This window comes from Nelumbo nucifera, chromosome 1 (genome assembly GCF_055504915.1).
Source record: "Nelumbo nucifera cultivar China Antique chromosome 1, China Antique-T2T, whole genome shotgun sequence".
NCBI lineage: Eukaryota > Viridiplantae > Streptophyta > Magnoliopsida > Proteales > Nelumbonaceae > Nelumbo > Nelumbo nucifera.
Window position 1 is genome coordinate 175484093 of NC_142649.1, and position 140876 is coordinate 175624968.

Sequence of the window (140876 nt, forward strand, 5' to 3'; positions counted from 1 at the left end):
TAGGGGATGCACCTCGGGGTTAGAAATTTGTCAAATTTTCATGGGCTCAAATCCTAACCCATGCCCGATATAGTTGAAATTCTTCCAAGTCAAGCAACTGGACTTCGAGCCCCAATTCCAAGACATCCTAAACTATTTTCAACCTAATAACAAGTATATATTAGAACAGCAATGCAATTCTGAATAACAAGATAAAAAAGAAAAGAAAAGAACCGTAATGCCTTAAGGCACATTTAAAAGAGAGAACTGCCATTTCCTTTATTGTTTCCACCAATCTCAAAATGCTTGCACCTCTACAGAAACTAGTAAAGACTACCAAACATTAGCTGAATGGTAGGAAAAAAACACAACAAAAAAGAAAAAGGTGATAAAACAATGTAAATTACAGACACTGACCTTGAGGCCTAGCATTGCAGCCTTAGGACGACCTTCTTGGTGGTTTTTGCTTGGTCACAGAAAAGAGCAAGTTTAGCCCGAAAAGTTTCCCTCACCATAACATGACATCAATGTTCAATATCCACCTCAATAAGATCATCCGTAATATCCAAAAATGCAATGGTAATAAATTCCTGTAAGATTTCTAAAACCAAATGCACATGCTTGCTTTACATATGTAGGATTAAAAGATCATGATCAAGGATTATAACACTTGACACATCATATCAAGGGAGGCAGCCCTCCCTTAGCAAAGTAATTAAAATTTTTGGATTATTTGAAATCAATCTCCAATCCTCAACAATGAAAGTGACGTTTCAGAAACATATTTTTTGATACAATATCAAATACTACTTCCATTGCTTGATTATAAACTTATGTGTATATGGAGAAATCTAGGATACAAAGGCATAGGCATGATATTAAAAAAGCTTTGACCAATCAAAACCCCCTAATAAAATTTAATAAAAAAACATTTGATTCACTTCAATTTTTATGATATTAGTTAATTCGTTATAAATTATTTTAGTATTATTATAGTCAAACCCTAATAAATATATGATTCATAAGAAACAATATATAATATGTAAAGTAGAAGGGATTAAGAGTGGCATCCTCACAACTAGCCTATCGCACCATTTTTTATCAAACGGGCAATCACATTTCACTTATGTTATGGCGAGTTTGAGGTAGGATGGGCTTGGGAAATGAGAAGAAAAAATTAAATAGGATGGGATCAAAAGTGCTCAAGCAGAGTTGGAGATGAGAAAAACAAATTTTGCAAGTACACTATTTGTTACCATACATATTTGGATTGTTGTTTGAATATTGATTGTCATAAATGAGCCATTACCAACGAGTTCAGCTATGGTCAATACAAGCTTGTTCTCACACCATTCGAACAGCCTCTTGCAACCTTTCATTGGGAATATTTCCCATGAAATAAAGGCTGTTGCACTGACGGAAGCTGGACTCACTACCATTGCAACTGTTTTGGCAGAACGGTAGAATTTACAAGGTGCTAAATGAATTAAAAAAACTACATTTTTTTTCAGAATATTAATCAATTTTCTTGGGTTACTCAATTCTTTGTAGATAAAGTAGAGGGTCCATTTAGTTCATAGTCAGAACCGAAATTGATATCCATTGGAGCCGGAATTGGAATGCTCTGTTTGGTTTAAACAAGAATCAATATAAGAATTGGAATCGGGTAAAATGAAATTTTATTCCCAAGGAGGGATGAGGGATGCCCATTCCCTCGAATGGGAGAATGTCATTCCAGTAGGAATGGGAATGGGATTCCAATTCCTTTCAACCAAATAGTTGGAATTGGAATCACCCATTCCAATTCTGATTCCAGATAAGGGTGTAACTTTTGCGAATCAGAGTTGAGATTTTATTAAAAATTCAATGGGCCCAACCCAAAGCCCAAGCCCAAAACAATGTAAATAATCAACTCGGGCCAACCCGATTTGCAACCCTAATTCCAGTCGGACCAGACCCATATTCTTGCGAATCAAACAACCCTTGATTCTTATATTTTTTATTTATTTGAAAAGCTTGTATTTTCCCTTATTCTTTGTCAAACAATATTCTCACCGTTTTTTATAATATATAATAGATTATATGAATATTCTATGTAGATAATACTGGTCAATCTTCTTGTATCTCATTATTGAATTGAATTCAAATTGCATATTTGGTAACTTTATCGAATTGCATTCAAACGGGGTAACTAGAATATCATTGGTTTCGAATCGAATTTGGGTGTTTTTTTTTATCTTATAGAATCAATTCGGATATACCCTCACCCGAATTTGATTCGATCCGTTTGCAACCAAACTACCAACCTATCAATAACCAAGTGACATTAATGTTTGAACATGTGTTTCTCATTGTGTTAACTATCATAATTACTGTCCCTGCAGGCCTGCACCCCAAAAAAATAATTAAATAAAAAACAAGATTTTGTCATTGTTGATGCAATTAGAGGTGCTAGGCCCGATGATGGTCCAAGCCGTGCTGGGCCTGGGGTTCCAGGTCCACGGGCCGACACACACCGTGTTTCCCATGGCCCATGTGTCAACACAACATGGACCATGGGCCTGTGGTGGGCCGCACTCGGCCTATCCGATGAACTAGCCACCCTAATGGCTAGTTTTAGTTTTTTTGGGTTTTTTTTACATAAATGCCCCCAACAGCTACAAATAATTATATAGAGAGTATTTATGTATAAATATCCCCCACAACATTTTGGGGTTTTTTTACACAAACACAAATTGGACCAAGGGGTTGGTACTTTTAAATATTCTCAATAAAAAATGAGGCAAGAATTAGCAAAATACATTGTACATATTAAAGAACCATTTTTGTTAGATAAAGATACTAAACTTAAAAATGGTTATGTAATTCTGTAAATCCACAATTTAAAAAAGTTTCTAGGAATAATATTAAATCATATGCTTTAAAATTTTTTATTCATATAATCAAAATTTAATTTATACGTTATCAAATCTTAATTCTAATGTTTCAATTACTTCTAATATTTGGACTTCTAAATTAAACATAAGTTATATTTGTGTTATTGGTCATTTTATTATTGAAAATTGGTTTTTAAATAAAATAATTTTATGTTTCACTAGGCTTGAATGACCACATACTCGCCATCTATTGCTGCAAGTATTTTAAATATTTTACATGCTTGTGGAATTGATAATAAATTATTTTCTTTTAGTTTTGATAATGCTAGTAATAATGATTTATCAATAAATATTTTAAAATCTCAATTAAAATCATGTTTAAATGGTAAATTATTTCTTATCAGATGTGCATGTCACATATTAAATTTATGTACTTAGGATGTTTTAAATATTATTTATACTCATATTTCTAAAATTAGAAATTGTATTATATATATTAAAAGTTATGGAGCAAGAAAACAAGAATTTAAATATTTATGACAAAATCATGGTTTAAAATATAAACATTTTATATTAGATGTTATCCATCGATACGGTGCAATACGGCCCAATACGAAGGCATATCATACTAATACGCACGACTCATGGAATACATATCCTGTCGTAGCATATTCTGTATCCATGATCATGAATACGAATACGATATGCTTCGTACCGGTAGTACCGTATTGACACCTTAATCCTTGCACCTAATGTTTCACTTGAAGCAAATGATCAAAGTCAAGAACAATAGGAGAAAATGGTGATGTCAAGATTGTTTGTATACTCAATGGTTGTATAGCATTTTTTCCAAATTATTGTAAATTTTGTTTAATTTTATTTAATTTATTTGATATTTTTTAATAACATAATTTTTATTTTCAATTTCTAACTATATTATATTTTTTATATTTTATTTTCCAATTTTCATGTTTCATTCATCCAACCATTGTATGCTTTGTATTATTCAAATTTAAATGAAATAAAATTCTTATTTTTCTTCCAATTTGTTATTCACTTTGAGTCTATCTCTTTGACTTATTATTTGGTTAAGTATTTTTTTTCGTTTCTTTGTTAGATTTCTTATTTTTCAAATAATTGTCAAAGAAAGTTAAATATTTTAATTTTACTTAGTACAAAAATAAACAAATAAAAAATGTAAAAAAAAATTTAGCTTGGTTCGACCCATGCCCAAGGCCCGCCCCATATCCCAGCCCGGCACGACGTGCAGCCCGTAGAATGGCACAACACAGCATGGGCCTGCATTGGCTTGGACTGTGGGCCATGCCGGGCCAACCCCTAAATTATCCTTGGGGAGGGCAGCACGCCCAGGATGGTCCATGGACTGACACGGCACGGCCCGTTTTATACCTCTAGATGCAATCTTTGGTTGACTTAATACCTGATCCGAGAGGGATAATTAAAAGCGGGCCTCGATTAAACCCAAATCCGAACCGAATCGATTTGGGGTCGAGATTTAAAGTATCAATAACCGATTATTCGGTTGAAATTCGGAAGTGACTGGATATGGTCCTATTAAGACCCGATTACAGCCCTAAATAGTAAATACAATGGATTGGCACACACTGCTTTTTTTGGTAGAAATGGATTCAAGTATAAGGTATCGGGGCTGAATTGGATTTACCATGGGCTTATTTCCTGCCAAATGTAATGCAGGTCTCAGATCCTTCGGCCCAAGCCAGGATTGGATTAATCTAGAGCGCCCTTTAATCTATACAAAAAGGCCTGGACTAGATTAGATGAACGTATAGCCCGTCCCCAGCCATTTGCAACTTCAGAGCCGTCGCTCCCAACGGTAAAAAAATAAAAAAAAAGAAAAATGAAATTCCCTTTTTAGCCTCGGTTATCTTTGATTGGTGTTGCATTTCTTGGTAGCGTCTCTAGTCTGAAGAAGAAATTGAGAGAACCTGTTTGAACTTTAAACTTTCTAGGGCTCGTACTACTTACGACCTCTTGGCTCGACCTTCCTCATCTTCCTTCGGTGCCTTTTTTCCCGCGAAGCCTCGAGGATTCGATAAACAACCAGATTATATACTTGAAGGGTAGACAGAATCTTCTCTTATTCGCCTTTCGATCTCAACGATGATACTCTTTTTTTTTTTTTTTTCCAAAGATTAAAAATCATTTGCTTTATTCTATTTAGGGTTCCGGTTTGTTGCATCCTCTCAATGTTCTCAGTTTTCTATCTCTATACTTTTTCAAGGTTTCATTCTCATGGGTTTTGCCGATGGTGCTGTTCTGATTTGATAATCTAGGGTTTCTCTTTTTTTTTTTTTAATGTGTTCTTATCTCCTGGTTTTGGGGTTGCTTCATTATCTCTCTTTGTTAATGTATTGTATATTCTGTTTCTTCAACAATTGGCTTCACGTTGTAGGAGTGGGAAACGACGCTTGGGTCTGCTGTTGCTGATTGTTTTTGTTTTCTCTGAGTTGGGTTTCGAAGAGGACTGGACTCAACTAATTAAGCTGCGACGTTATGGAGATTCAGACTTCGGGGAAACCAATCGATTCTTTGCTAGAGAAGGTCTTGTGTGTGAATATTCTTTCTTCAGATTATTTTAAAGAACTTTACAGATTGAAGACTTACCATGAAGTCATAGATGAGATCTACAATCAAGTTGACCACGTCGAGCCATGGATGACTGGGAACTGTAGAGGCCCGTCAACTGCATTTTGTCTTCTATACAAGTTTTTCACAATGAAGCTTACCGTAAAGCAAATGCATGGCCTATTGAAGCACCCTGATTCTCCTTATATTAGAGCTGTAAGTTTTTTCTTACATGTGTTTTGCATTTGCAACGTATGTTTCTCCAAACATAATTTGTATGAATTATTATTTCCTTGAAAAAGTTGTTCAACATGAATGCTTGTTTGCAAATTGACTGAATAATTTTATCATGAATATTCGATGAATGACCTCTATGCCATCATATGAAGTTCCTTGGAATTAGGTGCTGCTTACAGTTGTAACTGCACCTTCTACTTTCATAATCTACCTGTTTACTTGACATGTTTGGTTCACTTCCAACTTTCAGCTTCCAATATATTGGCACTGATATCAGATGCTGTTTTGCAGATTGGATTCCTCTACTTGAGATATGCTGCAGATCCAAAAACTTTATGGGGATGGTTTGAACCTTACGTCAAAGATGAAGAGGTATTTTTATCCCTTTCATTATCAACAAGGGCCTTATCTCCAGTATACTTTTGTATGTGTTCATTGTGGCCCTGTCCTGTTGGGTATTTTTAGAACTTATGGTGCCATTGTATGCCATCCATTTCAGTAGGTTCCATTAGACACTAAAGGTTTCTGAAATGTGTAAAGCCACTAATCCCAAATTGCAAATTGACAACTACCATGAAAGCATCTCATAGAACATAACATAAGAATATCCTTGTTAGACCAAACTAACAGAACACCAGAGAGAAGATGCATAGAGATGCTACTGGTACAACAAAACAACAAGTGCCAATATATGGTAAGTTGGAAACTAACCAGATCCATCTCACCAAACAAGCAAACCAAAGACCCAATATGCCCTTTGCTAGAGGGCATAGTTTTCAAGGCGCCAAGGCGAGGCTAAGTGACAGGGGGGCGCCTTGTCGCCTAGGCGATGGATTTTTTTAAGTGGAAAATACATATCCTAGGTAGTTCCCTAGGTTCCATAACCATCTTTCCTTAATAACTATCCATAATTTTCATAAGAAAATTATAAACTTCATGTTTATGTCTAGAAAATCAACATATTTATGAGAGGAAAAAGAAGAAAGGAAAGAAAGTTCAAAAAATATGGGGACTGAACCCCTATTTTTGTTATAGGAAAAGAAGAAAAAAAGGTGGAGGAAGAAATGTGTTGATTAGACAAAACTTTAAGTTTTTTCCCTACTTATTGGTTCAAATTCTGAAGTCTTTGAGGGTTCAATACAGCAGTTAGCAATGTTTGTGTTGATTAAATCCTAACAAATAAGAAAATAATAAAAAGAAATTAGTTTATCCGCCTGGGCGTTACCTTGACAACTATGCTAGAGGGAGGGGCAGGAAACTCAAGCATCCTCTATAAACTGCAGAAAGGAAAATATTTTAATGATCAAAACCCTACACCCATCGATAAAGCTCCCATTGATTTTAATGAAAGAATGCTATTCAAGCAATCCCTTTTTGTTTGGCTAGCTGCAAGCCTGCAACTACTCAGCCCCATACTTTTCAGTTTACATACAATAAGTAATTGCTCCAATATAAATGAAAATGATCTCCATTTTCTCTTTCAATGTGTACCAATACTGCTTTGCTCCTTGCACTTTCATCCTGTAGCCATCTTTTTATTACTTTCAAGTCCACTTTCAGCACTATGTTTTTGAACTTAACCTGCCCAACTTCAATTCTTGTAGAATGGCAAGTAGTTCAGATTTTACGGAATCCCCTAGTCCTATGGGTCCTGAATATAGTGCTGTAGAACACCCATCATGATTTCTGAAAACACCTCCTATGCCTGAAATACCTGGATTCTGATGATGCACCTGTCACAGAAAGTTAGCTTAATTTCATATGGCTTGGTAAAATCATCTAGGAATGTATATGCAAAGTTGCTCTCTCCCTTCTCATTATACGAATCAGACATTCAGACTATCAGTAATGGTGGCTTGTTTCATTTTTTGTTTGCTATTACCATAGGACTTTTATCGTCTTATGGGTGGTTTGGGACTTCATCCACTAGAGATAAAATGACTAGAACTTGAACCACTACCAGTAGATGTAGATACGATCTTCCATGCTTACCACAACCAAGAACCTTGAACCTCATTACCTAAATCATCTTCTACTTCAATGGTATTTTCATAGTCATCATAAATCAGGAATTCTCTGCTTCTTGCATTCTAACCATGTCATCTTTCATGCAAGGTGCCAACCAGCTGGTTGGTAAGGTCTCCTGATGGTTGTAGCAGAGACTAGGGATCGAATCCCACCTGCACCTGGGTTGGGGTGGGGGGGTTATGGGTTGGGGGATAGGCTACCCCCCGTTGTGTAGCCCCCTTCACAAGATATAAAAAAACCATGTCATCTTTCGTATACTTCTTTGATTGCAGTATGCTAATATCTCTTCCTTGACTTCTATGGGGCATTTGTTACATACTTCAGCATATATCCTACCACCAACAATGTGCTCCTTCAGGTATAGGGGGGGCATTAGGGATGAAGAGGGGAGCATAACTGCTTTATACTCTGGTCCTGTGGAGCAAGGTGATGTGGCAAGGTCAGAGTTTTTGGCTGCAGTTTATGGGGTTGAGAAGGCAAAAGAACTGGGTATTAGTAGGCTTATTACTGAGGGTGACTTGAAAACTGTGGTAAAGTGCTTGCATAAGGGGGAAGGGGTGACATGAAAATGGAGGAATGAATTCAGGAGATTTAAATGGCTATCAAAGGACATGTCAATCCAAGTGAGATGGGTGAGTACTGCCAACAGTTTGGCAGATAGCTTAGCCAAGCAAGGGGTACATAAAACACATTTTTTGGGCTCAAATGTAATCTTGGATTGGGTCAGCTTCTAAAGCTGGTTTTCTTTTCACAATTCTTTGTTGTAACCTGATTTTTTTTCTAATTAATGAATTTTTTTCTGTGTTGTTGATAAAAAAAAAGAAAAATAAATATCCCTCCATTTGTCACTTTTCCACAATTTACAAGTGACAACGTTTGTGTTCTTGACTTCTTGGGGATTTGTAAATAACACCACCTCCAAGCTGGATTTTTTATTGCTTTCTCTAGTATTGTTAACCATCTCTACACTCTACTTGATAAGAAGTCTAACAACCTAGCTCTTTGAAGGTCTATAAGAACCATCTGTTAGTCCATTAGCAGATCTAGGTACTCATATGACAGTGGTTCTCAATTCCTTCTTTAACTCTGTTGTCTCTTGATTGCATGTCTGTACTTGTAAGCACTCTCTTGATTCCTCTTCAGCCACGCTGAGGCATGAGGCTTTTCTTTTTCCAATTATATGAACCCTATAGTTTAGGCTTTTTGCCCTTTCAGTTCCTCCAATACAGCTAACAACTTTACCCTGTCGGAGTTACCAATCTCAGCAGGCCTAGAGTAAAGTTAGTATATTTCCTTCCCACTTTCTGAAGACTCCCCCAACATCAAGAGGGCCTGGATTCCCTTGGCTTGTGGCCATCAGAGTTCATCTTTATGAGTCCTTAGGTGGTTAGCTTCATGTTACTGTTTAAGCCACTGTAGCCAATGATCAATCAATCAACCACCTATTTTTGATGCAGTGTTCTATGTGGACAGAACCTGCACCTCTTACTGCTTCAACCTCCAAGCCTGAAATTAGTATGATCTCACTTCTCAGGTTCTCCAATGAACCAACAATGGTCTAGAGGGTAAACAAAGTTGCAGCAGGTTTTTAATGTTAAAACTGGACAGTTTCTCATGTACAAGCTGGAAGAGAAAATTTCACCCACAAGACAGTACAATTGGGCTATAAAAGATGCAAAGTTGAATACACAACGATTGCAGAAACCAGAAATGACAGTCCAAAAAATGAAGTTGACTGCAGGATTTTGTTCAGTTTATATAGATTTTTTCTACAGCAGCAGTAGCAATGACAACTTTGACCAAAGAAGCGGTTTGCTCAAAGAAGAGGTCTGGTGAGCTGGCTCTTGGTTTGCAGACGAAAGAAGAACGGGGGTTTGGGGATCAGAAGTTTAATATGGCCCTGTTGGGCAAGTGGCTGTGGAGATTAGAAAAGGAGAAGGATTCCCTATGGAGGAGGTGGTGGTTGGGAAATATGGGGTGGTTGGCTTTGGGTAGGAATCAAGAGAAGTTACAGCTTCTTTTGGGGTGAGTGTCTGGAAAGGTATCATGAAGTTTAACCAAGAATTTAGAGATCTCACCTGCTACTTTGTTGGGGATGGCTCCAGAATAACATTCTGGGAGGATGACTGGTGTGGAGTGGGGAGGCTGTGTGGGATTTGCCCCAGACTTTACAGGCTGGTTGACCATGATGTTCCCATCAGCCATTTCTTTGAGAAGAGGGGGGACAAGATGATTTGGTGCCTGAAATTCAGGAGATCCCTTTGGGATAGGGAAGTGGAGGAATGTGTAAAGCTGTTGGAAGTATTGGAGAAATCAAAGGTCTCTAGTTCCTCAAGGGATGAACTGTGGTGGAAGGAATGCAAGAATGGGAAATTCTTGGTGAAATCCTTCTTCCTAGCCTTGATTAAAGACCGGATGGGGGAAGGGGGCTGTAGAGGTGTGTGGGGAAATTGTGTTCCATCTAGGGTGGAGGCTTTTACGTGGTTGTGGCTATGGATGGTGTCCTTACCACTAACCAGCAAACATATACCATATGTGCAAAGAAAGTGAGGAGACAGTCTTTCATCTGTTCTTTTCGTGTAGTGTGGCTGAGATGTGCTGGAGATATTACTTAGCATTATTTGGTATGCAGCTGTTCCTCGTCGAGTCTCTGGCTGAATTTTTTTCCAAGTGGCTGTCCTTCAATGGAAGCAAAAAAGCCAGAATTGTTTGGAGTTGTATTCTGTTTGCTGTATGCTGGTCCATTTGGAGAGAAAGAAACAGTAGTTTTTGAAGACAGTCGGTGTGGGCTAGTGTGCTAGAGAAGGTGGTGGAGTCTATTGGAAGGGCTGTCACTGATTGGGTGCTCATTTTAACGGATTTTGCTCAAATTTCCATGTCAGATTTAGGGTCTTCCTTTTGTTGTGCAATTGAGGTCCAAGAAAGGTTTTTGTAATGGTTTGTGGTGTAACAAATTTCCTTCCCTGTTATTATAAAAAAATGACAACTTTGACTCCTTGACTAACACAGTTAACACTATACTAACCATTTAATGCATTCGCAATTTACTACAACTCCACAACTTACAAGACATAAGACTAAATGCATTTGCAAACTACTAAACTAGACATAAATATGATATTAAAGACAATTTTGATTCCAGCAATGGATCTTCCAATGGAGCCAACAATTTGGAGGCCCATTTCACTAAGTAGCTGCGGTCCATGAAGATGGCCCAGACTCCTAAGCCTTCAAATTCTGGTCCAGAACCCAAATTGTAGAAGCTGCCACTTCTTGTTCTAAAATTTATCCACTTGGCCATCGTGATGGCCATCATGTTTCTAGTTTCTAATGATGTCATCAGTTATAAATGGCTTAAATTCCATTGTTTTGACCCAGTGTGCATCCTTGATAGATATATTTTCAATGATGTCTTCTGTACACCTAGACTTATCTTTGAAAAGTCTTGCATTTATTTCTTCTCCAAAACACCATAGTGCCAACCTGATTTTACATATTAAAATGATGTTTCAGTCTGATATTAGTTTTCTAGGATGCCATGGTCACATTCTTTAGTCAGTCTGATCTGATTAAAATCAAACATGGTGATTTGCCATCTTTTGAGAGAACAAAGTGTTACTAGTAAAGAAGATTGTTTTTTTTTTTTTATTTCAATTTATGTGAATTCTGGTCGGTATATAAAATTAGGAAGCTGACCTATAATTTAGTATTTTATTTTATTTCCTAGGTGACTAGGCACTCCACTGTTGCCTGGAATCACCTATATGCCTTGCAACAGTGAAAAAAAAGAATATGATTGTGGTATTATCCTTCAGGAGTTCTCTCCAGGATCAAATGGTCGAGTAACAACGATGGGTGCCTATGTGCGGGATTTGCTTCTTGGACAGGTCAGTTTTTATTAACTTAATTATGCTCATGTATCATGGGAAAGTCTGCTTACTATGCCTGCCCTTTTCTATCTGTTCTGCATTAGGTTTATATTATAAAGGTTGATTTGTTTTTTATTGTTTGCCATACTTGCTATGGTAGAAATATTGTGAGGTGTAATACTCCGACACTTGGAATCTTCTTATTTTTATGTTCTATGTAGCATATTCAACTATCTTTAACTATTGTTCATTGAAAAGCAATCTTTGTATAGAAGTGACTTGCTATGGTCTAGTTGTTAAAATGCTCTCTCCCTTAGTTAGGGTTGATGGTCTTGGATATGGGATTAGCGACATCATAAGCTTTATAATGTCAATATTGCCATATCTATGGCCTCAATTAGGATGGGTACCATCACTTCCTACGAGGGACACAACATCTTTATTTCTGTGTCCATATATTAATTCCTTTTTTATATGTATATTAGTCTTCATGATATGCTCGTTTTATCTTAGTATTAGTTTGCATTGCAAGTTGGCTTGAAATTTTCACATATCAAGTAATTCACTTATAGTGTGGTGTTATCATCTATCAATTGGTATGACCTGTTGTTAATTATTTCCTCGTACGTGTAAAGTAATCTTTGCTAGTGCATTCAAAACTTCTGTTGAGCCACATGATTATTGGATAAACCCTTGGATGCACATGACTAATTTAACCACGCCATTTGCAACATGGTATGTATTCCTTTGTTCTGCTTTATGCATTTATCAAAGGCCTTCTTTTTCTGCCAAGGAATAAGCTAGAAAATCTTTTCTTATCACTTGAGGATAGGTATAAACAATACATGTTACAATAAAGTTAATGAAGAAAATAAAGTCTGACCATTAGATTTAGTTTTGTAAATCTTCACTGTTGGCTTCATCATCTTTGAAAATAAAGTCTGACCATTATGATCTAAGTCTTTTATCCACGATTTGTTCCTCAATTTAGCTAAGTTCTCTTATGGTGGCAAAAGATATGGAAGATTGGGGATATAACCTTGATCATAGTTAGTCCTTATATAGAGAATCGGACAAGGTGGACTTCTAAGCCTTGCAGGCAAGGATCAAAGTATTGGTATCGGGTATTGAATCGGACAGCTTGGATATGGATACAGACACGAATGCACTTTGTAAACACATGGATAGGGACAAAAAATATAGAAATGCTTGGATATGCTAGGGAAAACACATATAAATTCCATAAATACATTAATAAATCTAAATTTTAAATCAAACACAAATAATGTGTAAATACATAGGAAATGTATATTTTAATGGTGTATATGAAAAAATATATTACAATTAATATAGTGGGGTGTATAAATATCATACAATTTTATTGATAATGCATCAATCAAGAGTTCAATACACATAACATATACACATATTATATTTTAATTATTATATCAATTATTTTCTATTTTACTATTTTTACTTTTTTACATTAACAAAAAAGTCAACAAATATTAAATAATCAAATGTAAATTAAGATATCAATTAATAATTTATACAAATATATAATATAAAAATATATAACCCCCTATTTGCTAATGTTGTTCATTCATTCATTGTAATAAAATATCTTCTTAAAAGGCAATGAAAGTTATAAAATCATTATTTTTTTGTATGAGAAATAAGAATTTCAGACCCTAACATAGACTTGTTCGGGCTTGCCTCGAGGGGCATAGTACAAAGGTGACTCATAGAATCAAGAATGCAATATGTTTTACATCACATTAGCTACTTGAAGCAATGCAATTAAGGAGAAAAAGAGATTGTGGGTTTTACATGCTTGAAAATGCTTTATATGTTTGCTTTTACTTTTAAATTTTCATTTGAATACGCTTTACATGTTATGTTTATGTATTTTAATTTTATATAATAGGTTTATTAAAACATTTATTTTAAAACTTAAGTTTATATTTTTTATTAACATTATGTTTAATATTTTTTTTATTTTTTTGCATATTTAAAATTTGTTGGCATTTTTTTGAATTTTTTAGTTTTTTTTTGTAATTTTGTGCCTTTCTTAAAAAAGCGCGCGCTTCGCCTTGTTTCTTGCGCCTCAGGCGCAAATTGGCCCTTGTGCCTTTTTTGTGCCTTGCGCTTTTAAAATAAGGGTTCTCACACAAAAATAATGATTTTATAATTTTAATTGCTTTTTAAGATCTTTTATTAGAATGAATGAATGAACAACATTAGCAAATGCTAGGTTAAAAAAAAAGCAAAAAAGTGTGGAATTTTCAAAAGGCGCACACCTAGGTTGAGGTGCAAGGCACACTAGGCGTGCACCTTTTGAAAGGGCTGCGCCTAGGACCTAGGAGAGGTGCATATCCTAAAATGCGTGTCGCTTGTGTGCCTAGGCACGTGTCTCAGGTGTGCCTTTAAATCACTGGATATAAATGTTGATTAGTATATTTGATAGATTCTATTTAATGTTATAAAATAATTATTCTATTATTAATGCTTTATTTTTATAAGTTTCTTGAGATTAAAATCATCTTTGATTTAATGTGGATTTGATAGATTATTTATTTTATTAGTTTATAAAATATTAATTTTGAATATTATTCTTTTTAATTTTTAGTTGGAGTTGTTAAACATATATATGCATTATTTATTTGGAATACATGTAGATACTGAATTTCGTAAAAGTTATTTTGTTTAACTTATTAGCATAAGACTCAAGATGGCCTAGTGGCTTAAGGGTTGATTTAAGGTTAAGGCACTCTATGCATTGGGTGACCTGGGTTTTAATCCCTATATTGTCATTTTTTTAGGACATGGTGTATCGCTATGTATCGGTTGATTCAATGTGATACTGATCAATGCACATCTGTATCGGCCCAATATGCATGACTGGCAGGATATATCTCCAGTCGTAGCGTATCTCATATCGGGTATGGTTGATACCAATACAATGCACCCCATATTGGACGTATTGTATTGATATTTCAATCCTTGCTTGTAGGTCCTTTGTCTCGTATGCATAACTAGATGGGTTCTTATTTGCTTAGTTTTGGCAGGAATCTATAACTAGATGGGTTTGTATGCATAACTAGATGGGTGGAGGTTGGACTAAACTCGTTGGCGCTTGTATATCATAGTTATAGCACTAGTAGACGATGCAACAGGCTATGAAGTCTTGTATGGCTTTCTTCGTCGTGGTCTAATAGTAGTATTGCACAATTCACTTGTAGGTCCTGAAGATTCCAGAATATCCTCCCATAGGAGATTCATTAAAGATCTATGAGAACTTGGTCAAGAGGAGAGATTTGGCTATCACCACCAAGCGACTCTTAAAGAACAGATGCTCACCGACTATAGTGTACCTGTTCTAATATCCTCCCATAGCACTAGTAGGTGTCTAGGTGATACAGCGGGTTAGTCTTGTATTGCTTTCCTCATCCTGGTCTAATAGTCGAATTTCACAATTCACTTGTAGGTCCTGAGGATTCCAGAATATCCTCCAATAGGAGATTCATGAAAGAGCTATGGCAACTTGGTCAAGAGGAGAGATTTAGCTATCACTACCAAGCGGCTCTTAAAGAACGATGTTCACCAATTATCATGCACCTGTTCGTAGTTGAGGGATCATCTTAGACTCTATTGTGGATCAATGTTACACAACATCTTGATGGGCCTCCTTTTCAGCTTCTTAAGAAGAGGATAGATGGGCCTATATTCAGAGAGAAGTAGCAGCTCATGGACTCTGGACAAGGCATAGGCCACTCTATTGGATGGCCAAAGCTTTTACTTGGCCCTATAATTAAATCCTAGTAGTTTTTAAAGCTACTTTGCCACTTTGGACTGTGTTCTTGCTGCTACAGGATGCTTTGGACTCTGGTGGTTTGTTCTAATAATAGATGGCCTCCCCTACAGGTAAGAACACCACTTCTGTATGGATAAGGTGGCAATCATCAACTCCTTGTCATGAGTGGACTTACGTTTGGCCTGAGGAGATAAGGCATTGACGTAAAAGGAAATAGGTTGTCCTTGTCGCGTGAGAACTGCCTCAATTCTAGACTTAGATTTACTGCATTTGATCACAAAATCTTGTGTAGAAGTCTGAGAGAGCCAATGTGGGTGGTGTAGAAATTGCTTCCTCCATAGAATTAAAAGCCTGTTGGGCTTCATGAGTCCTGGAGAATGAATTCCTTTAGAGTAACTAAGTGAGTGAGTGGCCTTGCAATGAGTTCATAGTTGTGAATGAAATGATAATAGTAGCTGATAGGGCCCAGGAAACTATGAAGACTCATGATTGATGTGGGCCTGGGCCAGTTGATCATGTTGATAATCTTTTTGGGGTCAGCCATAACTTGGCCTCTCTCTACAATTTGGCCCAAGTAGTGCACCTCGTCTTGCCAAAAAAGGGCGGGTTGCAGTGCAGGATATGGAATATAACCCCGGTGGTGGTATTTTGGTGTATTTGGCAAGAGTGGAATGCAAGGATCTTCAAAACCAAGTCTAGTTCTGCTGATGGTATTTATCAGAAAATTTTGGGGAAGTTGTTTTCATGGCTGGCTGATCATAGGTTGTTTAAGGGTGTAGATTTTGAATCCTTTTTTGTACATGACAGTTTTTTGTAAAGCAGGGTGGGGGTCAAGGTCAGAGGGGACAGGTGTTTAGGGTCCCTGAATATAGCATCTTGATGTATTTTGTTCATATTATTATTACAATTATACTTTACCTTTCTCAAAAAAAGGGCAGGTTGCAAAAAGAAGTTTTATGAACATCTTAGGGATATACCCTGGTTTGGTGATAGTCGAACTGAAGGTATAGTTTAGAAAAGATTGCGGCAACTTTCAATTCATCCACTAGTTCATCTATCATAGGTATTGGAAGTTGGTCCTTTACTGTTATATGGTTGAGTGCCTAATAATCAACACAAAACCTCCATGTTCCATTCTTCTTGATTAGGAGAACAAGAGAAGAATAAGGACTGGAGTTTGATTAGATCATACCTTTCCCTAGTAGCTCTTACACAATTCTTTCAATTTTGGCCTTCTAAATTTTGGTTTTAAAAATTAAAGCTTCCTACCAAAAAATTTGGTATATTTCAATGCAACTTTAGATAATAATATAAAAAAGATCAATTTCTTTCTTATTATTCTATTTGTTTTTTCCTGCATTCATCCTATCCTTTGCTACCCTTTCCCCCCGTGAAAAAAAAAAACAGAGAGAGAGAAAGACACTTGAGCTGAATGTTTATTTCTTTTAATTACATAAAATTTAACCCATTTCTTCTCTATTGTGGACTAAAATAGGAGTCATCATTATCATCATGTGCCGATTTTATTCTCTCTGCTGTTTTTTATTTTTTGAAGTCATTCTTTCTACACTCTAAACCAGAGTTGGTGGAATGGACCTTGATAGTTGTTTCAAAAATAAGTTTTTAAATCTTTCTTTCAGATGAATTTGCAATCATTATATAAGTTGTTTTAAAAATAAGTGTTTATAAGTTGAACATGTTCATTGCATCTTCAATAGTTTTGCCACTTCTTTGATTGGATTTTAACCAAATGTAGTCATCTATTAATAACTAATTAACTTTAGTCATGATTGGTATAAATATTTGTTGATTTGAGAATTATTCTTGGATGGTTGTATGTTCTCTTCAGGCTGTATTCAGTTCAGGAGGTTTCCAACTGAAAAGAGGAATAACATTTGTTCAGAATACAGATATACTCACACATCTCGTGCCCTTTTGTGCATGTACCTTCTTTTTTCTTCAACTTTTTATTTATTGATTTTTTTTAGTTTCTTTCTTGTCTACTACATATGGATCACAGAATGTCACGCTTTCAGATGTGAAACAAGAGTAGTGTTATTATTGATCAAAAAACAAAGACTAGTGTTTTAGATATTGATTATTTGCTAACATGCTTTGGTTATGTTCACTTACACATTGAAATTAGAGTTATCTTGTTTACGTGCATGTTGGTCCATGCCAGTTCTTTTGTCTGACTCCAGATATTTAGAACCATTGTCATTGCTTTTTGTTTTTGTTTAATAACAGTTTAAAGAGACTTTACTGGAAAACTTGGAGTAAGAACTAAAAGAGTTGTTCCAATAATAATACAAGAGGTGTTTTCACCATTGAATGAATGCCTAAAAACTTGTGTCAAATGGCAAGTTTAGTTTGAATGATAGTAGAGGATACAATGCCAACCCCAAGAAACCAAAACATGACATTCATTCAATGGTGGGAAGCAATGGAGGAAAGCACCACTCAAAAGGATTTCCCAAATTTCTAGGAAAAATCTGACTCTTAACTTGGTACATTTGGAAGCACAGATGCAATAAAAATACCAATAGAAGTTTGATGGACCGGTTAAGATTGTGGAGGGTGCAATGAAAGCTCTCAATGAATACATGTAAGTCGATGGGTCAATGGGCAAGAAGCCCAAGTTAACATGTAAGTGGACCCCCCCCTGAAGGAATGATCAAGATGAACTTTGGTGCTTCTGTTAGGGGAGATGGTCAGTGCTTGTATAGATGCATAATGAAAACCATGGATGGAAGGATCATCAAAGATATTGCAGGTACCATTGGAAGATCAACAATCAATGTAATGGAGTTTTTTGGGCTGCGTTCAAGTCTCATGAGATGGCGATGTAGAGTGGGTATAGAAGAGTTTGGATTGAAGGTAATTCTGGAATCATCATCTTGCTGGGGAATGATCAACCACGATGGAAGTGTGATACCTTAGCTTGACAATGAAAGGAGAAAGGATTGGAGATTATCTACAACCCACTCATTGAGGGAAGGTAACCAAGCAGCTGATTGGATATTAATCAACCACCATGGAAGTGTGATTACCTTAGCTTGACAATACAAGAAGAAAGGATTGGAGTAATGCATTAGAGATTATCTACAATCCACTCATGGAGGGAAGGTAACCAAGCAGCTGATTGGATGTCTCACATGGTCATGGGCCCAGGCCAAGTCACATGCACCGATTCAATCCCTTTGGATGTTGCACATTTGTAGCATGAACTTGTGGGGTTGTGCAACCCTGAGATTTACATAATCCTTTTTTATTTCCCTTATTTATCAAAAAGAATAAAAGAAAACAATGTATAAAAGCACAATACCCCTAATTGCTAACCTACCCCTGGTTCCCTAGTTAGTGAATATACCAATGTTGTGCCTTCACAACAGAGTGAAGGTACAACCACCCTTGATCCAACGAATTACTACTTTGATACTTTCAAGTCTCCTTCAAGTTTCAATAAAATATAACCTGGACAAAGCTAGCCCCAACCCTTGAGTAGACATTACTACTCATCCCTAATTGATTGTTGCCAATTGGACCACAGTAGAGTGCTAATTTCTCACCTTCATGGTTCTTGAAAACCCTACCTATTAATCTATAGTGAAAATTCTTGTATTCCCGTAGCTGCAATATCCTGCTGGTTGATTTTTGTTTTTGTGTTTTTTGCATTTTTCTTTTATTTTGAGGGTGCGAGGGACATCCATTAAAGCGGAGTCATCTTTTGCTGTCCACGTGTCTTCTCCTTTTCTAAGTATGCTCTGAACTTACAACATTTATTGGATGTTTTAACTTGGTTGAATTTAGTTGACGAAAGTTTCAGATTTAATTACCTTGTCAAGGGGATTGTTTATTTTGGACATGTAGCTAGAGGCTTTTGGGTTCAAACTTTCCTCATCAATAGAGTGTGGAGTCGTTAAGCATAGGGACCTTTTCTAGGATGTCTCGTTACAAAATATTTGTTGTCTTGGAGGTGCTAAAACCTTTACAATGTGATGGCTAGCTAATGGTACTGGTAAATTTCATTTTAAATTACATAAAACAATTCATGATTCATATTCATATTGCATTGGCTAACATCTAAGTGCTTGGTGTTGGTTAGCAACCTGATGTAACTTTCCATTCCGAATGTCCTCGACTTTAAACCTGCAAGGCCCAAAGCTGGAAGCGTTTTCGTTTGTACTTTTCTAATTCTTATCGATATCATCAACTGGATTATGTTTATTTTGGCGTATTCACTTTGCTTGAAAATGAAATGACTGACTGTTCATTTTTTCCTGCAGTACTACTTCGATACACTTTTCCCTCGCATCCCTGTGCCTATTATGCGGCAGATGGTTACCAACCTTGAGAAGATGAAGCTTCCTACCAAGCACTCCGGAGTCACTGGGGAATCTAACCGTCATGGATCTGATGATACGGCCCGTCGTCCACCCTCTGTAAAAGCTGCCCTTTCGGTCTCCTTTGGTCAGCGTGCCCCTCATCGTGCATCCACAAGGGACTCTTCACCTGTTCGGCGGACTATACCACTTTCTCATGACAGAAACAGTGCGGATGACATGCGAAAGTCTCCCAGCAGCCGCCGCAGCCACAGCCGTGATTTGTCTGATCGAGACCATACTGACCGGGACAGAGACCGGGAAAGTGACAGGGACAGGGACAGGGACAGGGACAGGGACAGGGAAAGGGACAGAGAGAGGGAGAGGGATAGGGACAGAGGGAGGGACAGGGAAAGGGACAGAGAGAGAGACAGGGATAGGGACAGAGGGAAGGACAGGGACAGAAGGCATGAATATGATCGACGTGGAAGTCATGAGAGTAGAGATTATCGCAGGTCCAGATATGCTGACAGAGAAGGAGAAAGTAGCAGACGAGACTATGAAAGAAGCAGCTACGATGGAAGTAGGCACAGAGAATCTAGTTCTCGTAGGAGTAGAAGCAGAAGCAAGAGTAGAAGTAGAAGCAGGAGTAGAAGCCACAGTTTGCAAGATCGCGTCGATCGTTCAAGCCCATTCAAAGATGCAAACAAGGAGAAGACATCTGCTTCTAGCAATCTGGCCAAGTTGAGAGATCTTTATGGTGACACAGGCAATCAGAAAGCATATAATGGACCTGAAAGGGGCGCTAAGGATAGCAGTACAGAGGAAGTAATTAGACTAGGTGGTTCTACTTGGAAGTAGCAGCCTGGGTGGGGGATGCTCTTTTCTTATATTTGGATTAGGGGAGAGAGAGAGAGAGAGAGAGACTACAGAGCTCTCTATCTCATGGATACTACTCTAAGGATCATTGTGATGAGGTGCAAAATGATGACTCTAGTTGTTGACGCTGCATCAATTGTACTTTTGAAGTTGCATAAAATTTGCGTCATAATTTTCATAGGCGAGGATGGCTCTCTCTTGATTTGCAGAGAGCAGGGTTTCCAATTTACTGGATGCACATTTATGCAGAGAACAGGGTTTAAACTTGTGGGGATTCGATTCTCAGAAGAAGTGTACTGATTCCATATTCCTATTTGAGGATGCTTCTGCGTCCTTGGTCTCATTTATATATATTTATTGGCTTAATTACCAGCAAGCGGTTAGGGCCTTGGGGGCTAGCCATGCATGCATCCTCCTTTTTTGGTGAGTAGTTGTCGACAGTATACTTGGTATTATCATGGTTTCAACCTGAATCAGTCCTCTACATTTGGAAATTCTAGTCTGCGTCGTCATTTGTCACGCAGTTCAAACTTTTGATATAGCTCCGCTTTGTGATTTCAAACGTTTCCAAAATGTTAAAAAAGATTAACGTCTGTGATCCATCCTTGTCGTTATGACTTACAAAATAAATAAAAATGTTTTTATGTTCTGAGTAATAAGGATAAGAGAAAGTTAGTTGGGTCATGGGTAAAAAAGATGAAATTCTTAAATGGGCGAATGGTGGCAGAAGATTCATCATTGAAGGTGAGGTGCTGATTGCTGAAGGGTGTTACATGACATCCAAGTTCCATGGAGATTACGAGAGAATCCCAACCGGAGGAGAACCTATCGATCTCATACTCGTATGTGCAGTTGTACACCATGAAGGAAATCAAGTAGCAGACTGGCTCATAAATGAGTCCAGACACGTGAACCCATCATCTCCCACTTGCGCATGGGCCATGGATTACCTAGCACTGTAAGATTGCTTGGGTTGCGTATTTCGTAGATTAAGTTCACATTTCCCTTTGTACCCCCCAAAAAAAGGAGGAACTTAAAATTAAAGACCAAGAGAGAGAGAGAGAGAGAGTATTATCTGTTTCAGTTATTTTAATTATTTCTCATTTTATTTTTTTTATTTTTCATTATTTACTTCTATAATTTTTTAATGCAACATCATCCATGGACAAATTAAAAATTTTAGGGTCTGTTTAGTTCACAATTGGAATCAAAATCCTTTGAAATCATAAACAGAAAGATCTATTCCCATCTGTTTAATTCAAACAAGAATCAAAATGGGAATTGTAATTAGGTGGAACGGATTTCATTTCCCAAGGAGGGGGAGGGAAAGACTATTCCCTCAAATGGAGGAATGTCACCTCACCACGAATGGGGAATTGTAATCTGATTCCATCCAACCAAACAGTTGAAATCGGAATGGCTCATTCCAATTCCAATTTTAGACCCCTATTTCTATGAACAACATACCTTTAAATCCTTTAATAGCATGACAACACTTCTTGTTATATCATATTAATCGAATTGGTTAAGGTACGAATAGTTTAAAGGGCCCAGCAAATATATTTTTCCCCAAACATCAGGGAACATATTTTTGAGGGGTCAAAATTCAAGGTTTTATGAAAATAAAATTCAGGGAAACTTTAAGTCATCATCATCCAAGCCCAACTATATGGGGTATTCTACATGAATCTTGTTTGGCAAGTCCATTAAATTCTATTTAATGCTATATACATTGTTAAATTCTTGACACTTAACCATTTTTTACTATTTGCTCATGCCCTTTTTGGTCTACCCCTTGCCCTTATAGCCCCTTTAACTTGTAATAAATCATTTTCTGTATTACTTATAGTTCTTTATGCATATAGCCAAGTGGAGACTTGGAGCTATTCTTAGTCTATGCACATGGTGTGTTGTTGAGAAAATGGTATTGTATATGTGTGGGTTGGAAGCACCGTTTTCTAAAGCAACGGTCTTTTTTTGTTTGGAAATGTTGTTGCCAAGATATGACATTTCCTGGGGCAACATCAACACCTTTTGTTTGGTACCAATGCTCCATATTGTTTTCAGCATTGGTATCCATTATAGAAAGTCCACATCACTGCGACATCATGTCCTCGTTGGCAGCAACGGATTCCAAATTGACAAAATGTCAAATTCGGCGTTGCTCCAAACCACACCTTCTCGATTTTTAAGGTATGGCTTGGATCACCATTTTTTATGAAAAAACAATTCCAAACATGTTACTATTTTCTGGAGCACCGATTTTTCCAACATGGTAATGACGTGTCATTGTTTTCTGGAGTAACGACATCGATGCCAAATACCGCCTTAGTCTATTTCATTTTGTTTTATCACCTAATGGAGTTACTTTTAAAGGTCCCATTTGTTTGGTGGTAAATTAATTATTCAAGTAAATGCATTTACTTGAATAAGTATTATCGGATGGGTATATTTATCCATATTTTTATTTGCTAGATGGGTAAATGATAATTTTCTCTTTTGTTCAGAATATTATAATTTTATACAGTTTAGCCAATTTTCCTTCCATAATTAGACAACTTGCCCACTTGATAAGTATTAAAATTTTCCTAGATAAGTTACTAAAAATGAGACCCACACTTCATTAACCAATTCAGCTGTCTTATGAATGATTTCATATATTGTGGAACATTTTGTTTTCACTACCCAACAGTCTTTTCCATTCCATATTGCTGGTTTAAGTATTTGTGAGATGTAAGTGGAGGTTTAAAAAGAAATGGCAGATGCTAGATTCCATTGGTTTAACGCAATCCAGAAAAGAAACAAAAAATGTAAGGAGTAATTTACTGTGCGCTGCAGCCTGAAATCCTGAACAGAACACTTGGTTTTCGCAGGTTGCCTTGCTACCTGCAACTACAGTAAGTTTTACTCCAACTCTCCAAGTTCCATATGTCACAGGCAAAGAACCCTCCCAGCAAAATAATGCTTCCATCCTTGCACACGATCTCTCTTCGCAAACCTTTGTCTAATCCAACGTAGCAGATGAAACCGCTAGAAGCAGCACTTAGACGTCACGCCCAACTTATCAAAAATGGTCTCCCTCCACCGGTTTTCATCTACAACCAACTCATCCAATTCTACTCCAAAGTTGACCGTTTAAAGGAAGCCCGCCATGTCTTTGATGCAATGCCCGAACGAAACGTTTTCACCTGGAATGCCATTATTTATGCTTATATTAAGAATCAAGACTTGAGACAGGCCCGCGCTCTATTTGACTCTGCTCCCCATAAAGATTCTGTTACCTACAATTCCATGATTTCCGGCTACGTAAGTGTCAATGGTTTTGAATCCCAAGCGCTTGAACTCTTCTCTGAAATGCAGGCGCAGCAGTTCAGGATCGATGAGTTCACACTTACAACCATGCTCAACTTGTCGGCAAAGTTGGTAGCCCCATTGTATGGGAGCCAGCTGCATGCATATATGGTGAAGACTGCTAATGATTTTAGTGGATTTGCTGTGAGCTCTCTCATCGATATGTACTCCAAGTGTGGGTGCTTCTTTGAAGCTTGTCAATTGTTTAATGGATGTGGAGTGTTGGATTTGGTTTCTAAGAATGCCATGGTTGCAGCTTGTTGTAGAGAAGGGGACATGGAAATGGCCATTGATCTATTCCGGAAAGCTCCCGAATTAAATGATGCGGTTTCCTGGAACACACTCATCTCGGGCTACGCTCAAAATGGTTACGGAAAAGAGGCCTTAGAATTGTTTGTTCAGATGCAAGAAAATGGAATTAGCTGGAATGAGCATACTTTCGCTAGTGTTCTGAGTGCTTGCTCAAGTTTGAGGAGTCTGAGGAATGGAAAAGAAGTTCATGCTTGGGTTTTGAAGGCTGGGTTGAGCTCGAATCCATTCATAAATACCGGTATTGTGGATGTGTATTGTAAGTGCGGGAACACGGAGTATGCAGAGTCGGTTCACGTTACTGGGTCAGAAAATGCTTATACAACAACTTCGCTAATTGTGGGACATTCTTCTCTCGGGAACATGGTGGATGCAAGGAGGCATTTCGATACATTGGCCGAAAAGAATTCTGTTGTCTGGACAGCCTTATTCTCTGGGTACCTGAAGTGCCGGCAATGTGAAGCTGTGCTCCAACTTTTTCGGGAGTTCAAAGAGAAAGAAATTGTGGTTCCTGATGCTTTGATCCTTGTCAATGTGATTAGTGCGTGTGCAATTCAAGCATCTCTGGATCCTGGGAAGCAAGTTCATGGCTACATACTGAGGACAGGGATTCAAATGGAAGAGAAGTTAAGCAGCGCTTTGGTTGACATGTATGCCAAGTGTGGACAAATAGAATATGCAGAACATATTTTCCTTAAAGTTTCTAGTAGAGATCGTGTCCTATACAATGCATTGTTAGCTGGTTACGCACACCATGGGTGTGAAGGAAAAACCATTCAGTTGTTCAGGGAGATGCTGCAGAGAGGTATCACACCTGATGCAGTCACCTTCATTGGTCTTCTTTCTGCTTGTCGTCATGCTGGATCAGTTGAAGCAGGGGAGAAATACTTCAGTTGCATGACAGATGATTTTGCGTTGTCACCTGAAATTGATCACTATTCATGCATGATTGATCTCTATGGGCGGGCCAACCAGTTAGACAAAGCAATGACATTGATGAAAAAAATACCTGTTGAACCAGATGCTGTGATATGGGGGACATTTCTAAGTGCTTGCAGGATGAATGGAAACACTGTATTGGCGAGAGAGGCTGAGGATGAATTATTACGAATTGAAGCAGATAATGGAGCACGTTATGTGCAGTTGGCCAATGCTTATGCTGCAGAGGGGAAATGGAGCGAGATGGGGAGGATAAGGAAGATGATGAAGACGAGGGAGGTCAAGAAGCTTGCTGGTTGCAGTTGGGTCTATGTGGGAAACAGAGTGCACATATTCACTTCCGGAAATACATCTCATTCTGAAGCTGAAGCTATTTACTCAATGTTATCATATTTGGATGCAGAATTGAACCAATTAAACACAAATAAAGGACTTAGAAAGTTCCTATAAAATAGTGGCCCTTTTCTGGAACTCCATCATCTTAAATATGTCAATTCATTTGGGATAGCTTGGCAACATTTTAAAAGATGGTCAGGTTAGTTTACTCAACTAGCTGTGCTGAGTGAATTAGGAGTTAGGACCTACCTACCGTCAGTTATTCTTGATAAAGTTCAGACCTATATATCTTTTAGTTTCAGAATAAAATAGAAAAGAAGGAGAGAAAGAGAAGAAGAAAAGAGAAAGGAAGAGAGGAGATGAGAGAAGAGAAGAAGAGAAGAGAGAGGATGAGAGGAGAAGAAGAGAAAGAAGAAAGACTGGTTTGACCTAGAGAGAAAAGTCCTTCTCTAGTCGGCCAGGTTGTATTTATAGTTTTCTATATAAAAACAAATTGACTCGTGTGCCCCTACTTGAGTATGGGACACATCACTTAATTTAACATTACACCTCATATTAAATGAAGTAAAATGACCAAACTGCCCCTATACTGTCAACACCAAGGTTCAAAATATTGACACGTATCGTTCCGGGACCCCTTCGATATGCCCCTATAGTGGGTGTATCGGGGGTCTAGCCAGTTCAGGGGGTGGAGGAGCCCTAAACCAGCCCCACTGAACCGGTTTCAAAAAGAAAAAAAAAGGTAAAAAAAAAACAGTATCGATTCGCCCGATATGCCCCTCAAGTTGGTGAGTATATATCATATAATCCAAGCTTGTTACATATGTACTCCACTCTTGCCCGACTCAACCCTTTGGTGAACAAATCTGCCCATTGAATTCCTGTATTAACATATGCTGTACTTATCACCCCACTAAGAACCTTCTCTCTCATAAAGTGACAATAAACTTCTATATGTTTTGTTCTCTCATGAAAAACTGGATTGGAAGAGATGTGGACTGCAGCTTGGTTGTCACAATAAAGCTTCATTGGAGTATTAATCGAGTACCTTATCTCCTGTAGAAGGTTTCTCAACCACACTAGTTCATAGGTTGTATGTGCCATGGCTCTGCATTCAACTTCTGCATTGCTTCTTGCCACCACTGTTTGCTTCTTACTCTTCCATGTCACCAGATTACCCCCAAGAAAGGTACAATAACCTGTAGTGGACCTTCTATTAGATACAGAACCAACCCAATTGACATTAGTGTATCCCTCTATTTCAAGATTTCCCCCACTCTTGTATAACAAGCCATGACCAAGAGCTCCCTTTAAATACTTTACAATCCTTAGAACTGTATTCCACTGTGGAACTCGGGGATTCTGCATAAACTGATTCACCACACTAAATACAAAAGAAATATTTGGCCGGGTAATGGTTAGGTAGTTTGGCTTACCCATTAATCTCCTATACCTCCAGGGATCTTCAAACTCCTCACCTGCATCACTACTCAACTTGACATTCAATTCCATGAGTGTTTCGGCTAGTTTGGCACCCAACAACCCTGTCTCCTCTAGTAGGTCAAGGACATATTTCGTTTGGCACAAGTTAATACCATACTTGGACCTTGCTACCTCTATCCCTAAGAAATATCTTAGTTTACCAAGGTCCTTTGTTTGGAATTGATCATGCAAAAAGGTCTTTAGCCTATCAATCCCGAACCTATCACTGCTAGTGATGATAATATCATCTACATATACCACCAATAAAATCTTCCCAATACCATAATCATAGCTGAAAATTGAGTGGTCGACCTAACATTGTTTCATGCCAAATTTCTTCACTACTTCACTAAATCTGCCAAACCATGCACGAGGAGACTGCTTAAGTCCATAAACAACTTTCTTAATCCTATACACCTTACCATCCTCCCCCTGAGCAACAAACCCGGGTGGTTGCTCCATATAGACCTCCTTAAGAAGATCACCATGCAGAAACACATTATTGATATCAAGCTGAAACAAAGGCCAATCATACATAGCAGCTAGAGAGATCAAAACACGAACAAAACCATATAACTGTGAATAACCATTGGCAACCAATTGAGTTTTTAACCGCTCAACACTACCATCAGGTAAATACTTGACAGTGTATACCCACTTACATCCTACAGCATGCTTACCAGGAGGAAGAGTGGTGAGATCCCACGTATGATTATGAGCCAGAGCAGAAAGTTCGTCTTTCATTACTTGATGCCATCCGAAAGAGATAAGGCTTCCTGAACATCCTTAGGAACGGAAATAGAAGACAACAACGAAACAAATTGTCGACGGGAAGGGGAATGTGAGATATAGAAACGTAATTAAAGATAGGATGAAGGGTACAACTATGTTTACCTTTCCATAGGGCAATGGGAAGGTCAAGGTCAGAAACAGTGTGTGATAGGGCTGCGGAAACAACTACCGGATCTGTCGACGGACAAGAAGCTGGAGGAGCCGATGTACGTTGACGCGTATACACTTGCTGGATAGGTGGCCGTTCAGCAGGAACTGGCACCGGAGGCAAAGAGAAGAAGAAGAAGAAGAACTGGAAGCAGAAGAAGCCGGTCTGTGTTGACGCGTATACACTTGCTGGATAGGCACAACTGGAATAAGGGGAATGGGGTCCTCAAGAAGAACTGGAAGCAGAAGAGGAGAAGAAGAAGAGACATCCGACCCAGAAAAGAATGGAACTGACTCAAAAAAAGTAACATCGGGACACACAAAGCAACGTCAAGATTTGGGATTATAACACTTCTACCCTTTCTGGGTCCTAGAATAACCAAGAAAGACACACTTAGTAGATCATGCATCTAATTTGTCCACTCCAAGACCAAGATTATAAATAAAACACACATCCAAAAACCCGAGAAGAGAAGGGAAAAGGAGACAACATAGGAAACAAAATAGAGAAGGGAGATTGACCATCAAGGATGGACATAGGCATTCGATTAATAAGGAAGCAAGATGTAAGCACAACATCACTCCAGAAACATTTGGGCATATTCATATGGTGTAACAAGGACCGAGCAATTTCCACGATATGGCGGTTCTTCCGTTCAGCTACCCCACTTTGTTGAGGGGTGTAAGAGCAAGAGGTTTGATGAATAATACCATGTTGTTCTAAATATTGCTGAAAAGGTGTAGAAAATAATTCACTCATTTCTTTCATAAGATAAAAGCCGTGCCATCCTTGAATAATCATTGGCAAAAATAACAAAATACTTGTAACCATTGTGTGACACTATTTTATTAGGACCCCAAATGTACGAATGGACCAAAGAAAAGGACTCGACATACGATTATCGACTCTAGGACTAAAGGGAATGCGGCGATGTTTCCCATACTGACACGATTGCCAATCCAAAGTAGAAAGACGACTCAAAGCTGGAACAAGTTGCTTAGGAGCTTTAAGAGACGGATGACCAAGTCTGCAGTGCCATTGTAGAGGAGAAAGCGACGACTGAAGAGCTGTTGATGAACCACCACCACCATCAATATAATACAACCCACCAGCTTCATGTCCTCCACCAATCTTCATCCTCGTCTGGAGATCCTGAAAAACACAAGATAAGGGGTAAAAAAGTGATAGACCAATTGAGAGACTTGGTCAATTTATTAACAAACATAAGATTGAAAGGGAATTTGGGAACATATGAAACTAAGACAAAGAGACTGAACTAGTGTTAACATTACCAATACCACATATAGAAGAAGTGGAACCATTAGCAAGGGTAACAATGTGGGTTGTAGATGATGAAGAAAGAGAAGAGAACACACTTGGAGTTCCAGTCATATGATTGGAAGCTCCAGAGTCAATGATCCAATGGGGCATTTTGGATGCTAGACAAGCCATACTTGAATGGGCAAGCGTAGCTGTACTCGGCTGAGAATTAGCCTGGATCAACTGCTCATACTCATTACGTGGAATACTCATCATCTCTTGCCCGGAGGCATCTATAGATGTGGAAGGTGTCTTATCGGCTTGTTGAATCTCTTGTGCCATACCACCACTAGACACTGTATGATTAGCCTAGGTTGAAGGTGGGCCATGTAGATCATAGTAAAAATTAGCAGTATGTCCTTCTATACCACAATGTATACACTTTTTGGAACCATTACTATGTCCTCTACCACGAGCTCCCCTTGAATCTCGACCTCCAACACGTCCACCACCACAACTGTACATGGGTCCACCACCACCACCACGACCTGGTTGAACCTGATAAGTTCCTTCTCTACCACCACGACCTCCCCCTCTTGTCATTGCAAAAGCTGACCTATCTAAAATGGTGGGATTCTCCGTAGGTCCAATGCTAATCCTTTGTAGACGGGTAAACATCTCTTCAAGGGAAGAGAGGGCAGACCCACCTAGTATCTGTGCTCTCACCAGCTCATATTCAGACTTCAATCCCACTAAAAATCTGGTCACATCAAGCTGCTCTCTCTGTTGTTGCTGAATTTTGACATCAAATGCAAGGGGGTGATACACATTTAACTCATTCCTAAGGTCCTCAGACTAGCATAGTACTCCTCAAGACTTTGATTACCCTGTTGCAAATTAAAGTACTCTTGATAGAGCTGGTATGCTCTAGCGGTATTGTCCTGTCCTGAGTAAAGCTTCTTTGCATGACCCCAAATCTCCTTGCCTGTGTCTAAGAACATGAAGTTCATACTAATCTTAGGTTCCATGCTGTTCTATAACCAAGTCATAATCTGTGCATCTTCTTGTTCCCAATCACTATACTCCAGAGAGTCAACTAAAGGCTTGTCTTCTCTCACATGCTTGACTTTCTTCTTAGCTTTGAGAAAAACTTCAACAGATTTGGCCCAAGGCACGTAATTCTCTCCATTCAGTTTGATGGAGGCCATTTGCACATTCAAGTAATCAGGGGGAATCATAACAGACTTATGTTCACTGCTGTCTCCCATCACTTACCAATGATCACCACACTACACTCCTATGGCTGAATGATCACCACTGTTCCACTCCTATGGCTGAATGACCATCATTGTTCCACTCCTATGGCTAACCACTGCTGAAACATTCACTGTCACAGGTTTCAGCAATGGTAATCACCACTGTTCTCCACTTTCGGCACTACACACACACACACAAAATAAATAAATAAATAAAATAAAATAAAAAAATCACACATCTGATACTAGGTCTACAGCACATCAGACATTACTTCCCTTTATATCCTCATACAACCCACCTATCTGAACCACACAAGTCAACCTCAAAACTGTTAAACCACAAACTACTGTAGCAGCCCTCTTCAATTCATTGATTAGAGGGTTTTCTACCAGCCACTTGAAACCACCACAACGCAACCAATCGGAGGCATTAAAACCTCCAGAGGAAAAAAATGATGACTCCTTTTCAGCCTTTTTGTCAAACTCCAAGAAACCTAAGAGAAATCTGCAAACTACTGAACTAGGGTGCACAGAAGACTACACAGATCTGAACTGATTTAACTTGGCTCTGATACCATGATAAAGTTCAGACCTGTATATCTCTCGGTTTCAGAATAAAAGAGAAAAGGAGAGAAAGAGAAGAAGAGAAGAGAGAGGAAGAGAGGAGAAGAGAGAAGAGAAGAAGAGAAAGAAGAAAGACTGGTTTGACCTAGAGAGAAAAAATCCCTCTTCTCTAGTCGACCAGGTTGTATTTATAGTTTTCTATATAAAAAACAAATTAATTCTTGTGCCCCTACTTGAGTATGGAGCACACCACTTAATTTAACATTACACCTCATACTAAACATAAGTAAAAAGGCCAAACTGCCCCTATACTGTCGACACTAACAATTCTCATTTGGGAGATCTCTCCAGTCTTACCCGATGATCCTGCGCTTCCACCCCATTCTATTATTCAGGGCAATTGGAAGATAAATAAATATGCAAATGGCATCAAGATGTTGAAACATCTGATGTTTGAGATCAATAAATTACAAAACTGAGAGCCAAAAGGTGGTTAGACCAAAATCTGTTGTAATTGATTCATTTTGTTGTCTCTTATAAGTTACAACTGCAGCGAGTCAAGCCAACCCCAAATGTGAAAGTTCAGCAAGCTGAGGAAGTGACGCATCAGGTAAATCCATAGTCAACACTGCACCTTGGATTTTTTTTTTTTTGTTTTTCTGAAGTAGTTTCTCTTATTTTATGAAAGCCTGCTTTTTACAAGATTTGGGTCTTTGTATTTCAGTTCTGCAGCTCTAATATTGGGATCACTGGAACTGATTCTGAAATTGGAATTCACTGAAGTTGACCTGAAGGGAATGAATAGGTGATTCTTTCTTCTTTGCAAGGAACTTATATTCCCCAAATAGAAACATGTTGAACAGTAGAAAATAGCTGGTCCAGAGCAGTGAACTAAATTCTGGTATGAGAATTGGAGGTAGAAAATGGTATATTCCCATGTTCAGAAAAATGCTAAAACCATATTCATTTAACTCTATACTTGAGACAGCTATATCCATCTCATGTATGTGATGATAAATACTGTAAAATCATTGAAACAATCAGATAAGAACCACAGAAGTCTTAAATACCTTTGGAAAGTTAAAAGCTAGTAAAGAAAACTAATCAATCTTACTGTAAACCTACAATCTGCATAGTGACTATGTTTTGGGTTCTTGAATTTGGTAGAGGTGTTTGGGGCTTGGTTGTTGGATCTTGTTTTCTTTGGTTGATCGGAGCTATTAAGGTAGAATTATATGGGCCAACTGGTGGATTTTGGGATTTGGGCTTGTCTCAGCATCTTTGCATGTTTTGAGCTTTTGGTGATTGTTCGATTGGGTGTTTGGCATGTGAGAAGTGTTATTTTATAATTGAATCATGCTCTTAAGGATTGGGTCATGTCTTATCACATTTACACCTGTTCATCTTTTCAGGAATCCATTTTTCTTGGTAACTGTATTTATCCACATTATTTTGATCAAAAGTGTTTCCCAGGTAAGATAAACAGTGACCATTTTTGCCTATAAAATGTCAGTTTTGTCTCTGTTCGTATATTAGAGTTACAGGGGTGTTACTATAGTTTTCATTTCTTTTGAATATAGCATATTGGGCGGAAGCTGCGTCTCTCTCGGTAGAGACTGTTTCTGCCCTATTCTGTTTGTCTCCCTCTTCTCTTCTTCTCCATCACTTCTCAATACAGGCTTACCAGAACCTTCTTCTTTATTTATTTAACTAAATACAGGCCTGATAACACTATTGAACTCACAGTTTACCGAAAATCGAACATGGGATTGTTGGTCAAATGGCTCCATGGGAACTACTCTTCCATTGACCAACTCCCCCCTTCCATTTCCCAAAAAAGAACAGTGCCTTTGTGTTTTTTAAGGAGTGATAAGAGGAAATTAAGAAAAAAATTGGCTGTTAACAATTGATTTTTGGAGTCAGAGATTTATTTTTATCCAAAATTTCCCCCTTCTTCCTTCATTTTTCCTTTCTTTTCTGGAGAACCCACCAAAGGAATTTTGTAATCCAACATAAGTCAAATTCTTTTGCACCTGAGAAATAGATAATCAAGAACATCATAAGAAAAAACATTAAAACAACATCGATTACAACAATGAATGGATTTTGAATGATTTTTGGATTAGCGTCTTCACAAATGATTCGACGACCAAACCAAGACTGTTCAATCTTCATCATTTTTTGTCCCTCTGTTATATATAATAATGCCTTTGAAATATCAGCCACTAAAGGGGATCCTCTTGGAAAAGCCTATAACAAGAAAACAATATAAGAAATTAACAACACATAAATTATGCAAGTTCAGATCTCCTACCCATAAACTGTTCCCACATCCATACCCACTACAGGTGCGCACTGGGGAATGTCTGTCTCATCATTCCTGGGGGGATGTTTCCAATACATGGTGCTAGGCGGTAGTGTCTTGTGGGTATGAATGTGAGACTGGTTTGTGGGTAGGATATCCAGAGTGAAATTAAGCATATTCACAACTTCTAAAATGGAAAAACAAATACTTACAAATCCAAATCCATCAGTCTTGTGTGTAGGTCCAATAATTTCATATTTAGAGCAATATTTTCCACGAAATGTATAAATATAAGGTAATTCATCAAAAAAAGCAGATACACCACCATTTTGAGATCCTTTGGATAATGCTTCATTACATTCTTCTAGGGTGCTATAGGCCTTTAGCTTGGATTCAGCAAACTTTGATCTCTTTAAGAGATCCTCTATGAATGAGCCTTTGCGATAGCCTACATAATCTCCATTTCTGATAAGGTCCTCTAACTCAATTCTGATAGGTTGAAGCTTTTTTACCATGAATATTGATGTTAGGCTTGCTATGTAACTTGATGTGAGAATGATAATTGTAAATAACCACATCATCACCAATAGTTTAGAAAATATTCCAACCAATATATTTTTTCCTGCAATTGTTAAGAAAGTGAAATGATTTAAAATGTATTTATTTTATAACAAGAAGCATAAATTCAATCAAGACATGGTGTAAGCTTGGGGATTTATAATAGCACCAATATCATCAAAACTAACACCAAAAATGAATTAGACAATTACTAAATGTATTTTTCATCTTATCCAATTGATATAAAAAGTTTATTAATTAGACAATTGAGGTTAGAAATTTCTTCAACTTATTAAATTTGTACAACCTATAAAATTATTCTGTTTTTATTATTCTAAATCTTTTTTATTTTCTAAGTTAATAATACAATAACACTAGTGATTGAAAATCTCATATGTATTTGCTATATGCATTAGGTTTGATTTTTGAGGTTAATTCATTAAAAAGTGAATAGGGAATCTATTTTTTTTGGGCTAACTTTTGACTTTGTTCCAATGTATTCTGTTGGTGGGGAGTTAAGACATTTTACCTCCCCCCTTTGTACTTGAAGCTTCACATAGTTTCATATCATTAATAAAGTTTCTTGTTACTGATAAAAAAAAAGGTTAATTCATTAAAAAGTACTTTTATAAATAGAACTATTTTGATTATATTGCATGGATGACTTATTAATTTATGACATGATAGTAGTAATAAAAAAACCTATAACATATTAAAAGAATCCCATGATATAAGAAACACAGTAAAAAATAAGCATTGGAACTAGATTTCATTTATGGCAGCAATAAAAAACTATATTTCATTTAAATAAAAATACGATATTATTTGCCTATTTGTAACAAATAGATAAAATATTTTCTTTTAATTCTAAATTGTAAGTTTGTTTAGGTGAAATAAAAACAATTTTTTTGTGTTGTTTTTGAAGTAGCTTAAATGGCTAACAGAAAAATGCTTAGGTATCCTTAAGATATCCTATATCATAAGAAATGATCTAATAATTTTCTATGAAAGAAATATTATCCCCTCCATCACTCAAAATGATTCCAATTTTTTAGATACTAACACATTACCCAAGGCTATGTTTATTTGCAGTGCAAATTTGAACCCAGTCCAATAGATTCAAATAAACTTTGCACCCAGTCCAATTCTGCATCCATTTGTTTGTAACTACAATTTGCATTCCTATCTGATATTATAAAATTATATATATATATTTTTTGTCTCATTTGCACTCATTAGCAGTGCAAATTTTGCATCTCAAAAATAGATGCCAAATTTGCACCAGTTGCCTCTCACCATTTCTTTGGACCACAACAACTTGCTTCCTACCTAACTCCAAAACAAATAACCTTCCTCTTACCTCCATTCTCTGGCACATTGTTTTGTTTCACATTTATTTCTTACAGACAAACAAGGCAGAGTTTAATCTGAAACAAAAGTAAGAATTTACACACTAGACCATTTGCACTCCCATGCATTTACACCAATGCAAATGAAATTTACATCACAAACAAACTAAGCCCAATAAAAAGTTGTAGAAGAAGGAAAAAAATACTAAAGATGTACCTTACAAACAACGGGATAAATTAAACCCTGAACTTAATTTTTTTTTTTGTTTTAACTAGAACTCTTTTTTTATAATTAAATTATTTTTCTTGATTTTATATTTTTGCCTTTTCTACTCTTAAGTGAAGGCTATCTTGTTGGACTTAAACCATGTGTCTAGTAGCATACACCTGAGAACAAAAGTTTCCCATTTCTAATAGGCAATTATGATGGAGTGGCAATGATGGATAAGAGAAATGTCACTTAACAATAGGTAAGAAGGAGTGGCTAACTCTTTATATAATTAAAACTTTGAACATAAAATTTTCTCCTTTTATAGTTGAAATCCTTTTCAAGTAGTTACATTTTTTATAGACTTAATTCCAAAGCTTCATTTCTAATAGTTTTCACAAAAATTAAACTAAGAGCCCTTTTTTTGCTGAATTAAATGGCTGGTGACTCCAGAAAACACTAATTTGGATAAAAAATTATCCAATCTAGGTTATAAGGATGTAGATCAACGGCAACTTTTGTGTCAAACAAGCACACTTTCTTCCTTTTTCTAATATGAATATCTATGGATTTCCTTGGAAAAAAATAATTAATAGGAAACAGATTATTTTCTTAATTTTCTTTGGATTAGGTTTAACTTAGTAAACAAACTTGAACATATGAGTGTTTAGCATTTGAATCAGGAGGACCAAGCCTTTGTTCAAATAATTACTTCAGGAAAATTAGAAGGAATGCCATTTTATATAGTACTAATTTTTAGAAAATATTTTTTCTATGGCCATTCCACATGCAACTTAGAGGTACAGCTTGGGCGGCCTCAGGTTAAGGATTTGCTAAAACTTGAATGGGTCCAGTCTGAAAAGAAGAGGCCAGAGCCTGTTGCTAAATATGTAAAATTTTCAAATCGGATACTTGATTTGCACCTCTATAATTAAAGACTACAAATCAAATAGAAATTTGTAGGAAATTGTTCATTTCCCTTCATTTTACATGTAACCAAATGGAACCATGATTTTTCTCATGTTTAGGAAGTAAAAGAGAAACGGAAAATAAAATTATGCTTTTAGCATAAATGCTCTATAGTATATGTGGAATGATAGAAATTTATAATGAACATTTGGATGCTATAGAGATGAAATGTTTTGCATTTGTGCATGCTTTACTTCTTATGAGCACTTTAAATGTCTTTTACATTTAAATGGTTTAAACTAAATTCAAGCAGAGATTTAATTTTGGCCAAAGACCAAACACCACAAAGTAGTATTGTTGAGATAAATTTCTATTTAAAATTTTAGAGAGGTCAAAGAGATATTACTGTGGGTAAGGGGTGCTGATAAACTGTGCAGGAATGTTCTATCATGTTGAATCATATGACCTTTAAAACTGTTGTGTCCTTGGTGTTTAGAAACCCATATCACAAATCCAGTGAAGATAAAGAAAGCGATTCTTGATGATAAGAAATCCCAACTTAGAGGCTCTATCCATACATTATTATCTTTTCTTTGTTGAGATTTGTTTGGAACTACCATCCACACACCACCATCTGTATAAGGTAGAGCAAAGTCAACGTATAATGACCGGTTGGCTGTGATTGTTATATCACCCACAACTGCATCATATTCCTATATATCACCTCGGCATAGGAAAAATAGAAGAAAACAAATAAGTCCAATAGAGAAAGAGAACCTCATCTACTTGAGAACAAAAGATAGCTCTTAGGGTCCCTATGATTTGTGGGAATAGGGGTTCTGGAATCGGAATGGGAATGGTCAATTCTGATTCCATCTGTTTGGTTGGGTGGAATTGGAATCCCATTCCCATTTCTGGTGGAATGGCATTCCCTCATTTGAGGTAATGGTCATTCTCTCCCTCTCCCCTGAGAATGAGAATCCATTTCAGCCAATTCTGATTCCGATTCTGATTCCAATTTGAACCAAACAGGTGAGGGGAATAAACCATTCCAATTCTGACTGTAAACCAAACAGACCCTTAATTCTTCTCATTATTACATGAAACATTTGAAAGAAGCTTGGGATAGGGATCCCTTGTAAACACCATATTCTCACCACATTGGCAAGTGTTTGTAGTTTAAAAGGTCCTCTTTCACAAACAAGGATCCAGTGACACTAAAGGTAGTGCCATCTATGAGTCAAATATATATAGTGTATATAAGGAAACATAGAATATCATGGAATTAAGAAGTAAGATTTGAGATGGCACAAACCTCAGTGTAGACTTGGTATATCAAATCATTGTAACTTCCAGCACTCTTACCATCCTCATTTTGGAAAGGAACAAACTCATAAGGGATGTTATATGGTAATGAAGCCATCACAGAGTTGAATACATCTATACAGTATCCACTAACATTAGTTAATTTAGTGCTAGGATCTTGTTCCACCTTAACGAATTCACTAAAACCCTCAGCTGTTACTGGAACTCCAATTCTTAGTTTTTTCTTACTCTTCGGAATCATCCAACCCTTAGGAGCATTTATTGATTCTCCTGGCCAAATGATTCCTTGAAGACTATCATCTGTAAGTGAGCAAATAATCTTATCATCCTCATTTAAGTCCTTTGAAAATCCATGTTTTACTGTCCAAAATCCAACCTCTTTGCTCCCTTTTCCAACTACATTCAGTATTTGAAAAGCTGATGGTTGTAGTTGTCCATTAATAAGATGGAAATCGCCGGTTAAACCCTTAAGTTTGATATTTTGAATCTCTTTCAAAAGCTTTGAGCCTATTATAGAGATTTTTAAGCTCAGTAAGTCTGTAGAGGTTTCATCAAATGTTGGTTTCAGATTGTGGGGTGTCATGTTTTGAACTCTCTCCACTGCCATTGCCAGTGCCCAGATGGTGTCGTATGCCCATAATGCAAAAGTGTTCATGTTTGCACTTTCAATATCTTGGTTCTCTTCAAGGAATTTTCCTTTCCATCTTTCGATGAAGCTAGTGAGCTTATCTGATTGGGGAATATAAGGAGTTATGCCCAAAACACCTTGCATAGAATTAATAACAGAAGAATCCATATTTCCCAAAACATTTGTCAACTCGTTTGTGATAATCCAAGCATACCCTTCACTCATCATTCCAATCTCTTTGGCCTTCAAGAAGAGACGAGATCCAAGAGAAAGTGGCATATGAACAACAAATACACTAGTCTGCATCTTCATCAACTTCATGAGCTCTTCAAGAATTTGTTCATCAGTGGCTGATGGGGAAATGACACTTCTATAGGGAACACGAGTGTTTACCTCTTGTAAGGCATGTATCAAATCACTTGTTAGTTGATTTCCATAGTCAGCATCTTCAAGAATTGGGATGACTTTTCTCCATCTAAAGGCTTGTGCAAGTGAGGCAATACCTTGTACTTGAGTATGATCATCTGGAATTGTTCTTATAAAATATGGGGTTCGAGAGCATAAAGAAGGGCTTGTTGCACAAAATGAGATGATGGGTACTTTAACTCTGTTACCAAGATCCACAATAAATTCGGCTTGTTGAGATGTTTGAGGCCCTACTATTGCTTGTACTTCAGTTTTCTGTAGTAAGTCAATTGCTGTATTCAAGAAGAGGACATATCAAATAATTGAAACAATTAAGAAATTTATAGCTTGGATATTGTTTAATTGCATAAGAGATGAGAGTTAGATATAAATTTGACTTCAATCAGCCTAGGTGCTTTCTTGATTAATAAATTGGTTAGTGATCCATTTATTTCTTCCATATAGGAAACTATTGGATATTTAACTGAGACTAGTACTGCTTATGACATTAGTTCTGTAAAATTGACAATGCAATCAGAAGTGTTGGTAAATGGTTGTGGTGGGATAAGAAAAGGGGACTTTAAAACAATGTAAAAGCTGTATAACAATATCAAGAAATTAAGGAGTACTAGAGCTATTTGAGTAAAATATGAGCATATATAACAATCTCAATATATTGGACAGTACTGCTAATGAGTAGTTATGATACATATGAAGAAGGTGAGAAAGCTTTGAGATTGTAGAATCGTACTGTAACCTTCTCTTTCCTGCATCTCCTATGAAAGATTGATCCAATGCTGGGTGCTCCTCTTGGCTAGACTTCTACCAGCAATCAACCCCACTGGTCGTACATGTCTGTGGTGGAAAAGGGCACACGGTGTTTCCTTGGGGGAACCTGCAACTTTCTTCTCCATCAAAGAGATTTAGAAGGCCTCAGAGCCTTTTAAATGGGCTTTGATTGCTAGCTGATATCACGCCAAGGTTTAAACTATCCAAGGATTTCGTGATTTTAGCTACATGGATCAGAAACACCTTCTCTTTCATTTATTGGAGCAGCGACGAGCGAGGATTTCTTGAAGGTTTAGATGAGGATAAGTCATGATGGATTCTACTAAAGGCAAAAGGTCATCTATGAAAATAGGCTTGATCATTGTGGGAAGTAATGCAAGAAGGCAGCAAGGGGAAGGGGATAGCCGTTGAGCCTGCATCCTAAAGAGTAACAGGGAGAAACTTGCACCATAAGCAGGGGAGTGCAACTATGATCAACAACCAGGCTGTGCTCGTGAATTCTAGTTACTAGCAATGATTAAATGATGGTTGAGGTAAATCAAAAAAAGCTTTATTTAATTTCCTAATTGAAAGAGTGGAAAAATTATAGTCAAAGTGGCATGAATCTTTACTCTCTCAAGCAGGAAAGGAAATCTTGTTAAATGCAGTAGCTAGTGCTATCCCAAATTATACCATGTCTTGCTTCTTGCTCCCCAAGGATGTTTGTAATGAATTGAGAAGAATTCAAACTAGATTCCGGTGGGGAGGATCAAAAGAGTCAAGGAAAACTCATTGGGTATGTTAGGAGGCCCTTGGTAAAAATAAGCTGGTGGGGGGTTTGGGCTTCAGGGACCTATATAAATTTAATCTAGCTTTATTAGCAAAACAAACTTGGAGGATCTGTAGAGAGGAGGACAACCTGTGGGTTAAACTCATTAAGGCCAGATACCTTAAAGGTAAAAATTTTCTAACTTCTAGACTCCCAAAACAGGGTTCTTGGGGTTGGCAAAGCCTTATAGCTGCAAGAGAAATCCTCCAAAAAGGTGCTTGTTAGGCTGTAAATTCAAGAACAAAAGTCAAGATCTGGGATGACCCTTGGCTCCAACAGATCGAATCTTATAGGACAATAGGCCCCAGACCAAATAATCCAGACCTAAACTGGGTGAGAGATCTCATGGATGAAGATGAGAGAAGATGGAATGTTAGACTGATTGGGGAGAATTTTGGGGAACCCATAGCAAGAAATATCCTAAGTATAAATCTGACAATGGGCTCCTGGGAAGACAAGCTTAGATGGGTTCTTCATCCAAGTGGGTAGTACACAGTAAAGTCAGGATACTTTGCAATGAATACCATTAGTAGTGAGAACCGCAACAACAGGGAGATTAATACTACTAACAGAGGCTTGAGAAAAAGTCAGTGATCTGAAATAAGGAAAGCAAAAGTTGACCCAGAGATAAAAAATTTCATTTGGAAAAAAGAAAATCTTTTTAAAGGAAATCTTGCATCAGATGATACTTGCCCAATTTGTCATCAACAGACTGAGTCTCTAATGCATTGCTTATTTGAGTGTGAACATGCTCGAGCAGTGTGGTTTGGTTGTCATTACAGCTTCAAGATAATGAGAGGAAGTGGCTTTAGTTCTTTCAAGCAATGGATATCCAATTGGCTAGATCTGTGCATGAAAGAAAATGATACGACGAATGATATGATTGCATTTTCTTTTCTAATATTGTGGAATATTTGGAAATGTAGAAATTTAAAGGTTTTTGAAAATACTGATCCAGATCCAAGAACTCCTCATTGTGATTTACAGGATGTGGAAAGAGAGATTGAAGATTTCCCGAGTAGAATTGCAAAATTCTTCTCATCTGCCTTGAAATCCTAGTCTAGTGCCAAATCTTTTTTGGGAAGCTCCAGAACCAGGACAGTTGAAACTAAATAGTGATGGTAGTTTTTTGAACCCGAGATGCTTAGGTTTTGGTGCTGTATTGAGAGACTCTGCAGGAATTGTAGTAGCTTCATCTTTTGGTAAAACTACAACTTCCTCCCCCATCCAAGCAGAAGCAATGGCAATTCTCAACAGTTTGGAAATTCTGAATCATTTTGAGAAAGAAACTCAATGGAATCAGACTGTCTAGCTCTAGTGCAAGCGCTGACCTCTAAGAACTTTGACTTGGCATTGGACGCAATTTTTTTGTGCATGGATAATAATTATGTGTACTGAAAGGATTTCTGTTCATTTTGTATATGTAAACAGAGTTTGTAACAAAGTAGCCCACTTGATGGCTAAATGAGGTCTAAAAGAGTCTGGGTTATTTGTCAATGGACCACCTGGGTGGATCCAAAGTTTGGCCAACCAGGACTTAATTAGACCTTAATGCTTGGTTTGTACTCTTTTTGGATTGCTTTAATATATCTTTGTTGTTTCTATCAAAAAAAAAAAAAACTCAACTCCAGAATTGACCAGACATGCTGATCAGGTGGAACCAATTAATGGTGGTGGAGATTCTGGTCTCATCTGCCGTGACAAGGCTACTCATGAAGTAGAGAACGTGGGGATTTTTCTAGGGCAAATAATTGACAAATTGCACCCTTACTGTTTAATTATTGTCTTAAATTACCCCTATTGTTTTGGACAATTGACTAGCTCTACCCCTGTCGTTAGTGTCTATTAATATTCTGTCAAAATCCGTACACATGTGACACCACGTGACATATAATTTTTTTTAAATCCTAATATTACCCATCATCCTACTTCTGTAAGTCTCTGATATTTCCGATGCCAAAGCTTCAGCGTTTCAGAGACTACAACTTCGACCCCCAAATCGATTATTTTCAGGTTGAACTTCGGTGCCGGTTACAGGTCCCACAATCGCAACTGGGGTTTGACATCGAACCGAGGCTGGAGCTAGTGAGCAAGTGGAGGCAAGGAGACTGATCAGGCTGGGTGTGCTTCTATGTTTTTTTGTCTGAATCAAAATATCTTCACTGTTGTAACTTCTGGTGGTGGGGTGCTTCTATCTTTTCCCTCTCCAATAAGGTTCTAAATATCGATATGCCCGATATGCCGGTAGGGGCGTATTTGGCAGTATCAGTATTGTTTTTTTATTTTTTTTATTTTTTTTTACTTTTTTTTTTTCAAATCCGGTTCATGGGGCTGGTTTAAGGTTCCTCCACCCCTTGAATCGGTCAAAACCCCGATACACCCTTTGTAGGGGCACATCAGGGTGCTCCCGATACGATACGTATCAGCTAATACGGACCAATACGTAACAATTTTTTGAACCTTGCTCTCCATATCTCTCTCCCTCTATATCTCTCACTTTGTCTCCCCTCCTTTTTTCTTCTTTTCTCTCCCCTTCTCTCCACTACAATAGACCTCCCCTGTTCACTTTCCTAAACCACTGAGCAGACAGTCTCGGAATGGAGCTTGTTGATTCAAAGAAGAAACCGTTGCATCTTCCCTTAGATCGGAAAACGGGAAGAAGAGAAGAAGAAACCTTAAAATAACAACCCTCGGTGACATTGGTGGTTTCGTGTTCATCAACAGTGAACATCGAAGGAGACGGAATCATTCAAAGCGTGCTGGTGTGCTTCGAGGCATTGAACCCTATTTAAAAAGGCAGCAACATCATCGGCGGTTCTGACAACCCACCCAAGCCCAAAACCCAAATTTGGTATTCTGGTTCAGGTGCTTGAATGGCTTGATTCCAATGAGTCTGACTATTCGAACGAACCCAGATTGAAACTTTGCAGAGGTTCTTGTAAACTGGACAATTCTGGGGCTTCTGATAAGTTGAATTCTTTTCTGAATGTTAAGGAATTGTTGGAGATTAAGAATGGTCAAGCTGGTCTGCTACAGGTGGGAATTAGGCCCCATGCCAAATGGGAGATTGATCCTAAAAGCACTGAAGTTGTCATGGAGATAGATTTCTCATCCACTATAGAAGGAAAAATTTTCGGTTCTCTTTGTTTGCAGCTTGCAGGGTTCTTCAATGGATAGGATTGATACATTGTTTTGTTCCTATTGAAGCAGATGTGTATGGGAAAGCTGTGTACAATGGACTTGCAGGCTTGATTTCAATGTTTCTTGAGAACCGTGTGCCATGTGATTCCTCTCAAAAGCAATCGATGTTGCTCTCTTTAAGAAATAGGGCTCCAGATATGTTAAGGATTGTCGGTATTAGTGAAGCTTCAGAAAGTGTGAATCTTTTTAAGATCAAATACATGGAAGGATTAACACTCTTCCCTGGCACTGTTATAAAAATTGCAGTGACTGATCCTTTTGTTGATATATCCAATATGTATTTGGATTGTAAATTACTTATAGTTACAAACAATTCAGTTAGTCCACAGATTGGGCTCTCAGGAGTCGGGCTTAGCTAGAGTCCTTTCAGGTTGGTCTCTTAGTCTAAATATCAAAAATTCCAGCGAGAGAGGCATTGAAGAGAGTGGAAATAGTTTCTTGCTGGGGCTTACGCATGGAAGGAGGGGTTCTCTCTCCATATGGGGTTGTCAGGAAACTGTTTCCCATTAGCTAGAGATGGAGATGGAGACAAATGGAGACAGAGCAGCGATCTGCTTCTTGAAACTTGGGTTTTATTTTGAAAATTTGAAGAATAATGGAGGGCAAATTTGAGACAATAGTTAGCACTTAACGATGATGTCAACTGTCAGAAACAATAGGGGTAGTTTAAGACAATAGTTAAACAATAAGGGTACAGTTTACCAATTAACTAAACAGTAGGGGTAGTTTAAGAAATTTGCCCACTTTTCTATGGAGGTAGTTTTGAGCTAGGCGAGCATGGAAGAGATAGTTTCTACCGTTCTAAAGCCAACCTCTAGGTGGATGAATGGCTTTCTAAGTTTCTATGAGTAGTGATTTGTAGAAGAGAGAGGTTATGAATTGCTATAGAAGATCGTTTTGATCCTAGATCCATAAAAGGTTTCCATCCTTATTATTCATCACCATGAAGAAGTTTATTTGGAATGTGCATGATATTGGCAATGAGGACATGCGTCATAGGCTTGAAAAACTGGTACCTTTGCATGATGTTCGTTATCTAGCTATTATATATTGATAATAAAATCAATGTTCAAAAAACCGGACGGGGCATCGACCAGGAAAAGACTAAAAGAGAGAGGTTTGCAGGTCAAGTTTGAACTTGAGGTCGAACTATGATGACGCAATATATATATATATATATATATATATTATAAATTGTATAATAATATATTCATAATATATAATTATATTCAGTTATAATATATTTTTATTTTATTTTATATTATAATGTAATGTAATATAATTTATATAATATATAAGACTATATACTATAAGTATGCACAATTATATGATATATAATTATATACATAATAATATTAACTATATGCATATTATTCAAAATATATGATTGCTTTTTTTCAATAACATATGCTTTTTTATTTTAGTTTCAATTTTTATATTAAAAATTAAGATTTGAGGCCAAAAGGAAGGCATTTTTTTTGCATAAGTAGTGGGGCTTTGGCACCTTGGTAACACGTAAATCCAAAAAAGTTACCAAAAAAAAATCACCCTAATTGAACATCCAAGCACAAAGTTATGGTCTTTAGAAATTTGCATTTATGTGCTAAAAAATTTTCAAAAAACTGTCCAATTTTCTAAAACTTGGACTGGGTCAATGGTTTTTTGGTTTAACCATTTGGGTTAGCAGTTTTGGTGGATTTTTGAACCAATGCAGTTTTGGGGGTATGACTGAACTAGCCAGGGGCCTGCTCACGATTCAATCGGGCCAATTTGGTTTTTTAAAACTGGGACTGGGTCACCGATTTTTTGTTCGACCATTTGATTCAGTAGTTTTGGCCATTTTTTAACCAATATAGACTATATAGTTTTGGGGGTATAACTAAACCAGCTAAGGGCCTGCTCACAGTTTAATCGATCCAACTAGCTGGGCCGGTTCGGTTTTCTATACACTGAATAAAAGAATTAAGGAGGTTAAAAAGAAAATTGGCTTTCATGGATGCTCGTGTGATGATGATAACAAAATTTGGCTTCTTGGAAAGATTTGCTTGTTGTGTTTGTGGTTGTAACATCCGCTCAATCTTTGCTTACATATTGGTATAGGGGTGCTCACGGTTTGATTAACCATGGCCTAATTTCCAAACTGATCCGGAATCACCAATTTTAGAAAATCATAAATCGAAATCGGAACAAAACTAATCGGTTAATTGGCTTATTGGTTTGATTTTTGATCAACATAGTTATTTGGTTTTTCAAATTTTTAATATTTATAATATACTATAAATATATATATATATATATATATATATATAATATACACAATATATAATATATGAATATATATACCGGTCAGTTCAGTTTAGTTTTTCAGTTTTTTGGGTTTTGATGAACACCTAGTAATTCAAGCCTTGGCTATTTGGTAACTAGGGTCTATGTAAAGCGCAAAGTATCAAAGAAAAGGGAACTCTGGGAGTATCTTTATTCTTTCGAGGGTAACAACTAGATTTGAATGTGTATTTAAAAGTTCATGGTACTTGGTTGTTAAGGCCCTTAAATATCACAACCCCCAATGTATAGGATACCTGTTTATAATTTTAGGGTTTGAGGCCCTTAAGTAAAGGCAAGTTTTTAGGCTCCATTGTAATGGTCTAGATATCCTTGGTTAGAAGATGACATGATTGATGATACTTTTTTAACAATATTATTGTGAAGGCTGAAATCGTCATATAGACCAAGGTGAAAATATTACAATAGATGTCAAAAGTACTCTAGCAATGGTAAAATCTCAGGCGTGGGCCATTAGTTGGAGGTGTTCAATACAATGGTGTTGCATTTTGGGTTGATCAATACAAATTTGTGAGTTTTTTTATTACTTGAAATGCTAAAAAATGTTTTGAATTGATCAATACAAATTGCTATTTCTACTTGAAATATCAAATTTGTTGCGATGCATTTTCAAGTTGATATGACTTTCATATGATGCAATGCAGTAACACATGTTGCTCACAAATTTGTATTGATCAACCCAAAACACAATGGCAATGCAACACCACTATACCTATACCAAAAACCATCTTGGTGTAAGGGTAAAATGTTGAGACCACAGTTTTAAATCAGAAAGCGCCTACCTTGTGTAAATATGCCAAAGGTTTAAGGTTAGGGCCCATCAATCCCTCCCAAGACCCTAGATTGCTGGGACTAACATAGTTGGGGAATAGCCTTTTAAGAAATTTTTAACTAGGCATATGGGTAATATTCCATCCATTTCTTTTCTTTGATGAAATGTTCCAGGAATAACTCATGTGATAACTGGGTGAAACAACAGGGGTCATAAGAAAAGTAATGGCAGATGTGATCTCAGCTTGGGTTTTGAAGCCTTGTTCACTTTATGTAGGACTCTAAATTGTAGAGACCCCAATACAATGGGTTGAGTGACAAATACTCCCTATATTTTCATTTGCAACAAAGACCATTTTGAACTTTTGCGTTGTAACAAAGACCCTTTGACCGATGAGTCGGTTGATGGAAGGTGCTAAATTACCAAAATGCCCTCTTTGTAATTCAAGGGGCATGAAATAAAATTTTCAAAATGATGAAAATGGGTAAAGCCATTCCCCCTTATGTCTATTCATCACCTTTTTTTTTTCTCCTAAACCCTAACCTACATGAATATATCATCAAATAACCATTTGATGAGAACTCTACATCACTCTTCATTGGATGTTCTTGCCACTATCTCATTGATGAAGAAGAACCTATGTACACGTATGCCACGCCAGCTATTTTAATCATATGAGAACCAATGTTTTTAGGAATTGCTGGGTTATCAAAATGTAAGTGAAAGGGTAAAATCATCTGAACAAATAAAAAAAGACAATCTTTGGGATTTAAAAAGCTTTAAACAACCAATTGAGAACCATTTTTTGAAGATAAATGATGGAATGCTAACCAAGAGGGTCTTTGTTGCAAAGTAAAAGTTTAGAAGGGTCTTTGTCATAAATGAAATTACAAGGCGGGTATTTGTCAATGACCCTATAATGGGGTCTTTGTTAATTTACCCAGTTATTTTCTAAAAAAATAACTGCCACATCACCTAAATCATATGGTTGTTTTTCAAAAGTAAAAGCGTACATATTGGTGAAAGACTCTTTGATGTGAATAATCTACCAAACAACCACTTTTAGAGTACTTTTGACATCTATTACAACAATGAAGTGGAGACCGGATCTGCTCCTCACACAGGGTGTCTCACACCGACCTCACAGGCACATCCCACCATGCATTAGGAACATCTCCTGTACTTATATGTTATTATTCATGGGAGATGTTCCCAATGCATGGTGAGATGTGCTTGTGAGGTCGATGTGAGGCATCCGGTGTGAGGAGGAGATCCCAATTCTGAAGTGACATGATCAAGGAAACAAGGTATTCGTGAAGTGAACAGTGCTTTAATCAAACACACCACTCTTTAGAGATTCTTTTGGGGTAAACCACAAAGACCCCCTACACTATGGGGTCAATGAAAATTACCCACTGAACTTTTATTTATGACAAAGAACCCCTAACTTTCACTTTGCGACAAATACCCCCTCTGTTAAAGTTGTGTCAATTAACCTTGGAAAAGTTCTCATTCAACTACTTAAAACTTTTTAAATTTCCAAATTACCCATTTCTTATTTGTTTGAATGATTTATGATTTGATTAATTTTCTAAATATAATATTGAAGTCCTTTTTGATAGATATAAATTTGATGTCTTGTTTGGTTTTTCTTAGTTTATTAGGGAAAGGAGTGGATACTTTTTATATAAAGAGAAACACTCATGTTAGTGAAATGGAACAAGAATTTAAAGAAATTTGTTGTTCTATGTCAAAAAATGACAAGGAAAAGAAAATAAGGAAAGTTGAGGTGTTTAAATGGAGGTATTTGTCGCAAGGTGAAAGTTCAAGTGGTCTTTGTTGCAAATGAAAGTTCAGGGGGACAATTGTCACTGGCCCTATAGTAGAGGGAGGTCTCTGTCACAAATGACGTCATGGGGTAATTGTAACTGACCACATAGTATAGGGGGTCTTTCTAATATACCTTTCTTTTCTTTTCTTTTCTTCTTTTTTTTTTTTTTTTGGAAAAGACTTCTAATTTTTGCTTAGATTAATATTTAACAAGGTTTAAAAGGCTTAAAGGCATAGTTGAGGCATAATGGTCCAAAATGGTGAAGCATAAGCCTCAAAACTTTAGAATAAAATTAATTAAAGTTTATAAATTGATAAAAATAACATATAATATACCAAGTTAGAATAATAGAAGGTATAAATATCCATAAAATAAAAGTTATAAGCAATAAGCTTTAGTGTTTAAGCATTAAATAAAATAATAACTAATTAACTAACAATCATAAACATTTTACATTTCATGTTTAAAATGCAAAGTTTTTAAATAATTCAAATGACCAATTTAGAAGAAAGAAACATATGAAGAATTATTCATATAATTGGATATAGATTTATGGTCATTGTTTAGAAGAAAGAAAACAACTTTTGATCTATGCAAAAAAAAACCAATAAAAAGAAAAAGAAAATAAATCTATTAGGAAAATAAACGAGAAAAATAACAAACTTGAGGTGTTAGATTTAGAATAATAAAAAAAAAAACTCATTTGACATATCCAAGAGAAACTAAGAACATGGTTGGCCCTTATTGCATTGAACTCTCGTAAAACACTAAGAGAAACTAATAGAACTTGATTTCACCTATTGGTTTTTCATTTTTACTCTTTTTATTTATTTGATCCATTATTATTATTGAAGTGTTTCTTTGATTATTTTGAATTATAAAAATGTATAAAAGTATATATTTTTGCATTAAATAACTAAATAATCATTGATACTTGAGGCTTATGCCTTATTTTGACAAAGGCTTAAGCAAGGTTTAAAATATTGATACATATGCCCTGTATCAATGTATCGTATCGATATCACAAGGAACAAATATAGCATATGCTACAACTGGCACGATATATGTTTAGTCACACAGTACACATGAATATTGGTGACTTGGAACTCCGTCTCATCACCTAATCCACCTTTTGTCTAACTTATTGAACCACTAGGCCGCCTCTTAGCTCATGCTAATAAATGAAATAAAATACATTTTTATTAACTTTATTCTTAGCATGCAATCTAGCCAAATACCATATGTTTATGTTCAATAGTTTTAAGTTAAAATTAAAAAGAACAATATTAAACATGAGTATTTTATAAATATTAATGAAATAAATAATATATCAAAATTACATTTACATAAAAAATGATTTTTAACCTCAAAAAATTTATACAAGTAAAAATATTAATAAAAGAATAATTAGTTTAGTACTTAAACTTCATAAATTAGTATATGATATGTTTCTTAAAATTTTAATATATTTTTATAAATTATTTATTGATATTTTAATTTACACTAAAATACAACATATTTATTATTTTACAAAAATACTTTTTTTACAAAATATTCAAGAACATAATACTAAATTGAATATATCAAATCCACCAATTTAAACTTATATCAATAATGATTTCTTATTTTAGAAAATTTATAGAAATAAAAATGTTAATAGTTGTTCCATTATTTTATTAATTAAAAATTAAAAATTTGCATACGACATGTATCTTAGAAATTTTAGTAGATTTGATACATTTAAGTTAAGATTATATATTTTTATAAATTATCGATTGATATTTTAATTTACAATTTATAATGACATATTTATTGTTTACAATAATAAATATATTGGTTATCAAACATTTCAAAATTTAATATTTAGTTTACTTTTTTGGTTAATGTTGAAATGTAAAAATAGTAAAATAGTAATTAAAAATAATAATTGTATATGTTTTTATCTTGGAATCTTGATTGATGGATTATCAACAAAATTGTATACTATCTATGCATCCCTTTATATTAGTTATAATATATTTCTTCATACATATCATTGGAATATATATATTTATGTATTTGTCTTATTTGTGGCTATTTTGACCTTAAATTTAGAGGAATTGATGTATTTATGAAATCTGCATATATTTTACCAGTGTATCCATGTGTTTCTCTATATTTCCTCCTTATCCATGCATTTCCAAAGCATATCCGTATCCATATTTATATCCAAACTGTCTAATAATTAGCAGGTTGCAATCATCTTGGATGAGATTTTGACCCTTGGTCAGATGTATGATGGGGTGGCCTGGATGGCGTTTCTTGTTTTGATGTTTGTAGAGCAGAGGTGGATGCGTCCAAATGGTGTTTCTTATTTTGATGTTTGGGATGCAAATCTGTTAGACTCTTAATCTTTAAATGATATTCGTCCGGATTACCACAAAAAAAGAAACAGAGTATCCGTGCAGACCTTCTGGCGGGCTGCCAGACATGGCATAGAGGATCCAAAGTCTTGATTTTTACTTGTTCATTGTAAAATTGATTAAATTGGAAGTAAATAGACGCAGTAGCTGTGATTAATTAAAGAGGGAAAAAAATTCTTCCGGACCAGAAGGCATGACTTACCTGCGATTGCTGCAGCCACAACGTCTTGATTTGAGTCTCTAGTATGGAGAACCAACCTGGTTTTGTAGTCGCTGTGAGAGTCATAGAAATCAGTGACCGCCATGGATATAGAGCTATTGCTTATCTTCCCAACCAAGGTCTCCATATCAAGCACAACTCCTACATGAAATTGCACCAGGGTGTCTCCGTCTCCTCTGCTACCTTGAGCCTCAGCCAACTGGGGACAGAATCGCCCCATCAGAGAGTAAACGAATAAGAAAAGGGGGAGAGCTTCGGCTACACTTGTCATGTGTATAATCAGCTATGGCCGAAGATACAGAGATACAGAACGACAGTTCCTTTGTTCCCTTCTCCTCTCTTCATATGTATGTATATATATATATATATAGCGTAGGCTCGAAAGAAACGTCCAATTGTGATCAATGTTCATAAGGTCTAGTCATCATAAGCCAACAAGGGTCCCATTTATTCCTCATAATCAACCTTGATTACGGGGCAAAATTCAATCCAAAACTCAATCTTTCTTTTTTATAAACGAGAAGATAGAAACTTTAAACAGCAAATACTTGGAAAAAGCTGGGAAGTAGTGGTGGGACTTCAAAGCTGACGGTGATAAGCGAAGCAGCTCTGTATTTGTTTGGCAACATCGTCGTTGACGAAGGGGTTATGTGAAAGAGAAGAAATCTTATAATAATAGGATTTTCTCATGTCTCACTCACAACACTTTCCAATGTTTTTTCTGGTTTTTCTTTGTCTTTCGCAGGTCGCAGGTCTTAGTCAGCATGGAAAATGTATTTCTGATTTTAGGGTATTCGTGCAAATTACTCAATCCATTTCTAAACCCGTCTAAGTACCCTTGTTTCAAATTCATTTAACTTTTTCTCTCAATTTTTTAAATCCATCCCGTCCTAAACCGGTTAAACTTGTCCTGGCCCATCTCACCCGATTATTCTATGATTGAGTTAAACTTTTCTTCAAGTTTATACAAAAAAGGTTCTTCAAGTCCATTTTCAACCAACAACATTCAACAAGAACCAACATTATACATAATGCTTTCATATAGAAAAACAAAAAGAATAAAAATAGTACAAGTCAAAAAATAAATAAAACTAAGTGACATAAAAGAATTGTTATTTCAAGAACTCTTGCTGCCTTTTAATCCTACACTAGAACATCATCCACAATTGAAGAGAATTGTTATATCAAATTGAGTTTAAAAATGAATTTTGACAAAAAGATACCATTTGCAATCTTAATTACAGAAATAAAATTTTAAAAATGACTGGCTATAAATATTCAAGAATCATTAACAAGTATGAGTATGCCACCCAAAAATAATGCTTGGATTAGACTTGAATTTATTGAAACCAGTTGGTTCTCAATCTAAATTCAGACAAATAGATAGCATTTGCAATCCCAAATACTAATAAAATTATTTTAAAGTCCATTTGAGTTTAAAAATAATTACATCAATAAATTTTTAAAGTTAATTGACAAAATTTAAATTTCATAGACAAATATTTCATCTAGAAATGTTGTTTGGATTAGATTTAAACTTGCAAAAACCAATTGATTCTTAATTTGGATTTAGACAAATAGATACCATTTGTATTTTGCAATCTTACATCTTAATTATTTTAATTTAAAATCCATTTAATTTAATAATAATTATGCCAATAAAATTTTAAAATTAACTAATAAAAATTTAAATTTCATAAACAAGCAACTCACATAAAAGTATTGCTTGGATTCAACTTGAACCTCTAACCAAATGCCCCAAGCTTTCAAATTAACCAATTAGGAATGTCATTGGCCATAGGGCTCCTTCCTCCTAGCTTCTACTTAATTAATTTCTCTTAATATATTATATATTATAAATTATTTTATACTATATACTATATTACATTATATTATATTATATCATACAACATATTTTATTTCTTATAATTATATATATAATTGGGCATTGGGAACAGGTACCCACATTAAGTAAAATGGGGTGTTAGGTATCAGATATCCTAAAGTCAAAATCCAAACCAGTCCCAAACCCTATAGTGTTTTATTAAGTCAGTCCTATTAGGGTCAGGATGGATTGGATACCCAAAAATTCCCACGAAATTGCCATTCCTACTACGTACCCACATAACATTGTAGCCACACATGAGAACATCTCATGAGATGTTTCCAATGCATAGAGGTAGTGTTTTATGGATAGGCCTGGATAGAGCTCTTGTGGGCAGGAGATCCGGAGTCCAATGAGTCACCCTCCACTTTAAAAAATCCAGCACCCAAGTCCAGCCATTGGCATTTTAAAATTTTCAAAACTACCTTTTACATATTTTATGAGACTGTTTTGCCCTTTCTCTTATTGAATCTCTAAAACCTTAAGGTGTTTGGTCTGAAGGAAAAGGTAGAAAAACCTACAAAAACAGAGTTTTCCCATCTTTTCCTTCAAATCAAACACAGCCTTATTTCTTAACCCTTTCATTTTCTTCCTCATAGTTGAACAAAATCACAAATAGTGTTAAAGCAACACGACGATCTTCACATTAATCATGACCATTTCTATGACTTTACAATTTTTTTCTCTCAGCTACTCAAACCATGAATGGACATTTTGATAAATTTATGGTTAATGGTTTGACTTGGGTAGTGATTTTTGAAATTATAAGGTGCCTCATTGTTACAAGTATGGTTTTCAAAACCAGACCGGATTGGACAATTGGACCAGAAAATCGGGAACTGGTCAGGTGATCAGTTCCATTTTTCCCCAAAATCGGATTTTCCCAAAAATCGTTGATTTTGGTCAACAAACGGCTGACCCGGTGGTTAATCGTTCAAACCGTTCGAACGGTTTGATCAAAATCGTTGATTTTGGTCAACAAACGGCCAACCCAGGAATTGGACCCCTGACCGATTCGTTCTCCGAGTCGGTTTTAAAAACCTTGGTTACAAGTGAAACTTGAGGCCTATAAGTGTCATCACATACCCCTGGTGTTTCAAAATTGTCGTTGATGATCCAAATGGTCGAACTGTTTGGCCCAGAAACTGTTCAAGTGACCAGTTTCATTTCACCCTTAACCCGGCACTTGGTGAAAAACTATTGACTTTTTCAGTGATCTACTGACTTGGGCGGTTGAACCATTGGCCCTTTCGACCCAGACAACAGTTTTGGCTGTTTTTAAATTTTTTAAATTGAAATGAGCCGTCCACTCCAACTGGAGATTGATCACTGACAAAGAAATTGGTGGCCAAAAAGATTCTGATTCCAAATCGGTTTTTATAACATTACATACCCCCAAATCCGGTCATTCTTTCCTTGCACAATATGAGTGTTCTTAGCTAGTCTCACAATTAAGAGAATCCAGATCTCACACTAGCACTGTACATTGGGAACATCTCCCCATGAATGATAATATGTAAGTATGAAAGATGTTACTATTGTACAGCTGTACTGTCCCGTGGGTAGGAGATCTGAGCTCCAAGAGATCTATCAATAAATAAATAAAAAACAAAGATCTACTGCCTTTCCTTATCAAGCGCCATTACCTTGTAACTTACTTGATGATGATAATAGCAATTGATCATTTGACTCTTCTCTCTGAAAAAGCAGATTGGCCTCCATTAAAACCAATTATTGCTGACCACCTTACCTAGAAAATGCTAAGAATACTTCACGAAGGTCAAGGAATGTGTCGTATTAGATTATTCAAGCTACGTTACATAAGTTGCAAGGAAGGTGTTACATATCTTGGTTTGTTGGATTATATATATGGAATTCTTCAAGCTCGTTTCCTCGAAAATATTTGGTGATAGTAACTACCTAAGGATAAAAATCTTCTTCATTCTTTATTGCTCTCTGATTCATAACTCACTTCACAGGGAGTTCCAATGAAGTTACTTTGAGAGCTAAGTTTCGTCCATCTTAAGAAGTTGCAGCCAAATTTTGTTAAGAAATTTCTCTGAATTTTCAGTCTCTCTTATTTTCTATCAAACCAGACGTAGCCCATTGTTCTAGATCTTTTATATTTAGTGGTAAGTGTTCATGTATGGTAATATTAGATAATGATAATGGTAGTAATAATATATTCAAAATTTTTTATAAACTTTATATATTTTTTATTTTTTGTTTTTTATTATTAATTGGATGTAAATTGTAAAATTCAAATCTGATTACTTAAACACCACATCCATATATGTGATAATTAGATTGCGTTGTGAAGTTTCAATTATCATTGACATTGACAGGCCTATCTACTTTGCTAGACTCTTCTTTTTCTAGTATTTTACATTTCTAGCGTTTCTTTTTTCTTTTATTCATTTATAAAAAAAAAATGTAAGTTTTAAATAGAGGAAATTGAATGAGGTGAAAACTAGTAATTCAATTTACAATATAAACCATACAATTAAATAGGGATTAAATTCAAAAAATGAATATTTTAGTCAAAAGAAAACTTTATAATCTTATTCATATTTTTAATAGTAGTGTAAATATAGAATTATAGATGTGTTCAATTTTTTTCTATATCTTTTTATATTTTTTGTATAAAAATAGTTCTGATATATGACATTTACCTTTTGTTTAACATGATAAGTAAATTTGTGCATCCTTTTATTTTTGTATTTTATATTTTATTAATTTTTACTATTTATTTATGACATTAAATGTTAGCACATTTAACCCAAAAGTTGAACTATTTATTATTAATTTTTATATTTCATTTTTGGTCAATTCTAAATTATGTATTTTATTTTAATTATCAATAAAAATAATTCTTGTTTATTATAATTATTTTTTTAATTTGATTGATAAAAATATCATAAATGTGTCTAGTATTTTCTACTTTTTTTTTTGTATTTTTTATATTTGTTTTTATTTTAAAAATTTTATTACCTAACTATGACTTCATAGGTTGATAAATTTGATTCAGATCGTTCAATTGCTTAGCCACCACTTGGATAAAAATGGTTTTGTTTTTTAGTCAGATTTAAAACATATGGGTTTATATTGTTAAAAATATTGACATAGATCTAATTAATAAAATTTATTAATGAAAAATAACTTAAATATAGGATTTAATAAGAGAAAATGAAATTTAATATCTTAAGTATAAGACTAAATGAGAGAGTATTGAATGAGGTGGAAAGTAATAATTGAAGTTACATTTTCAACCCTTATATTATAGATGGACTAAATACATAATTTTTAAACTTATATTATAGTTGGAAAGTAATAATATCATGCTCCATAATCCTATAGTTTTTACACTATAAAATGCGTTTTTTGTTTCAAAAACCATTATTTTTAAGGTTCCAAAAACATCTTTAGAAAAACCAACCTGATTTTGCGGTTTTGCTGTTGTGACGATTTCAAAACAAATGAAAAACAAAACATTCTTGTGTAGAACACCCTATCACAAAGTTTTCTCTTATCTCTAAAACGTTTTTTGAAATTTGAATACAGACTAAAGCATCTACAAGTATTCTGTTGCTCAACAACTCATTTCTAGAATAATTAATTTCATCCGGGGAAAGATGTTTTCTAGTTTTTATAGACCCACACCCCCAAGGGAGACAAGTGATTTCACCGTTTTGGTTTTTAAGTGAAATACAAAACGGTTGAACCGTTTAATTGGACCATGATGAACTATCAGCTAATTGCAAGAAATTTTATCCTCAACTAGAGTGAAGCTTCTGCGTGTTTGATCCGCAACTAAAGTATGAATGCTAGACTTGGAATATCAAACCCTTGCATCGACTATTCAAATTAAAGTATTGAAAACGCTAAAAAGGGGGGATTTGTTTGATGATGTTAATGCTTACAGATCCAAAGATCAATAGAAGCCAGAAGCCAAATGCTAATGTTTACAAATCAATAGAGAAAAAAAATTAATCTAATAATAATAATAATAGTAAGAGAAGCCAAATGCTTTACGCTAGCTCTTTTTCTTCTGAATTTAATGGAAGATACCATGCAACCTTATTTGTTGCACTGATATTCTTCACCATCTTCTAGTTCTATATAATATCCACTCATGTATTTCTTCTTTTTCCCTTCTCCTTCAGGTATCATTTCCTTTTTTGTTCTAAAATATGGGAAACCAGTTACCCCTTTTTCTTTTGGTGTTATCCCCTTGCTTTCTGAGCTCCCAATTCATGGTGGTCGCTAGCTCTCAAAGAAGCAATGTTAACAGTACTACAATTTTGTTTCCTGTTGGTGTCATTCTCGATTTAGAAACGCCCATGGGAAAGATGGCTTACAGCTGCATCTCAATGGCGATTTCAGACTTTTATACAGTTCACAGTCACTATAAAACGAGGCTGGTTCTCCACCCAAAAGATTCGAAGAAGGATGTTGTAACCGCTGCCTTTGAAGGTATACTTGAATCAATTTTTTTTTTCTTATTTGCTCTTTTTTATTTTTGAACAGAGAATTTGATGACCCAAGATGCGTCATCTTTCAAATTTCTTCCAAGACTAAGAAATATAAGACTGTAAGTCGATTAGACATGCCAACGAGCTGGGCTTGAAGCCTGTCGATCGATTTAGGCCAACCGATAATCATAATAACCACTGTAAGTTCAATTTAACTTATGATCAGCATCTTTTGCTTTCCCCTTTTCCGTTTTTCATAAATTTTTCGTGACATGGGAACAGGTACGCTAGTCCGGTGATCAAACCCAATTTCAACTTCTACCACTAAGGTCTCAAAATAAGCTTTTCAGTTTCAGCCACATTAGCTGTTTTCAAAGGGCCCCTAAATTTAAAAGACCTAGGGATCTTCTGTTTTCAGCAATCTAGGGTCTGGTTTTTATGTCGTTGTTATTATCATTATCATTACCATCATCATCTATTCAAGGGCCAGAAAATTTCAGAGAAAAGTAATTGTAATGTGTTCAATATTCTAAGCCCCTTTTTTGGAGCATTTTGAATGGAATATTGGCAAAAGCTCCAACAAAAGTGGTGGGATATGGCATATATATGTGGAATAGGAACTAGGAAGGGGAGTATGTCAAAGAATAAAAATCTTTGCAGGTACCTCACCTAATTAGTTAAACTTTTAGGTTGAATGGTTCCTTAATATATATATATATATATATATATATATATATATATATATATATATATTCAATCTAAATGACTTTGTGACTAGAACTCACCCAATAATATAACAAATGGGGCAGATGCACTGACATAATGAAAAGGAAAAAACATTAATAATATATAAAAGAAAGATTAGAGAAGACTTTTGGACCCATGATCCCATTTGATACACGTCATCATCATCCTCAATTTCCCTTTTTTTTCCTCCTAAATGGATATGGGATGCAAAGATTCCTTGATATTCAAGACATTAAAGCATTGAACTATATATAGGTTGGATTTTTTTTTTTAAGAAGAAGAAGAAGAAGAGGTTGGAATAGCCTTTTTTAAGAGTGAGGTTTTGGGCACACCTTACTTTAGCAGGATGGATGAAAACAGCCATATTCATAGTAATTTCAATTATTTCTAGCATCTAATAAGAGAAAAAGAAAAAAAATATATTTTGAAGCTTGATATTCTTCTTCTTCTTGTGACTTTTTTTTTTTTGTGTGTGTGTGATGAAAACTTCTTATGACTCCGTATTCTTGAAGTTTATGCATTTAGAAGGACCAAAAAAAAAAGGAAAAACAAAAAGGGAAATAATTGAAATAAACTGCATTAATTAATAATGCTTGGTAAAATAATTATAAAAATTAAAAAAAAATAAAGGACTATATATACAAACTATATGAAGATGATTTGGAATGGATGTATATATAATTAATTAATTTTGTTTTCTTTGGGTGTAGCATTGAATTTGTTGAAAGATGCTCAAGTACAAGCAATCCTTGGACCCCAAGAGTCAATTCAGGCGGAGTTTATTGCAGATCTCGGAGCAAAAGCTCATGTGCCCATTATTTCTTTCTCTGCAACGAATCCTTCCCTCTACTCCCGCAGCCCCTACTTCATTGGAATGATTCCAAATGACTCTTACCAGGTAAAAGCAATTGCTGCCATCGTTCAAGCTTTTGGATGGAATGAAGTTGTTACCATCCATGAAGACACAGACTATGGGAATGGGATCCTTCCCTATCTCATTGATTCCTTCCTGGACATCGACGCTCAGATCACCCACAGAAGCAGTATTCCTGTTTCGGCCACCAAGGACGAAATCAACACAGAACTCTATAAACTGATGGAGATGCAAAAAAGCGTCTTTGTAGTCCATATGTCAATTTCGCTCGGTCCCCATTTCTTTCAACTGGTGAAAGATGCAGGAATGATGAGTGAAGGTTATGTCTGGATTATTACAGATGGGTTGTCAAATCTGCTGGATTCATTGAACCAATCCGTGATCGACTCAATGCAAGGAGTCTTGGGGATAAAGCTCTACGTCCCACCATCAGAGGAGCTTGACAACCTGAGATCTCAATGGAGAAAGAAATTCCGCCGAGATAATCCTATTACTGAGGACGTCGAGCTAAGCGTGTATGGGCTGTTAGCGTATGATGCTGTCTGGATGCTAGCAACTGCAGTAGAAAGTGTTGGTTCAATGCATCATCGCATGAACAAAGCCAAGGATTTGAGAAGAAACAGCTCTTGTTTCTCAGATCATTTCATCAGAACCTCCAAATTTGGCTCAAGAGTTCGCAAAGCAATCTTGGGGACCAGTTTTAAGGGTCTCAGTGGAGACATACGTCTTCTGCATGGACAACCACAGCAGTTTGTCTTCCAAATACTCAATGTGATTGGTAAAGGGGAGAGAGATATTGGGTTTTGGATACCGATGTATGGCATTTCAAGGGAGCTGAACAGCAGCAGCAGAGAAGGGAATAAGAGGGACTACTCTACGTCTAAGGATGATCTTGGGACAGTCATTTGGCCTGGCGATTCTAGGACGATTCCTAAGGGTTGGGTGGTGCCAAAGAGGGGAGGTAAGTTGAGGATTGGAGTTCCGGTGAAGGTTGGTTTTAATGAGTTTGTGAAGGTGGAGAGGGACCCTAAGACCAAGGAGACAAAGGTCTCTGGGTATTGCATTGAGGTGTTCAATTCAGTAATGGAGGCATTACCTTACAATGTTCCTTACGAGTTTGTTCCATTTGAGAATGAAAATGGTGAGAGTGCTGGAAGTTACGATGACCTAGTAAACCAAGTCTCTGATCAGGTTATACACAGTCAATACCCATATATAATTTACTTTTCTTTTTCAATCTTTCTTTCTATTATATATCTGATGACTATTTTTTTTTTTTCATTTCTAGCTATTTTTGGTTACACGTAAAAGCAATAATGGTTTCCATGCAAAATGCTATTTATTTATTTAATAGTGTTTGCTTGCATGCAAAATGGACATGAAAGCCAGACATTTTCCAAAATCTTGTGGTATCTTGTGATATACACAACCAATAACATGTTTCTGTATTTTGTTGCCAAACAATATTAACTTAGGCCCTGTTTGGTTTGTGGGAATAGGGGTCTGGAATCGGAGTTGGAATGGGTTATTTTGGTTCCAATTGTTTGGTTGGATGGAATGGGAATTCTATTCTCATTCCTGTTGGAAATGGCATTCTCTCATTTGAGAGAAAGGTCATTCCTTACCCTTCCCTTGGAAATAAAATCACATTCCTTCTCATTCCTGTTTAAACTAAATAGACTATATGAATGGACCATTTCAGAGGATTTCGATTCCGATTCCGATTTCGATTATAAACCAAACAGACCCTTACGAAAAATGATTTATAATTATATTATGATTGAAAGAAAAAATCTCAGAAAATCAAATGCAGTCTCTATATACATGTATTTGCACATAGCTAGGTTTTCTACATAAACCTTATTAGTGTTTTCTTTCATGACATTGAGAAAATAGAAGTATGACGCGGCTTTGGGGGACATACCTGCTACAGCAAATTGGTCATCAAATGTTGACATTTCTCAACCTTTTACTAATGGAGGTGTTTCTACCATAGTTCCAATCGTATACGAGAAGAATAATATACTGACCCTTTTCAAGCCTATGACGTGGGGTCTCTGGTTCACATGGTCTAGTTCATTCGTCTTCACTGGACTTTTAATTTTTGCTTTGGGTGGAGGAGGGGACCAACATTTTAGTGGGAACTTCGCTCAACAAAATATTGTTGCTACTTTGTCCGGGCTTCTCTTCCAAGAAGGTGATTTCTCTACTTCCTAATTTTCATATGAGACAGTCTACAATATTAGTATTAAACTACTATTACTTATAATTTAGGCCGTGTTGGCTCTGATAGAAAATTAATAAGAGAAATAAAAAGATGAGGGAATGAAAGTTGTTAACAAATTTTGGGAAATTGCTTAAGCACTTTCTCTTTAAGATTCTCTATTTCTCTCTTATTTTCTTTCTCTAGGGTCATTGACATAGACACCTCATACATAGTTTGCAGCCGCTTTACCTATCATTCATTTTATTAGATAAGAGTAGAAAATGATGTTTCTGACCCTAATGTCAGAAAATTAAATTAAAAGGAAAAACAAAATTTATTTATTTTGTCCACAGGTTTAATTTGTTTCTAAGGTTCGTCATATGAGAGCTCTTATAGGTATTTTTACTCATGTTAAGAGTTTACCTGACCATTCCCACAAACAAAATATATACAAACAGTTCTTCCTAATAGAAGGTCAATTAAGTAAAACATGTAACAAATAATATGGGGTGTTTTAATAATATGGAAAATATAGGATAGGTTTTAGTAAATATGTGAAATTATAGTGCATGGATGGTTAAGTAAATGACCCTATAATTTATAACCATGCAAAACTAGTGCTGTAAGTGATTAATGTTACACCACCCTCAACATTACATCAGTTGCATAAATTGAGACTTTTATGTTTTTTAGATTCAAAATTTAAAATCCTCTTTAATTAGTTCTTTGCTCAACTAATTTGAGTTGAAAGCCAGAGAGAGAGAGAAGCATCATTAATTAATTGGTAGATAATAGTTAATCAATAACCAAATTAAGTCTTCTTTGATGATTACAGGAGAAGGGAATTTAAGGTTATCTTCGATGCTCATTCTATTGGCATGGTTTTTTGAGCTATGTTTAATAGGCCAGACATACATATCGACTTTATCATCAATGCTATCAGCACAACAACAATATCAACCAGTAAGTGTTAGTGTAAATGATCTCATAGCGAATGGGGACTTTGTGGGTTACCGAAATGGCTCCTCTGTGGAAGGATTGTTGAAGCAGTTGGGCTTTGGGAAAGCTAAGCTTAAGGTCTACAACTCTCCAGAGGAGTACAATGATGCCTTGATGAGAGGAAGTAAGAATGGGGGCGTTGCTGTCATCTTTGATCAAATTCCCTATATTAAGCTCTTCCTCAACAAGTATTGTGGGAAGTACAGAATGGGCGCTGAAATATACGGGATGGATTCATTTGTTTATGTAAGCATCCCACCTTTGCCACCATATATAATATATAATTAGATTCTTAAGGCTGTGTTGGTTTGACAGAAAATAGGGGAAGAATAGAAAGTTGAGGGGGAGTTCTTACTTCTTAAGGAGTTTTGTAGAAATTGTTAAGAACTTTCCCTAAAATTTATGGTCCTCTACTCTTAATTTCTAGGGAGAATGGCTGTTCAGCACACCTTAAGAATTCTTGGTACAGTTGAGGTAGGTGTTAGCTCGGAATTAATACCAATACACGGGCGGTTTTTGGTGTTTTAGGGCGAGGGTGCTTGTCATTTTGAATTATATATAGGATTGCAGTGGAATTCAGAATTCTGCAATGTGGTACAGTGTACTTTTCCATAATTTTTCTATCCTAATAAGTGTACCCATCCAACCAACAAAGAAAAAAATGCTACATCCATGGGCGTAGCCTTGGGCTAAAATCATGAATGATATAGTATTCTATGTACATCGAAAGGCAAGATTTTACGGTTTTTACCCCCAAGGCTAAAACCATGGGTGTAGAAGATTCCACCCCCATGGGTCCAACCATGAATGTGTCTGTGTAAGTATGACTGTGTGGGAGACTTGCAGTTGCTTCTTATATATTGCTTTTGAATGATACAGGTATTCCCAAGAGGGTCACCTCTGGTAGCTGATGTTTCAAGGGAAATTCTATCCATGAAAGGAGAAAAAATGGCAGCAATCGAGAAGGCATGGCTTGGGAGCCCTTGTCCAGATACAACAACTACTACTTCTTCAAACCCCCTCACACTTGAGGTTTTCTGGGTGCTCTTTCTTGTCACTGGCTTCATCAGACTTTGTGCTTTTATATTCTCTGTACTTCAAAGGATGTGCTTCAATACTCCAGTTGTAAATAACATCGGTATGGGACCCCACGAACAAGGTCTGGAAGAAACAAATATTGAAACGTCTTCATCAATCAATGAGTGTGAAAGCAGTCCAAACCTTTCAACTCCTTCAAAGATAATAGATAACAATGCTCTAGGAATGGAAAATTGTAGTCCAACTAAGCTTGATGAACAAAATGCCATTGGACGATGCGACTGATGATAAAATGGAATTTTTTTAGAAGGCCATGATGAAATGGAATGATTTTTAATATAACGTATAGCCTAACATCAAAGATTTAGGATGTGTTTGGTATCTTTGCCACTTCTACTTTGTAAATATTTTGTGTTGGTTAATACAAATTTTTGAAAAACTATCTTGTCACATTACATTATATAACCACTTCCACTAAATAATATAGGCATTGGATTAGGTATTGCATTTACAGTGGAAACAACAAATTTGACATTTTCTAAACTAATGTTGTATTGATAACTTAAAGCATTTGTGGTAGAAAAAAATGTATTATCATAAAATTTATATTGACCAACCTAAAATGTTGCAAGTAGAAGTGGCAATAATATCAAATACAACCTTAATCTAATATATATATACACAAAATTTAGGAAAAGGTACCAAAATTAAAGAATGATTTTAACTCTGACTCCGGATTAACTGCACTTATGGCTGTGTTAGAAACTATCTAACCGATAATAATGCCCCTCATCAGCCACAAAATGTATATATGCCCCACAATCACTTAGTCCCTCAGTTCATGTGGATGGTTCATGTGAACTCAGATTTCTTGCAAGCAAAAACTCTGGGGACATGTTAGCCAGCCACACATTGGGAATATCTCCCATGCATGAATGTTAAATTCATAGGGAGATGTTCCTAATGTGTGACTAGACACTGTGAGTTTTATTATTGGCTACACAGCCCCTTACATAACCATCAAATTCATCTAATCCAAGTTCTTGAGAATCGTATATGAGCTATGTGCAAAAATTTAAACAAGAGTGCCTAATTGATTAGTTTAGTATTATTTTTTTGTGCAAACAACTTACAAAATGTGATTTCCCTTAGGGTGATTTGGTGATCTAGCTGATGTGGCAAGATGACAATGTGGAACCAGCAAAAATAGAAAAATAATAGCCAATTGATGGTGGCTCAATTGGTTGATTGTAGTGGAGGCTTAATTCGGATCTAATCACACTATATATTTGCTGTCACCAAGGTTGGAGGGAGGTTGGTATGCGCATCGGGGGCGGGCCGACCCCCTCTAGTTATAGGTATGGGTATGAGCAGGCTAGCCCATTAAGAAAACTTCAAGAAATAACATGGTCGAGGTGGTGTACTCCTTTATATCCACCTCCATCTTGATTATCCGTGCCAATGCCTCGTTGTCCTCCTCAAACAAGATCTACGGTTTAGGCATCTTCACCTTGGTCCTTAGGATGGGCAGTTCGAGCTCTAAAGGCCACCTATCTTTTAGACTTCACAAAGGAAAACCCCTCCTTCTAATGGTGGACCGAAGAGGGGCCCAAAGAAACACTGCCGAAGCACTCCGAGGCCCTAGTTGAGACACCGACCTCCTTGGCCAATACATTGACCTCATCCTCCACAGTTAGTCCTTCAATCATAGTTGGAATGAATTCTTCCTCCAACCCCTCTCAAATCTCAGACTCCACCTCAACTGCATGCATCCTCCTCGACTTTAGCCTCGTTGGTATCGATCCCAGGGAGCACCTCCTCAGCCTTGTTGATGTTGGTCTCGGGAACCACCACCTTGGTCGCCTCTTGCATGTAGGGGTGTCAATCGACCGGTTTTGGTTTGGATCCAAACCTTATCAAATTGGAAATGGATGGTCCATTATAATTATTGGGTTGGGCCAATCCAAAATAAATTGGTCCATATTCTTATTGGTTTGAATTGGACCTAAACCAAATTTCCAATAATCCGATCATGAGGCCAAACCCTTGTCCATTGAAATCAATCAAAACTAAAGCCAGCATAACATCACTTTTATGAAAGTACTTTTACGAAAACACTTTTACGAAAGTACTTTTATAAAAATAATTTTATGAAAAAGTACTTTTACGAAAACATTTTTACAAAAGTTTTATGAAAGTATTTTTACAGAAGCAGTTTTACAAAAGCACTTTAATCAAAACACTTCTACTAAAGTACTTTTACAAAAACACTTTTATGAAAGCGCTTTTATGAAATCACTTTTACAGAAGTACTTTTATGAATTTTGTGAAAGAACTTTTACAAAAGCACTTCTACAAAAGTAATTTTATGAAAGCACTTTTATAAAAACACTTCTACAAATAAAAGTACTTTTACAAATTTTACAAAAACACTTCTATAAAAGTACTTTTATAAAAGCACTTCTATGGAAGTACTTTTCTAAAAGTGCTTTTACAAAATCACTTTTATGAAGTACTTTTAATAAAGTGCTTTTGTAAAAGCACTTTTATAAAAGTGTTTTTTCAATGCCAAAAGTGCTTTTATATATTTTTTTATATTTCATTCGGTTTGAATTGGATCCAATCCAATCTATTTACATTTTAATGGATTGGATTGGATTTGATTTGTATTGGATTTGGAATAGATTAGGTCCAATCCTTTTGTAAGTGGACTCACATTGAACTAGATCAGATTGGACCAAATCTAGTTCAATTGACACCTCTAATCGACAGTTTTAGCCAACGAGGCAACACATGACCAACTGATCCCAAGAAGACGAGAAACATGTATAAAACGTAAATTTTTCGTCATTAATTTTGACATATCCATATCTTTTCACTATAAAACATATCCATATCTATACTCGCATTGTCCATGTTTTGAACCCTGCCTACCAACACTATTCGTGCGACGACATTGTTAGTGCCTTAAGAGACAAAATTAACTCATGTAAATGTAATGGTGGCATAAAGTAGTATCTAATCTAATACACAACAATTGTATGTAATTATTTCCCAATGGAACAGACAAGATAATCAATCGCTATTAAATCTGGCATCAAGTTTACTCGACCCAACCCAACCAAAAAAAACAGGGTTAGGGTCTCAAATTTAGCTACTTGTATTTAAGAATGATCCGACCTGACTCATCCTGGAAAAAATTGGGTTGGGTTGGGTCGTGGGTCAACCTGCTAACTCAATTATTAGGTATAATTGAGATTATTTATGTATTGTTAGAAATTTCTACTCTTTAATCTTTACTATTTAGGGTTTACCCTTTGTTTTTTACTCTTTGAATTGTTAAATGATCAAGTTTTTTATTTTATTTTTGGAATTTTAAGATTAATTCCTTTAATATTTGCATTTTCTTGTTTTTTTTCTTTATTTTTTTTTAATTTTAGTTATTTTTTGGATGACCTGAATTGACTCATGGGTCAACCCTAACCCGAACATTCAGGGTTAGGGTCTAGCATTTGTCAGCCCAACCTAAAATCAACTCGAAGTATCTTGACTCAACCCAAACCTGACCCACCCAACCCAATTGCCGGGTCTAATCGTTATGGGTAATAATTAGGGGTGAGCAAATGGGTAAATTCTACCTAGAACCAAATGGAACCGACCTCGAACCAGCCTTGAACCGACCCTCCTCAATTTGTTATAGGGTAGGGTCTAGTTCCAAATACTTGGAATTGACTCCCACCCAGGCCGGTTTCAGGGTCTAGAAGTTTACCCTACCCGAATTAACCCAATGAACTGACCTTAATTGGCCTTGGTGGAACTGACCTTGTTGGAACCTGCCTTGGAACTAAACTTGCCTTGAAGTAAACCCCATAATACTTTGGGAGACGTGAAGATTTGAACCCAAGCATTTATGGTTACAGAGGCCATGGTCTAACTTGACCATTAAGTTAATTAAGTGATTTGATCATTTGTTTTCGTTTTAATATTTGAATGTATACAATAAGTAGGGTAAAAGGTAATATTTACAAAATTTAAATCTAAATTTTAAATTTAATCTATAAGTTTTTAACCATATTGTGATAATCCACATATTAAGTTATCCAATTTAATCAATAAAGATAATATAAGTTTTAAACTATGTATTATATTTATTAAAAATCAAGTTTTTAAAAACATGCATTTTTTTTGTGAAGGGAGAGAGTAAAGAAAGTAGGGGTGTTCATAGTCCGATTCGGTGCGGTTTGGAGAAAATCCCATACCAACCTGGTAAATTATGGTTTGATAAATTTTTAAACCGAACCAAACCATTTTGGTATGGAAACCTAACCAAACCAAACCGTTTTATTACGGTTTAGTGCGGTTTCTAATACGGTTTGGGGACTTCAAACCATTCTATGATTCTATTGGGATTAACCCAATTAGAAAAACCAAATAGCTCCCCTAAAAATTAATACTTAAATTTTAATGGATTGTATTTGATCCAATCCACTTACATTTTAATGGATTGGATTGGATTTGGAATAGATTGGGTCCAGTCAATTTGTAAGTGGACTGGATTGGGTTAGACCAAATCCAGTCCAATTGACACCTCTACTTCCTAGGACAACTTCGCTTGCTACTTGAGCTCAAGCCACTATACCCTAAAGATGAAGACAAAGATAAAACTGAGGACATGAGTTCTTACCTAAGACGAGCTCTACATCAGACTAGAAAGCACCGGACGAGGATGAAGACCGGTTGAATTCTGATAGGCACTCTTGTTCAAATGACAAAGGAAAATGACTTTATCCCCTCCTTATATAGAGGTGGCCGACAATCTATCAAAGATCGATCAATGGTCTAGATCAAGTCATGCATTTTGTGCATGTGCATAAGCTCAAGAAGGTGAAATGTAACAACCCATCGCCCTTAAATCAAATATTGAAATTTAAATTTCTCGCATAGGACCATTATCGTTGGTTCGGACCAGACCTGATCACGAGTCAAATGGTTCAACCAAAGCCAGGTGAAGCCACTGAGCACACTAGGAGCACGTCTAATGGCTACCGAGCACCACACTCCTCGACTATAGAATTGGGGGGTTGGAGATAAGGTTGTACCCTAGATCGATTGAACAACCACTTGGATGTTGATGTGGTCAAAGACCTAGCTACGTGAAGCCACTGAGCTCCGCAACTGAGCACACTAGGAGCTCATCCTCCTAATGGCTACCGAGCATCACACTCCTCGACTACAAAACTAGGGGGTGGAGATGAGGTTGTACCTTGGCCCAATTGAACCACAATTTGGGAATCCATCCTCCCCACTAGATACCCCATTTCGCCACTGCAAGTGGCCCAACCTTCAATCATATCATTACAATTTGCAAGAGGTTCATTTCTCCAAACCTAAAGGAAACCATTAAGTCAGATTTTCATAACCAATTTCCCTAAAAAACCTAACATGTAAGGTTGCTACTTTTGACCCGACCCAATTTACAATTTTATGGATTTGGATTTTTGGCCTTTTGATGACCAAACTTTTGTTTTTCTTATTTTTTGGATTTGACCTAACCTTAGCCCAACCCTAGCCCAATCAAAATCCATGCATACATGCATACATTGTATGTCAAAGCTCAGCTCCTGGCCCAATAGTCGAATACTTGGCTATTCAAGCTCGACTCATTGAAATTGTGTTAGGCTTGAGATTGGCTCATCTCAAAGCTTGCAAGTTCAAGCTCGACTCAGCTCGAGCTCAACTGCAAGCCAAGTTTTTTTTTCTAAAAAGTAAAAATTATACATATAAAAATATTTTTTTATTTTACATACAAGAAATTAAGAATTATAAAAAAATATTTATTATTATACATATAATTTTTTTTATTTTACATACAAAAAAATAAGAATTATAAAAATTATTTACTATTATACATAAAAAATAAAAATATTATTATATAATAAAAATTATATATATATATATGTATGTATATATAAAAAAAAACATTTATTTATTATAATAGGCTCGATTAAGCTCACGAACCTCACGAGCCGACCTTCACTGGGCTCAAGTTTGGCTCGATTAACAAATGATCCTATATATCAGGCTCAAGCTCAGCTCGAAGCTCAGTTTAAACCAAGTCGAATTCAAATAGCTCGTGAGAAACTCGACTCGTTGCCACCCCTAAGTTTGAAGCCCCATCTGAGTTTGAATCCAACCAAAGTATATCGAATTTCATTGTGAACTGGGCCGGGATTGGTAATATTTGATTTGACCTTGGGCTCATCCCTTAGCTCAACCAGCTAACCTTAAACACATCCTAACCCACCCGACATGCACCCTAGTCCCCTACTAACATGGGAATAAGAAGAAGATGTTCTTAGGGTCTCTTTGGTTTCCAAGAATAGGTACCTGGAATCGGAATCGGAATGATTCCTACTTTTTCTAGCCCCCAAACCCTAATATTTAAAATAATAAAAAACAAAGATTTAGTAAATATAATAATAATAAAGTATAAATAAAATATTAATATAATATAATTAAAGTAATAATAAAATAAGAGTATATTAATAATTAAAATGATAATAAAATATTAGTAAAATATTTATAAAATAATAATAATTTAATTTTAAAATAATAAACAAAAATAAAAGAATATTAATAAAATAACAAATCATTAATAAAATGTAAAAAAATAAAATTAAAGTAATAATAATATAATGATATTTTAATAAAATATTTATAAATTAATGATAAATACTAATAAAATAATAATAAAAATAAAAACATTATTTATTAAATAATAATAATGATGAATTAGAAATAAAATATTAATATAATATAATTAAAGCAACAATAAAACACTAACATATTAATTATTCAATAATAATAAAATAATTTTAAAATAATAAACAAAAATAATAGAATTAATAAACTAATAAGAAAATAATAATAAATTATAATAATAAAAATATTAGTAATGTAATAATATATTAATGAAATATTTATAAATTAATGATAAATACTAAGATATTAATTATTAAATATTATTAATGATAATAACAATATACTAATAAAACAATAATTGTATAATTATAAAATATTAGTAAAGTAATAATAAAATAATAAATAACCTAATACAAAATTAAAAAATTTCAATTGATTCCGATTCTAATTTGTAATGAACCAAATAACAACAATCGGAATCCGATTCTGATTCCTGATCGATCGACAGACATCAAGAATAGATGATTCCGATTCCGGTTCCTAGGAATTTTGATTCCAATTCGGATTCTGGTCCTGTCTGCGGACCAAACGGACCCTTAGCATATATCTTTTGGGAAAATTTATGATACGGGTCCAATCAGCAATATACTTATTTTTGTATTCAGAGGCGATTCTCAAATCCAGTAGATAATTTCTTGGAATCGGGGTTTATTATTAAACTGATCTCCGACATGGCCTTGATGTTATATGCTAATTTCTCAAATCCACCGAGGTTGTTTGCTATGTTGGAATTCTGATCATGTATTTAACTATTTATCCTATCGTCAATACAGCACGGGAAGGTGAAGCTTCTTGCAGAGTTAGTTATAGAATAAAATACATAAGAAGATAGAGAAGAATTTGTCTCGGTCATCAAAACTAGAGTGAGATGTTCGTCATTGGAGATTTAAAATCATTGAGAAAGTGGGATCCATCATCTATAAGAGAGACTCAGCCGGGCTTATTGCTGGAAGACTACAAGCATCGATCACATTTGTGTAAAACCCTTGGTGCTTGGGTTATCTCGATCTAAATTAATCATGTTTCTTGGTGCTGCTGGATCACGTCAATTTCTCATTTTGCTGATTGGGTTCTTAAGTGTAATAACCATCGAATGCAGTTCTGGGAATGAAAGCCTGAGCATAAGGTGCATAGAAAGAGAGAGACGAGCGCTTCTCAAGTTCATGCAAGGCCTCTCTAATTCTTCAAATATGCTCCCTCCATGGATTGTCAAAGTAGATTGCTGTCGCTGAAGAGGGGTCAGGTGCAACAACAGAACGGGTCACATCATCAGTCTCAATTTCTCTAGTGAATGCGACTGGATCTTGGGTGGTGAGATTGATCCGTCTTTGCTTGAATTGGGACATTTGACTTTGTTAGATTTTGTTGGGAATAAGCCTGTTATCTCACAATAGCCAAATAACACTTAATCTGAAATGAAGCAAAGTAATTCTCATTCCCTCATTGTGCAATTAAATGAGCATGCAAGCCAAATAATATCAACCAAATAGAAAGTGTATGCAATAACAAGAACACAATCCACACATAAAGACACAAGATTTTAACGTGGAAAACCCTCCAAAACGAAGGGAAAAACCACGGGCAACTAGCCACATAAAACTTCCACTAATAAATTTAATGGGATACAACAAAGTTCTTCTCTAGCAGTAAATCTAGAGGATATCAGCATCAACTACTCACCCAAGAAAGAGTGGATTTCATCACATATTACCAAATAACTCAGAGACAAATAAATCTCACCAAAATGATAATAGAGGAGAGGAATAACAAATCAAACCAGTAGATATGCAGCTTGAGGCACCATTGACTGCATACTGAAATCCCAAGCCGATTGGAGAAAGGATCACTGTGCAAGTTCGTATTCTTCACCCATAAGAACTCAAAACTTCTCTTCTTCTTTCCCCTCACTCTCTCTCTCTCTCTCTTCTATTTTCAATGGTAGATTTCACCGAACAGGTTCAGTTCACCCAAGTTCTTTTTTTTTCTTTAACACTCCTCCATTTCTTTTTCGCATGCGAAGTCGAAGAGGCTACTTTTATGAGTCTCTTCGACTTCCAACTCCCCGCCTCCATTTTTGTTTTATTTTTCTGGGCCCTCCACGTGGGAAGAGAGCCCAACCAACAATATCCCCCCTCACTTCTCACGTGGAGGGTGGCAGTCCCATACCAACGGCTTTCCTGCAAATAACAAGTTTTTCCTTTGACAAAGTCTTGGTCATCATATCTGAGCCATTATCATCAGTATGAATTTTCTCAAGTTGTAGCAGCTTCATCTCCAGTACATCTCGAATCCAATGATACCTCACATCTATATGCTTAGAACGTGAGTGGAGAGTAGAGTTCTTACTAAGGTGGATTGCACTTTGGTTGTCACAGTATAGAGCAAACTTTTCTTGCTTATGGCCCAACTCTTGTAGTAACTTTTTCATCCACAAGATTTCTTTGCAGCCCTCTGTAATGGCAATATACTCAGCCTCAGTAGTAGACAAAGCAACACACTTTTGTAGTTTTGATTGCCACGAAACAGCTCCCCCTGCAAAGGTAATCAAGAACCCTGATGTAGACTTTCTAGAGTCAATGTCACCAGCCATGTCTGCATCTGTATAACCATCTAACACTGGCTTGTTACTTCCAAAGCACAAACAAACTCTAGAAGTACCACTGAGATATCTGAGAATCCATTTCACAGCTGCCCAGTGTTCTTTTCCTGGATTAGAGAGAAAGCGACTAACAGCACCAACAGCATGAGCTATATCTGGCCTTGTACATACCATAACATACATCAAGCTACCAACTACGGATGCATAAGGCACATCCTTCATTTCTTCCTTCTATTTCTCACTTGTAGGACATTGCTTGGAGTTAATCTTGAAATGACCTGCAAGTGGAGATGCAACCGGTTTTGCTTTGCTCATATTGAATCTCTCTAAAACCTTTTCAGTGTACTTTTCTTGGGATAACCAAAGCTTCTTGTTCTTCCTATCACGGATGATTTTCTTGCCAATGATCTATTTAGCTGGACCCAAATCCTTCATAGCAAAAGCTTTACTAAGTTCTTTCTTCAACATGTTGATTTTAGCAACATCATGACCAACAATCAACATATCATCCACATAAAGTAGGAGAATAACAAAATCATTATCAGAAAATTTCTTTACAAACACACAATGATCAGAAGTAGTCTTGTTGTACCCATTAGCTGTAGATTTTGGCTTATCTGGCCTTTCAAAGTATGCAATAGTTTGATCCTCGATGAACACTGCATCTCTGCTTCTGATGAGTTTCTTGTTGACTGGATCCCAAAACCTGTACCCAAATTCCTCATGACCATACCCAAGAAAGATACACTGCTTCGTTCTACTGTCAAGTTTGGATCTCTCATCTCTAGGAACATGCACAAATGCCCTACAACCAAAAACTTTCAAATAATCATAAGATGCATCTCTTCCTTTCCAAACTTTCTTAGGAACATCACCATTCAAAGGAACTGAAGGAGAAAAATTTATCAAGTCAACTGTTGCTCTCATTACCTCCCCCCAAAAAGACTTAGGCAGCTTTGAATGAGAGAGCATACATCTAATTCTGTCATTAATAGTACGGTTCATTCTCTCTGCAACACCGTTGTGTTGGGGTGTTTTTGGCACTGTCTTCTCAAACTTGATCCCATGAATTCTACAATATTCTGTAAATGACCCTCTGTATTCACCACCATTATCTGCACTGACACATTTCAACTTCCTTCTAGTTTCCCTCTCAACTGCAACATGAAAATACTTGAAGACATCTAAAGCTTGATCTTTAGTTTTCAAACAATAAGCCCAGACCTTTCTGGAATGATCATCAATAAAGGTAATATAATAGTGAGCACCACCAAGACTCAAAGAGTCCATAGAGCAAACATCAGTATAGAACAAATCTAGAACATTTGCTCTTCTAGAAGGAGAGAAATTTTTAAATGTGATTTTGTGTTGTTTACCTACCAAGCAATGAGAGCATGACTTCAAGTCAAAAAAGATCAAACATGGAACATTATGCTTCTTTGAAAGAATCCGCAAACCATTCTGACTCAAGTGACCCAACCATGTATGCCAAAGTCCAATGGAAGAGTCTTCAACTGCATTTACCTCTCCCCCACAAGATTTTGCCTCTGTCACATAGAGAGAACTGCATTTAATTCCCCGAGCTACCACCAAGGACCCTTTAGTGAGCTTCTATTTTCCTTCACCAAAGTAGTTATGATAGCCATCATCATCAAGCATCCCAGTGGAAATCAAATTAAGGCGAATCTCTGGAACATGTCTCACATTCTTCAAGAGCAATTTGCAAACAGTATTTGTGTTCAGGCATACATCTCCTATACCGACAATTTTGCACTCTCCATCATTCCCCATCTTCACATGACCAAATTGACCGCTAAAATATGAAGAGAAAACATCACGACGAGAAGTGACATGATATGAAGCACCAGAGTCAACAACACATTGTGAATCCTGACATGTGAGATTGACACTACCACCATCGCATATAAACATCATCACTAACTGCAGCTGCTATAGTGTTGGCTCCTTCTTTCTTTTCTTCGCCCTTTTCTTTGTTTTGTTCCCTCTTAAGTACTCTGCATTGGAACTTCTTGTGTCCTGGCCTTCCATAGTGATAACACTTAATCTCTTTCCTTGACTTGGATCTTCCTCGAGACCTGTCATTGCTATCACGATTCTTTGGAGTTCTACTTTTACTTCTCCCTTGCCTTTCAGTAACCAGAACTTGACTCTGCGTTGTTAACCCTCGGTCTTTCCTTCTGTTCTCCTCATTCAACATGCTCTCATTTACCATTTTCAAAGTGAATACTCCATTTGGAGAAGAGTTTACAAGAGAAACCACAAGGGTATCCCAACTGTCAGGCAAAGAGCTAATCAAACACATAGCATGAATCTCTTCATCTAACATTACCTCCATGGCAGTCAACTGGTTCAATATACCTTGAAAGACATTCAAGTGTTCAGAAACAGAAGTTTCATCCTGATATCTCAAACACATAAGCTTCTTGAAAAGAAAAACTTTATTCTGATAATTTCTTTTCTCATATAACTCCTATAGAATAGTCCACACCTTATGGGCGTTAGTCTCATTAGCAATATGCTGATACACAGTATTATCCACCCATTGCCTGATTTTTCCAACTGCCTTTCTGTTTAGTTTTTGCCAGTCTTTATCAGACATACCCTCTGGCTTGCCTTCATCACCTAATATGGTGTCTTCATAGTCATAACAACAGAGCAAATCCATCATTCTAGACTTTCATATTGAATAGTTTGAATCAGTGAGCCTAATCATAGTGCCACTATTGTTACTAGTTGAATCCTCCATTTAATTAGCACAAGAGATTCCTCAAAGGAACTTGGCTCTGATACCACTTGTTGGGAATAAGCCTGTTGTCTCACAATAGCCAAATAACACTTAATCTGAACTGAAGCAAAGTAATTCTCATTCCCTCTTTGTGCAATTAAATGAGCATGCAAGCCAAATAATATCAACCAAATAGAAAGTGTATGCAATAACAAGAACACAATCCACACATAAAGACATAAGATTTTAACGTGAAAAAACCCTCCAAAACGAAGGGAAAAACCACGGGCAACTAGCCACATAAAACTTCCACTAATAAATTTAATGGGATACAACAAATTTCTTCTCTAGCAGTAAATCTAGAGGATATCAGCATCAACTACTCACCCAAGAAAGGGTGGATTTCATCACATATTACCAAATTACTCAGAGACAAAAACAAATCTCACCAAAATGATAATAGATGAGAGGAATAACAAATCAAACCAGTAGATATGCAGCTTGAGGCGCCATTGATTGCATACTGAAATCCCAAGCCGATCGGAGAAAGGATCACTATGCAAGTTCGTATTCTTCACCCATGAGAACTCAAAACTTATCTTCTTCTTTCCCCTCACTCTCTCTTTCTCTCTCTCTCTTCTATTTTTGGTGGTAGACTTCACCGAGCAGGTTCAGTTCACCCAAGTTCTTTTTTTTTTTTTCTTTAACACTCCTCCGTTTCTTTTCCGCATGCGAAGTCGAAGACTCTTCGACTTCCAACTCCCCGCCTCCATTTTTGTTTTATTTTTGTGGGCCCCCACGTGGGAAGAGAGACCAACCAACAGATTTGAGTTTCAATAGTTTATGGGGAAAAAATATTCTATAATTTATTGGATCCATGAACAATCTCAGATTTTTCTCCCTTCACTATATATGCTGGCTTCGTTGGAAAGGTTCCTCCTCAACTCGGTAGTCTCTCGAGCTTGCTTGTCCTCGACCTTGGTGGCAATTATTTCACAGAAAGCATTGACAACCTTAAGTGGATTTCTCATCTTTCATCTTTGAAATACCTTGATATGAGCCATATGAACCTCAGTAGGGTCGTCAACTGGGTAGATACAATTAATAAGCTCCCTTCTTTGTCATACCTAGGATTAGACCGATGTGAACTTCACTGGATTCCCCCGTCTCTTCCCTTTGTTGATTTTACTTCTCTCGAAGTCCTCAAGCTTGGGTTTAATTACTTTAACCCTTTCATACCTCTTTGGTTGGCCAACATTAGTAGCCTCTCTGATCTCCATATGACTGGGAACCAGTTTCAAGGTTCAATTCCAGATGCATTTGGGAACATGACTTCACTTACTGCTCTTTACCTTGATTTCAATAAACTTGAAGGTGGAATACCTAAAACGTTGGGAAACCTTTGCAACTTAAAAAAATTAGGCTTGTCATCAAACAAACTTGGCGTCGAGATATCTGCAATCTTTGAAAATCTTTCGGGTTGCACTGCAGACAGCTTGCAGTATTTATATTTGCGTAAAAACCAACTTCATGGACATCTTCCTGATCTTCGAAAAATGTCGTCCCTAGTCCATCTGTTTCTTTCTGAGAATCGACTTACTGGGTCCATACCAGAAAGCCTAGGACAACTTTCGCAGCTATAGTTGCCTTAGATATTTCTTCAAATTCTTTGGAAGGTGTTGTCTCAGAAGCTCACTTTTCTAATCTCACTAGATTACAATAGTTGATGATTTCCTATAATTCTTTGGTCTTGAAACTAAACTCTGACTGGGTTCCAGCATCTCAATTTCTTCGTATAGAAACAAGATCTTGCCAACTTGGGCCACAATTTCCTATGTGGCTACAGAACCAGAAGAGTCTTTTCGGGCTTGATATCTCAAGTTCTGGAATCTCAGATACCGTACCCCAATGGTTTTGGAACCAAATTTCCCGAGTCTCTTATTTAAATCTCTCCAACAACCAGCTTCATGGGAAGTTGCCGGAGTTGTCATTGCAACTCGCTAGTCTTGTTTACATAGATTTGGGTAGTAACCGGTTTGAAGGTCCATTACCCAAATTTTCTGCTAAGTTGATCACATTGGATATGTCAGGGAACTTATTTTCCGGAACTTGGGCAATCTTATGTGAGATTGGTTCAGAAAATTCTTTGTCATACCTTGACCTCTCTGAAAATCTTTTATTTGGGAAACTTCCTGACTGTTGGATGTACTGGCCAAAATTGGAAGTTCTGATATTGAACAACAATAGTTTATCTGGAGAAATCCCTGGCTCCGTTGGGTCCCTAACAATGTTTAAATCATTGCATTTGCGCAGCAATAATTTTTCAGGGGAGTTACCTTCCGCCTTGAAAAATTGCACGCAGCTTGCTACAGCTGAGCTTGGACAAAACAGTTTTATCCGGTAGCATACCACCATGGATAGAACAACTGAGCAATTTGACGATTCTACTCTCAAGAGCAAATGAGTTAAGCGGAAGTATTCCACCACAAATATGTTGGCTAACATCTCTTCAAATCTTGGACTTAGCACAGAATAGATTATTAGGATCCATCCCTCGTTGCATTGACCATTTTTGGGCAATGGCACATAATGAGAAGTCGAACTTCACTGATCTTTCCTTTTTTACAGCTGGTGGTAGCTTCAAAGATGGTGCATTGGTGTGGTGGAAAGGTGCAGAGTTTGATTATCAAGTGACTCTTCGGCTAATGAAGAGCATCGATCTTTCAAGCAATAACTTATCTGGGGAGATCCCTACAGAAGTAACCACTCTTGTGGATTTGCTTTCTCTAAACCTATCTAGAAATCACCTAACCGGAGCCATCCCCACAAATATTGGTCACTTGAGCATGTTGGAATCAATCTCTTGACTTCTCAAGAAACAGGCTTTCAGGTTCCATTCCTACGAGCTTATCTGCTTTATCTTTCTTCAACCACTTGGACCTCTCAGAGAATGATTTGTCAGGAAGAATCCCATTAAGCACACAACTTCAGAGTTTTAATGCATCTGTTTACATGAGGAATCCCAAACTTTGCGGGCCTCCTCTTACAGAGAAGTGCCCCGGGAGAAGGAACAACTGAGAGCCCACTTATGGATGGTAGCCATAAAGATGAGAAAGATAGAAATAGGACTGAAAAGCACAAAATGGACTCGGAATCGTGCTAGCATATGTTCAATCTGGTATGATTCTCTCTCTCTCTCATATATATATATATATATATATAATTCAATATCCATCCTTATTAATAGGGTGTCAATGCACCAGTTTTAGGTTGAATGGACCAATAAGACATATTGAATTGGACCAGTTCAGATTTAATGGTCGAAAGTATTTATTGGATTGGATTGGACCTGGTCCATCTATAATGGATTTATATTGATGAATTGGGCTGGATTGAGTCAATATCTGATCCATTAGTAGAAGATAAGAATATAAAATATAAGTGTCAATCAACCTGCTTTGGGTTAGAATTCATCTAGATTAAAACAAATTTGATCAGACTTTGAATTCGACTAATCAAAATATTCATTGGATTGGATTGGGCCTGGTCTATTGTAACCAATATAATCAATATTTAAACTAAAACTGTAGTCTCATTGTCAATATAAAGACATATCACACAAAACTGTAATACCAAACATCCACCTTTATATCTGCAAAAAATGGGTTCCAAAATTTTGCTTTCTATAAACTAAGTAAAGATTCTGATTATTGCTCTGAATCTAATACACTGTCACTTTTTTAGTTTGTTCAGGAGATGATAAAACAAGTGTTTGCTTTTGGTCTTCAGTTCAAGTTATGGTGAGGGAGCTCAAGAATATTCTTGTTCATATTTCCTTCTCCACTAATGTCCACAAACTTTTGAACATTATTGTATATGTATGAGAAAATAAGTGTTTGTTCAGTGAGAATGTGATGGTTCATCCACATGGACACCGTATCTAAGGTGATGTTTGGCATCGACTTTATCGATTTTACAAAAATTGGTGATTTTTTAAATCAGTGTTTTTTCAAAAATCAATAAATTTTGTTATTTGGTATCAGTTTTGACATGTAAATCAATTTTTGAGAAATCGGTTTTGAGTCTATTTGGTACTGATTCTGAAAGGCTAATTATTTTTGTATTAGAATTATTATTCAGTGACATATTAGATGTCATGTCATCCTCAAAAAAATTGGAATCAGCTAGAAATCAGAAAACCACCAAAAAAGGTGATCTCTGAAAGGTCTGATTTCAAGAATCGATTTTTGGCCGTTCCTGAAAATCACTAAAATTGGCCAACCAAATAGAAATTTCAACGCTGATTCCTAAAACACTGATGTGGATCCAACATGGCAGTGATTTTCAAGAAATCAACATCAATGCCTCAAGTGTCTTAATCGGTTGCATTCTGGATACCTTGGGTCAAGACTCAAGTGGCACAAGTTGCCACCTGGTTTCATTTAGGAATAAGAAACACTAGACTTCCTGAACGGGAATTTCCTCTGGAACAGAAACGGCCAGGAATGATGCCAAACGGGGCCCAAGTGGCCCAACTTGACTCAACTCAAAATTTCACCGGGGCTGGATTTGGATTTTTTGGCCTTCAGACTTTGCAAGTAAAGCCCGAATCCAACTTGAATATATCAAGTTTCATTATGGACTGAGTTGAAGTTGGACGGATTGTGTTTGACCTCATGCTTGCGCTTCAAGTTCTTCAATTCTTAGGGTTGGACCTGAATTGATTTTAAGCCCAGCCCAGTCTGCCTGAGTTGCACCCTTTCAAAATTCACAAAGGATTTGATTGGTCAAATCTTTTCCGGTATCATGTCTTTCTGGCAGAGTGACAGTATAGATATAAGGGAAAATCTATGATACCAGAAAAGACATGGTATCATAAGAGACTTGACCAATCAAATCACCCCATGAATTTGATGAATTACACCTGATTGATCACCTCTTTCATGATATCGGTTGATTGGTTACAAATTTTTCCGGTATCATGTCTTTCACACGGTACCATACTTGTGCATTCAAGGTACTCCATATATTGTTGTCATCACCTTCTATTTCTTTGTTAGAATCTAGAGGTGCAAGTCAAGTACCCAACTTAAAAGAATTTACACTGCACCACAATTCAGGACCAATCCAGGCCCATGTCTCGGCCCAGGTGTATTCAAAATTTAACAAATTCTCAGCCTGGACCTAAGGAGGTCAATGGGTTGGACTAAACCATAAACCCAAATTGATATGACCCTATGGGGTCGGGTTAGGGTTATGGTTATTGTGGTGTAGGGTCATTAGGGTCATGTTAGGGTTTTGATGTCTCATCCTAAATTGGGTTCGGGTTTCACTATCCCAACTTGCCAGATCATGATACCCCTAAATACATAAAGAGATTTTTATTTCACTTTAACCTCAAAATCTTAAAGTTTAGGATTTTTTTTTCATATTTGTTTTGATTTTTCTCCTTTCACCTTGGAGGAAGTGACACTTTATAACACATAAATCAAATTCCATTTAGTTACTGGTTCTTGGGTTTTGAAAATGTGTTACAAAAAATATAATTGAAAGGGTGTGGGTCAAGCCAGGTTAGTATGGCCGTATGGACTGGTCCCTATAGGGTCGGAATGGGTTCGGAAATTGCATACTATCGAGTTGGTTCGGGTTCAGCAGAAGAGCTGGGAGTCGGGTTAGGGTGAAGATAAAACCCGAGACCCAGTCACCCAATCAGGTAATTTGGAAAATAATTCTCTCTTCCCATTAAATACTCATTTAAAAAAAATATATATTCTTTATCTATATATTTTGTTTTGTCTGCAACCAAATGCAGACATAGTGAAATCTTAGGTCAAGGAAAAACAAGATCAATAGACAAACATGTTTTCCAACTTGCAATGTGTCCAACTGTCCATATTCGAGGGATCATGTTCAAGGGCCCATCACTGGCAAATCTGAACTGGCAGAGATGATTGGTATCATGTATTGTTTTTATTGTTTGGATACTGGGAAAAAGAAATTATTTGAAGTACAAGCAACTCTATAAAAAAACAATGTCATAATCAATGGTTAGATGTGATTTCCGAATTGTATTTATTTTGAGTCCGACCATTTTTTATATCATGGAGGCTGGGACTCATTCTATGTGGTTCTCAAAATGTTTTAAACATGAAAATCATGTGGGCCCTGGATCCATCCACTGTTTTCAACCCATTGTTGATCTGGTTGATTGGACATTTGGATGGTGACTCGGTCACAGTCCCGGTTCGGGTCAACCTCTAATCCATTATATCATTAAAAAAATCGTTGATTCGGTTAATCACCTATCAATCCAATCCAGATGGTTAAACCTTGACCTGTCTGCCCCATTTAACAAGGTGTTGAAGTTTTATTATTTTTACTTTTTTATGAAAATTTTATAATATGTTGTTAGCACGGATTAACCCATTGGCTCAGAGGGAAAAGCGGTTCAACCCATCATCCGAATTTTAAAACATTGGACCCATCTATGGGCAGGTACCAGATCCTCCCAATAAAATGGTATTGAGTCCAGGCTTCTGGGCTGGGCCCATTTAAAATTTGACAACTTCTCAATCCAAGCCCACTCAAATTGTCCGATTCTAGTAGGACTAGGGGTGAGCAAATGGGTAGTTTCTGAATCAAATGAAACCGGCCTTGAATCGACCGTATTCAATTTGTTATGAAGTAGGGTCTGGTTGCAAATTCTTGGAACCGACCCCCACCCAAGCTGGTTATAGGGTCTAAGGATTTACCCTACCTAAACCAACCTGGTGAATTGGCATTGGTTGACCTTGGTAGAACTAGTAGTCTCGGAATTGAATTTTCCTTGAAATAAACTCCAAAATACTTTTGAGGATGTGAAGATTTAAACCCAAGTACTCATAATTACAAAAATCATGGTCTCACTTCACTATTGAATTATGTAAGTGATTTGATCATTTGTTTTCATTGTAATATTTTAAAGTATATAATAAGTAATGTAAAATGTAATATTTATAAAATTTAAATTATAATGATGAGCTTTCCTGATGAATAATAATAATGATAAGTTTTGAACCATATTAAATTAATATACTATGATAATTTACATATTAAATTACTTATTTTAATCAATAAGATAATATAAGTTTTAAACTATATATTATATTTATTGAAGATCAAGTTTTGAAAGAACATATTTCTTTTTTTTTTTAATGAGAGTAAACAAAGAACAAATTCTAGGATAAACCTTAAACCGACCCCAAAACTAGAGTTCACATCTGCCCCACAAAATGTGCCCCAACAATGCTTCACATGCACATCTCAGCATGCATTGAGAATATCTTCCATACTTATGATTAAGAAATATTTTCAATACATCGGTTGAGATGTGCAGTGAGACATTAGAAATTACAACTTGCAAGTATGAAGCCGAACCAAATCAACCCATGCTCGTGCTCGTTCCTATTAGAGTAAAATCACAGGCTGGCAATGTGACGACCACTGTCTCATCCCAAAAAAAAGCCAAAAATGTGGTCCTTTTCCACCCTTATCAAACACCCGAGAAGGCCGGGTGCCGGCATAGTTCTAGCACCATTCTCGCACTCTGCTGTGGCCACTTTTTGACGTAGGATTGGAATCCATTTGACACCATTTGCTTAAGGGAGTCCAGAGTCCAGAGTCCGGACTGTTCAGAGAATCCAAGCAGGTCGACTCTCAGTCCTGATGATGACTTCCTGACTCATGAGTTCTGACATATAAAGAAGATGTTTTGTCTGTTATGCGCTTTACCAACACAAAGATCCTTTACACATAAGATGGGCCCTTGGCCCCTTGTCAGTAATTTCTGTCAATTTGGGGGGCAGTTTATTGAGGAATAGACCTTATATATAATTCTGAGTTGGGAACTTGGGATCTCCTATTCTCCTCCCAAGTTCCAATAATGCAAGGGGGAGGGAGGGAGGAGCCTTCCCCTTCCAATCCAGACAGTCACGTGATCGTGATGGCGGTATGTGGGTCCTGTTGGCTGTTGCTTTTATCCCCAACACCATCCACGTGAGCCACCTGTCATGAAGTTTCTCTTGGCTTCTACACAGTAAGGATCGTATATAGTTATTTTGATAATTCTGTGTTTTGTGACCACACAAATTAAAAAAAAAAAAAAAGCAAAAGAGGTGAAGGTAAGCAAATCCTCTCTCTCTCTCTCCTCTTTCTCTTTCCATGTCGGTTGATTGAATCTTTTTCTTGTTATGTTATTAGTTTATCTCATTTTTATTTTCTTATTTTCTTATTATTTTTAAAATTTATATATTGTTTGGGGTCATAATAATCACTAACATTATAAAACCACAACCATAAAGTATTTGAAATAAAATACCAATTAAAAGAATTTAGTAGCAAAAAAATAAATGAAATCCAAGCAAAAATTAAAAAAAAAAACACTACTAAGAATATAAAGGATTTATATGATTCGATTTTACTATTCACATTCATGAGAGAAATGAAAAGCATGCTTCACCATGAAAGAAAATGAGAAACAATTTACGCTACCTTTATCATTTGCAACTCAAACCAATATTTAACCCTTGTACACTCTTTCTCCCTTTCCTTTTTAAGCTCGAAGAATTTATGAAAGAGGAAAAAATCATTCTTATATTAAGAGCATCTTTTTCCTCACAACCTCTTTTCTATCCTCTCTAAAAAGAAAAAAAAAATGCATTTTTCTTAAAATCTACATACAAAAGTAACATTTTAGACATCAAACCCACTTTACCTTAAAAGGAGTAACCACACCAAATTTAGATTACAACCTAACCCAAATAGTAAAAAATAAGACAAATCCAACAATCTCCACCTTGGCTTATTTTTCACCCACCTTGAAGTTTTTCCATTTGTGCCTCCACATGTTTACAAATATTACAAAACATCCATTAGCCTTGAAAAACAATACTAGCTACATATAACCCAAATCACCCAATCCTAACACCACTTGGTTCGAAGAAATCAATCAATACACCTATGTGTTGTACTTGAGTAAACAATCCTAATTAACTCTAGAGAAAGACCTTGATCCTCCCTCCCTCTCAACACAAATTTTCCTTTCACCATGATTTATACCTTGGAAACATATAGAATTTATCTCCACCCCAATTGTAGAAGAGATTCTCTATGTGATCACACTACTTTGCACATCATGTTTCCAATAATCTATTCATATCTTGATAATCATTGTATTTCCAACTAAATAATACAATCTCCTACACTTTTCTTCATTTATTAGAACTGTTAGATTTCAAAGAAGGCCAATAAAACATTGCATTGCTTGAATATAGTAATTACATCATATTTATAGACTAAAACAGACCAACCTATTCAAACTCAAAGTCAAATTCTTAGACTCTATCTAGGACTCTATGTAGTTTATCTAAATCCATCTCAAACTCTATCATAACATAACAAGCTTAATCCATATCCTTAATATGCCCCCTCAAACACATGGGGATCAATGACCATCATGTGTTTGACCAAAAACAATTGTAAGTAGATGATGATGGCTTCCAACACTTCAAGTCCTGATGTGATTCAAAGGATGTTTAAAATATGGCATTACTTCAACCTTACTGCAATGATGGTGATGTGTTTGCATCTCCCAGCTATGATATGATGTGGTAAGGAGGTGGCAATGTGCATATATTCAAAACTTTAAGTTGTGGTAACAACAATGTAGCAAGCAGTCCAGTTATGAAGATGGTGTGGCAAGTAATGGATGATTGGCTATGACAATCGCGTATCATAATGACAAGAACATGTTGCTTCTTCAAAAAGAAAAGAGCCTCTATGGGCTTGTACTGGAATGAAATTGGGCCAACACGGGCCAGATTGAAGTTAGGCCAAAACAAGCCACCAATAGACCTCATTGGGTCAACTAAGATGCCTTAATGGGCTGGCTTTTGGAGCCTATCTGAAATGGGCCAACAATGGCCATATACGAATAGAAATAAAGAGGGAGACAAGTAGAAGAGAAAGAAGAGAGAGGTAAAGTAGGTAAGTTGTGTAGCAAGAAGTCCAATAAGAGGGCAAATGAGAGGACTATACACGAGGATGAATGATCAATGAAGTAGTAGGAGGGTAAGAAAAGGCAAGGAAGGGGTAAATCTGTTTCTGAGGATGATATAATTGAAGACCCCAGTAGCAAGAAGTCGATGAGGGTAACGTTAGATGCAAAAGGTTTTCGAACCAATAGGATCCAAAGTTATGTTGGTATAGGGACTTGAAATCTAATAGGTGAGCCTGTCTCTGAAAGTCAATAAATAGAAAGATGGGAGAAACTAAAAGTAAAACTAAAAATAGAACTAGAAGAATAAAAATAGCAACAATATTAGGAAATAGGAACAAAGGAAACTAAAAAAAAAAAAAGTGATTGAATGGGAAACATAATAAGTAAACGGAGAGAGCAGACCTGGCGAGTGGCTAAAATGGTGAAGAGAACCAAGTGACTAAATGGGAAATCTAGTATGTAAACAGAGACAACGGGCCCAACGCCGGAAACATAGGAAGCACGGTGAGAGGTCTCTAGGTTTAGACCTTTAGCTCTGATACCATATTAGACCTCAAAGAAGACCAATAAAATATTGCATTGCTTGAATATAGTAATTACATTATATTTATAGACTAAAATAGACTAAACCTATTCAAACTTAAACTCAAACTCTTAGACTCTATTAAGACTCTTATGTATTTTATCTCAATCCATCTCAAACCCAATCATAACATAACAAACTCAATCCATATCCTTAATAAGAACCATACTGTTGCACCAAATGAAATATAAACAAAGACAAGAAAACAAGTAGCACAAAAAATACAAAGAATATGTGGTTAAGCATTACTGCCTACACCCATGAGAGAGATGAAATTATTTTTCATTGTGAAAAAAGAGAAACAGTACATGATACATTGTGATTTGCCGCCCCAAACAACCCTTATGCACCCTTTCCCCTCTTCCTCTTTCAACCCGAAGAACACTTACAAGTAGACCTATTCATGGGCCAAGTAACCTAGCAAGCTTGCTCAAATCGGCTTACTTTAAAGCCCGTGGGCTCATGCTCGAGTTGTAAGTATTGGGTTCAGTTCTTTTCAGGCTGGGCTTGGACTTTTTGAATAAGCCTGGCTCAAGCTTAAGCCCAACTTGATAATATGATAACTAATAATAATAATAATATATAAGTAATAACTTGTATTACTATTTTGTGTGTGTCTTATTTTAAGCAACAATGGTTTTGATGTGCAAAATGTGTGATTAGATATGAACAAATTAAAAAGTATAAAATTAGAAGATGGAATTAAAATATTATATAACGTACATCGGGATTTCGGTTTTATATTAGGGTCGGGGTCAAGAATAAGCCCAATAATCGCTACAACTTAGGCCTCAACAATTTCTATTAGTAAGTGATAAAGCCTGGGCTGTGATGTGAAGATTTATAAGAGAAAAGAACCCGCTCTCAAGAGTACCCTTTTCTTTCAACTGCTTTTTCTTTCCTCTTCCAAAAGATATTAAAAACAACAACAGTCATTTTCCTTAAAGCTTGAACCTACAAAACAAACCTTTTACATGCAAAAGCAAAACTCACATTAATTTAAAAGACACCAACTCTTATATTGCAATCTAACATACGTAATGGAAAATTAATATTATTTGACTACTTTATACAGTTCACCATTTTCTTTTTAATTTACTGGGGTTGATGTGAAAAGGATTCTTCCATCGTTCTGGAATGACGAGTTAAATGGTACAAGCAGGTGGGCCAGTGACAGGTTGCAAAAATTGGCTTTTATTACTTATTAAATGGTGTCAACATTTGCCCGCTACTTAAAAGACCATGTTCACACCGTCCTCACATCCACTTGCAATTATCCATTAAAAATATCTCATCATGGATAATATAAACATACAAGCATGGAGGTGTTCCCGACACACAGTTGTAAATGGCTGTGAGTATGGTCTTGTGAGGATTGAATTTGATCTCCCATGTGTATTGTTTTTGAGCAGTATTTTGTATTTTATATGTTTAAAGATTTATTCATATTGGGGATTCATCCACTAGTAGGTAATCAGATTTGGTCATCAATATATTAGGATCTATTTGGTTTACAGTTGAAATAGGAATTGAAATCTATCAAAATCAGAATTAGAATGGTCTATTCCCATAATTTGTTTGGTTCAAATAGGAATTGAAATGATATTTCATTCCTAAGGGAGGGGAAACGAGAGAATGTATTCCATTAAGAATGGAATGGGATTCTGACTCCACCCAACCAAACAGTTGGAATTGGAATGAAACCCTTATTCCTTCATCTACACCCACCGAACACCACTGCCGTGTGTTGGGAACATCTCCCAATGAATGAAAAGGGAGATATTCCCAATCATATGATGTGGGTTGAGATGTTAGAACAAGTAGTGGGTAGTAGATTTGAGCCCTATTCCTATGAAGCAAAGGGGGCCTCAATTTATTTTTTGCCCTTCTAAAAAATTAGTATTATTTGATATATTTTTTGTTTATCATTTTTTTCAAGTCACACCCATCTGTTATACAAAATTAAAAATAAAAAATATAAATATTAAATTTAAGTTGTGTAGTTGCAAAGGTTTAAACATTAATCATGGGTTTGATTCAACCCGAACCCAACTCAAACAACCTGATTAAATGAAATGGAATACTGAATCCAATTCAAACTCGCCCTACAAAATAATACACCTATACTCAACCAAAGTTCCATGAACAAATGTTTCAATGCTAACTGTCAATGGGTTGGATTAGCATCACTAACCCGACCCATTGACAACCCTAACTATGGTAATCCATTTTGTTTTTGAATAACAAATGAAATTCATTATTTAACTTCACAAAATTAAATAGTCCAAGAGTAATTGGAAATAAAAAATAATAGGTGAAATGGGAAGGCTTGTTGAAATATTTAAAAGTCGAAGGAAATTTTGTACATTGTCAGTAATTAAGAGAGGTTTTAGAAAATTTTACAAAAATGGATGTGTTCATTGTATTATGCTCAAATCCTTCTAAGAAAAGGGGAAATTGTACAAATTTCACCGTGACTTTTCAGAAAAAAAAAAAAAAAAAGCTTTTCAGCATTTCTCTTAATTTTACCATAATTTTTCAAAACTTTCAAGTAGGGGTGTCAATAGTATTCGAGAATCCGATTTCGAATTCGAGATTCGACATAATCGAATCGAATTCAAATAATTTGAATATTTAATTGGTCAAATCCGAATATCCTATTTATACCGAATAGTTAATCGGATTCGAATTTGGATATGACCTTATTCGATTCGATAAATATCCGAATTTGACCGATTAATTAATTATTATATATAAAATATAAAATATTTAAATGTCTTATATAATTTATATACTTTATATAAATAAAATATTTATTTTACATATATATTAAATACCTAAAATAATTAATTAATCAAATTCGAATCAAATCAAATATTTGAATATTTAATCAGATTCAAATTTAAATATTAATTTTTAATATTCATCGGATATCAAGTTTTCTAATCAAATTCAAATTCGAATATTGCTTGATCAGTTTACACTCCTACTTTCTGGAGACTCCATCTCAATAACTTGACATTAAACAAATTAATAGATGTTAATATATTACCATTTTACTCTTTATTATATTCGACCCATTTTCTAATATTCCAAAAATATCTTTATTATTATTTGACCCAAAACCCTTTTTCAGTTTCTTGGAATATTTTTAAGTAGCACAATGAGAGCAAAACGTTTTCCGAATATAAATCTTTATAAATATAAGGCAGTTGAGCGCTTAACAGCATTTCGTCATAAAAATATGTTTAATAAGGTAGCCGTTAAAATTGTATTTATAATGATGTGAATAAGTTCTGTCAATTAACATTAATGGTAATCTAACGGATTGTGACTTTTGGAAAACACATGGGCTTCCTGAACATATGGTAACTTGATAAGTTTAAAAGAAATAATTAAAAAAAAGAAAAGAGTAACAAGACACAAAGTACACTTCGAAGAGAAAGCTTTCTTCCTTGTTATTTCCTAGAAATTAATTAACCTTTTTTCTTTTCATATTTTCAGATTTGCCCTTCTCCGGGCCCCACCATCACTCTATCAGAGTTCGAACTTTGATCTTGAAGCTCTGTCTCAACAGCTACATTTTTTTACTTTTGGACTTCCCCCACGCAACTCCAGAATCCAGAAGCACACAGTGACACCGCGAAGGGTGATAGAGATAGAGAGAGCACAGAGGGGACAGTTGCAGAGGAGATGGAGAGGAAGGTTTTACTGGTTTGTCTTTCAGTGGGTTTTCTGGGGCTCTTAACAGCTGCTTTGGGGTTCGCTGCCGAGGCTAAGAGGATCAAGGTATGAGGGAGAGATGAGCCTTCCATAAACTGCTTTAGTAGATTGCTGTGAAGTTAGTACCCATCTTCAATGGGTTTCATTACGGGAATCTTTTATGTCCTTTGCAGTACCATTTTGTTAATATGAACATTGGGTTCTACCATTTCTTCTGACTTGCTTGCAGATGTCTTATGTGATTATAGTTCTGTGTCTGAATCTCTCTCTCCTCCCCTGTATCCCGCTGGAACTTTTCTTTTTTCGCATTTAAAGAAATAAGAAGCAAAATTGCTTGCTTTCTACGTGTTTGGTTTCCCCCTCGAAATTCTTTCGGGTATTAGTCATTTTGGTAAATGAGTAATATTTGAGTTGAGCCTGTTGATGATACAAACTGTTTAATTTGTCAGATCCTCCCGAAGGGTATATACATCCATCTTATTTTGGAGAAGCGGCTTCGGTTGGTTTTCTACTTGGATGTCATCTTCGACGAACATTTTTTTCTAATGTTTTCTGAGATTGATTTAATATTTGGAACAATCTATTATGGTCAGTCTGATTTATTGCTAGACTCAGTTAGAGCAACCGATCCTTCTATTCTTTTGCTTTTTCTTTTCTATTTGGTTTCATGGTTTTTTGCTCTTCTTGTTCTACTCTGGCTTGGTCATTCTAGGCAGCAAAAGGTTATTAATTCCATGCGTGAAGTTCAAGTAGCGTTATGTTTTCTGTGTCATTAAAAAATCAAATATATTGATGAATGCCGTTAAATTCTTACCAAATGAAAATTGAAATGAACAGGTCTTAGGCTGAGTTTTGTGGAAATTATGTAGTACTTGTTGCTGGAATCTTATGCCAGTAGTTTATGACACTGTGCTGTTACTATTGTTGAAGCTTTTCATAAGTGTGTTGTATCGGCACAGTGACGAGAACCAAAATCTGATGCATCTCCTGGAGTCTGACTCGGCAAAACTAGAAAATAAGGACTCGTGTATAAACAAGTATGACCTATTAAAAGTACTCCATAGTCTATATTTTATTGAAGTTTAACATTATAAACCTATACAAATGCTTTTAAAAGGTTGTCTTGGTCACTTAATAACATTTTGTAGGAAAAAAATGACATTCAATATCACATTCAAGGTTCAAAGTATCGACACAGGCCAATACGCCAGTATCGATAGGGTGTATCGGCCTGTATCGGTACTGTTTTTTAAGTTTTATTTATTTTTTTCAAAACCGGTTCAGAGGGTTCGGTTTAAGGCCCGGCTACCTTCTGAACCATGGTCTGACCTGATACAACCCCTGGAGGAGCGTATCGGGAAGCCATCGGCACGATATGTATCAGCCGATACGTGTTGATACTTTGAACCTTGATCACATTAACCATTTGTTTATGTCAAATAAGCAATGAGAGAGAAAAATGTCATGTAGAAATGCCCCTCAAGAATCCATGGAATGTGGAAGTCTGATGTGCATCCAACAAGGACATTTCTTCCATTTAGGACTTAAAGCCTCTGACCTTAAGTTCCATTTTATTCTTCCCTAGGGTTAGTTGGATTGACTGACCTCGTCCACCGTTGAAAAAATTTCGGCATATAATTTCTATAAATTAGAATATTGCATTTTTTACTTTTAGAGGAATTCTAAACAACATTGGCTCTGAATTTGGTGGCATCACTAATGGCAAATAGGTTGGAAAATTTCTTTCCCTAGTTGGTGTAGGAATAGATGTGGTCTTGGCATGGATCTATCATAAATGTTTTCTCTCCTAGGAGCTAGTTGACTTAGGGTTTCAATTTTCTGAGATGATTAGTCAGTGAATCAGGGTTTTGTTTCTTATGGCTTTTATATGAAGGAAAGGTTGAAAATTAGAGAAAGTAGAGTACGAGGAATGAGGCATGGAATATGATTTTTAGATGTTCTGTATAATTGGTCAATTCCATTATTCCAACTTGTCTTGTTCTTTGTGTTTTTCAGATATTCGATACCTATGTGTGTACTTGCATGTCGTTTTATAGATTTATTTTGTACAGTCATGAAATGGTGTAGTATTTAAACTTACATTATCTTTTAATCAATGCTTTGCCAAATACTTATTCAAAAAAACGATGCTTTGCTAAACTATTCCAAGATTAACGAGATAATGGTTGATGATGCTTAATTTGTTCATGAATAGATTTTAAACCTTTTTAAATTCCTTTTAAGAAGGTGGTAAGATTATACTTTCATTTGATATATGAAAAGAAATCTGAACATGAGGGATATTTACAAAATATACAAAGTATGCACTAGAGCACAATCGCTCAAGAACAACAAAATTATGCAAGCGCAGGGATATGAGTATTGAGTATACAGAAAAGCTTTTTCTACACTTTGTTTTATAAGGCTATTTTCAATTGAGCTTAGTTCCCTCTCAATCCAACTGATTTCTATTGGAATAAATTAGGCATATATTGCTCTTAAGGTAATATCCTAGCTTGTCCTGCCCCTTGATTGCTCTTAGGGTTATGGGTAAGAGATCAGCTGTATCATTTTACTTTTTGTTGTTTCTTATAAAAGTTGATAGACCATTACTAGTGCACAAGCACCAATAAAAGTCCTAAGGAGTCAGGACCTGTCAGACCCAAAGCATAGGAATAGGATAGTTGTATTACCTTTAGGCCCATATTACCTGTATCGAAAGGCAAGTTATCTTCAGAGGGGAAACCGCTCAAGTTTCCAGATAATGCATCAAAGGTGGCAGATCCTGGTCAAGATAGGTCTTCGGGAGTGGAAGAAGATCAGACATCAGAGGATTATTAAGTTTGGCGTCTTCTAATGTAAGGGAAGATGCTGCAACTGTTGATTGTAGTATCAAAAGAAGCTGATGCTCAATATCAGTGTATCTAGTAGTGGTGTGAAATTGCAGTTGGGTTTGGTTGAACTTTAAAGAAACAGCATATGAGGATGATCTGGAAAAGGATTCTTCTTCAGCCTGTACCTGTGATGAGTCTCCATCTGTCAAGATAATTGTTTCAGAGATGAAAAAAGCAAGAAGATGCTATGGGTGCTCCAAGGGAGAGGGAGGTTAAAGCTGAAATTACTCATATTCAGAAGGACGTTGTTCATGCTCATGCCTTGGAGACTAACTTGTCAGTTCTGAAAAATGTAGGGGATGAAATGAAGGGGGAAAAAGGAGCTGAAAACTCCAAGGAATTTGAGAGTCCATGTGGGGAGGCAGAGATGGTGGAGCATGATTCTTTTTCCCAAGTGTTTATGGAAATTTGTGAATGGATCTAGGGATGAAAAGAGATACAAATATTATTGTATTATCTAAAATAGATGATGATAATGTGGTAATTGTGAAAAAACCAAAGGGTGCAAATAGTGGTCATTTAGTCCATGTTACCAAAGTATTCCATCAGTTGAATGTAGGTCTTTATGGGGTTGGTCCTTGTAGTAAGTACAAGAGCACATGTAAGAGGAACGGAGTAAAGGACAGAAACTGAAACAGAACCTTATTATAAGCAGCAGTGACACAGAATTGGTGAAGAGAGAGGTTTCAGGAGCTGGAAAAGAAGTATCCTTTGAGCGAGGAAAGTTCTAATGGGGAGATATGAGTAGTGGAAGGGTTGAATATGATATAAAGGTGTAGGGGTGAGCTTTTTCTGGATTCTGAGGTTTATGGGTCTTGGTAGAAAAGTTTTTAATATTTTAAGGATTGGGAATGAAAAACCGTATTCTAAGGGGTTATTGGAGAGCTCTGCTGTTATGGGCTCTGAGTTTTCTCTTTTTTGTTTTGTGATCGCTTGTCACCTTGTTTGTAACCTTTTCTTCTTTGATAATTTTTTTTATCATTACAAAAAAAATAATAATATTACATGTATCTCTATCCAATCAACACACTAGCTACATACCCCGAATTGTTGGCCCACTAAAGCCCATCAATACCTATAAACTTCAAACTTTGGTCTTCTTTTACCCCTCTTCACACAAGGACCCTTGGTATTCTCTAGGAATTATTCTATTCAACCCTAAGCTACTCGCAGCTAACTGACCTTTAGAATTCTTACCTCCAACTTCTTCACTATTACCCTTTATTTGCACTTAACTACCAAAACTATCCCTGCCACCTGATGCCTCGTCTTCCACCTTGGTTCCTGTAGAGGTAGTTTAATCCACCTCTCTATTGTTATTTCTGCTAAGCTGCACTGGATAACATGGTGATTTATTTGTGTTATTGGTGTGTTCAAACTTCAAAGTTGGATATGATAACAAGTTTCTCTGCACCAGACCAATAAAAGAAATATCTGAACCAGCTTCTGTTATCCATATATATTGCTGTGCATGTAGCAAGTAAAATCTGGTATTTTACGTATACATGGGTATCAACCATGGCACTGTACCTTTGACTTGGTATTTATTGATTTGGAGAAAAAGTAGAGAAAGCATATGATGGGGGTGCCTAGGGACATCCAAGGGAATAATAGTAACTAGCCTTGGCATTATCTGCTTTATCCCCAAATAAATAGGGTTGGCAGCAGAAACCCCTGGGTGCTATTTAAAAAATCTTATATGATTGTAAATATATTGCAATTCAAATTTGCCTTCTTGTGTGTCTCCTAGGCTGAAGTAAAGTAAAGTACTTATTGCACCCTAATTATTGGTTGCTAACATTCCTCCTATATTTGGTGCATCCTTCACTTCAGCCTAAGAGACACACTAGAAGGCAATTTTGAGTTGTTTTTTTTTCATGGGTCCCACCATTATGAGTTTATTCTTCCAGTATGTCTTTTAGAGGCAGTGAGTTCAAGTTATGCACCTTGGGTTTACCTGCTTGCATCACCTTTGTGTAACCCAAAAGATACAAAAAACGAGTTGAGAAATTAATGTGGTTGGATGGAGAAAAAATACCAATGGTTGGATGGAGAAAAAATACCAAAAACAGAGAAAAACCCCTTCAGACAAAGCTCTTGTAGTGTTGGCCTGTTGCATCTGTTTTTGTAGTCCATAGACAAACATAATGTCCTCTGGCTGGCATAGGTCAGGTTAGTCTAAGTAACAGAACACTAATAAACATCCACAAGGAAAAGCCTGGGGGCTACAATCAAGTAGGCATATCAGATGCAAAATCTAATTGCATGTCGGGTTTCATGTTTATCACAAATCAGTGTATGGATGTGCATGTGGTGAACTGGGTCATATATCTTTATATACTAATTCAAATTCTGGTCTGAGATAGCTTTTGCTTCTAAATCTTGCAGGGTTCTCAAGTTCAAGTTACTGCTCCTGATATGTGTGTGTATCCAAGGAGCCCAGCCATGGCCCTTGGACTTATTGCATGTGTATCCCTTATGACTGCACAGTTTATTATCAATGTTGTAGCTGGGTGCATTTGTTGCAGAACTTCTCATGCTTCAACATCCAATTGGACTGTGGCTTTAGTCTGCTTTGTTGTTTCCTGGTAAATTATTTTGACTACCAATTTGGTTGCATTTGATGTTGTTCCTTGAAAAAAGCCGTCTTACTCTTCATCATATCTGTTCTGTATGTCATTATAACATCCAAATTAACTTACGGCATGAAAGGCTTGCAGCAAGCCATGTTAGACTCCAATTGTGAATTTATGGAAAGTTCTCATCTTGAAGGTCATTGGAACTGCCACTTCCAAATTCAACTAGTTTCCCCCTGCACCAAGGATATTTCTTCTCTTCTTTAAGATTCATCCAGTATATTTTCCTGTAGGTAGCCCAGAGATTAACTTTGGAACCTTTTTTTTTTGTTTGCCTTGTTTGACAATGATAAGAACATTTTCCAAATTTGTGGAGTCGGATTGTATTTTGCTGGAATAGCTCAAGCCTTAGCTTAATAATTTATGCAAGGAAAGATTAATGCACATTTGAAAAGTACATAGGTCTTTAAATTAAGGAAAAAATTAGCAGAATGATCATATTAAGAGGAAAATAATGTCTAAAGATCATCCCTACAAATTGAATTTGGGGTTGAACAAATATCATTCCTAGATTGTTTCCACACCCACCATCCATACAATGTTGACTATTTTGACTAAAATGCATCCTTAACCAGTCTTGGTTGTGTTTCTATTCTCTTTCTTCTCTTTGGGATTTAGATAATTCAAGCTTCTACTTGGGAATTCATTTATGGCAGCTCCGTTTCATATCAATCATTTGTTTTAAAATCCACTTACTAGGTTAGAGTCAACAAAATTGTTTGTGTGTTTTCTGGCCTTGGTATAGAAAAGACTTTAGGTCTTAGGCCTTGCAGTCTATCTCATTACTTATATGTGACAGAATATGGAAATTGTTAATTAGAATAAATTGTGGAAATGAACTTTGTTTCCTACAGTTTCCAGAGATGGAGATTACTAATGGATCTCAATTTTAAATAGATCATTTTCAGATGAATTGATGCATTTAGTTTGTTATCATCATTCAGGTTCACATTCGTCATAGCATTTCTATTACTGCTAACGGGGGCTGCATTGAATGATCAACATGGTGAAGAGGGAATGTACTTTGGCAGCTACTGCTATGTGGTAAAGCCTGGGGTCTTCGCAGGAGGAGCTATCTTGTCACTGGCAAGTGTTACCCTTGGAATCCTTTATTACCTCACCATAATATCTGAAAAGAACAGGACTGAGGCATGGGGGGGCTCTCCCCATCCTAATCAAGGAGGCATTGCTATGGGACATCCTCAGTTCCCAACTCAGACAACCCAAGAACCAGTCTTTGTGCACGAGGATACATATAACAGGCGGCAATTCCCTTGATGTCTAGATGAAAAATTCACCCCCAAGCACCAATTCTTAGCTAGTTCTGTTATTGGGTTAGCTAGTGTTGTTGAATCTGTATAGCCAACAATTTATGCATCAATGTGTACATCAAATGTCAGGAGACGATTACTTTGGGGGATCTTCTCCCTCCATGTGCTATGCCCAGTAAGATCAGCTCTTTTTTTTGGGTTGAGTTAGGATTACAGATATGGATAAATACCTCACTTTATTTTCTTTTTTCTTTTTCTTGTTGCAACCTCAGCTTTATTGTAATACACTGTACCTTTTCATTATTGGTGACTAATATAAAGAAATATAGATAAGCACCAAGATCATGCTTACTATTTGAGAATTGCTTTTTATATTTTGTGGTCAGAACTAAAGTTGGTTTACCAGACTCTTAATTCATTTCTATTCAGTTGTTGGCCAAATGCAGATGAGTCACCAATCTTAGACCTCTTTCGTAAAATACTTAACGTATCTTCTCAGGAGTACATGGCAAAATACTTAAGGCTGCATTTGGATGCGATGTAAATCAAGATTTTGCGTTGGTTTGGTTTTGTATGCGTTTGGAGGGTGTAATTATTATCGACATAAAACTATCCTCTGGTTCAGTTTTGCGTGCGTTTGGATGGAGTGTAGTTTCATGTTGATAATCGATGTAAAACCTCATCAACTCTAAAGTTTTACAACAACAATCAATATAAAAGCTACATCGATTTTATCGATGTAAAACTTTACACTCTACCGCAATCTACTAAAAAGGATTTATCCTACTGTTACTAAGTTGACAGAGCAGCAGCATCCTGAACCTATTTGTCTGGGATCCAAGCCTATTTCTCCTGCATTGTGCTAAAGCCAAGGTTCAAAGTAATGATACTTTGATATGCAAAAGGTTGGGGAAATCCTAGAAAACTTAACATAAGCACAAAAAAAGGCCTAGATTTAACAAAAAATAGTAAATGCACCCATGTTTTCATGCATCTAACAATGTTTTCTTACAGAATATGATGATCTATGAACAAACATTTGTTGATCCAAAATGACTATGATCTGATATTTTATGCTATCTTTGCCTCAAGTCTTTCCTCACAAAGCTTGAGAATGAAAAAACACAGACACACATTTGAAGTGGTTGACGTATTTTAGAAGTTCTAGGAGTTGTAGAAATTGTTGCATCAGAATAAGTGAAATCGAGATAGTTAATAAGAAAATTAGAAATGTGACATCCTCTTATCCTTTTAGATGTGTTTACAAGTTTTGCTTTAATGTAATTTTTGACCAGGCATGAGTTTAGGGAAATAGAGAGCATCACACAAGAGCTGAACATAACCTTTAAGTAGGTCAGAAGGACAGCAAATGGGATGGATGACACCCTAGCAAAGCAAGAGGTATATAGGCAACAGATGTTTTGGGCACCATTGTAATTCCCTTTTCTGAAATGGGACTGGAATGAATCCTTATAGGTGGACACACCATGTCCTTGTAATAACCAGATTATCAGTTTAATATAATCCAATTTTCTTGCTGACCAAAAAACACACCCATGAATTTTGATCAGACCTGCAAGGTCTGATCCAATGCATTTCTGCAGCACACCTGGTTAGTAGCCATGGGAAATCCCTTAAGTGTGAGTCATTTGTCCTTTATACGGAGGCAAAGTTGATTGACCTTTTTCTCCTAATGATCAAGACGCTAAGATTATCAGTTTAATATATAATCCAATTTTCTTGCTACACCCATGAATTTTGATAAATAGCACCTGATTGGCTACCACGTTTATGATTCCAGTTGATTGGTCAGACTTTTTCCGGTACTTTAGTCGAACCCGTTTATTGCAAAGTGGGAGGGGGGTGCGTTAAATGCCTAAAAAACATTGCAGGTAAGCAACCTGCAGTGTCTGTTCCAATGCATTTCTGCAGCACACCTGGTTAGCCATGGGAAATCCCTCAAGTGTGAGTCATTTGTCCTTTGTTTTATTATACGGAGACAAAGTTGATTGACCTTTTTCTCCTAATGATCAAGACGCTAAGTCTTGAAAACTTTGTTATCTAAATTACAGATAAAGAAGAGAGGCATCGCTGCATCCATGGATGCTGGCTTCCTGTAGTGAATGCCTAGATGAGACTTCTACAAGGGGTGATATGCTTTGTCATTTGATGTTGCTTTTTGTACTCAATTTGTTGTATGTGTTTCAGAAGGATTGCAGTACTGAGAAGAAAGGATCAAAGAAACAGCATTTACTACTGTAATTCTTCTTTTGTTCTTGTAGTTTTCTTTGTTTCTTTGTTTCTTTGTTTCTCTTGTTAAGGAAGTCCTTTTATTACCAAAAAAGAAAAAAAAAAGAAAAGAAAGAAAGAAACATTTACTAGAAGACTTGGGACTTATGATTCAAGGATTTATGCTTAAAGACCAAGTGAGGGATTTCAGATGCTCCTTTAGAAATCATTCCACAATTTTCAAGTAAGTGGGAGAGATCATGTGAAATGGGGCGTTTATCAACAATCAGATGTCAAAAGATGCTGATTACACTTTCAGAAAGGTTTTACCTGAAGATGTTGATGTACCTTGCATGAGAAAAATTAGAAAAGAGTTGATGGGATCATCTACATATCAAAGCTAAGCTCTTGATATTCATGTAGCTGCGAAGATAAATAAATAGTCGAAAAGAAAAAGTTTTCTTTGGAGCTTTGCAAGAATAACAGAGGCGCAATAAATGCAACTGGGCAAAATCCATTTTTAACCAGAATAACGTCACTAGGCAGGCTGCTCTTCTGCTGTCTGAGACCATAAAGTTTCAACCACACATGAGAAGCAGCTGAACCAAAAAAGCATCATTTATTCCATTGGAATCTGGTTCAATGAATTTTATTTAAATTGCAAGTTGCAAGTAGGTCCCAGCTTTTTCTAGCTTCTTTTTTGTTTTGCAAAGCAATAGCCCTGCTTAATTCTTTTGCAAAAAAAATGCCAATACACAAGACAAGGAAAATGGCAATGATCAGAAACTGCACAATCAGTACACAATGACATCTCTCTTTTTACGTGGTAAAACCCCCAAGGAGGAGGAAACATCCACGAAGAAAAATAATTTAATTTATTGATAATGAAGTTACAATCAATATGTAAATGTAATTTGATTGGATTTACAATGCCCTTCTCTAGTTTGTCAATTCTTCAAATACAATGAGGATTTCTAACCAGAGAGATTAGATTGTTCAGTCAATCAAAAAAGAAAGGATGGAAGAAAAAAGAGAAAAAAAAAAATCTACTTTAGAGCCTTTTGAAAGATCAAATATACCTTGAAAACTTGAATATATGTAAAAAAAAAAAAAAAAAAAGCTTTCAGAATTAGTGGGAATTAAGGAGAAAAATAAGGAAAAACATAAATTAAGAAGAAGAAGAGGAAGAATATACAAGTATATAATTATAGAGTCTAACAAACTGTTAGGAATTTACCTGCAAGAACAACCAGATTGGAAAAGAAATTAGGACCAAATAATAATTATAACTGAAAGTTTGTTTATACCTGAAAATCTGAAATCGTGTAGCAGAAAACAACCTCCAATTTCTCCCAGGTCACCAATGATGAATCGTCACCTGATGCGATTTATATTAGAAAATGGCTCGGAATTCGTTTTGGATGTAGGTTTTGCCACCTCAGGATTCCCGAAAACATTCCAAAATCTTAATGTTTCATCAGCTGCTGCGGATGCCACTGTGCAGCCATCTGGACTCTGAAAAGAATTCAGGTAAGGTCAGCAAAGTAAACAATCATGACCAAGGAAGAAAAATGATAATTCTCATTTAAATATAACAAAGTTATCATTTACTTTCTTTGTATCAATACCTGAGCCATGAAAAGAACTCTTGATGTATGCCCAGTAAGCTCTGCAATCTTCACCATGGATGGGTACTTCCAGAGGGTGAGTTGATTCTGGGTGAACCCATGAGAGCTCAGCAGTTCACGCTCATTTGTATTCCACAGCAAAGAACAGACTTGTGAGCCTGTGTCCACTGAGTTCAAGCATGCACCTGTGTGGGTGTTCCAGAATTTTATGCACCGATCTCCTCCACCTCCACCGGAAGCAAGCAAGTTACCCTGGAAAGGACACCAGGCAAGAGCTTTTACGGCAGCTGTGTGGTCTTCAAGTCTGTGCAGCCACTGGGTAGGAGAATTTGAAGATGCCACTGATCGATCCCATATGTAGAGCAGATTATCATTTCCTCCACTCGCTAGCTGCTGGCCTGATGCCGACCATTTCAGCCCACAAACCTCTCTGTGGTGTCCTCTGTAGGTTTCAATAATATGAGATCTTACTCTCACATCATTGTTGATGATCAAACCATCCATTGCCCCGGTTGTCAGGATATGATTGTTCCAGTCGAGTGAACCCACTCTAGCTCGGTGCCCACCTTGCAGAGTTCTTAGCTGTAAGAACAATTCAAAAGACAAAGTAAGAAGAAAAAATCATTACACAATGTACAGAAAATAAATTAGAAACCCAATGAGATATAGATTATCTAGACAGAGAAGGCATGAACCTTTCGATTAGCTACTGTATCCCAAAGCTGAACATCGGCATTGTTAAGGCCAATGGCAATGTGTCGTCCATCGGGAGCCCATCGAACACTTGTAATTGGACCATTCTCATCGTCAATCGTCATAAGTTCAGTAGTGGATCCATCTGTGGCATCCCACAAATATAAAGTGTTCCCAAGAGCAATTGACAGAACGTTACTGCTACCCCAGTCCAGTAAATTCAAGTAGAAATCGTCCAGAATATCAGGGGCATCCAGTGTCTTCTCTGAGCTCTGTACAAACAAGGCGGATAGAAACAGATGAAATTAGAGAAACTGTGAACGCCAGAGAACGAAAGAAAATAGGTAAGAAATGAGAAAGAAAGGAACCCACCTGAGGAATGTGCCTTCGAGGCTTTATGGGTTTTGATTGGGGAAGAAAAGACGACATTTCATGAGGTACCAGCTCGACGGGTGTGGGTGGCTTGTTCTTGAAAGCAAGAATCCTGGTTCTGTTCATGTTGAAAACCTCTGCCAATTGCTTCTGATAAGCCTCTTTCGCAGGAGAACTTGCAAGGGGGTTTTCTTTCCCCTTCCTCCCCTCTGTAAGCATGTAATGAGCGAAATCGAAGTCCATTGCGGATCGATTAGGGATAAATCTGTCAAACTTCGTATTGCAGAAAATTAGAAGGAAAACATCATCAGGGAAAATGATTCACTAAAGCAAAACCTTAGAGAAAAACGTGATGAGTTACGCGAAGACTCCAAAATTCAGAAAGAATTTAGAAAAAGAAAATGAAATACGTGAAATGAATTTTCGGAATTGGGTATCAAAGAATTTTAATGATCCACATACATTTTCACGCGAGTTTCTCCTTTGAAGGAGCTGCTCTTGAAGGGGGTTTCTAGATTGAGATTTGCTCGGAGAATTGAAAGAACCTGCATCCATTGTGATGAAAAGAAAAAAAAAAGGAAAGAAAGCACCTGCAGAACGAATAATTGAAGAAAGCAAAGAATGAAGCCTGCAAAACACCAAACCAGATGAGATGAAACCAAAGAAAACCCAAATAAAGAATGTAACAGAGAACAAAACGATGGAGATGATTGAAGGATTTCGTGATCTCTGCTGATCTTTGAGCGCGTTTGAGACTGTCCGGTGAGCTTTGCGAGAGCAAATGTTTTTTTGCATTGAATTTATCCATGTTATAACCGCTAGTGCTGATTTGAGAAAGAAAGAGCCGTTGGATTTTCAGACCAAAATGCCCTCCCTATTCTGATCAATTCCAGTTGCATTTCGTTTTATCCAGATTCTAGCAAGTGCTTTCGGAGGGTATTTTTGACAGAATGGTACCTCCAATATTCCAACCCCTTCGGTTACGAAGACAAGGCGGCGTTTCAGTGATGTTCGAAAGGGTCATAAGAACTAAGAAGTGAAAACATTTTCTCTAGGCTCTGTTTGTTTGCAATCCAATTTTATTTACACTAAACCAAATGCATGTGGATACAAATCAGTAGAGTATAAATTCTGATTCATTCTTGTATGGGGTTTTACTCTGCTTTATGTTTCATTTCACTTCATTCACACCGACAATAAACAAAACAAAGTAAAATTTAAAACAAAAAAAAAATCAGGAATTGCATTCAACTCATTTGCACTCCCGTACCATTGCACTGGTGCAAATGAGATTGCATTGTAAATAAATTAGGCCTTGAAAGATATAAAAAAGAGGTGAAGAAATTGGGCCTTCCCAAACGTTACCCAAGGTCATCAGTTTGGACTAGGGCCAAAGATGGGGATTCAACGTCTCGGGTTGGGCTAGGTCAAGGTTGGGGTTCAACAACACTCCTACAAATTCTTATCCATGATAATTTTCTGTGAAGGAAATCAAAGAAAAAAGAGAGAATGAGGCTACTAGCTTTACTTTTTATCAAACTCAAAATTGGATTAGACACTCAGACCATAAACCAAGAACTATTTGCTGTTCCAATTTTTTAGACAATGTTTAGAATCAATGCCATTTCTTTGCAGGCGTTTTTTCGAAAACTGTGCTGTATTGACATGCCATTTTCTCAAAAAAAAAGAAGCGTTTTTTTTCATTTGATACTGTTGTTGCTGTTACAGGAGTTTTTCAATGCCATGTCAGTATATTGTTGCTAGTAAACACCAAAAAAAATGTTTTCTCAAACCACACCTTTCCCAATTTACAAGATGTTGTCTAAGAAAATGTTTTTTTCAGAAAAAGAAAAAAAAAACGAACATTAGGCGTTGTGTGAAAATGGATTTCAGACATGATACTGATGTGGTGTTGTTTTTGAAGAAACAACATTGGTTCCAAACACCGATTTTTCAAATGTGTGTGTGTGTGTGTCAAAACGTCATTGTGATCATCTAAAAGCCCTTACACAGTCCTATCTCTCCATTCCATTATGTTTAATGCCATATCCATTGTAAAATTATTATCATTTAAATAATTTCTTTTTACTTTCTTTCATTTCATGGTGTATGTGTGTGTGTGGACCACCTCTAGCCCTTCTAATTCCTTCAATTTGTAATGCGTTGCTTCTTATAGGTGTTGTAGCCTTGTAGGTGATGTTTAATCCATATAACCAAACCATCTTAATCTACTCTCTCTCATTTCATCACCTAGTGGAACTATTCTTAAATTCTTTCGTATGTTAATTTATATCATTTCTAGTTTTTTCTACTTGTCTATTTCAACATATGCATTTCTACTACACTCATTTTTTCGATATATTTCTTGGTTATCCAACATTTGCTCTATACAACATAGTTGGACTTACAATAATTGTTTTATAGAAATTTCTTTTAATCTAAGTGATATTCATCTATTACATAATACTCTGGATGCGCCCTTCCATTTGTCCATTCTCTAATTCTATAAGTGGCATCTTCCTTAATATATCCCTTATTACAAACTATCAAACCAAGTACTAGAGTTATCTTATGGTTTCCAATCCTAAGTGTGCCTTGATTTGCACTTCTATTATTGTTAAATTTTATATTTTGTTTTAGCCCCATTTAATGTAAAACCTCTTGTTTTTAAGGTAGTTGTCCATAAACTTAAATTTGCATTTAATCCTCCATTAGTTTTAACAATTAAAACAATGTCATCAATAAACAACAAGCACCACTAGACCTATAAATATGTTTAGTCAATTCATATATGATCAATGCAAAATTGCAAATAAATAGGGGTTGTAAAAAACTAAAAACTCATCTAACTATAAAATCTAATGTTTCTCCCACAAGTTTCTAACATGGGTTGTTGCATCTTTAGACATATCCTTAATTAGGTTTACATACTTATTTGGAAATACCCATATCTTTTCTAAGACCCATCATATGATCTCTTATAAGAATTTGTTATATGTTTTTTCTTTCTAAATTACTAAACACCACATGAAGATCTTTCTTTTCCTCTATTAATTTTTTTCAAAAGAAAGATAATTTTCATAATTGATCTCTTTGACATAAACCCAAATTGGTTCTCTAATATACTTATTTCATGTCATTACCTTTGTTCACTTATTTTCTCACAAAATGCATATTGTGGTTCATGAGTTTAATCAAACAATAATTATTATAACTTTGTATATTGCCACTATTTTTAAATGCAGTCACCATATTAGACTACTAAGATGGTGCTTATATTTAAGAATAAAGGCAACATGAACACCATATTACTCTTTATCCAATATTTGACAAAAACATGATTTAAAATATTCTAACCCAAATCACTTGTGTTAAATTCAAGAAAAAAAATAAGCATTTTACCACTAAAAACTTTATTTGGGAAAATTTTAACCACAAAATTTCATCATTACATGGATTGAAGATAAAAGAATGTAGAAAGTTTTATGGTATTTAATATCAATTAAGCAAAATTAATTTCAAGATGAAGGAAAAAATAAAACCTTTTTACTTTTTACCTCATTTCTTGATTTGTATTATAGTTAAGTGGTGATATAAGAAAAGCACAATGAAGTCAGTGGAGTCACAACATCTCTTTCGTCTAATAAGATTAGCAGGAAGCCCAATTATAATAATAGTAGGCAATTCTTTACATTTGTTCAGAAGAAATAAATTAGAGATCAGCTAAGTACATTCATTAATATTGATTGCACATTAATCACATTAAAGTCTACTTACTTTTCATTGGTTGACATTTGATAATATAATTTAACCTTTAACAATATGTATTTACCATCATGTTCAACCAATCACATCTTTTGTCGCACAATGGAGTATTCTATACATTTTGCCTAAAGATTAATGATGATGCACAATCTGGCCGGTCTTAGCTGTCGATGATCTTGCCTCTGAACTGAGTAACAGGGACCTGAAACGGGAGGAGAAGAGAAGCTCCGGGGAGAACCCGGCGTAAGGGCTCCGAAGCTCAAGTTAGAATCCTTCAAAGGCAAGAATAACCAGATAGCGCGAAAGTTAGCATACCTCGTCCCTGGGGGGTAGAAGCCTTTTATAACCACCTCGCGCACTCACTTCCAGACCTCCGTCAGGTCGGGCATGATTACTTCTGAACTCCTGCCAGTTCGGGTGTCATTTCCTCAGGTCGGACAGAACCGCCACTATTCCTTTTGTCGGAGCCGTCTCTGTGGCTAGTGACGACGGTTGCAGGTGGCGGTGGCAGGAAGCCGTTTGAAATGCGGCTGTCAGGCGTCAGATCCCAAATCAGTCAGGTATGTCGCCCTTGGATATGGACGTCCTTGGTGTCGGGTACGTTCGGCTGGCCTGGTGCTTTGGAAGTGAAGTGTTGGAGTGGCGAGCGAGGTGCCTTGAGTTCGGTTTGGAGCGTTCCGAGCTGCCACGGGTCAGCTTTGTGAGGCTTGGGGCCTAGTATAGTTTGGGCTCCTTGCAGGGAGCTCGGATTCTCAGTAGGGAGCTCACTCTTAATAGCGAGCTCGGACTCCCAGTAGGGAGTTTGTTCTTAATAGGGAGCTCAGTTTTTAGGGAGCTCGGGTTCTTGGGGAGCTCGGATTTAGGGAGCTCGGGCTCCTAGTACCGAGCTCGGGCTTGGGGAGCTCAGGTTTTAGGGAGCTCGGGTTCTTTAGGGAGCTCGGGCTCCTAGTACCGAGCTCGGACTTGGAGAGCTCGGGTTTTAGGGAGCTCGGATCCTTGACAGGGAGCTCGGATCCTTGACAGGGAGCTCGCTCTTAACAAGGAGCCCGGACTAAGTACAGCGATCTGGAGTTCGGGCTCGGTAGTGAGTTTGAACTTGCTTCCGATGTTCGCTTTGGGTGCTCTACTATCCCGAGCTGCTTGCCTTTGCCACGTGTCGGGTGATCGCGAGGTCGGGCCAAATTTCCCTTCATCAATTGCCCCCCACTCCCTGCGACAACAGTTCTGTCTTGGCGCGGGGAGTTTGCAAGGTAGCAAGAGGGTTTTGGTCCGTGCTGAGCGCGCTTGCTCTAATTTGATTTTCAAAAAAGGGCGCGCGTTTGGGAGTCGTGACGGCAGTTGTTCGGGAGTTGCGCTGCAGACGCTTTTATTGCGAGGAGACGTGCGCCGTTACCCCCTCAGTTTCGGGAAGACGCATGCCGACACCTATCCTCTGACAAGACGTGCGCGACGTTCCGTCAATTTCAGAAAGACGTGCGCTGATTGGTCTTGGAGGACGTGCGGCTTAACGCGGCTGTGGGCCGTTGGATTGGCTTCGATCTGGGCCGTCGCTTTCCGTACGCTGTGGATATAAATAGTGCGCGGGGGGGGCCCGTCCTTGCTACTGTTGTACATCTTGAGCTCGCGCCTTAAGTTTCAGCTCGCGTCCCAGGATTTCTTGCTTGTTCGAGTTCTCGCGGTCTGCTTCAGTCTTCTTCCCAGGTGAGTGTTTCTGGAATCCCGTTTTGTTTCACGATGTCTGGTTTGGAGGGTTCAGACTGTTCAAGCGGGTCTGATGTGGGTTCTACGAACCAGTTTGCGTCCCACGGCAGTTCAAGTGAGCCTGATGTAGGTCTCGAGGAAGGGGTCGGGCCTACCACCCGAGGTGCTTCGGGTAGGTCGGCATCCACCTCCCGTCGTGGCCGGGTTGTAGATCAGTTCGGCCCTTCGACTATGACGCTTGAGGAACTTCAAACCCTCGTAGACTACTACAATTTTCCCAGTGAGTACAATTACTTTATCCCTACGGGGAGCTTTCCTTGGGAACACGGTCCTGATGAGATGGTGATTTTCCGGGAACAGCTCGCCGCAGGGCTGCGAATGCCCTTCCACCCTCTTCTTGTCGAGGTCCTAAACCACTTCAGTGTGACGGTTGGCTAGCTTCACCCGAACTCTATTAGGAACTTAGTGGGAACGATCTCTTTATTTTGCGACGAGAACTTCCCTCTGGATCTGGAGATTTTTTCTTCTATCTTAATGTTGAAAAAGCAAGTGGGTCCCCTTCCTGGGCGTAGGCGGGCATACTACCTGTCCCCTCGCCCGGGCTTCAAGCTCTTACACGGACTCCCCAATAAGGTCCCGGCGTGGAAGCGGGACTATTTCGGGGTGCGAAGTGCGATGGGGTGGCCGTTTCAGACCGGCTGGGGGGTTGCCGCTCCTGATTCCGGCATCACACTTGATGAGGAGACGGCGAAGGGCCTCCGGCAATGGGCGCGGCTTGGGCTGGACTGCCAATGGTATCTGACGGAGGCCAAGCTTATTGCTGCGGGCCTGAGTTCGGGTAGGTTCTTTCCCTAGTGATCTTGTCTTGCTCTTCTTTTACGTTTTATTGATGCCGAACTCCTTTTCGCAGGTACAATGGATTCTCGAGGGACCCGAGGCGGGCACTTGTTCGAGGGGATGAAGAGGAGAAAGCGGGTGGCCAAGAGAGATCGCGCCGAGCCATCCCGAGCTGCGGAGCCCGAGGTGCCGGATTATCCGGCAGAGGAGCCCGAGATGGTTCCTCCTATGCAGGGGCCGGCGGGGGCTCCTTATGCCGAAACCACACACACGGGGGCTCCCGCCTATTCCGAGTCCGCTCATATGCGAGCTGGGCCGTCGGGCTCGGAGGCCCCGGGGGACTTCAGGAGCGTGCTGTCGCCTGTTCATGCTCTTCAACGGAGTAAGGAGGCGATGTTTCCTGAGGAAGTTGCGGCGTGGACCGAGCTCCCTCTGCACCAAGTGGCCTGCCGTGCTGTTACTCATGCCATGGTGGTAAGTGATCCCTTCTTTAGAGCTCGGCTTCTATTCTTTTATTTGTTTCTCTGATCTCGTTTTCCTTTGATAGGTGAACTCCTCCATTCAAGCCTTGGCGAACCAGGTGGAGAAATGCTCACGGCAGGCGCGAGCTGCCGAGGAGAATGCTCGTGCCGCTGATGCTGCTGCTCGCCGTGCGCGGTCTAGGCAGGCGAGGTCTCAGAGGGATGCCGAGGCCATGGGAGTGGTGGTGCAGCGCATGGCGGAAATGAAGTTGGACCTGGAGCACCAAGTCGAGTATCTTCAGGAGGATATCAGGGAGAGGACTCAGATCTTCTCTCAAGGCATCGAAGACGCGAAGAAGAAGGTTGTCAGCGATTACATTGCTTCGCCGGATTTCGATGACCTGATGGTAGACTCCTACAGGAGGGGTTTCAAGCTAAGTCGGTGGATGATCCGGAATACGTACCCCGACCTCGATACCAGCGCCATATCCACTTCGCGCATCACTCCAGAGATGGCTAATGCTGCGAATGCCGAACCAGACTCCGAGGGGGAGGCAGGTCCTTCGGGCATTGTCGGAGAGGCTTCTGATAACGATGAAGTAGCCTCGGGCTTATGAAATGAAATGTCTTTTTGTTTTTTTTTTTTATATGTACACATCTGTTTTGAAATGAAATGTCTTTTTGTTCATGTACTGGTGTCTTCGAGCTATATTTTTTGCCGAACTGACCATTTCGGTCCTTCAGTTCGTTTTACGAAATGACTTCGGCGTACTTGCCTTGGTGGCTTATAGATAGTACCTTCTCAAGTTGACAACGTTCCATGCTCGGGGTACTTGTTTCCCTTCTAGGGTTCCGAGCTCGTACGCTTCCCCACCGAGTGTTTTCATTACTTTGTAGGGTCCTTCCCAGTTTGGTCCAAGTTTAACTACGCCGGGTTCGGGCACCATGACCTTACGGAGAACCAGGTCGCCGACGTGGAAGTTCCTCTTTTTTACTCGCGCGTTGTAGTACCGAGCTACCTTTTGTTGGTAAGCTACAGTTCGGATGTGCGCGAGGTCTCTCACTTCGTCCAGTAGGTCGAGGTTGGTGCGTAACTCGCCCTCGTTTTCCCGTTCGTCGTACGCTTCTAGTCGCAACGTAAGCACTTCGATTTCCGCCGGGATCACTGCTTCGGTGCCATAGGTGAGGTTAAAGGGGGTCTCACCCGTGGCGGTCTTTTCCATGGTTCGGTGTGCCCATAAAACACTTGGTAGTTCGTCTGCCCACAAACCTTTGGCTCGGTCCAATCGCGCTTTCAGTCCGCGGAGGATGGTTCTGTTCATTACTTCTGTTTGGCCATTTGCCTGCGGGTGTGCGACCGATGTGAAGTTCTGACTAATTCCCATACCTCGGCACCATTCTTGGAACTTGATGTCTTCGAACTATTTGCCATTGTCGGAGATCAGTACCCGAGGTAGTCCGAAGCGACATACGATGTTCTTCCAAAAGAAGTTTTGTATGTTTCGGGCCGTAACTATTGCCAGGGGTTCGGCTTCTATCCATTTTGTGAAATAATCTACTGCCACCACTAGGAATTTTCTCCCGCCTATCGCTGGTGGGAATGGCCCTAGGAGGTCGATGCCCCATTGGGCGAAGGGCCATGGGCTGGTGAGGTATTTGAGGTCGACAGCGGGCTGATGGTGGATGCTGGCATGCTTCTGACACTTGTCGCATTTTCTGACGAGCTCGATTGCCTCTGTCTTCATTGTTGGCCAGTAGTATCCTTGTCGAAGTGCCTTTTGGGCGAGGGCTCTGCCCCCCAGGTGTCCGCCGCACAAGCCTTCATGGATGTCGCGGAGTACCAGCTCGGCTTCGGCTGGGCGCAAGCATCGCAGATAGGGGAGCGTGTAGGATCGTCGGTACAACCGTTCGTCTATCATGACGTATTTGGCTGCCTGGCGCTGCACCCTCTTGGCTGTGTTGCGGTCCGCGGGGAGGGTTCCATCTAACAGGAAGCTCGCGAGTGGGTCGATCCAGCTCGGCTCTGCTTCGGTGACGGGAGCGACCTCTTCTGCCCCACCGAGAATGCTGGGCCGAGGCAAGTCCTCTACGTACACGGTTCTCCTGGCGTTGTGGCTCGTGCTAGCCAATCGGGACAGGGCGTCGGCCTCAGCGTTCTCTGACCTCGGGATTTGCTTGATGAAGTGTGATTGGAAGTTGAGCAGAGCTTCCTTTACTTTGGCTAAGTACGCAACCATAGTGAGTTCGCGTGCTTCGTACTCGCTTGTAACTTGGTTGACCACGAGCTGGGAATCACTGCAGATAACCATGTGCTTTGCTCTGACCTTGCGCGCTAGGTTTAGCCCGGCTATCAGTGCCTCGTACTCCGCCTCGTTGTTGGATGCCGCGAACTCAAAGCGTAGTGCGTATTCCAGTTTTGTTCCGCCCGGGCCGCGTAGCACTATTCCAGCCCCGCTGCCTTGTTGGTTCGAGGAGCCATCTACGTGAAGGATCCAGGGCTCCTCATCCCAGTTCGCGCTTGGTCTAACCAGGAAGGAAGCCACGCTGGCTGCTACTTCACGGGGTTCGGACTCGTTTGGCTTGGGAGCTCCGAGTTCGCCCGAACTGGGGACCTCGGGCTCAACCAGCTCAGGGGCTTCGGGGTTGAACGTGCACTCTGCGATAAAATCTGCCAAGGCTTGGGCCTTGATGGCAGTTCTTGGCTTGTACTGGAGATCGTACTCGCTGAGTTCGATGGACCACTTCGTCAGTCGGCGGGAAACCTCGGGTTTGAGTAAAACTTGCCTCAGAGGTTTGTCGGTCAGGACGATGACGGTGTGGGCCTGGAAGTACGGGCGGAGTTTCCGTGCTGCTACCACCAGGGCATACGCTAGCTTTTCTATCTGCGGGTACCTTGTCTCTGCTCCCTGCAAGATTTTACTAACATAATATATGGGTCGTTGGACCCGGTCTGCCTCCTTTACTAGTACCGAACTGACCACCTCATCGCTAGCCGAGAGGTATAGCTCTAAGACTTCACCTTCCTCGGGCCGAGCTAAGGTTGGCACATTGGCGAGATAGCCTTTTAGCTCGTCAAACGCGAGCTGATAGTCTTGGGTCCATTCGAACCCTTTGCCTTTGATTGCTTTGAAGAAGGGTAGGCAGCGATCTGCCGACTTGGACATGAAGCAACTTAGGGCGGCTATGCGGCCGTTTAGCCTTTGGACTTCTTTTATTTTCCGATGTGGTCTCATATCTAGGATGGCTTGTATTTTGTCTAGGTTGGCCTCGATGCCACGTCAATTGACAACATAGCCCAGGAACTTGCCCGAGGTGACGCCAAAGACACATTTGTTGGGGTTTAATTTCATGTTATACTGACGCAGGATTTGGAAGACAGAACCTAAGTCTTGTATTAATTCTTGCGAAAACTGTGTTTTGACGACCATGTCGTCTACATAGCACTCTATCTTTGTGCCGATCAGGGACCGAAACAGCCTATTTACAAGTCTTTGGAAGGTCGCCCCGGTGTTTTTTAACCCGAAGGGCATGACCTTGTAACAGTATAGACCGAACTCGGTTATGAAGCTGGTTTTTTCCTCGTCGGACTAGTCCATCCGGATTTGGTTGTAGACTGAGTAAGCATCCAGGAAGCTTAGCAATTCATGTCCCGAGGTCGCGTCCACTAGGCGGTCGATCCTAGGAAGGGGGAAGCAGTCTTTCGGGCAAGCTCGGTTCAGGTCGGTGTAGTCGACGCACATGCGCCACTTGCCGTTCGCCTTTTTCACCAGCACAGGGTTGGCCACCCAGCTCGGGTAATGGACTTCCCTTATGAAGTCTGCCGCGAGGAGCTTTTCGACTTCCTCGTCGACCGCTTTCCAGCGCTCCGGGGCTAAGTTCCGTTTCTTCTGTCTAACGGGTCTGACTAAAGGGTCAGTGTTAAGTTTGTGAGTTATAAGACTAGGGTCAATACCGGGCATATCGACCGCGGACCATGCAAAAATATCTAAATTTTGGAGTAAAAAATTTACCAGTTCGGTCCGTAGAGGTTCCTTGACAGAAGCACCAATCCTGAGTGCGCGAGCTGGGTCCGTAGGTGAGGTCGGGATCGCGACTGTTTCTTCTGTTGGCGAGGCTCGTTCTTCGCCTTGCTCCGTAGGCCGCTCCAGATCGAGGTCACCGGCCGGCTTGGACTTGCCCTTTAGGGCGGCGACGTAGCACTTGCGGGACTCGAGCTGGTCGCCCCGCACTACCCCCACACCGAAGTCCGTAGGGAACTTCATTGCCAAATAGTAGGTAGAGACCACCGCCCGCAGGATATGCGTGATTGGTCGTCCTATTATGGCGTTGTATGGGGAGGGGGTCACGACCACCAGAAAATCGTGGCTGAGTCTGACCGCACAAGGCCACGTGCCGACTTCCACGGGCACCGTTATCTTTCCAAGGGGCCTGACTTCCTCCCCGCTGAAGCCCACCAGGGGAGTGCTTGCAGGTTTTAGTTCGCTCCTTGGCAGCTGTAGCCGATCAAATGCCGACTTGAATAGGATGTCCGCCGAGCTGCCTGAATCTACGAGCACGCGCCTAACTTCGAAGTCACTGATCCTGAGTTTAATGACAAGTGCGTCGTCGTGAGGGTAGCGAACTCCCCGCGCGTCGTCTTCTGTGAAGAGGATCGGCTCCTCGGTCTTCGGCCTCTTCGGGGGGTTCCGCTCCTCGAGGACCGCTTCGCGAACTGAGGTCCGAGCTGCCGCTGATGTGCACCCCGCCACCACTAAACCTCCCACAATTACATGGATGGTTCCCCGAACTGGCCTTTCTGCCGGAGGCTGTCGCTGCATCGGTTCGGTAGACCTACTGCTGGTCTCCGGGGCGTTTTTTAAGTGTTCGCCCGGCTGATCCGCTTTATTGCTATTATTGTTGTGTTGTACAAAGTTTCTTAAGTATCCGCGACGGATGAGCCCCTCTATCTCGTCTCGGAGGTTATTACATTGCTCGGTACTGTGACCGTGATCCCTATGGAAACTACAATACAAGTTCTTGTTTCTTTCGTTCGGATTTCCCTTTAGGCGAGGTGGCCATTTCACGAAGGGGGCGTCCTTGATCGTCATTAGGATCTCGGTCCGCCTCGTGTTCAGTGGCATGTAATCCGTCCGAGCTGGCAGGGGAGCTCGGAACGACTGGTTCGGTTTGGGTCCCGGGGCGGGTTTTTTCGGTCGCCCGAGCTAGAGTTCTCGCCGTCCCTCTTTCTTTTCTTGTTTCCGCCCTCGGTTCTTTGGTTGATTTCCTCCTCCGTCCTCATGAACTTGTCCGCGAGCTTGAGGAACTCGGCCACGGTCGCAGGCTGGTTAGCTACCATGTGCCACTTGAATTCCTTGTGCGTCACCCCTCTCTTTGCCGCGGCGAGCTGCACCGCGGGGTCTAACCGAGGTATCTGTAAGCATGCCTCGTTGAATCGTTTGATGTAGCCCCGTATGGGTTCTCCTTCCCCTTGGACTACTCCGAAGATGCTTTCCTCTGCCCTGGGGCACCGTTTGCTGGTGACAAAGTGTGCGATGAAGACCTGCACGAACTGAGCCCAACACTTTATCGATCCGGGGGCCAGGTTCCTGTACCAAGTGCGGGCTACCCCCTTGAGGGTGGTGGTGAAGGCCACGCACATGCATGATTCGCTGGCTCTGGCGAGGTGCATTTGGGACTGGAAAGCGTCCACGTGGTCGTTGGGGTCGAAAGACCCGTCATACTTGTCCAGGTGCGGGAGCTTGAAATCTCTAGGCAAGGGGACTGCCAGGAGTTCTGAGGCGAGGGGGGAAGGAATTGAGAGAATCAGGGCGACTCCTACCTCGTCCGAGCTCGTCTCACCTTTGCCTCTGAGCTAGGATAAGACGCGGGTGGCGGTTCGTCGACTTCGACGGCGTCTTCGCTGCTGAGTGGGCCTTGTGTTGGCGCTGCTGGCCTCCGTGTTGCCGAGCTCGATGGGCTCGGGGTGCTAGTAGTCCGCTGCTGCTAGTGCGCTGAATCGGTTTCCCACTAGTGGGGACTCCGGTTTGGAGACCCGAGGTGCTGACCTCACGGGCGAGGTTCCTGATCCGCCTGCGAGCCGCGAGGCGGGGATGACTTTTCTTTCTCCCCGGCCTGGGGACGAGGCCTGGCTGTTTGGGGGATTCTGGGGCCTGGAGGCCTTTCCTTGGTGGAGGCGCCCATCCTGCGGAGAAGCCTTTACTGGCTTTGGGGCAAGGCGGCGAGGTGGAAGTAGTGGTTGGTTCGGTGTCAGTTGGGGAAACTGCTGCTGGTAGTGGTATTGGGAGAGGTTGTGCAACACTTGGTGCTGGTGAAGCTGGTGTTACTGGAATTGCTGCATCTGGGCTTGCATTGCCCGCATGCATTGCATTAAGTCATCCAACCGATTTTGGCTAGCTGCCAGGGGGACGGCGGTTGGTTCAGTGAAGGTAGTCTCGATGGGAAGAGGGAAGGGGATGTTTGCGGAAGGTAGGCTTACAGGTGCCACTGCTTGTGGTGTAGTCAGATTGGGGATTCCATCCACCGTGAGGGGGATGGTGAACTGCCCAACACACACCACGGGAACTTGGAGCTGTTCCCCGGTGGTGTTTGTCTCTGTGCCGCGTCCAGCGTTGCTGGATGAGGCCATAAGTAATGAGTTTTTGAGAGAAGAAGGAAAGGGTATGAAAGTTTTGGAGGGAGGCTTTTTGAAGCGTATCCCACAGACGGCGCCAATTGATGATGCACAATCTGGCCGGTCTTAGCTGTCGATGATCTTGCCTCTGAACTGAGTAACAGGGACCTGAAACGGGAGGAGAAGAGAAGCTCCGGGGAGAACCCGGCGTAAGGGCTCCGAAGCTCAAGTTAGAATCCTTCAAAGGCAAGAATAACCAGATAGCGCGAAAGTTAGCATACCTCGTCCCTGGGGGGGTAGAAGCCTTTTATAACCACCTCGCGCACTCACTTCCAGACCTCCGTCAGGTCAGGCATGATTACTTCTGAACTCCTGCCAGTTCGGGTGTCATTTCCTCTGGTCGGACAGAACCGCCACTGTTCCTTTTGTCGGAGCCGTCTCTGTGGCTAGTGATGACGATTGCAGGTGGCGGTGGCAGGAAGCCGTTTGAAATGCGGCTGTCAGGCGTCAGATCCCAAATCAGTCAGGTACGTCGCCCTTGGATATGGACGTCCTTGGTGTCGAGTACGTTCGGCTGGCCTGGTGCTTTGGAAGTGAAGTGTTGGAGTGGCGAGCGAGGTGCCTTGAGTTCGGTTTGGAGCGTTCCGAGCTGCCACGGGTCAGCTCGGGTCAGCTTTGTGAGGCTTGGGGCCCAGTATAGTTTGGGCTCCTTGCAGGGAGTTCGGATTCTCAGTAGGGAGCTCGCTCTTAATAGCGAGCTCGGACTCCCAGTAGGGAGTTTGTTCTTAATAGGGAGCTCAGTTTTTAGGGAGCTCGGGTTCTTGGGGAGCTCGGATTTAGGGAGCTCGGGTTCTTAGGGAGCTCGGGCTCCTAGTACCGAGCTCGGACTTGGGGAGCTCAGGTTTTAGGGAGCTCGGGTTCTTTAGGGAGCTCGGGCTCCTAGTACCGAGCTCGGACTTGGAGAGCTCGGGTTTTAGGGAGCTCGGATCCTTGACAGGGAGCTCGCTCTTAACAAGGAGCCCGGACTAAGTACAGCGATCTGGAGTTCGGGCTCGGTAGTGAGTTTGGACTTGCTTCCGATGTTCGCTTTGGGTGCTCTACTGTCCCGAGCTGCTTGCCTTTGCCACGTGTCGGGCGATCGCGAGGTCGGGCCAAATTTCCCTTCATCAATTAATATATTTAATTGAGTGAACGAGTGGTTTAGTGTTTGAGTGGGGATATTGTTGGGTTATGTCTTGTTTTTCTTGTACTCCCTTCCTTGAAATGTTTCTTACTGCAACTCCACAGATGGTAAGCTCTGAATCATGACTACTCATACATAAAGGAGTAAAGGATTCCCATTGTCTCTATTGGAAACTAAACACTAAGCAATCAATTACAAAATTTGATTAGATACTAGATTTTGTATGGTGTTCACAATGTCATGAGGACTCTGAGTACCATCAACCTTGATTATCCCCTCACTGGGATCAATATCAAGCAAGTCCAATTGAGACTGCAAGAGCGAAGCAGGCATGAAGTGTTTCCCTTCCTTGGCCCTTGCATTGATCCGAACTGCAAGCACCCCGGCCGGAGCATCCAGCAAAACGAACTTCACACAACAAGCATAACTTCCCACTTCATAACTTTCATCAGCCATTCTGAGAATTTCCCTGTAGTTCTTTTGCAAAGCTGAGCACGCAAGGATTGTGGTTTTGCCACTGTTTATGCTATCTCTGAGAGTGTCGCGTAGTTTCTCAAGCCATGGCACCCGGTCTTCCTCTGATAATGGTATCCCCTTGCTCATCTTTTCTGTATGATTGTCCAGATCAGTGTTATAAGAACTTTAGGCTCAGTTAAGAAGCACAAATATAATATATATATATATATATATATATATATATATATATATTATAATTACATACAAAATACAAGGTTTTGCACTCTACATATTTGTATTTGTGCTTCTTCCAAACTAAGTTTTAGAGATCATAATTGTTCAACGAATTCAAATTCATAAGGACATGAGTACCTTTATTTGATTGTGGATGGAAGTCATCAGCATCCAGAAAAACACAATTCATGGCCTTGCTCAGCATCTCCCCTATGGTTCTGTTAAAACAAAATGGACAAGAACATGAGACAGAGAGAGAGAGAGAGGAGGGGTGAATTGAAGAGAGTCCAGCCAGGTCAGTTGAGCAAAAGCTCAAACAAATTGCAGCCAAGGTGGGAATTCATTAGTCAGATGATCAGTTGGAAGGTAGGGAGTAGGGAGTGGCCTCGAATGATGATCCGCCACAGAACCAAATCATGAAATCAACCACCACCATCACCAAAAAAGACACAGGGGAAGTGAGTGGGGTGGCGGCCAGGTTGAGTCCACTCAGGCTGATTCGATCGGTACAGAGAGAAGAGGACTCAGCCTAATACGACACGAAACTGGGTTGTGAACCCATTGTTTAGAAATCGTGAGCTCAAAAGATCAGTGGAATGGCTTGAATCATCAGCGTCTTGCTTCTGAATTCTCACAACCATTTTTTTTTTTTTCTTATAGTGCTGAGAGTGTGAGACCTACTGAATGATTGATGGGTCCTGGCCGGACGATGCCCCAATACAATTACATTCAGACTAGAAACTAAAAGAAAAGGAAAGAGAAGATTTTGTTGGATGGAATTAAGGCCTTACGATTTTCCGGATCCACTAACACCAATGATCACAATAACTAATCCTGCAATTTATACATAGAGCAACAAAAACAAACATAAACATAAATAAACGTCAAATCCATCCAGGAAAAAGTTCAAATGTACGAAAAAACGGAAAAAGATCACAAAATCACTTACCTTTGGGATCTGGAGCCATGGATATGGGGATGGAGGTAGAGTTGATGAGATATCGCTGCAAATTTTCCCAGAAGAGAGAGAAACAAGATCACAAAATCACCACTGCGTTGCTAAATTGTATGAAGGGGATGGCGCGGTTTGTCATTTGTCGACTCACGTAGTCACGTACCTGGGATTCAATTTTCAAATCATAAAATAAATCGGGAAATTTATGGGTTTTTTTTTTCGATTAAACGGGATAGAAATTTATGGTTTACTCCTATCAAAAACGTGCTTTTTTCTTTTTTTTGTCAGCAAAACATGTGAGTAATTGTTTTATTTCCTAGTCATAATAGACACAAATCTACACGCCACTCTTTCCAATCCAACCATAATACAGCATCAAATGGCAATGCTTGTATTTTGCACGAATGCCAAAGATTTCTGATCGTCATCAAATAATTTGGTTAATTGTCTCTCTCTCTCTCTCTGGAAATTCTTGAGTCTTGACAAAATTTCTGGTTGGGGAATCAAGCGGTGAAGATCCAATGAGAATGCAATTTCCTTTTTTTTTTTTGGCTGCCAGAGAATGCATTTTCCCGACCAGGCCGTCCATCACTCTTTTTAAGTCCTAACCCAACTTAATGGCGTGGCGTGCGTTACCTTCTTACTACTTATCAAAAGTCAAATTGTCGCCTTACTCAACCAAAACCGAAAAATCAATTCGAATCAAGAAAAATCTAACCGAAAAAATCTAGCTAATGAAAGATCTCAGTTTTGGTTTGGTGCTTTTCAAAAACCAGTAGTATCGTGGAGTTGAGGAATCATACCAATCAATTGAATAAAGTTTAAACAAATAGTTTTGATCCAAATTCGACCTTTGGCTTTTCAAAAATTAATGGCACCAGTTCGATTTCAAAAAAGAACCCACGGTTAGGGTTTAGTCTTTCTCTATTCGTTAAACAAATAATTTTGATACAAATTCGAACATTGGTTTTTCAAAAATTAATGATACCAGTTCAATTTCAAAAAAGAACCCACAGCTAAGGTTTAGTCTTTCTTTGCGTTTACATCTGATAGTGTTTTACCTTATACTGCTCGTTGCTCCTTTTTGCACCTTGTGCATGCAACAATGAGCAGAGCGATGGCCCGCTTGCGACATTGCATTGGCTGTAATTTTAGAAAAATTCATTTTTCAACTTTTGGAAAAGGCTCAATATCGTAAAAGACCTGTTCTCTGGATGCGTAAGCGCACACCCGTCTCGACTGACCTCGATTGTGACTGATGATGCACGTGAATCATTTCTCGAAAGACAGTAGGCCCTCCAATCTGACCATCTTCTGCAACACTCATTTAAGATCAAGTGAAACACTCTTTTAAGATCAGGTGGGTGTTTAGCATTGGTGTGTTTTCCAAGCATTCCGTTTTACTTTTACAGATGGGACCCAATTTATAAGTGTTTCATTTTATCAAGTTTTTTTTTATGGTTTTTAGCATATAAGTGTACTTTTGGGGTTTAATATCAATAAAAGTAATATATTTAAAAAATTTTCAAAAATAAATTAACTTTTTAAAAATAATATCAATAAAGGGCAAAAACACTATTCATCTTCACTAGAGCCGTCGTCTGCCGCCACCCGCTACCACCCCCTCTACCTCCGGCAATGTTGCCGGAGGTGGCCGGAGGCAGAGGTGGTGGTGGCGGCATTGGTGGTCATTCCTTTGCCCGTCACCACTGCCACCTCTGTCTCCACCCATCTCCGTCAACATTGTCGGAGGTAGAGGCGGAAGTGGCGGCATTGGACAAAGAAACCACCAACGCCGTCACCGCCACCTCTGCCTCCACCCATCTCTGGCAACGTTGCCAGAGATTTGCCAGAGATGGGTGGAGACAGAGGTGGCAATGGCGGCAGGCAGAGGAATGACCACCAACGCCGCCGCCGCCACCTCCGGCAACGTTGCCGGAGGCGGAGGCAGAAGTGGGCAAAGGCAGCGGCAGGCGATAGCGAACGACAGTGGCGAGGAGCGGCAGACGGCGACTCTGGTAAATAAATGAGAAGAAAAAGAAGATGATGAACAGTGTTTTTGCCCTTTATTAATATTATTTTTAAAAAGTTAACCTATTTTTTAATTTTTTTAAATATATTACCTTTATTGATATTAAACCCCAAAAGTTGCCCTTATATGCTATTACCCCTTTTTTTAACACAAAATAAATATATATATAAATTGATTGGGCATTTAAAGTGATTTGACTTAATATTATAATATATTTATAATGACAACTGTGTGACATCTCAAAAAAGTAATCAACCTTATTAAATTTTACGTGCCATGTCATTCAGGTGATTTAGACTAAGTTTAAAAACGATGCAAATAAGTGTGAATGCAAATATTTAAAGTGTAAAACAGTTTATATAAATTGCAAAATTGAGTTAATTTTGCATTGGCAAATTTACCTTCTTATCAAATAGACTTTTAACTGTAATTGATGCAAACATTAACTTCAATAAAGCATATGCTTTTTTTCATCAACAGCTCACTTGAATCCAAATTTACTTCTTTTTATTGATGTACTTTTAAATCTTATTATCAATGTAAATATGCATTAATATTTCATTTATCAATGCATAAATATAATATTGCCAAACACAGGCAAAAGTGAACCAGAGTGCAAATTTACCCTGAACCGGGATTTACACTCCATCGTTTCCAAACGCAGCCTTAGATCACGCACGCAATTTGACATTTCAAGAAACCCCTCTCCCAAATCCCAAAGTCAATCATTATAAAAACATTGTTTCTTAAAAACAGAATTGACAAATGCGATTTTCTTGAAGATTCCATTTATTTACTGATGTAACGTACCTGACACATCAGCAGAAACGGAATGCTTGTGAAACGAACAAGTGCCAAACACCCAACAAATGTAGATGTAGCATTAACATTAAAAAAAAAAAAAAAAAAGTAAACGCAGCAACCACTACCCACATGCAATTTTAGGAGTAGCATTTAAAACCCCTTCTTAATTGGTCACATCACATCATGTGGCACCAAAAATTTTTTCCCTTTTTTTTGCCAGAAGAGGGAAAAAAACTGAAAATAGATGTGGAGATCCTAATTTTCCATTACCAACATATAGCTGTAAACTATTTATCAAAAAATAAATGGCTGTAAATTAAAAAGTTTAAATAATTCTTCACCATCATCTAATTAGTCATTACAGAACTTTGTGCCAGAGTCAGCTACATGAATGCTAAACAACCATTGCATTCCACTAAGAACCTTAAGGGTTCATTAGCAATACTAGATTTCATGTAGGATATGCACCATGAATCTAAATTATTCGCGTAGAAACAAATATAGGTGAGTATCGCATACTGCAGTAAACGTAATATTTGTGTCTGGCTGCATATAATTCCACCATTCATCAGTGTCAGATTTGTAATAGTGAAAAGAAAATACCACAAAGACTTCCTGAAATATGACAGGCATGGTCATCTGCTCATCAATCCAGAATTCAAAGTGCTAGCTTAATCATTGCAGCAGGTTATAGTCCCATTTCTGAGAAGTTCTCACCAATACATTTGTTGTGACATGTTTGATATGGTACCTTGGCAATAAAATTCATCAGATAAAAAATTGACAAAATCCCTTTGAACAAGCAATCTAGCAAGTTCATGTGAAACTTTTGTTAATTATAAGAAATCCATCCACATTTTACAGAAACTTTGAATCAGATCCCATCTCATATCAACTGGGTCTGGTGCATTGAAAGGAGCTAAGGCATACACATACTAACTATCCACATCATAACCTCAATATGCCTTGGATATGGTTACCTGCAGAAATGCCCTTAAATTTGACCTGGTTCTGCATGCTGGTTTCATTAGACACACATAGTAACGACACCTTTTGACAGAACCATGCCTTTGTTCACACTAAACAACCTTTGAAGCCTTTTCTTAAGGCAGTTTCATCCAAATTCCTTCCTATGAAGACAAGCTTGTTTATTCTTTTCTCATCTGGCCCCCATGCTTTGCCTGGGCTGCCGTCCAACATGGAATGCACCCCCTAATATCAGCACAAGAAGAAGACACTAGTAAATAAGTCACACCCCCACAACGATATATAGATAGGTAGATAGATAGATAGATAAATAGATAAAACATAACAGAGAGTGAGAGAGAAAGACCTGAAAAACATAACGCTCATCAGAACCACTCACAGATAAAACCCCTTTCATCCTATACAAATCCTCCCCTTTTTCATCAATTAGCCTCTCAAGCCAATCATCAACCTAGGTTGCACATGACAAATAAAAAATAAATTAATTTGAAGAGTTATATGTTATATTTGCTGAAAAAGAAAAAGAAGTACCCTGTGATCATTATCATAAAAGCTACTTGTCAGAATTTGACATTAATCAATTCCTTTGATTTTGGCGAGTGTTCAAGAATCAGGGACCCACTCTTTAAATTTCATGGATTGTTTTCCTTTTCCTGTCGAGTATTTATATTTTTGCCAGGGATATTTTAATCCCTTTACCATCAATCAAATAAATAGTATATGAGGACCAATTACCCAACTTCACTCAAAATTTCCTTTCTTCTTTCTTTTCTCCTTTTTTTTATTGCTAACAAGAAACTTTATGTTGGGTTTCTGCCCAACACAGACACTGATTCGAGATAGTGTGGTCTCCTAGAGAAGAAATGAGAGAACAGAGAGAGAACAGAGAGGTTTCTGGATTGAATCTTTCATAGCTTTCTTATTACTTTGCCTTGTATTTATAGATGTACAAGTTGGTAGTTGTAACAAATCCAGAATCAAGATTACCACTTATCTCTTGTACAGTTGGATCTTGCCTGGCTGTTTTTACCCCGTGTGCTTTTCTCCTTGAGTATACTTGTTTGATAATTGGTTTATTGGCTCGGACTTGGTTTCTAACACTTTATTACTGTATGAAAAAGAATGAATGATGTACAAGACATGCCATTTGCCAACCATCCCTCTTTGAAGGATAGGCTAGTCCTAGCTGCCTAACCTCAATATCATACATTTTAACTTACATATGACTTAAGGAAGATGGCTAATATTACATTAAAACCTCACCTTTAGAAGGGGGGGGGGACTCACAAATCAACACATTTCCATAAGTCAACTCAGGCCAGCTCTCCAAAATACATGTCTGACTCAGATACCCTTGCACTGAGGACCTAACCATGGGCTTGCACCTTCTTAGCATTTAAACTCCATCATGGATGATGCTCATTCACAATTCCTTGTTTTTCTTTCTCAACATGATTGTCCACCATTTAAAACTTTTTTTTTCTTTTTTTGAAAACTTAAAAGTTGAGAACTTTAAAAGAAAATTAAAAAGAAACTAAAAGTTGAGAATGACATTTTACAAAACTAAGGTGAACAAATTACCTCATCAAGATCCAAAACTCCCTCAGAAACTATACTGACACTGGACACAGCAGAATCATGTGTATGATTATGATGATGTCCCTCATGATGATCTGTTAGAAAAACCATTAAAAGAAAAGAGGACATAAAATTCATGAGAAAAGCCAAGAAAAATATGCTGACTCACTTTAAAGAACAAGAACTGAGTATATCATCACCATCAATTCATTATCCAATCCTTAATAGGGCATTAATGCCAAGAACAAGTAATTCCATAGTCCACCAGTCTGGCAATCAATGTGCACAAAATCATTTCTGAAGTGCCAACGGATCAGGGAGGTTTTGGACCTTTCTTATCAATGAGGTGGACTGTCTAGAAAAGTAAGTATTTGGATTAGATGAAGGAAATTGATAAAAGCATGCCCAAGACCAGCTTGTTCCTTGTGTCAAGGTGGCCCCTATCCAGTGTTGCATGGACTCCAACACTTGAGTCAGAATCTGACATGTGTCCAGGAGTCCAACTTGGTGAACCCCAAAAAGTAGGATTCTTGGACACGTTTCACATAAACAATAGTTTATTATATATTAAATAAATTGTGATTTTTATATTATTTTTAAAATTCATAGAACCATACAAGCATCACAATGTAAATAGTTAAATTACTTTTACAATTGATAAGTTAATATTACAGCCTTTCCCCATTTGCCACATGACCACATTAATGGTATTGATGTTAATTGGAAAAGATTCAATAAACAATGGATCAAAAGCTATGTGTAAATTGGAAAAACATAAGCACTAAGAATGCCCTATTGGACGGGTTAAATGGTTGACCCACTGTTACATAGAAGTATTAAAATGAAGAGTCGTTGCAATGGGCATTTTGGTAAATCTGCTTGATTTGCACTTTAGCTGAGTCCAGCACATATTTTGGAGAGTTGAACACGAGCAAACTTGTGAACACATGTTGATTTGCAAGTTCCCTCCAAAGGTGGGGTGTCCATGCAACACTGCCCTATCCCATTGCTTATTCACAATCTGATGGAACGCCTCAAGTCGAGAGATTATGAAAGACAAAAGCTAACTGAAGGTTTTAAGTTGGCAAAGATTTTACAATGGTTCCTCACCATCAATGTGCAGATAATACCACCACATTCTGGAAGGCCCAGATTATATTATTGAAAGGTATTGAAGTGCACTACAGTAACCTCAAGGCTCAATATCAATCTGAATAATACAATAACAGCCAATTCAACAGTATCAATATGAGGGGTTGAGTTTTTGGTCTAGGGTGATGGGTCTGTTGGAGATCCCCCCTTGGTATACTAGGATGTTCTCTTTGGTGCTAATATAATTGTCTACGGCATTATAGAATCCCATATTCTAGAGGTTTTAATAAAGCTTACTTCCCAGTATAGTATTCCTGGAAACTTTTAGGTGCCCTTTATATATTCATGGACAAGATAACAAAAAACTGATTCTATGACATCCAACGATTTCAGTGACAATAACTTGAAACTCCTTAATCGTTAACACAGTCCTAGAACTAATCCATTTTAAACTCAACAAAGCCTTATGCCACCAGCTATTGGAGTCATAAACACAAATCCTTTCTGACCACTCTACTCATTAGGACTCATATCCCCTAACTGATTGTGAGTCCTCACATCAGTTTTTCTTACTTCAAGCAATGCCCTTTTCAGACACCTCCCCCCCCCCCCCCCCACCGAAAGCTCCTTTAGGAACTTTCAACTTACATCAGGTCAGTCCTTACTCCTTACTGATCCAATAGGTGGTCTTCCATGCACATGACCAAATTCTATAGTTTTAAAATAAATTTGATGGACTATGCATTGTTTTCCCAATAATTAATGGTTTAATTTTGTAATATACAAATATTATGTACACTGAGGGAAGCCCATGATATTAGGTCCGCTTTCCTGCCTAACCCACCTGTCTTTTCCTAATATAACTTTACATACAGTTTGGGTTCGTGAGTCACCAGAACATTTCTTACCTACAGATACCTTGTCAAGAAAGTGAATCAGCTAAACAGTTTGCTGGACTCAACCAAGACCACCATTTGCCTTGCTAGTTGCTTGGTTTCCCTTAAAACCTGTCTTTGTTGCCCTGTCCCTTGGCTGCCATACTGTACCCAACCCAACACAATCTTGGAGTCTCCTTCCACCACTAGGTTTCTCATGTTCAATCTTCTACCCAGCGTAAGCCCATGTAAAACAGCCAACTTCTCGGCCCTTGTGGAGTTCCCAAAGCCCATGGGGCCTGAAAACATAGCCACTACCACACCTTGGCAATTCCTACAAAACCCTGAATTGCCTGGGTTGCCCAAGCTACACCCACCAAAATTAAGCTTCATTTCATGTAGCTTTCATTTCTTTTTTAATCATCATTCTAAGCTTTATCCCAACAGTACGGGGTCAGCTACATGAATCCTACTTTGCTATTTTGTTCTGTTTAATGTCATATGCATTGTTAAATAATGAGCACTTAAAACATTTCTTGCTACTTCAACTTCAACCCATGTCTTTTTCAGTCTTCCCCTAGCCCTTCTAGCCCCTGCAACTTGTAACAAATCACTTCTTCTTACAGTTGCTCAAAGTGGTCTTCTGTGCAGGTGACCAAACCATCTTACCTGCCACAACCTCTTGCGATGAAGATTGAGCTACAACCTGCCAGCCTCCTATGATGTCATCCATGGTGAACTGTTCAAAAATTTTCAGAGCTTTAACCCATTGTATTTATTGATATGTCCACACAAAGATGATAATTGATGTTCTTACTAATTCAAAGATAGAAAACTCTTAACACTATGGAATGAATCAGAAGATAGCAAGTTGTTATCATCTAAGCCTAATCCTTATCCCAGCTATCGGCTACATGAATCCTGTTTTTCCATTCCATTCTGTTCAATGCCATATCCATTATTAAATTATGAGCGCTTAAATCATTTCTTACTACTTTGACCTATTTCCTAGATTTCTGCTCAAATACAGTTAAAATTACACACACACACATATATATATTACACAGAATAATTCATAGAGGAATTAAATAATTACCGTGCCCTGCCTCATGGTGCTGAGTTAAGCTATGTGATCCATCTAGCTGAACTTCAGATTCAATTCTGCAAAGTCATACACATTTTAGAAAATGAGAGTCCATATGATATAACTTAAGATACTTCATTGCAATACTGCCTTTCTAACTGCTAGATAAAACAATTGGAAAAAATAGCATGCTTGGAGTAAAGAATAAATAGGCAAATGACCTATCAAGATCATATCCTCCCACACCCAGGACAAAGTCAATGTCAACAGCTCCATATGTAGCTTTCTTAATTTGTGCCATCCCATTGATATGCTGAAAGAATTGAATAGGAAGAACTATCATAAGAAGGCTACTAGGATTGTACATTTGCACTTAGACATATAATGCAATAAATTTCATGTAAAAATGAGAAATTTAACTCAGCCTTCATAAAAAATGTTTAATTAAAGTACAAAAATCAGAAATTCACCTACCTTAATTTTCTTCATCAAGGCTTCTAGCTCAGTCTCATTCACCAAATCTATCTGCAAGAACATGTGACACCAAGAAGAATTCAAAGGATGGTACTAAAGCTTGAAAAGCTACCTTTTTTGCCAAGAACCAGTTATATAAGTTATTAAAAAAAGGATTATCATGAATTACCAATCTTTGCATGCTCACCTTGTTCAAGATTATACGATCTGCATACGCAACTTGCTCAATTGCCTCATTCACAACAAATCTTGGTTTGACTTCATTCAAATGCTGCATGGCATGCTTACAGTCAACCAAAGTAACAACACTATCAAGTTTAACATACCGTGCAACCAACTCATCTGTATAGAATGTTTCAATGACAGGAGCAGGCTTGGCAAGACCTATAAAAAGAAACATAGAAGAATAAGCCAAATATATAAACTCTCAAACCTGCACTGAAAAAGATGCAGTAATTATCTTTCCATCAAGAGAGGGACATATATGACTATGACACAATATTCCCCCGGGATCCCTGAAATTAGTAATCTAAGTTCCAAAAGAGAAAAAATGTAATGGCTAAAGAAAACATCAATGACAAAGAAAAAACTAGAGTTGGATCAATCTATAATACCAATATGGATGACAGAAAAGATGAATCACCCCATGAAATGGGGTCATTACCCAATGTTGGTCCCCAGCTATCTGGGATCTTGGGAGGAGTGAACTGGATACCTAACCTTTGGTATTTTTTGCACAAAGTAGCTATCCTCAGACTTGAAGTAGCACTCATTGCACCAAACAATGACCCACCCCATGAATCTTTACCTAAAATGTTCTGGCCACGAATATGAAAGTGTAGAATGAGGCAGCATAATGTGGGGAGGATGGGTTTCACTAGTTTTTTTATCAATAGACAGGTTTTCACTAATGACAATAAATTTAGTAGCACTTGGCTTTCTGTTAAGGCCACTCAGACCATATGGAACAAAAAAAAAATGAAGAAAAAGATTGGTAAAACATATGCAATCATGATCTTGATGGGAACAAATACCATCATGGTTCTAATACATCTAGGATCATTTATAGCAATAAATTTCATCATATAGGAAAATTTCCAATCGGTACCCTGTACTTTGGCTCGAGTGACAATTTGGTCCCCAAACTTTAAAATGCGACAATCCAGTATCTGAACTTTCAAAATGTGACAATTCAGTACTCAAACTTTCAAAATGTGACAATCCAGTACCTGTCGTTAACCAGTTCGTTAATCAGCCGTTAAGTGACATTTGAAAAGTCAAAAATGCCCTTCGAATGCCATCTAATTCTCTTTATCAACCATCCAAACGTTGACAAAAAACTGAACAGTCCCAAATCCTAGCATCTTCTATTCAAAAACGTTGGCGACTGTTTAGAAGAATCTAGAATTTGGGACTGTTCATTTTATTGTCAATGTTTGGATGGTTGATAAAGAGAATTAGGCATTCTTAAGACATTTTTTACTTTTCAAATGTCACTTAATGGCTGATTAACGGATTGGTTAACGGCAGGTACTGGATTGTCACATTTTGAAAGTCCGGGTACTGGATTGTCACATTTTGAAAATTCGGGTACTGACTTGTCGCATTTTAAAGATTGGGGACCAAATTGTCACTCGAACCAAAGTACAGGGTACTGATCAGGAATTTTCCCCATCATATACTATAACAAACTTCCACCTTCAAAAAGGAGTTATACCTGTTGTTTCTATAACAATATGATCAAATTTGTCTCGCTTTTTCCTAGCCAACTCTAAAAGCATTTTAACCAGATCTCTTCTTACAGTACAACATAGGCAGCCATTGTTGACCATAACAATGTCCTCAGACACAGAGGAATGGCTTGCAACTAATGAACCATCAATGTCTACCTCTCCAAACTGCAAACCAACAACCATCAAATATGAATAAATAGGTCCATGTTTGAAGACAAGAATATAACTATAAGGAAGATTGTTGTTGATATCTGTTTGAGGATAGTGGAGTGATCTCTGTTACATTCAGAGACAATTTATGGTTAACTGTGGGCATGATTGGATTGGGCTGGTCATTGGGAAGCATTGATACCACTCGCTTTGGTATTTTTCTTTAACTTTGATTCTACTATCAAAAAATACATGGGAACAAAAGTAGCATACTGTTTAAAATAAATAATTTAAAAGAGAACATTCACAGCAGTTAAGTTTAATGGAAGAATGATTCAATTCCAAAAAATATATTTTACAATAAAAAATTTCTTTCCAGTCCTTTTTGTTAAGATTATTTGATCATGAAAATTAAGGACTTCACATAATTATGTATTTTAGTCTGTCCATAAAAGGAACATTCTTTTTATCATCCATAAAATGGAACAAAATTTTATAAAGCAGCAATACTCTTATTAATTTAGCAGATTGATAGGCCAACATAAGATCTGCATGCCCATAGAATGGATGTAATCAAGGGGAAGAAATTGAGATGAATGAGTAGAAAAACAAGGGATTCAGATGGTGTAGCTTTATCATGCAAAGACCAATGACAACTTTACTAACAAGTATCAGCCTGGTGCAGATGGGAAGCCTTGGGGAGTGGCTATAGTGGTTTGCAGGTTTGGGTTTGAGAAAAATTAAAGTGAACAAGACATTTCTTGGGGAGCGTCTATAGAGGTTTAGGTTTAATTAAAAAAAAAAAAAAAAAGCTTTATAGAGAAAAGTTATTGTTTGTAAGTATGGAGTGATGAGATTGGAGTAACAATGTGGGATACAAGAGAAGTAAAAGCATTAAGCATCCACTTATGGTGTTTGTGTATGGAAGGGCATCATGTGCTTCTAGGAAGCTTTCCAAAACTTGACTAAATCCAAGGCTGGATAGGAGTCTAGGATACGTTTTTAGGAGGAAATTGTGTGGTGTTGGAAGACCATGTGAACTATGTATTAGACTTTGAGAAAGACTTCGCAATAAACCAATGAATTGAAATCAGAAATTAAAGAGTGATTTCATCATCATCTAAGCATTCTATCTATATGGGATCGGCTAAAACGAAAGAGTGATTTGATGTCCAAAATCCAGAGGATCATTATAATGTTTGTCCCTACTTGATAAGCTTGAAAAATAAGTAAATTCCCTAGGAGAACCAGATGCAAGATGGTGAAAGGAATGTAGTAATGGACAAATTACAACGAAAAATACTTATAAAAAATACAATGAAATCTGTGTACAATGTGCTTATATGTTTCCAGGTGGCCAGATCTGAGTTGAAAGGTATTTGGGGTTAATGCAATCCCACCTAGGGTGAAAGCCTTTGCATGGCTGGTAGCTATGAACAGTGACCTTGCAATGGATCACCTGACGAAAAGAGAATTTCAAGTTTCAAGTTTCAACTACATAATATCTGTTCTTTGTGCAACAGCAATAAAGAATATGCGAGGCACCTTTTCATCACATGTAACCATACCAAATTCATTTGAATCTTTTTCTACTTCTTCCTTATTAGAAATGTACGGAAACCAATAAATCCAACAAGATCTTTGCACTGTGACCGAGAATTCAGGAATGGAAGCTAAGGTACTTTGGAGCTGTAATCCATTTGCTGTAGTTTGGGTCATCTAGAAGGAAGGAAATACAAGAATTTTTTATGACATTCAGAAGAGTCATCAAAAAATGTCCTCAATAGTGGGAAATACAATTCTGGTTTAGATTCTTGTTCATTTGGAATTCACAGATGTCTAAAGAGAAATCTTCAGGTCTTCGTTCTGAGCTGCATGAGAGTTATAATGCATTCAGAAAATTCATAATGTGTTGTTTTATTGAATTGTAATGTTTATGTTGTATGAATCCTTATTGGGCTTGAGGTGTTATTTCATCACCCTACCCAGATTTTATACCTTTGTTTTCTTTTTTAAATAAATCTTTTCTTTCATTTTATTGTAAAAAAATAAATTAGACCCTTTTTCAGTAGATATATAACATTAAATTTCAAAAGAATATGGACAATTTAAATAGTTTCTAGGTTTTCTATGGATGTGTTCACACGTCCTTTTTTTTCATCTTGCCAAGTCGGACTCACAGACAAACGTCAAATTCCGATTCTCATGTCTATGTCCAGGCATGATGCAACGATGGTATAAATGTAAGTGACAGTTAATCAAACAAATCCTCTACTGAAAATGATCGCATGGCATACCTCGTTCTCTATAACAGCGATACGCTTGCCGTGATTAGCAGTTAGAATGTGGTTCAGGAGAGTTGTCTGCCATTGACAATCCAAGTAAAAAACAAAACTGGTAAGTTATATGAAACTCTTATTTGGCCAGTTAATTCAATAAACACCAAAAAACATCATGCAAAGAGAAACCAAAATCCTATGAATTTTTACTTAAGAAGATACAGCGCATAATATTTCCCGTTAAAAGTCGAACCTTTCCTGAACCCAGGAAGCCAGTGATGACAGTGGCGGGAACCCTAGTATCAGCATTCTCGTCGGTCGAAATAGCTTCCGTATTATCGTAACGGGGAATGGAACATCTGACCATTGTCCTTGAATTACAGGGATGAATTCTGTCGGATTTAAGGAAGTGGAATCGCTCCGAAACAAATGAGTGAAGATTTCTGAGGCATTGAGAGGTCGCAGAGTAGGAGAACAACGAGAAGTCAACCAAAGAAGGTCTGAGAATTTGATTTAGGGTTTTAGCTGCTGCTCTTGAGACCAATAATTTGGTAGCCATTTTAGCAAGAAAGAGTTGGGGGAGTGGTAACCACCTGACACTGAACGGAAGACCAGTGAAGTCGACGCCTTAAACCCTAAAAGAGGTTTTAATTGTCTCTATTGCTCTATTTAGTTAGCACCGCGTCATGAGATGGTGTCAATGCTTTGTTTGGTTTGTATCCGGGCCAAGCCCGGATCCTACCATATTCGTTGCTTCTGATCTCGACATATCCCCACTTACCCAGGTGTCCAAAACGGGCTGTTGCCACCCCGGATGCATTTGGACCGAAGTGATTTTCTCTTCGAGTCCAGTAACATTTTGACACATCAACAATATATAAATATATTTTTTTAAGGAAAATTGTCTAAAACTCAGTTCACTTTTAAGCATTTCTATTAAACAATTCACCATAACTTTTGAAAACGTCCGGAAATCCCATGTTTGTAAATTTTTATTTTTCAAAAGCAAAGTTTTTAAAGACTAAAAGTGGAGGTGAAGCGGTTAGATGTCAAAAGAGGCGAGGCACAAGTCTCAAATCGGTTTGAGGCGTAAGCCTCAAGCTAAAAATTAAAAATTATAAACATAGTTCATAATTAACAAAAAAACACAAAAAGAAACAAATATTTTAAATTTTATATAATTATGTGTGACTTATTTAATGTATAATAGTCCAACAACCATTAATTATATGTTCAATCTTTTTTCAAGGTTACTCTTATGAAATATAAACATAGAAAAAAGCAATGTTATAATAAAAATAACTAGTGACTACCAATTACCATAAAGAATTTAATACCACAATACAAATTCTAAACTATCAAAGAAAAAAAAAAAAAAGATGGGACCAAGAACATACTTGACACAATTCAATAGCTAACTTACAAAATATGAATCTTTGAAGTTCAAAATTCCAAATTCCTATAAAAAATACAATAGATTTTTTTGAAGTGTATTTCCTATAATAAATAGACTTCCTAGCAATAGAACTAGGCAAAAAAAAAATTAAAATCTTAAACTAGTAGACACAATTTCATTAAAATTTAAAAGCACCAACCAACAAGTAAGGCATATCGAAATGTTCATCTAGTTATGAAAATTTAACCAGAATTTATTTATATTAGTTAAGCAAGTTTTCCAATTCCCAAATGAACCAAAAATATTACCAATACTTCAATTAAAATTCTAGTTTCAAGGCTTCAAGCCTAATTAAAGATGAAAACCTAGCTTCAACTATGAAATCTATATATATACACTAAAGTAGAGTTTGCCATGTCAGCAATCCTCTCCTTGCTCCGTTACCCAAATCTAGCAATTCTAGAGGGGGTGCAAGATTCCCTCTAGAAGCATTAGGAGTTGCCACCTAACATGGCTTATCTCCTTTTTTCCTCTCCTTTTTATTACGAGACCCCCCCTACTTTCTCATAAATTATCTCTATCTCTCACTAATTCCTATTTATCTCCTAAATTATCTATAATTCTTATTTATCCTCTCCCCCACTTTTCATCTATATTTATCTAAATCAAGTTTCAATTAAAAAATTTAACAATTATTTAAATATTATAATGAGATTGTATAATAACTTTAAAATATTTATTAAAAACACAAAAAATAATTATAATAGGTTTAATAATGAAATTATGTAATAACAATATAAATTGTAATTTTATGGATTATTCAACTTAATAACTAAATAATATTTTAAAAACATAAATAAAAATTATTTAAATAACAAAATATTTAAAATTACATAATAACTTTAAAGAAATAAAATTTAAATAACAAAAAAGATTAAATATTTTACATTTTATTTAAATATTTAACGTAATTAAATTTTAAATAGTTAAATAATGAAATTATTTAATAAATTAAAAAAAAACTTAAGAGTAGAATAATAATTATAATAGATTTCATAACTTTTGAATTAATAATAATTTTATATTTACAAAATTAAAAACGAAATTATGTAACAATAGTATAAATTATAATTTCATGGATTATTAAATTTAATGAATAATTAATATTTTAAAATTTTAAATAATGGTATTATTTAAATAATAAAATAATATTATAAACAACTAATTTTTAAATACTTTAAATATCAAAATATTAATAACTAAATCATATCTTATATATTATTTCAAAGACAAAAAATAAATTAGATAACAAAATTATGTTTTAACTTTAAAAAATTATCAAAAGCACATAAGTAATTATAAATAGTGGGGCCCCATGTGAGGCATGGGATGTGGCACCCCTCCCTATCCCTCGCCCTCGTAGTCAAGACACTCTACCCCATCCCCACCTCATCCCCGGTGGCAGGGCAAGTTGGAGGCAAGGCACCCATTCCCGTCAAAGATGGGAGAATCCCCAAACTTTTCCCACCTCGAGGTAACCACCTAAAAATAATCTAATTTGGGGATATTTTACAAATAGGATTATGAGAATTTGGGGTGTTTTAGGAATTGGGGGGTATTTTATAAATGGAATTGTAGGATCCTAGGATTACAAGAATATGAGGAAAAACTTAGTCATATTTTAAAATTCAATATTAAATCTACTAATAGTTTACTAATCTACCAATGGGTTTAGGGAATTATATGCAAACTCATCCCTTCCCCGTCCCTAATTTGGAGCAAAAATATTTTACTCATCCCTATTTAAGATTTGAGAAAACTTGCCCTGTTTGAGGTGGGTCAAGGTATTATTTATGTTTTATATATTATTTTTTAATAATCATTTATGTTTTATATATTATTTTTTAATAATCATTTATGTTTTATATGCTATTTTAAATAATTTTTAAATGTTTTCAATCTAAAAGCTTGAATATTAAATCATATTTTAAACATTATTTAAAAACAAAAAATAGATTAAATAACAAAATTCTGTAGTAATTTTAATAAGAATATAAAATATAAATAAATGAAAAAATAAATATTATTGAAATAGTAGAAGTAGATTAAATAATTTAAAAGTATTAAAGTTTTTTATTAGTTATTTATTGTATTTTCATTATAAATATATTTTCATCAATTGTGTATTTTTTTTATAAATTTTAAATAATTATTGGAGATTAAACTAATGTTATTTGTTAGAGATTAGACTATTAATTTAGCTGAAAGTAGGAGTGTTCACTAGGCAATTCAGTTTAGTTGGAGATTGTTTGCCTAGCCAAACTGATCTAGTCAGGTTAGGGAGTTGGTTACTTGAAACTGACCAACCATTAGCAAAACCTAAACATTGGTTAATTAATTAATGTTTAGCATAATTTACATTAATCATTATAATTTAATAAATCTTCATTAAAATTTTACAACAATTATTTATTCATAAAAGATATTACTAGTTAGCGTAATTTACTAATTTCTATAAAATTAATAATTATAGTTAACAATTATCAAACAATTCAAGGAAACTCTTCAACTAATAATCCATACTTTTTGAAATAAATAATAATTAAAAAATAGGAAATTAATCTACAAAAAAATTTCTCCAAAACTATTTAAATAATAGTCCATTATTATTATTCAACTAAATAATTATTAAAACTTTAGGACAATTAAATTAGAAAATTAATCTATCAGAATTTGTTTCATATTTATTTAAATAACAATCCATTATTATTATTTTAATAAATAATTTATGAAAATTATTAAATCTATCCCCACCGGGCTAGGCTACATGGTTGACTTCAATCATACTTGGTTTTACATTAATCAACAACAAATGATTTACTTTTAATTAAAATTCATGTGATTTACTATAATTACATTAAAATACTATAATTACATCACTTTGATTAATAGTAAATAATTTAGGCTCAAAAAGTAAAAAATTTACATTAATTTATTGTTATTGTAAATAACTAATTTACTATACATCTTTGCTAATTAACAACAATTTTAATAATTTTTGGAAATTATCATAAAATATTGTAATTTAATTTACTATTTGTTAATTAGTTATAGAAAATTATTAGAATTGTAGGGGTAGCAATTTTCCCTGTAAAACTAATGCCCTACCCTACCCCACCCGAACAAGGCAAGTTTTATCGAATTTTAAATAGGGATGGGAAAGAGACACGGTGGGGACGGGGAAAATATTTTTGCTCTGGTGGGGTTTGCATATAATTCCCCAAACCCGGTTGTAAATTACTAAAATATCAGTAGATTTAATATTGATTTTTAAAATTTCTCTAAGTTTTCCATATATTCTTATAATCGTAGGATCCCATGACTCCATTTATAAAATACCCCCAAATTGTCATAATTGAATTCCTAAAATACCCCCAAATTCCCATAGTCTTTTTTGTAAAATATCCACAAATTAGATTATTTTTAGGTGGTTGCCTCGGGTATGGAAAATTTGAGGATTCATCCCCGATAGGAAATGGGTGCCTCACCTCGAACTTGCCCCACCACCAAGGACGGGGTGGGGATGGGTTGAGTGTCTTCACTACGAGGGCGAGGGACAGGGAGGAGTGCCCCCATCCCGTGCACTGCACGAGGCCCCGCTAGTCAAAATTTAAAATCCTATTTTCTAAATTTTTAATGTTCAATCAAATTACATCCATTTCTTTTTAAGCAAGTCCGTTATCACTAAAAGCATGGTTTTGAACTCCATGCATTTTTTTTATTCATGTGACAATTAATAAAAAAAAGGCATACAAAATAACCATAGCCACAACTTTAATGAGAAAAAAATATTAGTCCAATTCCTTTTCATGATTATAATTAGTCTAATTCTTGATGTAAATTCAATGAGAAAAAAAATCAAAAAAGAATAAGGAAGAGAGAAGAGAGAGAAGATAGAAGAGAGAGATGAGAGAAAGAGTGTGGGTTGACTTGAGTTGCCGCCCCACTCAACTATTTACATTAACATCAAATTATAAGATTGCAATTACACTATTGCCCCTACTACTTGCATAAGCAAATGACTAACACAACTAAGATTGCTAACAACAACCTAATAAGAAATATAAAGTAAGAAATAACTAAAAACAGCTATGGGGACCACAATAAATAAAATAACTAACTCTAATGCAAAAGTACTAATTATTGCTCTACATCTCTACACTCCCTCTCAAATTGAGAATAGATATTTATCATTCCCAACTTGCATAAATCTGTTTCCAACTTGGTCCTTGTAATTTCCTTAGTCAAGAGATCAACAAGCTGAATATTGAATGCAATATATGGAACACACTTCTTGAGAGGCAACTCTCTAATAAAGTGTCGATCCACCTCAATATGTTTAGTTTTGTCATGTTGTATCGGATTATGAGCAACGTTAATAACAACCTGATTATGACAATACAATATCAAGGGTTTCTCATAAGAAATTCCTAGTTCTTCAAACAAGGATCTCAACCATAATACTTCAGCTACACCATGTGCCATAGATCCGTATCCTGCTTCAGCATTGGAATGTGCTACAACATTTTGTTTCTTACTCCTCCAAGAGACAAGGTTGCCTCCTACAAAGGCACAATACCCAAAAGTAAATATCTTGTCATCAACACACCCAGCCCAATTAGCATCTGTGTAAATCTTCATGTGACCATTATTTCTTAAGAGTATGCCTATGCCCAGACATCTCTTAAGGTAAGCAAGAATCATCTCAACTGTAGGAAGGTGAGTGGTTTTGGGGAATGCATGTACTGGCTAACTACATTGACCGCATAAAAAATATCTGGTCGTGTGAGGCAAAGATAAAGTAGTTTCCCAACCAACCTTTAGAACATAAACTTGTCTTCAAGGGGCTCTCCACCTTCGGTCATTATCTTGTGGTTTTGTTCAATGGGTGTGTTAACAGGTTTAACACCTAGCTTCCCATTTCTTCCAGAAGATAAAAAACACACTTCATTTAGGAGACAAAAATCCCATGTTTGGGTCGAGCTACTTCAATACCCAATAAATAACATAATTCTCCCAAGTCTTTGACTTCAATTTTTTGTTGAAACAGATGTTTAAGATAGTCAATCTCATAGGTATCACTCCTTGTCACCACAATATCATCCACATAGATAGCAAGTAGGGTCAAGGAGGAGTTTGTTTTCTTAATGAAAAGAGTGTGATCTGATTGGGCTTGGATATAGCCAAATTTTCCAAGAGCTACTCTAAATCTATCAAACTATGCTCTTGGAGACCGTTTCAATCTATATAAGGCTTTATTCAACCAATAGACCTTCTATCCTACTTCTGCACTATAGAATCCAAGTGGTAACTCCATGTACATTTCTTATTGCAAATCACCATTGAGGAAGACATTTTTAACATTTATTTGGAATAGTGACAATGAGAAATTTGTTGTGATAGACAATAAAATTCTGATAGTGTTCATCTTAGCTACCGATGCAAAAGTCTTTAAGTAGTCTATGCCATAATTCTGTATAAACCCCTCTGCAACTAATCTAACTTTATACTTCTCAACAGAGCCATCATCATTATGTTTAACTACAAACACCCATCTACACCCAATCAGTTTATTCCCTTTTGGACGATCAACTAACTCCCATGTATTGTTTTAGAGAAGGGCATCCATTTCCATTTTCATGGCATCCATCCACTCAGGTATTGATAAGGCCTCTTGCATTATCCTACGAATGGAAATAGTAGAGGTAGATGTCAAAAATGACTTATAGGATGGAGACAAATGGTCATAAGTCAGAAACTGAGAAATACAATGTGTTGTAGATGAAGTACAACGATGCTTCCCTTTGCGTACTACAATTGGAAGATCAAGATCATCCTAAAAAGGAGAAGGCTCATTAATGGGAGGCATCTCATTAGGCAGGCAAAATAACATATCCTAATCATTGGAGTTGACATGGACTGCTAAGGACCGAAATCAACTTGTCTCCACCACCTATGAAACACCCTAAACTCCTTACACTTATGACAACCCTCCTCACTACACTCCCCTTCAGTAATTAGGACAAGTAATGGAATTTTTGATGTGGGTGAATCCATCTCACTATTCTCTCCCTGAAAATAAACTTTATGATAGTAGGGAACATTCTCAAATAATGCGACATCCATAAAAACAAATTGTTTTTTAGAAGTAGGTTCATAGCAATAATATCCCTTCTGATTTTGTGCATATCCAAGAAATATGCATTTGAAAGCTTTAGAACCAAACTTGGAACGATGAGGCCCAAGAATTTGAACAAAATAGGTATAACTAAAAGTTTTAAGGGTAATGACGAACAAGTCCTTATCATGATATAAGAGATTGAATTGAATTTTCATATCTAGGACCCGTGAAGGAACCCGATTGATGAGATTCACGGTTGTATGGATAGCACCCCCCAAGAAACGTATAGGAGCATTGGAGTTTAGCGTAATGCTTCTAGTTACCTCCTATATATGCCTATTCTTCCTCTTAGCAACTCTACTTTATTGAGGTGTACGGAGACCAGTGCTCTGATGAATAACCCCATGGTTAAGGAAGTATGAGGCCAAAGGTTTTGCAAAATACTCTTTGGCATTATCTGATCTGAAAACTTTGATTTTGACTCCAAACTAGGTCAGAACCATTTGATGAAAATTCCAAGTCAAAGAAGGGACCTCATCTCGAGAGTGTATAAGATAAACCCACAAAAAATGAGTATAGTCATCAACAAACAACAAAAAGTATCGGTATCTCCCCATAGTAGTGATGTCATATAGTCCCCAAACATTAGTATGCACAATTTCAAAAGGAATAGTACTTATTTTATTGCTCAAATAATAGATTATTCTACAATGCTTTGCAAGATCATAATTTTCACATTTTAAACTACACATTTAGATTGACTCACACAAATTGGGAAGCAAACTCCTTAAAGACTTAAAAGATAGATGACCTAACTGATTATGCCAAAGCATAATCTAACTCACAAATTGATAAACAAGAGACCTTCCAACTTTTTTGTCTTCCCCATGCAGGCACCTTCTGATTAGGTAGACTCCATTCATCTCATGGCCAATCCCAGTCACTTTCATTGTCTCCAAATCCTGAAAAACACATCGATCAGGGAAAAATGTCACTGAATAGTTTTGATTTTTAGGTTGCATTTGGAAATGATGCAAATGGAGTGTAAATCCTGATTCATGGTAAATTTGCACTCTGGTTCACTTTTGCCTGTGTTTTGGCAACATTACATTTATGCATTGACAAATGACATACCAATGCATATTTACATCGATAAAAAAGAAATAAATTTGCATTCAAGTGGGCTTTTGATTAAAAAAAAAAGCATATGCTTTTATTGGAATTCATGTTTGCATCCATTACAGCTAAAAGTCTGTTTGGTAAGAAGGTAAATTTGTTAGTGAAAAACTAACCCAATTTTGCAATTTATATGAACTATTTTATACTATACATATTTGCATTCACACATATTTGCATAATTTCCAAATGTAGCCTAAGTGATGCTACTAACTGACAACAAATTACTACTAAGTTTAGGAACATGCAAAACTGAGGACAAGGAGATGGCATCCGATTGTCTAATGTTTTATTTCCCAGAGATGGGAATAAGGGATCCATCAGCAATGGATACTCTATCTCTGTTAGAGGATAAGCAATAAGTAGTAAATAGAGAAAATAAAGTTGTCATGTGGTCAGATGCACCTGAATATATGACCTAACAAGGTTCATTGTTACCTAGGCCTGAAATATGATATGTTGATGCTCGTGTACCTAAATGAGCAAATGTTGAAGTAGGAGCAACAACTATGAATGGCGGCAGAGATGAGGAGGTTGAAGTACCAACTTCACTTTCTAACTAAGTTAGAGCAGCCCGAACAACAGCTAAAGTATCTAGGGATGTAGCTCTTGTGTTGAATGAGGATGCACCATCAATAGTAATAGCCACATTGGCATTCTCGTTTTTGTTTATGAGCTTTGTTGGAATTAAATGTGGATATAACTTCCAACAAATGTCCTTGGTATGCTTCAACTTCTTACAATGGTCACAAACTAACTCCTTCTTATCCTCTTTCTTTATGTCCCTTTCCTTTTCACCCCCAAATTTTGATTTCACCGTCGCTAAAGTTGATTCCATAGGTTGAAACTGCAACATAACCTTTCTCCTACATTCTTCACTGTGCATTAGAGAGTATGCCTGAGATAAGGACACACTCTCCCTGGTGAGTAGTTGTTGTCTCACAATTTCAAACTTTGCATTTAGGCTACCTAGGAATTAAAAAACCCTTTTAGTCTCAACCTGTTTTCTATAGGTTTTTGCACCCTTTTGGCTTTCCCACTCAATGGTTCCAAGTAATCAATTTCATACCATAAAGATTTCAAAATGGAAAAATAATTTGAGAATGGCTTCTCCCCTTACTTGAGATTATTTACTTTACATTACAACTCATAGGCCCTAGCAACATTGAATAGCTGAGAGTAGGTCTCCTTTATTACTTCCCAAATCCCCTTAGTTGTTTTTACCCACAAGTAATTTCGGCTAATATGAGGCTACATAGAGTTACATAGCCAAGTCATGACCAAATAGTTCTCTTTAACCCATTTGGCATATGAAGGGTCTTCCTTGGCTGGTTTCTC

At 37.3% G+C, this 140876-nt stretch overlaps 8 protein-coding genes across 14 annotated transcripts; 4 read left to right on the forward strand and 4 right to left on the reverse strand.

Annotated features, from left to right (window-relative positions):
• The first annotated feature begins 4787 nt into the window (after window positions 1-4787).
• ATSRL1 (PRP38 family protein) lies at window positions 4788-21209 on the forward strand. The gene is made up of 5 exons (XM_010257395.3): window positions 4788-4957; window positions 5290-5678; window positions 5991-6071; window positions 11543-11614; window positions 19697-21209. The coding sequence occupies exons 2-5, from the start codon at window positions 5391-5393 to the stop codon at window positions 20591-20593; spliced, it is 1338 nt and encodes a 445-aa protein (XP_010255697.2). The 5' UTR covers window positions 4788-4957; window positions 5290-5390; the 3' UTR covers window positions 20594-21209.
• A 2006-nt stretch (window positions 21210-23215) lies between these two features.
• On the forward strand, window positions 23216-25676 carry LOC104596318 (LOW protein: PPR containing-like protein). The gene has a single exon (XM_010257394.3). The coding sequence runs from the start codon at window positions 23633-23635 to the stop codon at window positions 25658-25660; it is 2028 nt and encodes a 675-aa protein (XP_010255696.1). The 5' UTR covers window positions 23216-23632; the 3' UTR covers window positions 25661-25676.
• Window positions 25677-28181: 2505 nt separating this feature from the next.
• Window positions 28182-51454, reverse strand: LOC104596316 (glutamate receptor 2.2-like). 2 transcript variants are annotated; one of them, XM_088895337.1, is made up of 6 exons: window positions 51085-51454; window positions 37693-39029; window positions 36784-37090; window positions 33566-33975; window positions 33184-33298; window positions 28182-29120 (listed from the first exon to the last, which is right to left on the reverse strand). In XM_088895337.1, coding segments are annotated over exons 1-6 (2460 nt in total). In that variant the 5' UTR covers window positions 51374-51454; the 3' UTR covers window positions 28182-29118. The 2 variants fall into 2 exon arrangements, with proteins under 2 accessions (XP_088751463.1, XP_010255695.1); XM_010257393.3 differs by lacking the exon at window positions 28182-29120 and having other exon boundaries at window positions 32959-33298.
• A 5651-nt stretch (window positions 51455-57105) lies between these two features.
• LOC104596623 (glutamate receptor 2.3-like) lies at window positions 57106-63665 on the forward strand. Of its 2 annotated transcripts, none has more exons than XM_088903066.1 (5): window positions 57106-57460; window positions 58917-60271; window positions 60977-61277; window positions 62122-62531; window positions 63165-63665. In XM_088903066.1, exons 1-5 carry the CDS (start codon window positions 57178-57180, stop codon window positions 63606-63608), a joined length of 2793 nt encoding a protein of 930 aa, XP_088759192.1. In that variant the 5' UTR covers window positions 57106-57177; the 3' UTR covers window positions 63609-63665. The 2 variants fall into 2 exon arrangements, with proteins under 2 accessions (XP_088759192.1, XP_088759195.1); XM_088903069.1 differs by lacking the exon at window positions 57106-57460 and adding an exon at window positions 57509-57659.
• Window positions 63666-89624: 25959 nt separating this feature from the next.
• On the forward strand, window positions 89625-96932 carry LOC104596315 (protein VASCULATURE COMPLEXITY AND CONNECTIVITY-like). The gene is made up of 3 exons (XM_010257392.3): window positions 89625-89838; window positions 95055-95254; window positions 96247-96932. The coding sequence occupies exons 1-3, from the start codon at window positions 89743-89745 to the stop codon at window positions 96578-96580; spliced, it is 630 nt and encodes a 209-aa protein (XP_010255694.1). The 5' UTR covers window positions 89625-89742; the 3' UTR covers window positions 96581-96932.
• Window positions 96933-99605: 2673 nt separating this feature from the next.
• On the reverse strand, window positions 99606-103948 carry LOC104596314 (cell division cycle 20.1, cofactor of APC complex-like). 4 transcript variants are annotated; one of them, XM_088895338.1, is made up of 6 exons: window positions 101958-103946; window positions 101496-101768; window positions 101126-101395; window positions 100431-101012; window positions 100143-100317; window positions 99606-100039 (listed from the first exon to the last, which is right to left on the reverse strand). In XM_088895338.1, the coding sequence occupies exons 1-5, from the start codon at window positions 102288-102290 to the stop codon at window positions 100177-100179; spliced, it is 1599 nt and encodes a 532-aa protein (XP_088751464.1). In that variant the 5' UTR covers window positions 102291-103946; the 3' UTR covers window positions 99606-100039; window positions 100143-100176. The 4 variants fall into 4 exon arrangements, with proteins under 4 accessions (XP_088751464.1, XP_010255692.2, XP_010255691.2 ...); XM_010257390.3 differs by having other exon boundaries at window positions 99606-100317; window positions 101496-101760; window positions 101958-103948; XM_010257389.3 differs by having other exon boundaries at window positions 99606-100317; window positions 101958-103941.
• Window positions 103949-116157: 12209 nt separating this feature from the next.
• Window positions 116158-118256, reverse strand: LOC104596313 (gluconokinase-like). Its single transcript, XM_010257387.3, has 4 exons — window positions 117692-118256; window positions 117534-117576; window positions 116881-116960; window positions 116158-116660 (listed from the first exon to the last, which is right to left on the reverse strand). The coding sequence occupies exons 1-4, from the start codon at window positions 117708-117710 to the stop codon at window positions 116245-116247; spliced, it is 558 nt and encodes a 185-aa protein (XP_010255689.1). The 5' UTR covers window positions 117711-118256; the 3' UTR covers window positions 116158-116244.
• Window positions 118257-121182: 2926 nt separating this feature from the next.
• Window positions 121183-131458, reverse strand: LOC104596312 (uncharacterized). Of its 2 annotated transcripts, XR_735025.3 has the most exons (11): window positions 131039-131458; window positions 130804-130869; window positions 128341-128521; window positions 126811-127007; window positions 126624-126674; window positions 126371-126462; window positions 126162-126226; window positions 123102-123193; window positions 121867-121971; window positions 121514-121745; window positions 121183-121284 (listed from the first exon to the last, which is right to left on the reverse strand). XR_735025.3 is itself a non-coding variant. In XM_010257386.3 (10 exons), the coding sequence occupies exons 1-10, from the start codon at window positions 131342-131344 to the stop codon at window positions 121608-121610; spliced, it is 1293 nt and encodes a 430-aa protein (XP_010255688.1). In that variant the 5' UTR covers window positions 131345-131457; the 3' UTR covers window positions 121258-121607. The 2 variants fall into 2 exon arrangements, 1 of the variants encoding a protein (XP_010255688.1); XM_010257386.3 differs by having other exon boundaries at window positions 121258-121745; window positions 131039-131457.
• Window positions 131459-140876: the final 9418 nt, after the last annotated feature.

Excerpts from the sequence above, each read along its gene's own strand:
- LOC104596314 (XM_088895338.1), bottom strand. The coding sequence starts at position 102,290 with ATGCAAAAAAACATTTGCTCTCGCAAAGCTCACCGGACAGTCTCAAAC. Across the intron at positions 101,396-101,495 it reads CTCGAAGGCACATTCCTCAG|AGCTCAGAGAAGACACTGGA; the intron begins GTGGGTTCCTTT and ends TTGTTTGTACAG. Across the intron at positions 100,318-100,430 it reads GAGTTCTTTTCATGGCTCAG|AGTCCAGATGGCTGCACAGT; the intron begins GTATTGATACAA and ends AATTCTTTTCAG.
- LOC104596313 (XM_010257387.3), bottom strand. Across the intron at positions 116,961-117,533 it reads GTTAGTGGATCCGGAAAATC|AACCATAGGGGAGATGCTGA; the intron begins GTAAGGCCTTAA and ends TTGTTTTAACAG. Across the intron at positions 116,661-116,880 it reads CCATCCACAATCAAATAAAG|AAAAGATGAGCAAGGGGATA; the intron begins GTACTCATGTCC and ends ACAATCATACAG.
- LOC104596312 (XM_010257386.3), bottom strand. The coding sequence starts at position 131,344 with ATGGCTACCAAATTATTGGTCTCAAGAGCAGCAGCTAAAACCCTAAAT. Across the intron at positions 126,463-126,623 it reads CCTTGATGAAGAAAATTAAG|CATATCAATGGGATGGCACA; the intron begins GTAGGTGAATTT and ends CAATTCTTTCAG. Across the intron at positions 123,194-126,161 it reads GCACCATGAGGCAGGGCACG|ATCATCATGAGGGACATCAT; the intron begins GTAATTATTTAA and ends TTTTTCTAACAG.
- LOC104596623 (XM_088903066.1), top strand. The coding sequence starts at position 57,178 with ATGGGAAACCAGTTACCCCTTTTTCTTTTGGTGTTATCCCCTTGCTTT. Across the intron at positions 57,461-58,916 it reads TGTAACCGCTGCCTTTGAAG|CATTGAATTTGTTGAAAGAT; the intron begins GTATACTTGAAT and ends CTTTGGGTGTAG. Across the intron at positions 60,272-60,976 it reads TAAACCAAGTCTCTGATCAG|AAGTATGACGCGGCTTTGGG; the intron begins GTTATACACAGT and ends TTGAGAAAATAG.
- ATSRL1 (XM_010257395.3), top strand. The coding sequence starts at position 5,391 with ATGGAGATTCAGACTTCGGGGAAACCAATCGATTCTTTGCTAGAGAAG. Across the intron at positions 5,679-5,990 it reads ATTCTCCTTATATTAGAGCT|ATTGGATTCCTCTACTTGAG; the intron begins GTAAGTTTTTTC and ends GCTGTTTTGCAG. Across the intron at positions 6,072-11,542 it reads CTTACGTCAAAGATGAAGAG|GAGTTCTCTCCAGGATCAAA; the intron begins GTATTTTTATCC and ends ATTATCCTTCAG.
- LOC104596316 (XM_010257393.3), bottom strand. The coding sequence starts at position 51,373 with ATGACAAGTGTAGCCGAAGCTCTCCCCCTTTTCTTATTCGTTTACTCT. Across the intron at positions 39,030-51,084 it reads TGTGGCTGCAGCAATCGCAG|CAATTGACTTACTACAGAAA; the intron begins GTAAGTCATGCC and ends TCTTGAATACAG. Across the intron at positions 33,976-36,783 it reads ATCAGCACCCCTTACCCACA|GAAAAAATATATTGGTTGGA; the intron begins GTAATATCTCTT and ends TAACAATTGCAG.
- LOC104596315 (XM_010257392.3), top strand. The coding sequence starts at position 89,743 with ATGGAGAGGAAGGTTTTACTGGTTTGTCTTTCAGTGGGTTTTCTGGGG. Across the intron at positions 89,839-95,054 it reads CCGAGGCTAAGAGGATCAAG|GGTTCTCAAGTTCAAGTTAC; the intron begins GTATGAGGGAGA and ends TAAATCTTGCAG. Across the intron at positions 95,255-96,246 it reads GTCTGCTTTGTTGTTTCCTG|GTTCACATTCGTCATAGCAT; the intron begins GTAAATTATTTT and ends ATCATCATTCAG.
- LOC104596318 (XM_010257394.3), top strand. The coding sequence starts at position 23,633 with ATGAAACCGCTAGAAGCAGCACTTAGACGTCACGCCCAACTTATCAAA.